The sequence below is a fragment of the Oncorhynchus nerka genome, linkage group LG14 (genome assembly GCF_034236695.1).
Source record: "Oncorhynchus nerka isolate Pitt River linkage group LG14, Oner_Uvic_2.0, whole genome shotgun sequence".
Taxonomy (NCBI): domain Eukaryota; kingdom Metazoa; phylum Chordata; class Actinopteri; order Salmoniformes; family Salmonidae; genus Oncorhynchus; species Oncorhynchus nerka.
Window position 1 is genome coordinate 84,804,115 of NC_088409.1, and position 144,179 is coordinate 84,948,293.

Here is a 144,179-nt window from a genome sequence, read left to right on the forward strand (position 1 = left end):
TAGAAACTGCCTTGATATCCCTGTGTTTACCTGTGAAATCATGTACTACGAATCCCCAAATGAAAATGCTCAATTTAATAAAAAGGGAGTCCATTATGGACATCAAACCTGTATTCAAATTGAAGTTCTTCGTCTTCTGAGATTTTCAAATGTCAGTTGGCAACCAAAAAAGTGCATTACCGCCACCAACTGGACTGGAGTGTAATTCCATTACACTGTGAACAAAAGGGGAAATAAAATCACCAAACCTTCACTCATTAACACTCACCAACCTATTCCACTACTTTAACCCTATCTGCTCCTACACCGGGCTAATGGCCTGGGAGGACAGGACACCACCACTCAACACACCCTGTAACTGTTCTGAAGTTAAATCTCGCACAATCAAGTAGCCACCACAACATATATTTTCTGTGATTTACATTCCACTTCTGTGGTACAGTTGATAACCACTGCTATAAAAGCTAAGCTAACCTTACTGAAGCACATATCACTCATTGGCCTATCCCTCTGCACTGGCACAGATCTGCTACTCTCAGGGATCCTCTCAAAATTTCTCCCCAACCCATTATCCTCTACTTTCTTTACTGTCTGAGCATACGACACCTTCTCTTGCAAAGGACACCTCCGATCCCCAGCAACATGGGCACCACTACAATTGACACACACAACTTGATCCACCACAACTACACACTCCTCTGTCCCATACCCTCCTGCACACCTCCCACATATTGGAATCTCCCTCCTACAAATGAAAGTTTGTTTCTGGCAAGGAAGTAAAGTTTGTTCTGCTAGGTCCCAGCCAATTCTGGAGTGAGCAGGAATGAAATAGTAGACCAGGTAGCCAAAAGGGCTTTAAAACTAGATATAACTTCAATTCATGCTCCATTGGGTAGAGGTGAGGCCAAATGTAAGATGAGAGCCATTATGACAGATGTGTGGCAGAAAGGGTGGGACTCAGAACCCAAGGGCCGGCATTTATATGCCCCCCCCCAAAAAGGTTTGTGGATAATTATTGTAAAATATACTACGTTCATAAAATGTACATAGTATTGTATGGTTAGGGGAAAATAATAAAGGAAAATATATATATTTTATTTACAGTACCAGTTAAAAGTTTGGACACACGTACTCAAGGGTTTTTCTTTATTTTCTACATTGTAAAATAATACTGAAGACATCAAAACTATGAAATAACACATGTGGAATCATGTAGTAACCCAAAAAGTGTTCAAAATATATTTTAGATTCCTCAAAGTAGCCACCCTTTGCTTTGCACTCTTGGCATTCTCTCAACAAGCTTCACCTGGAATGCTTTTCCAACAGTCTGAAGGAGTTCCCACATTTGCTGAGCACTAGTTGGCTGCTTTTCCTTCACTCTGCGGTCCAACTCATCCCAAAACATCTCAATTGGGTTGAGGTCAGGTGATTGTGGAGGCCAGCACTCCATCACTCTGCTTCTTGGTCAAATAGCCCTTACACAACATGGAGATGTGTTGGGTCATTGTGCTGTTGAAAAACAAATGATAGTCCCACTAAGCGCAAACCAGATGGGATAGCGTATTGATGCAGAATGCTGTGGTAGCCATGCTGGTTTAGTGTGCCTTGGATTCTAAATAAATCACAGTGTCACCAGCAAAGCACCCCGACACCATCACACCTCCTCCCCCATGCCTCACGGTGGGAACCACACATGGGGAGATCATCCGTTCACCTACTCTGCATCTCACAAAGACAAAAATCTCAAATCTGGACTCATCAGACCAAAGGACAGATTTCCTAATGTCCATTGCTCGTGTTTCTTGGCCCAAGAAAGTCTCTTTTTCTTATTGGTGTCCTTTAGTTGTGGTTTCTTTGAAGAAATTCGACCATGAAGGCCTTATTCACGCGGTCACCTCTGAACAGTTGATGTTGAGATGTGGCTGTTACTTGTGTCTGAACTCTATGAAGAATTTATTTGGGCTGCAATTTCTGGGTCTTCCTTTCCTGTGGCGGTCCTCATCAGAGCCAGTTTTATCATGGTGCTTCTGCGCTTGAAGAAACTTCCAAAGTTCTTGAAATGTTCCATATAGACTGACCTTCATGTCTTAAAGTAATGATGGACTGTTGTTTCTCTTTTCTTATTTGAGCTGTTTTTACTGTAATATGGACTTTGTCTTTTACCAAATAGGGCTATATTCTGTATACCACCCCTACCTTGTCACAAGACAACTGATTGGCTCAAACGTATTAAGGTGAAAGAAATTCCACAAAATAACTTTTAACAATGCACACCTGTTAATTGAAATGCATTCCAGGTGATTACCTCATGAAGCTGGTTGAGAGAATGCCAAGAGTGTGCAAACTGTCATCAAGGCAAAGGGCTACTTTGAAGAATCTAAAATCTCAAATATATTTTGATTTGTTTAACACTTTTTTTGTTTAACACTTATTCTACAATGTAGAAAATAGTAAAAAAAATTAAGAAAAACCCTGGACTAAGTGTCCAAATGTTTGACTGTTACTATATATATATATTTACAAAATAAATATTGTAATTTGGAAATGATTCAGACAATTACATTGACGGAAGCTGCAATATAAAAAATATAAAAAATAATTTAAATAGTAAGGTTGGTGGACCAAGATTCAAGGGTCGAATCAGAAAGGAAGAGGTGGTGTTTTGTTAGTTGTGTCTAGGACATTGAACTCATCATTATATTTGGTTGGCAAGCATGTGAATGGTTTGTGTGCAGAGTGTATATTGTACAGTAAAGCATGTGTTGATGTATTGTTGTAAGTACCGGTATGTGGAAGAGAGGGAAAGATTGATTTATAGGGTTTGATGGAAGTTAGTAGGACTCTATTAGTACAGGATCAGATAGGAGGGTTGTTTCTCTTGATGTTTGGTTTCTTATTCACTTAGTCTGTGTGCTGTGATTGATTACACCCTCCAGTACAGTAGGAAGCGCCATGCACCGATAAAGTTTGTTTGCGGACTGCCATAAGATTATAGCAGAAGAAGAAGTAAAGTTTGTAAGCCTCCCCCTTCACGATAAAATGGTATTGTTGTAATGAATGGGCGGGCATTCCGAGTCTGTTCTGTGAGCTGGCTCATTTGGCGCTTCGTTCACATAAAAGATCTGGCTTATTTGGATCTTCGTTCAAAATGCTTAAACATCTCCATTGAACCATGAAAAAAAATTATAAAATCAACAATGTAAAGCCCAAAAGGTAGGCTACCATTATGTGAGTTTGTGAAATGCACATTCAAATACATTTTTACCTGGCCAAATATGAAATCTCCCCATCATTTATTGCTTCTGCAGTGAAGTTTCACCCTCTTTAAATAATTATTTTCTAACTTATTTGAAGGAAAACGTTGTTTTGTATTAAGTAATGGTGGATGTGAATGCCTAAGGTGGCAATTATCTGTTAATGATCATGTAATAACAATGTCTCAGTTTACTCACTTATTGCGCTGCCTACTCCTGATGATTTTTTTCCCAATCATATGAGCAAAAGATATTTTGCTTTATCTGGGACGCTAAACTACACAAAATAAAGCATGCCTATCTATATAATGAATATGAATTGGGTGGGTTGAGATGATTAAATATAAAAGCACTATAAACCTCTCTCTAAAAGCTTCCCTTATTCAAAAGTTTTACTTGAACCCTAAATGGTTATCAAGTAGATTACTAAGAAAATGTAACAACGTGTGTTTAGGTGGCAGGAGAATCGAACTTGGTATAAATGGAAATCAATACATAATACACTAACATACAAACAAACAATCTCCGACAAGGACATGATGGGAAACAGGGGGTTAAATACACAACATGGGATTGGAACCAGGTGTGAAGGAAGACAAGACAACACCAATGGAAAATGAAAAATGGATCAGTGATGGCTAGAAGATCGGTGAACGCCGCCCGAACAAGGAGAGGGACCCCCACCCACTCCCCCACCACCCCTGACGCGTGGCCCTAGTAGCACGTCGGCACCGACCTTGGGGATGGCCCGGAGGGCGAGGCGCAAGGCGATCCGGATGGAGACGGTGGTTAATGCGGTAATCGGGGGGAAGCTGTAACTTGTAACATACCTCAGTCACTCTCCTCAGGACTTTAAATGGCCCCACAAACAGCAGACCCAGCTTCCGACAGGACAGGCGGAGGGGCAGGTTTCGGGTCGAGAGCCAGACCCTGTCCCCTGGTGCCCCTGGTGCAAACACCGGGGCCTCACTGCGGTGACGGGCTGCGCCAACTTTCTGGCGCAATACCGGAACCAGTCATCCACCGCAGGAGCCTCAGTATGACTCTGATGCCAAGGACCAAGAACCAGCTCATACCCCAATACACACTGAAAGGGAGAAAGTTTAGTGGAGGAGTGGCGGAGCGAGTTCTGGGCCATCTCTGCCCAGGGCACGAACGCCGCCCACTCCCCCGCCCACTCCTGGCAATAAGACCTCAGAAACTTACCCACATCCTGGTTAACTCTCTTCACCTGCCCGTTACTCTCGGGTGAAAAGCTGATGTAAGGCTGACCGAGACCCCCAGATGTTCCATGAACGCCTTCCAGACCCTTGACGTAAACTGGGGACACCAATCAGACAATATATCCTCAGGAACCCCGTAGTGCCGGAAGACGTGTGTAAACAGGGCCTCCGCAGTTTGTAGGGCCGTAGGGGGACCGGGCAAATGGAGAAGACAGGACTTAGAAAAATGACCAGGATCGTGGTGTTACGCTGTGAAGGTGGAAGATCGGTTAGGAAATACACCGACAGGTGCGACCACAGCCGTTGTGGAAAGGGTAAGGTTTGTAACTTGCCTCTGGGCAGGCGTCTAGGAGCCTTGCACTGGGCGCACACCGAGCAGGAGGACACATAAACCCTCACGTCCTTAGCTAAAGTGGGCCACCAGAACTTCCCACTAAGACAGCGCACCGTCCGACCGATCCCAGGATGACCAGAGGAGGGTGACGTGTGGGCCCCATAGATCAGACAGCAGACAGAACGTACAGACGCCCAGCTGGACACTGAGGGGAGCGGGCTCTGCATGTGACGCCCGCTCAATATCCATGTCCAGCTCCCACACTACCGGCGCCACCAAACAAGAGGAATATGGGAGTGGGATCCATGGGCCGCTCCTCTCTGTCATACAGCCGGGACAATGCGTCTGCCTTAACGTTCTGAGAGCCTGGTCTGTAAGAAAGGGTAAACACAAAACGGGTGAAAAACATGGCACACCTTGCCTGGCAAGGGTTCAGTCTCCTCGCTGCCCGGATGTTCTCCAGATGTACTCCAGAGAAAAGGGTGTCTAGCTCCCTTAAGCCAATGTCTCCACGCCTTCAGGGCCTTGACGACAGCCAACAACTCCCGGTCCCCCACGTCATAGTTTCTTCGAAAGGAAGGCACAAGGGCGGAGCTTCAGGGGCGTACCCGAGCGCCGAGAGAGCACAGCTCCTATCCCAGCCTCGGACGTGCCCACCTTCACTATGAAAGCCAAAGAGGGATCCGGATGGGCCAGCACGGGAGCCGAGGTAAACAAAGTCCTCAGGTGACTGAAAGCCCTGTCTGTCTCAGCTGTCCACTGCAAGCGCACCGGGCCCCCCTTCACTAGTGAAGTAATGGGAGCCGCTACCTAACCAAAACCCCGGATAAACCTCCGGTAGTAGTTGGCAAACCCTAAGAATCGCTGCACCTCCTTTACCGTGGTGTGAGTTGGCCAATTACGCACGGCTGCAATGTGGTCACTCTCCATCTCCACCCATGACGTGGAAATGCAATACCCTAGGAAGGAGACGGTCTGTTGGAAAGACAGGCATTTCTCAGCCTTGACGTATGGGTCATGCTCCAACAGGCGACCAAGCACTTTGCGCACCAGGGACACATGCTTGGCGCGTGTAGCGGAGTACATCAAAATGTCATCAATATACACCACTACACCCTGTCTGTGCAGGTCCCTGAAAAGCTCGTCTACAAAAGCTTGGAAGACTGATGGCGCATTCATCAACCCATACGGCATGACGAGGTACTCATAGTGCCCAGAGGTGGTACTGAAAGCCATCTTTCACTCGTCTCCACACCAGATTGTAAGCGCTCCTGAGATCTAGTTTGGTGAATAAGCGTGCCCCATGTATTGACTCAATCACTGTGGCTATGAGCAGGTAGCTATACCTCACCATGATCTGATTTAGACCCCGGTAGTCAATACACGGATGCAGACCCCCTCCTTCTTCACAAAAAAGAAACTAGAGGAGACGGGTGAAGTGGAGAAGCGAATGTACCCTTGACGCAGGGATTCAGAGACATATGTTTCCATAGCCTCCGGCTCCGCCTGTGAGAGGGGATACACTTGACTCCTGGGAAGTGCAGCGTCTACCAGGAAATCTATCGCAGAATCGCCCGTCGATGAGGTGGTAATTGAGTCGCCTTCTTTTTGGAGAAGGTGAGAGCCAAATCGGCATATTCAGGGGGAATGCGCATGGTGGAGACCTGGTCTGGACTCTTCACCATAGTAGCACCAACGGAAACCCCTAAACACCTACCTGAGCACCCTCGCGACCACCCCGTGAGAGTCCTCTGTGGCCAAGAAACAGTGGGGTTATGACAAGCAAACCAGGGTAGGCCCAGGACCATGGGAAACGCAGGAGAGTCAATAAGGAAAATACTCATTTTCTCTGTGTGACCCCCTGCGTCACCATACCCAAAGGAGCGGTGACCTCCCTAATTAAACCTGACCCTAATGGTCGACTATCTAAGGCGTGAACAGGGAAGGGCACATCCAAGGGAACAATGGAGTTCCCTAAACTATGAGCTAACACTCTATCAATGAAATTCCCAGCCGCACCTGGATCTACGAGTGCCTTATGCTGGGAATGCGGGGAAAACTCCAGAAAAGTGACAGACAAACATATGTGCAACAGAGGACTCTGGGTGAGAATGGTGCCAGTTCACCTGGGGTAACGCCAGAGCGCCCTGCCTGCTGCCTCGATTCCCAGAGGAACCAACCCAGCACCGACCAGCAGTGTGACCTCTGCGGCCGCAGATGGTGGGAGCGGAAACACCCTCCGGTCTCCCTGCGCTCCGCCCCTCACGGCTCCATAGGTATCGGAGAGTGTGTGCGGGAGGATGGAACCACCAGCCCCGATCTGGACGTCCACGAGTAGCCAGCAGGTTGTCCAGCCGGATGGACAGGTTCACCAGCTGGTCGAAAGTGAGGGTGGTGTCTCTGCAGGCCAGCTCCCGATGGACATCCTCGTGCAGACTGCAGCAGTAGTGGTCGATCAGGGCCCTGTTGTTCCATCCCGTGCCGGCAGCCAGGGTCCTAAAATCCAGGGCAAACTCCTGTGTGCTCCTCGTCTCCTGTCTCAGATGGTAGAGGCGCTCATCCACCGCTCTGTCCTCGGGTGGGTGGTCGAAGACTGCCCGGAAACGGCGGGTGAACTCACAATGGTCCAACGCCGCATCTCCCTCTCTCCACACGGCGTTGGCCCACTCCAGGGCTTTCCTGGTGAGGCACGAGACGAGGGTGGTCACCTTCTCACGGTCCGATGGAGCTGGGTGGACCGTGGCCAGATAGAGGTTTAGTTGGAGGAGGAAACCCTGGCAGTAGGCAGCACTCCCATCGTACTCCTGTGGCGGAGAGACGGATCCCACTGGGTTCAGGCGGGAAAGTGTCGCTCAAGAGAGACCCCGGTTGTGCTGGTAGAGGCGCTGGAAGAACTCCCTGTCTCTCCCAGCGGTCCATAGTCTGGACAACGCGATCCATGGCCGCGGCCAGATGGTAAAGCTTTACCGCATGATCCTGGATGCGCTCCTCCACCTCCATGGCCGGGGTACCTTCTCCAGCTGACTCCATAGGTGGTCGGAGATTCTGTAACAATGTGTGTGTAGGTGGCAGGGAAGTCAGGCGCAGGAGAATCGAACTTGGTAAAAATGGAGTCGTTCAATAAACTTAACAAAACCAAAAATACAACATAAATAAAAGTGGGTACAAGAACCCATCGCTCACCAATACATAATACACAAACATACAAACAAACAATCTGACCAGGACATGAGGGGAAACAGAGGGTTAAATACACAACATGGGATTGATGGGATTGGAACCAGGTGTGAAGGAAGACAATGAAAAATGGATCAGTGATGGCTAGAAGACCGGTGACATCGAACGCCGAACATCGCCCAAACAAGGAAAGGGACTGACTTCGGCTGAAGTTGTGACAGAAAAGCTCGTCCATTGTTTGAAAATTGCCTTTTTGCCTTTGTGCAGATTGCCATGTCTCATTTTTGATTAATTGAAAATGATACTAAAAAAAATCTCTCTTTTTCAAACAAACATTGCAGAGCTGGCTACAATTTCAATTTCACCCCCCTGAAAAGATAGAACAAATATTACAACAAATATTATGGCTGAACACAAATATGATGGTTGATAAAATACCTGTATTTATGGGAAAAAAATGTAAAATGGTATTTTGTTCTTCAATGATATTGTAAATTGGAATGGTAGAGTTACAGTTGAAGTCGGAAGTTTACATACACTTAGGTTGGAGTCATTAAAACTCGTTTTCCAACCACTCCACAAATGTCTTGTTAACAAACTATAGTTTTGGCAAGTCGGTTAGGACATCTACTTTGTGCATGACACAAGTCATTTTTCCAAATATTGTTTACAGACAGATTATTTCACTTATAATTCACTGTATCACAATTCCAGTGGGTCAGAAGTTTACATACACTAAGATGACTGTGCCTTTAAATAGCTTGGAAAATTCCAGAAAATGATGTCATGGCTTTGGAAGCTTCTGATAGGCTAATTGACATCATTTGAGTCAATTGGAGGTGTACCTGTGGATGTATTTCAAGACCTACCTTCAAACTCAGTGCCTCTTTGCTTGACATCAGGGAAAATCAAAAGAAATCAGCCAAGACCTCAGAAAATAAATTGTAGTCTGGTTCAACCTTTGGAGCAATTTCTAAATGCCCGAAGGTACCACATTCATCTGTACAAACAATAGTACGCAAGTATAAACACCATGGGACCACGCAGCCGTCACACCGCTCAGGAAGGAGACGCGTTCTGTCTCCTAGAGATGAACGTACTTTGGTGTGAAAAGTGCACATCAATCCCAGAACAACAGCAAAGGACCTTGTGAAGATGCTGATGCTGGAGGAAGATGCTGATGCTGATGCTGGAGGAAACAGGTACAAAAGTATGAATGATTAGCAGGACAGGAAAATGGTGAAATTCACACACTTTTTAAAAAAAAATCTTTATTTCTATTTCACCAGGTAAGCTAGTTGAGAACAAGTTCTCATTTACAACTGCGACCTGGACAAGATAAAGCAAAGCAGTGCGACACAAACAACAACACAGAGTTACACATGGAATAAACAAGCGAGCACTACAGTCAATAACAAAATAGGGAAAAAAGTCTATATACAGTGTGTGCAAATGGCAAGAGGAGGTAAGGCAATAAATAGGCCATAGTAGTGAAGTAATTACAGTTTAGCAAATTAACACTGGAGTGATAGATGAGCAGATGATCATGTGCAAGTAGAAATACTGGTGTGCAAAAGAGCAGAAAAGTAAATAAAAACAATATTGGGATGAGGTAGGTAGATTGGGTGGGCTATTTACAGATGGGCTAGGAGACACAGGAGACACAAACAAGGTCATACCTGCACCCTCTTCCTGTGCTGACAGAGTTGGGGTGTACCTGAACTCCTCACAAGGCACTCTATCCTTCTACCTAGTCTCCTCTGACACACTGACCCACCTGCACACATTCCACCACCTTCACTGAACCCCTCTATCCAGCATTTTCAGTCAATGACTATTCATCAGTGTCCCTGTGCTAGGTCTAGAATGAGGAGTAAAGGAGAGTGATGTTGAATGTTTACTAATAAACTGTTGTCATCCTGAGTCCATGTCAGAGTCAAGACCATATCCTGTTCAAGGGTGATCAGTTGGCCCGAGAAAATACATGGAAATACTCAGTTCATATTTTCTATAATGGTTTGATATTTTTTCAGTATATTAAAAAAATTACAAACATTTCAGTGTTTCGAACGACCTCCATTCCTGAAGTGTTCGTGTCTCCGAGGTCCTACTACATTTATACTGTATATTTCTTATTCAATTTAGGAAAGAGGAAGACATTGATTTACAGCTTTATGCTAGTTCTGTGAAAGTATAACCTCTTCTGTATAATATGTCGTTGCGTTCAGATACAAGGGGAACTTCTCCTTTGTTTTGTTTCTTTACATTGTTCTCAGCATTCGAGGTGTTTTATTTTTAAATAATGAAAATGGAAATTAAATCTATTAATTGTACTGTATGCATGATTGTGGTCTTATGTGTTATAATACACAATAAATATGATTTTTAACCAATAAAAAGTGATTTAATTTCTTAATCTCGTTACCTCAACATGTTTTGTACTGTCACGCCCTTTTGGTTTGGTCAGGGCGTGAGTTGGGGTTGGCATTCTGTTTGTGTTTGGCCGGGTATGGTTCTCAATCAGGGACAGCTGTCTATCGTTGTCTCTGATTGGGAACCATACTTAGGTACCCCTTTTCCCACCTGTGTTTGTGAGAGGTTGACTTTGTTTAGAGCACTTTGCTTGTGAGTGTCACGGTTAGTTTTTTTTTTGTAGTGTTTATTGTTTTGTTTGGCGTCATTTGGATTAATAAAAATGTACGCTCACCACGCCGCAACTTGGTCCTCTCCTTTGAACAGCCGTGACATGTACTTTCATCTCACCAATCCATCCACACTCACTCCCCTGAAGGGTGGACTGTTAAGAATACATACTCGCCCTCAGGGCTGGAGAGAGAAAGAGGGAGAAGAGCGTCAAAGGCTTGGCTCAGCAGGTCTTTTTCAGAGCTGATCTGATAGGTCAAAATACCAATTAGTGAAAAAAAATATCCCAATTGGGCTGCCTGTCTGAACACAGCCTACGAGGTACACGAAACAGCACACACAGAGATAGAAGCCGACATATGAAGTCAGCCATGCTTGACTTGCACAGCACCATCTGTCTCCCTCCAACTTTTAATGAGACATGAGGAGACTAGAGCATAGGGAAGAGGCTGGATTCATTCAAGAAGACATCTTGTTTTTAGACTAGAGCCCTTCTCATTGCCTACTGGGTATTTTTGCCACATAGCGGAAAGATGGGGATATATCTGCTTCCTTCCTCTAACACACCCTTTGATCACAGACAAGAGGAAACAAAGTCATAGAAATCCCTGGCCTTTTGTATCTGTTGAATTATTGGTTGGTTTGGCAACTGTGTGCTTTAGCAGAGATCTTCGTTTGACCCAGGGGTGCACACACTGCATTCAGAATTTGAAGGTTAAAATTGATTTGTTGACTTTGAGCTCTTGCAAAGAGGCCTTGAAATGTTAAGGTAAGCATGTGTCATCTAGCGCCCTCTGCTGACCACTATACACAATGACATACGGCTGGTGGCAACAAATCAAGACAATACTCACTAATTTGCAATTAAGAAAGTCATGTTTACTTTGTGGTTAAATCAGCTGTTCAGAGAAGAGTAAAAGCAGCCATGTTGTAGTATTGTCAGTGCTATCTGAGATCCTTGACGTCCCTACCCTAAACGTAACCATCTTAATGTTTTATTTTTAAAATATTAAAACATACAATCTACCTGCAGTGAAGCCGCTCAACATTAACACTACATTCAGTCATCTAGCTGACTCCCATCCAGAACGACCTACAGGAGCAACCAGGGTGAAGCGCCCCGCCCAAGGGCACGTTGACATATCTCCCACCAAGTCAAGACGGACTCGAACCAGAGACCTATCGGCCACCGGCCCAAGTTCCCAACCGCCATCTTAAAGTTAAACTTCAATGTGGTTGGGATGTCCCAAGGGTCCCCGGTAGCATGGACTGTTGTAGTACCCACATGCTACAGCTGTAGCCTCCTTTATGCTGATCTGCCTGTTTTATAATACATTATCAGGGTATTGTTAAAATAAGTAAAATATAATAATTACATTATTAACATTGTATTGTATATAAAAATATGAACAAAGTATCGTGCAGATGCAGAAAAACAGACCGGCACACTCACCATCAGAACAGATAGGTCCAGGTTAGTAGCCTAGTCCTGACTGAGGTGATAACTCCCTCCAAAACTCGGTCACCAGACAGACAGACAGTCATTTGAGTGCTATTAGCTTCTGCAGCTAGCTAGGCTATAAGACAATACCACGTCACATGGATTAGATTAACCTCCAGGTCAAGTCACCAGGCTACAGGCCTTGATATTATGCAGATACAGTAGCTACCACTTATTTTGCTGCTGTAAACTGTGTGTGGAAACATATGGCTTTTTTTTACAATGCCACTTAAAAGTGGAGGACACGTCTAGGCTGTGACCATATTGTGAGGGGAAGTCCTTTACAACAATGTCAAATGGATTGACTTTGTATAGGACCTTCATGGTAGACAGGGAAGGGATAGACTGGCAATAGAGCCCCTTCTGGACTGGTTTTACAGAATTCTAATTCCTACTGTCCTACCATGATTAAATGTGTTTCACCATGATAATATCTTCTCTGACTACTGCACTCAAAGACAAAAACCTCTTGCTTTATAATAGAACCTGCCTTGCTATCACAGTGGTTGCCTGTGAAATTGTGCAATATTACACAAATCCACAAATATGTATTCTCAATAGCAAATAAACAAATATTTGTAATTATTAAATTAAAGCCTAAATGTATATGTATTCTGGAACATTGTTACATTGTGGGAGGCAACCCATCTGCCTGGAGCAGGTATTCCCAAACTGGGGAACACAATGCCGTCGGTGGTACGCCAAGCAAAAATGTGATTCACATTTTTGTAAATAATAATAATACTAATAAATAATTATTTTTCAAAAAAATCTTCACATTTTCAGTCAATTCATATTTTCCAACGAAGCTATACATTTAGGTGAGTTTTTTTTCTTCTCGCCTTAGTAGCCTCGTTTCACTGCCAAAAATAAAATGAAACCATCTAGTGTTCAGCGAAATAACAACACAATGTCAAATACAGGTAGCCTAGTCAAATAATTAACATTCAATCACATGTTCAGTTTGCTGGAAAATTGATATATGGTTAAAAAAAGTAAGGCCCACATCCATAGAGACACATACCAGCTCTACTGGTAATACTGCTACTACCAGCAGTGTTACACCTTCACCTGTCGACGACACAAGTTGTTCTGCTTCCATAGAGACACATACCAGCTCTACTGGTAATACTGCTACTACCAGCAGTATTACACCTTCACCTGTCGACGACACAAGTTGTTCTGCTTCCACGAGCACATCCAATGCTAGCATCAGTAATTCTACATTTGTTGTTAGCCCAGCTAACATGGACACTGACAGTTGTGAATCTGATGCGGCCAAAGAGCTACTGCCCCCTTACCCAGGAAAGCACCGAACAACAGACGGGGACAATGGACCATCGAAGAGGCAAAAATATGATGAGAACTACATTGATGTGGGGTTCACTTATATTGGGAGTAGTGCCTTTCCTCAGTCACAGTGTGTTATAAACTCAGCAAAAAAAGAAATGTCCTCTTACTGTCAACTTCGTTTATTTTCAGCAAACTTAACATAAATATTTGTATGAACATAAGACTCAACAACTGAGACATAACCTGAACAAGTGACACACCGCCCCAGGCCATGACGGACCCTCCACCTACCAATCAATCCCGCTCCAGAGTACAGGCCTCGGTGTAACGCTCATTCCTTCAACGATAAACGCAAATCCGACCATCACCCCTGTGAGACAAAACCGCGACTCGTCAGTGAAGAGCACTTTTTGCTAGTCCTGTCTGTTCCAGCGAAGGTGAGTTTGTGCCCATAGGCGACATTGTTGCCGGTGATGTCTGGTGAGGACCTGCCTTACAACAGGCCTACAAGCCCTCAGTCCAGACTCTCAGCCTATTGCGGACAGTCTGAGCACTGATGGAGGAATTGTGCGTTCCTGGTGTAACTCGGGCAGTTGTTGCCATCCTGTACCTGTCCCACAGGTGTGATGTTTGGATGTACCGATCCTGCGCAGGTGTTGTTACACATGGTCTGCCACTGCCAGGACGATCAGCTGTCCATCCTGTCTCCCTGTAGCGCTGTCTTAGGCGTCTCACAGTACGGACATTGCAATTTATTGCCCTGGCCACATCTGCAGTCCTCATGCCTTCTTGCAGCATGCCTAAGGCACGTTCACGCAGATGAGCAGGGACCCTGGGCATCTTTCTTTTGGTGTTTTTCAGAGTCAGTAGAAAGGGCTCTTTAGTGTCCTAATGTTTCATAACCGTGACCTTAATTTCCTTCCGTCTGTAAGCTGGTAGTGTCTTAACGACCGTTCCACAGGTGCATGTTCATTCATTGTTTATGGTTCATTGAACAAGCATGGGAAACAGTGTTTAAACCCTTGACAATGAAGGTCTGTGAAGTTATTTGGATTTTTACAAATTGTCTTTTAAAGACAGGGTCCTGGAAAAGGGATGTTTCTTTTTTTGCTGAGTTTATGTGCAAAAGTACTATCTCACAACTTGAGGAAACATTCACTCATGCGCAAACATTTAGAAACAAAACATGACAACTTTCGAGTAGTGAGACATGTCTAAAAGCAACAGATACTGTACCATTAATAAGAAGGGGCTAAAATACTATTGTGGAGGACTGCAATTCTTCCTGCTGCCGCGGATAATGCTGGGAAAATGCTGAGGGGAAAAGTTTTCAAATATATATATAAAACAGACAATGCCTTCATCAAACAACATTGTTTCACGACGCATCAGTGACATGGCAAGAGACGTTTTGAAACAATTACTGCTTTGCATACAAGCCAGTGAACTCTATGCGTTACAGATGGATGAGTCAAAAGACATGGCGGACCTGGCACAGCTCCTGGTATATGTCTGTTACATTTATGGGGGGTCAATTAAGGAAGACATCCTCTTCTGCAGACCACTGGAAACCAGGAGAGGACTGGACAGCTTTGTGACATCAAAAGGACTTTGGTGGTCAAGATGTGTTGGTATCTGTACTGATGGTGCAAAAGCCATAACAGGGAGACATAGTGGAGTGGTAATGCGCATGCAAGCAGTTGCTCCCGACACCACTTGGGTACACTGCAGTATCCACAGAGAGGCTCTTGCTGCCAAGGGAATGCCTGAGAGGTTGAAAGACATTTGACACTATAGTGAAAATGATTAACTGTTAAAGCAAGGACACTGAACTATTGTGTATTTTCTGCATTATGCAATGATATGGGCAGCGACCATGTAACGCTTTTACAACATACAGAAGTGCACTGGTTGTCAAGGGGCAAAGTATTGACACGTTTTTTTTAATTGAGAGACGAGCTTAAAGTTTTCTTTGCTGACCATAATTTTCACTTGTCTGACCGGTTGCATGATGACGAGTTTCTCACACAACTGGCCTATCTGGGTGATGCTTTTTCTCACCTGAATGATCTGAGTCTAGGATTACAGGGACTCTCCACAACTATATTAAATGTGTGGGACAAAATTGAGGCTATGATTAAGAAGTTGGAGCTCTTCTCTGTCTGCATTAACAAGGACAACACACAGGTCTTTCCGTTGTTGTATGATGTTTGTGTGCAAATGAACTCAAGCTCATGGACAATGTCAAGTGTGATATAGCAAAGCACCTGAGTGAGCTGGGTGCGCAATTACATCCCGAAACGGACGACACAAACAACTGGATTTGTTATCCCTTTCATGCCCTGCCTCCAGTCCACTTACCGTTATATAAACAAGAGGGCCTCGAAATTTAATCAGAAGCCACTGGCAGATTTCTGGAGATGGCTGCATTCAGTTTCTTGCCTTGGCAAATCGCTCTCTAAAGACACTGATGCCCATTGTAAACATGTACCTAAGTGAGAGTGGATTCTCAGCCCTCACTAGCATGAAAACTAAATACAGGCACAGACTGTGTGTGGAAAATGATTTAAGACCGACTCTCTCCAATACAACCCAGCATTGCAGAGTTATGTGCATCCTTTCAAGCACACCATTCTCATTAACCTGTGGTGAGCAATTCACCATTTTTGATAAACAAATAAGGTTTTATATGTCAGATGGCTAAATAAAGAGCAATATTATTGATTATTATATTATTATTTGTGCCTGGTCCTATAAGAGCTCTTTGTCACTTCCCATGAGCCGGGTTGTGATAAACACTCACACTCATTCTTATGTTTAATCAATGTATCGTATAGTGTGTGTGACAGGCTTACAATGATGGCAACAAAAATTGAGAGTGTGCTGACCCTGGTGCTAGAGGGGGTACACAGCTGGAGGTTGAATGTTTGAAGGGGTACATGACTATAAAAAGTTTGGGAACCACTGTTCTAGAAAATACATGGAAATACACATTATTTTCCATAATGGTTTGAACCCCACCCCCCTTCCAGTACATTTAAAAAATTACAAATATTTCAGTGTTTTCAAACAACCACCATTCCCGAAGTGTTCATATCTCTGAGGTCCAAATGTGTTTGTACTGTATAGTTCTTATTCAATACAGGAAAGAGGAAGACTTTGTTTTACAGCTTCATGATTGTTCTGTGAAAGTATTCGGACCCCTTGACTTTTTCAACATTTTGTCATGTTACAGCCTTATTCTAAAAATGGATGAAATTGTTTTTTCCCCCTCATCAATCTACCCACAATACCCCATAATGATGAAGCAAAAACATTTATTTTAGCAAATGTATAAAAAAATAAATGTGATTATAACATTTACATAAGCATTCAGACCCTTTACTCAGTACTTTGTTGAAGCACCTTTGGCAGCGTTTACAACCTTGAGTCTTCTTGGGTATGACACTACAAGCTTGGCACACCTGTATTTGGAGAGTTTCACAGATTCTTCTCTCAAGCGCTGTCAGGTTGGGTGGGGAGCGTCACGACACAGCTATTTTCAGGTCACTCCAGATGTTCGATCGGGTTCAAGTCCAGTCACTGGCTGGGCCACTCATGGTCATTGAGACTTGTCCCCAAGCCACTCCTGCTCTGTCTTGGTTGTGTGCTTAGTCGTTGTCCTGTTGGAAGCTGAGCCTTCGCCCCAGCCTGAGGTCCTAAGCACTCTGGAACAGGTTTTCATCAAGGATCTCTGTACTTTGCTCCGTTCACCTTTCCCTCGATCCGGACTAGTCTCCCAGTTCGTGCTGCTGAAAAACATCCCCACAGCATGATGCTGCCACCACCACCATAGGAATGGTGCCAGGTTTCCTCCAGACGTGAAACTTATGAATACTTATGTAAAGGCATAAGGCATCTGTTGTTTGTTAATAAATGTGCAAAAATGTAAATTAAATAAACTTTTTCACTTAGTCATTGTGGTATTGTGTGTATATTGAGTTTAAACAATTATTTTTTATCAATTTTAGAATAAGGCTGTAATGTAACAAAATGTGGAAAAAGTCAAGGGGCCTGAACTTTCCGAATGCTCTGTTCTGTATGCTATGTTGTTGCATTCAGATACAAGGGGAGCTTCTTCTTAGCTTTTTTCTTTGTGTTTCTCAGGGTTATTTTTATTTTGGAATATTAATTACAATGGAAATCCTATTAACTTTTATCAAACTCAATGTATACTGAACAAAATTAAAGCATCATGTAAAGTGTTTCATGAGCTGAAATAAAAGATCCCAGATGCATATCTGTATTCCCAGTCATGTGAAACCCATAGATTAGGCTCTAATGAATTTATTTAATTGACTGATTTCCTTATGAGTTGCTCCTGCAGTCAGCACACTGTCTAATTAGCATAATAAAAAATAAATTGGCATCAAAATCCATCTGTTTGAGCTAGACTTGTTTTTTTCCCCTATGGCCTGCGTCTCACTCCACCACCGATGTCAGCCTTCCACACCTGAGGCGGAAGGTGGCCTAGCTACACCCCGGAAACTGGTCTTCTCACAAAAACGCTTTGGGCAATAAACTACTAATAAATACGGAACAAAAATATAAAATGTAACATGCCAAATCAAATCCAATTTTATTGGTCACATATATGGTTAGCAGATGTCAATGCGAGTGTAGCGAAATGCTTGTCGTAAAGTGCTAGTCCCAAATTTTATGAGATTAAATAAAAGATGGAAAACAGAAAGGAAAATGCCACACACTGCTGCTCATGCTCCCAGGTGGTTTTATTTCTAACAAACCTGTCGACCCTTAGGTCTTCATCAGGCACCCCAGAAATGTTCCATACGCACAAAAAGCTTATTCTCTCAAATATTGTGCACAAATTTGTTTACATCCCTATTAGTGAGCATTTCTCCTTTGCCAAGATAATCCATCCACCTGACTGACTGACTGGTGTGGCATATCAAGAAGCTGATTAAACAGCATGATCATGACACAGGTGCACCTTGTGGTGGGGACAATAAAAGGTCACTCTAAAAGCATGCAGTTGTGTCACAACACAATGCCACAAATGTCTCAAGTTGACGAAGGGTGTAATTGACATGCTGACTGCAGGAATGTCCTCCAGAGATGTTGCCAGAGAAACTGGGGAGTATTTCTGTCTGTATTTGCTGGACCTGGCTCCCCAGTGTATGGGCCTGTGCCCTACCAGGCCCACCCATGGCTGCACCCCTGCCCAGTCATGTGAAATCCATAGATTAGGCCCTAATTATTTTATTTGAATTGACTGATTTCCTTATATGAACTGTAACTCAATAAAAAAATCTATGAAATTGTTCCATGTTGCGTTTATATTCTTGTTCAGTATAATAGCTCACCCTTTTGTAAAGGAACACAGTTCAGGTTGAGTTTGTTCCTCATTCAAGCGATGCTGCTCTCCCTTCACCACCTGGATAAGTTGGAAAGGAGAAAACAAATACAAACAGTGATATAATGGGACCAAAGATGTTTGCTCTGAGCATTTGTCTATGGAAATACTGAAGGGCTTGAGGGGTCATTGCTACAGTGACAAGAAGACAAACGATTAGCATCACTGACATTACTTATGATCATTTGCTAATAACTTTTTAACCCTTTGGAGATTCTTGGTCTGTAATAGCAAATCACTGAGTAATTGCGCCTCATGGTGTTTGAGTGGAGGTGAGCTGCAGCTGATCCAGGAACTTCAGGGAAGTGGAATGTATTTGAATTCTTGGTTGTTCTGGTCTTCCAGTTTAATCCAACGTAAAATATTAAGGTTGAAAAATCTGCATTGTTGTACAAACAAGCTGCTATGGTGTTACCAGATCATAAGAGTGGCATTTCCTGAATAAAAAAATACAATTAAAAAAATAAAAGAGCCAAAATGTTTTTATTCAGTCATTCATACATTGTTTGTGCGCTGTCATAAATTCTTCTGGTATCTTATAATTGATATTTGGTCTCTTGATTTATTCCATGAGCAAAAAGCAGAGAAAATCTTGTTCCAAATGTGAAATGAGATAAAAATAGAAATAGACTAAATACTGAATGACAACATTGAATTTGATGGTATCTGGCAATTTAATAAAACAATCTTATTGAAACGGAATAAACATAAAAAGTTATGAATGTTTTTTCGGGGGTATTTCTGTTTTTCTGTTGTTGTATTTTTGTCAAATGCCTTTTCCATGTGTCTTCTTCATTACCTTAAACATAGTTACCGAAATAGTCGCCACCTTGCTGCTGGGCGATGGGCTGAGAGCCCCAGTTCTGCTAGTTGGTCTGCCGGCGCTTTGAGTCAGGCTGGTTGAAGACGTCTGCCTTCCTCTTCCCGCCCCCATGGTTCCCCCTGGCTTTTCGGTTACCGCGGCCCCTCTGTGGCTGGAAGGGTCCCCCACGGGCCCTTACTCTGCCATCCCTGGGCCCTGCAATGGGTGGACCCCTCTGCACATAGCCCTGTGTGGGTGGTGGTCTGCGGTCCCTGGGTGGGGGTAGGCTTTCCCTGCTGGGCAGTCTGCCATGGCCCCTCATGCTGTACAAGTCCTCGTAACCGTAGTGGGGGTCCTCGTAACCGTAGTGGGGGTCCTCGTAACCGTAGTGGGGGTCCTCGTAACCGTAGTGGGGGTCCTCGTAACCGTAGTGGGGGTCCTCGTAACCGTAGTGGGGGTCCTCGTAACCTCTGCGGGGGTCGTGATAGTCAAAGCCGTAGTAGTCATCGTAGCTGTTGTAGTCTGGGGGATAGGCGGCATAGTCCCCGCCCCCTCGGCCACGGACCCTATCCGGTGGAGGTATGCGTGGCGGTGGGTGGTTGTAATCGGCATCATTCCTGTAGAAAACATATCAGCTTCAATGTAATCCCATGATGAGAGATCTACTCAATCAGATAATAGATGTTAGTAAATCCCAGTCTCTCTGTGGCCTCACCTTCGGTTTCTGGTGGCCTGGCGCTGAGCATTTCGAGCCTTCTTCCTCTTTGCCATTCTTATCTCAATCTCCCCTCCCCCCAGCTCCTTCCCATTCATTTCTGCCATTGCCTAAGACAAACAGGAAAATTGTTACATAGCCGAAACAAGGTAAACCCCCCCCCATAAAAAAACAGACAACAATGAATATGTTTTAACCCACCTTCACAGCTGCGTCCTTGTCTTCAAAGTGGACAAAGGCGTAGTCTTCTATCTTATTCAACCGGTCCACTTTGCCAAATGCAGAGAAGGTCTTCTCCAGTAGCTCCTCTGTGACGGAGGCGGCCAGCTTCCTGACAAACAAGACCTTCACCTGCTGACTCACACGGACATCAAAGTTCAACTCAGTTTAGAAAAGTAGAAATAAAAGCACAAGTTGAATAAAAGACAACAGAAGTGGAAGACAGAGGGGGTAAAACAAAAACAAGAGATGGGGAGAGAAAGAAAGAAGTGTGAGAGAGTGAGTGAGATCCACAAAGTGAGAGAGAGAGAGATGACTCACCTGGGCCAAGGCACCCGCATTGCGCTCAGTGACCGGGTTGGCCCACTCCACAGTGACCGGGTTCCCCCACACCATCACCGTGTCACTCATGAGGCAGAGGCGGGCCTCGGCTGCAGACTTGTGGTCCTCGTACTCCAGGAAACAGAAGCCACGGTTCTTCTCCTTGTCATCCGTCTGGGGGTAGAGGATCACTTCCTGAAGCCCCTCTGGAGGAAGAAGGAGAGTCACATCACTGATATGTGACCAATGATGACCCACAGAACATAAAACAATGTAAACAAAATTGGTCTGCACTTAACTGACCTGTGACTTTGCTGAAGTCCTCCAATATATTCTCTCTGGTCTTGTTTTTTGGGATTGATCCGACAAACAGACGGTTGTTTGCTACGGATTTGCATACTCCAAGGTATTTCCTAGACCGGATTTCATAGTTGTCACACTGAAAACAAGAGTAGGGGAAAGATGACATTGTAGCATTGAAAAGGGTAGCTGAAAGTGGTCCGACAACTGCTCCAATTAAATATGTATCACATCTTGGGCCGGTTTCTCAGACACAGATTAACTCTGACCCTAGACTAAATGAAGATTCTCGATTGAAAGCGATTTTTAGTGCAGGACCAGGCTTAATCGGTGCCTGGGAAACAGCACCTTGGTTCTTAGAAGATAAACTAAGACTATAGACTGGCTGCAGGGACTTACAAGTTTCACTGCCTCAGTTGCTGCATCCTTGCCGCAGAAGGTGATGAAGGCGTATCCCCGGTTCTGACCCGAGAGGGGGTCCATCATTAACCTCAGGTCCCAGATTGGGCCAGCCTTCTCAAACAGAGGCACCAGCTCATCTTCATACAGGTCCCTGGGGATCTTTCCCACAAACACCTAAAGGCAGAAAACAGAGCCTGAGTGAGGGTTACACAATGTGATCGGGGAATAGAAAACTTTTCTGTTGACATTCTTGGAGCCACAGTCTTGCAAACTCATTTATCTTCTCTATAGCAGTCAATGGCTTTGCCACGATGACCATGACCCTTTCAAATAATGTTACAACTCCAGCAGCTTTACCTCAGTTCCAATCCCAGGCTGTGCTCCTTTAAACACTTCCTCTGGTGGGGGCCCTCCGTATTTCCTCTGTTCGCTGGTGACATCCAGGGTGTATCCTGTCCGCTCCAGCAGAGCCTGGGGAACACAGACATTAGCATAACCACTACATAACTACACAACCTGAGCAGGTGTACAGACACACACAGGAAGTTCTAATGACGCAACTGAATGAACATTCAAACTGCTGCATTTTACCTTGATCTTGGACTCAGCAGGACCCTTAGTGGATTCTTGTACTTTACTTCCTTGTACTTTACTTCCTTGTTTTTCCCTCTGTCTGTACGTCTTCATAGCTGCACAAAGAAAAGCACTTTTGTTCTGGAAATTAAACCACAGCAGAATTGCTTTATGTATTGGTGTTATGAGCAGAGGAAAAATGATAGACCCCTCAATGTCAACTTCTTAGACTCGAATGTATCATCATTAAAACTGACTTCCATTCATTCTCATTCATTCAGCTCCCCCTGTAACTCACCTGCACATGAGATGGGTCACTTTCTTTGAACTGTGAGAGTACAGACAGCGCTCCCTCTTCATTCAATGCCCGCAGAGCATCGATGACCCCCTCTTCTAGGTCAGCGTACGCCAGCAACCCTGTGGGTACAAGACAGATTACTACTATTACAAACTGGCCTTTCATGGAACCTCGAGCAACATCGTGTATCTTTAGAAAATAGATTAGACTGCCCCACCGGTTGAGAATATGTTGTCGAGACTCTCAGCCACGTTCTGCCGCAGTCCAGCATCGATGAGTGTCTGGTAGTTCTCTGTGTGCTCGCCTTCGGCCACGACTTCCCTAAGCTCATTTTCCTCCTTCGTTAGGGCAGAACTATCGTTCACCTCGGCAGCAGCCATTCTCCTGGGAGAAAAGGGAATAGAGAGAAGACAAAAACAGAATTTCTGTTCAAATGTTGCTCATTAGAACATAATATTTGACATTATAATCTAAAACACAAACATATTGTTTCAACTGCTTTTTACAGATCATGACACTAGTAACTTGTAGGGAACACAAACGTCCCCATTTCTAATATGCATATTTGCAAATGCTGTCCTGCTGCAATAGTTACTCCCATCTAGCTAACCCCCCGAAAGTACTCAACAGTTTGCAAGAATATACCGTTATGCTTGTTAACGCTGCAGCTCAGTGTAAACAAGCGTAACGGAACGGTTGGTATCTTCTGACAATCTTAACAGTTTGTAGCTAAAGATGTTGTAAATGCATCAGAAATGCTTAAACATTCATTTCAATGCGAAAAACCGTGGTCTGCAATAACAAATACCTGGAGACAAGTTAAAGGCACGTTTATATCGGGGACAAGCTAGCTACAGTAGCTTGTCAAGCCAAAGTACTGTATATAAAATGTCGCGCTAGATGGCTTTGCGGTGTTTTTCTTGACTAAGCACCGTCCCGCCCCCTTCCAACAGCCAACGTTAGCTAGCTAAAAGACTGGATTGTCACAACTTAGAACTTTCACATCCAACCAAATAATCGTTTTAGCGTTAGAAATACCAACATTAAAAAAACACAACCTAGTATCAAGATTCATAAGCTTGGCTACGCAAATAGCTAGCTTGCAGGGCTAACGTTAGCTAGTTAAATCCAAGGCCTGTTAGCTTGCTGGACACCTTTCAGAACTCGAATAAACCATCCGCCAAAAGAGGTGAACAATTAATAGTTAACATACACTTACCTATCTTTTCCAGGAAAATAACACTATCGAAAAATATATTTTTTTAGCAATTACCCAAAAGAGTGATCCAATATGGTAAATATGAATAAGATGTTTGAGAAGAGTCGAAGCGAGAGGGATTACTTCTTCTTCGATGGGGTTTAACGGCGGTTGGCATCCAATGTTAATGGTGCATTACCGCCACCAGCTGGACGGGGTATTGAATAAGCAACTTAAAAGATGGATTAATCAACTCATCATACAAAATAAAACACATCAACTAAAAAACATCATACATCAATCACAGTCCACTTCAAAATACATCCCTACACAGGCTACATTCACCAACAGGATTTCTTGCACCATCTTGGCTGTGAAATCATAAAGACCCAGAAAACGTTCAGCGGCATTCACAATGACTCCAATTTTCTTAGAATTATTCTCCAATTGTGCTGTACAGTTTGACCATTGCAATAAATAATACAAAGTCCACCGTTTTAACATGTAGCATTTCACTATCCCTCGGTTGATGAGAAACATTCACAGGTCGTTGTGGCTCTACTACCATTACTTCTTCCCCGCCACTCGTTCCTTCCAATTTTCTCACCGCCTCCAGATAGGACACCCTTGCAACCTCATTCTCCTTCACCCTAACAAGGCACACCAAAACTTCAGGCACATGTTCACCTCCACAGTTGCAGCATTTCCCTTCATCTGGCATATGATATTCATCCCTTCTGCACACACTTGACATAAGACCAAATATTTTACATTAATGACACTGAAGGGGCTTGTGCACAAAAGCTCTTATAGTGTATCTCATGAATCCTGACTTCATATATTCATCAAAGAACAGTAGCATGGATGAAGTTAACTTCTTTACTCCATCCACCATACAGGTCAATCGACGTGCACCAACCACTCCATCGATGTCTTCAGTTATATCCTCTGCCTTTATTTCTTACACCACCCCAGAAATAACCCAATTGATACGCGCCCTGCTACGAAAATCCATGCAGGAAGCGTTCCACTCCGCAGACACGCAAAACAATCGAAATGAGACCACGTCTTGTGACTCTCACCGACTACACACTTTCTTCCAACACATTACAGATTTTCCTGGAGACTTTAAACGGATTCCCAAGTAGCATTGATTCAAAACCCTGACTCCAACTAAAAACAGGTCTAGCAGTTCCCTATTTTCCAACATAGCTTTTACTGCTCGTTTCCCTTTTTCTTCGTCACTGTAACCCACTCATTCTCACTTTCTGTACTATTAGCTTCACTTGACTCACTAGCAGTTTCAAACAAAACCTACATTTCCACCATCTTCCCGGTCCCCCAAAATCTGTCCGCGAAAGACTTCTTCTATGATATAATGGCGGTCCGCAAACAATCGTTTAAGTAAATGCCGCCACCTACTGTGCTGGAATGCACGATCAATCATGATCTGTGCTACCATGAAAAGAAAAGAAAAACAAATAAATCCCTACTAAGGTATACTACACCCTCCCCCTCCCCAACGCCATTAAACATTATCATGCTGAAACACTCCACTATTAGGATTGTTCAGCATGCCAACAACCATTTCAACAGTAACATCTGTTACCCCAATCTCTCTTTTGCAGTCTCCACAATAACCTTCAACCTGGCATTTCTGCTTTCCACAACCCGGGAAGTATTGATAACCTTACCAATAAAAGCTATTCAGTCAACTTTACTCATTATCAAAGTGAACTTTGACACCGCACATTCATGAGAACACGATTTCTGAACAGACCTCCAAAACATGCCAGGACCAGCAGAAACACAAGCCCCAACATTAGGTCCACTTCCTACAGGAGCAGCCATGGAAGCTCCATCATTCCACACTGTAGTTTCACCAATCTGTCTTACAGACTCTGCATACGATGGATCATGACTAATTATATATTTCTGAGCCTCTCTCTGCACCTGGCATCCACCAAATGCTTCACCATGTCCCCCGCACAATTACAATACTTAACCTTCACATTACTCCCATATTCACTGTAAGAATGTTCCCCTCCACATCTCTTCCTTCCTTTACAATGAACATGTCCCATTCTTTGGCATTTAAAACACCACAATGGGGATGGGACACATTCTCTGACATTGAAACGAAGGAATCTTATCTGTACTTACCCCGGCATAATCTTCTCAAACTTCAGAAGCACTGATAGGCTTTCACTTCTTTGAACTAGTCCATTCCTGTACTCCGTGTTCACCCATGACTGTGACCAAGCACGCCTCCAACACCATCCTTAAGTTTGCTGACGACACAACAGTGGTAGGCCTGATCACCGACAACGATGAGAGAGCTTATAGGGAGGAGGTCAGAGAACTGGCAGTGTGGTGCTAGGACAACAAGCTCTCCCTCTATGTGAGCAAGACAAAGGAGCTGATCGTGGACTACAGGAAAAGGTCTGAACAGGCCCGGAGCTGTAGTGGAGCGGTTTGAGAGTTTCAAGTTCCTTGGTGTCCACATCACCAACAAACTATCATGGTCCAAACATACCAAGATAGTCGTGAAGAGAGCACGACAACACCTTTTCCCCCTCAGGAGACTGAAAATATTTGGCATGGGCCCCCAGATCCTCAAAAAGTTCTACAGCTGTACCATCGAGAGCATCCTGACCGGTTGCATCACCGCCCGGTATGACGCTACAGAGGGTAGTGTGTATGGCCCAGTACATCACTGGGGCCAAGCTTCCTGCAATCCAGGACCTACTGTATATACTAGGCAGTGTCAGAGGAAGGCCCCCCAAAAAATCTAAACCAGTCACCCAAATCATAGACCCTTCTCTCTGCTACAGCACGGCAAACAGTACCAGAACACCAAGTCTAGGTCCAAAAGGCTCCTTAACAGCTTCTACCTCCAAGCCATAAGACTGCTGAACAATTAATCAAATGGTCACCCAGACCATTGACACCCCCCACCCCACCCTTTATTTTTAGACTGCTGCTACTCGCTGTTTATTATCTATGCATAGTCACTTTACCCCTACCTACATGTACAAATGACCTCAACTAACCCCCGCACATTGACTCAGTACAGGTACCCCGCGTATATGGCCTCGTTATAGTTATTTTATTGTGTTACTTGTTATTTTAAAAAATGTATGTAGTTTATTTTGTAAATATTTTCTTAACTCTAGTCCTTGAACTGCGTTGTTGTTTAAGGGCTTGTAAATAAGCATTTCATGGTAAGGTCTACACCTGTTCTATTGGGCGCATGTGACAAATGACATTCGATTTGACATATTGTTTCAGCACAGCTGTTGCTACACAAACTTCTTCTCCATTTCATCCACACTTTTTATTTTTTTATTTCACCAGGTAGGCCAGTTGAGAACAAGTTCCCATTTACAACTGCGACCTGGCCAAGATAAAGCAAAGCAGTGCAACAAAACAACAGTTACACATAAACAAACGTACAGTCAATAACACAATAGAAAAGAAAAATAGAAAAATCTATGTACACTGTGTGCAAATGTAGAAGAGTAGGGAGGTAGGCAATAAATAGGCCATAGAGGCGAAATAATTTGAATTTAGCATTAATACTGGAGTGATAGATGTGCAGATGATGATGTGCAAGTAGAGATACTGGGGTGCAAAAGAGCAAGAGGGTAAGTAATAATATGGGGATGAGGTAGTCGGGTGTGCTATTTACAGATTGGCTGTGTACAGGTCCAATGATCGGTAAGCTGCTCTGACAGCTGATGCTTAAAGTTAGAGAGGGAGATATAAGACTCGAGCTTCAGTGATTTTTGCAATTCGTTCCCGTCATCGGCAGCAGAGAATTGGAAGGAAAGGTGGCCAAAGTAAGTGTTGGCTTTGGGGATGACCAATGAAATATACCTGCTGGAGCGCATGCGGCTGCGGAGTGTTGCTATGGTGACCAGTGAGCTGAGATAAGGCGGGGCTTTACCTAGCAAAGACTTCTAGATGACCTGGAGCCAGTTGGTTTTTATTTTTATTTTACCTTTATTTAACTAGGCAAGTCAGTTAAGAACAAATTCTTATTTTCAATGACGACCTAGGAACATTGGGTTAACTGCCTTGTTCAGGGGCAGAACGACAGATTTTTACCTTGTCAGCTCGGGATTCGATCTTGCAACCTTTCAGTTACAAGTCCAACGCTCTAACCACTAGGCTACCTGCCATCCGTTTGGCAACAGATATGTAGTGAGGGCCAGCCAACGAGAGCATACAGGTCGCAGTGGTGGGTAGTATATGGGGCTTTGGTGACAAAACAGGTGGCACTGTGATAGTCAGTTTCACGAGGGTATGTTTGGCAGCATGAGTGAAGGAGGCTTTGTTGCGAAATAGGAAGCCGATTCTAGATTACATTTTGGATTGGAGATGCTTAATGTGAGTCTGGAAGGAGAGTTTACAGGCTAACCAGACACCTAGGTATTTGTAGTTGTCCACATATTCTAGGTCAGAACCGTCCAGAGTAGTGATGCTAGTCGGGCGGGAGGGTACGGGCAGCAATCGGTTGAAGAGCATGCACTTAGTTTAACTAGCATTTAAAAGCAGTTAGAGGCCACGGAAGGAGTGTTGTATGGCATTGAAGCTCGTTTAGCACAGTGTCCAAAGAAGGGCCAGATGTATACAGAATAGTGTCATCTGCGTAGAGGTGGATCAGGGAATCACCAGCAGCAAGAGCGACATCATTGATATATACAGAGAAAAGAGTCGGCCCTCCAATCTGACACACTGAACTCTATCTGAGAAATAGTTGGTGAACCAGGCAAGGCAGTCATTTGAGAAGCCAAGGCTATTGAGTCTGCCGATAAGAATTGACAGAGTCGAAAGCCTTGGCTAGGTCGTTGAAGACGGCTGCACAGTCTTTTATCGATGGCGGCTTCTTACCGCCATTTCCGACTCCTTGGCTTGAGCAGTCACCTTGTCCATCAAAGACTCTAATGTTCTAAAGACAGTTTTCAGAAACTGGATGTGACGACCCACAAAATACTTATTCTTGTGTGATTTTTAATTTGATTTATTTTCCCCCTAATTTCGTGATATCCAATTGGTAGTTGCAGTCTTGTCCCATCACTGCAACTCCAGTACGGTCTCTGGAGTGGCAAAGGTCGAGAGCCATGTGTCCGCCGAAACACGACCCTGCCAAGCCGCACTGCTTCTTAACACACTGCTCGCTTAACCCGGGAGTCAGCTGCACCAATGTGTCGGAAGATGTGCCTGGCCTGCCACACGAGTCACTACAACGCTGGGCGCCGCCTCATGGGTCTCCTGGTTGCGGCCGGCTGCGACACAGCCCAAGATCGATCCCGGATCTGTAGCGACACCTCTAACACAACTCTGACCCTTGTCACCTCGACCTGCCTCCCTCACACCGGACAACTCCGATTCCCAGCAACATGGGCACCCCTACAGTTGACACACACAACTTGTTCCACCAAAACGACACATTCCTCTGTCCCATGCCGTCCTGCACACTTCTCACATCTTGGAATCTCCCTCCTACACACTGCTGCAACTTGATCATAAATGTTCCACATGAAACACAGCAGTGGGTTCAGCACAAAAACTCTAACAGGATAACTGATACTGTATATCCTAACATGACTTTGTCAGGTAAAGACTGATTACAAACTCAAAAGGACAGACAGTATCTCCTTTGTTTCACCCACTCGCCACCGGGTCTGCGTCGCAACAAACGACGGGCGTCAAACACTGGGAATCTTGAACTTCAACTGATCCACACTTAACACTCCCTGAGAAACCACTCATTTCAATGGTGCCCTGGTCCTAAGAGCAATGCAAGAAACAGATATTGACCTGAGTTGTGTGGCATGGAGCACCAGCTCCCTCTTGGCAGAAGAAATACAAAAAAAAACATCACAAGTCTACTTTGGGTTACTGATTTAACAGTACCCAACTTCTTTCCCACCCAACGTGATACCACATATGAATCAGCCAAAAGGCAAGGATGCACTTTCTCCAAGAATCTTACTCCCACTGGGCCAAAATAATCTTTATCATAACCATCGGGACAAGACTCTGGGATTTTCAGCACACTTGCCACTTAGGTAATTCCCCCTCACTCTCATCGACCTCACCATCTGCACAATAGGACCATGCCTTATTTAGTGCTTTTTTTTGCGCTTTGCGGTCGCCATCTTCTTCCGTGTGTCGACCATACTCATAATGCTGTCCTCATGGACAATGCCCATAGCCTCGGCTCCGACCTCAGTCAAAAAATGCACCTAGCTCACGAAAATACGTTTTTGTATGGAGGTCAATGAGAATCATTGTTTTCTTCTGTATCATAGCGGATTGCAAACAAGCATTATAGGTGCATGCTGCCACTGCTGCACAGTGGGAAACTATAGAAAAAAATAACCATTCTAGGTAAGGGGGAAAAAACATCATACAAAATACTAAAATAGACACACAAAAAAGCACCCCACTCCAGTCATATTCCAAAACAAGTCCCATCCCTGTGCAGAAGCAGGGGCCTGTGATGACAGAAACATCCTTTGACAGGATTTCTTGCACATTTTCTCTGATTTCTTCTTCGTTTGTGCAGTGCAGTTCATGACCATAGTAATAAATTATACAAAGTCCACTTTTTCACATGTTATATATCAGGATCCATTGATTGTTGAAAAACCTTCACTTGTGCAGTCTCCTCTTCACTGGTGCAGTCTCCACTCTTCTCAACACAGATAGGAAACAAACTGCACAGTCCTTATTATCACAACCTCTGTCTCCTTCACCCTAACATGGCAATCCAGGGACTCGGCGCATGTTCGCCACCACAGTTGCAGCATATAACGTCAGCTGACATATGATATTCTTCCCGTCTGCATACACTTGATACATGCCCAAATCTTTTGCATGTATTAACACTGGAGGGGCTTGTGCAAAAATCCTAGCTTTACATGAAAAGGGAGAGATTTAGCCAAAAACAAACGATAATATGGACGAAGTGGGTCAGGCAATGTGCACCAATCACTTCACCTACTTCCTCAGGTAAATAATCTGCATCCATTTCATGTGAAACCCCATAGATAACCCCCCTTGATAGGCGCCATGCTTCAGGAAATCCGTGCACAAATCATTCCATTCAAAAATCTTTTTGGAGGCATAATGCACACTTCTTCTGTTCGGAGGACACAACAAATCTGAATAAGACCAGCTTGTGACTCTCACCGACCCCCTCACCCAACGCATCTATGACACTCCTCGTGACTTCCTCAAAACCCTCACTCAGACTAAACAAATCTAGGGATTTCTTAGTTTCCATCACAACTTTACTTATTTGGTTTCCTTTTAGTTTTTCACGACTGTAGGCCCCTCGTTCTCACTGTCTGGTGAGTCTATTTGCAACGTGAGACATATTTGATAGAATTAAGCAACGCTGCGTTTAAGACCACATTTGCCCTTTGTTCTCCCTTTTTACGTCTGGTCTTAACAAGAGATGGATCACCGTTGTTTGATACTGTTTTCCTTGGTTTATTTGGCGTGGGTTACGGCCAAACAGTAGCCTGTGTTGAGTTTGGTTAATAAACCGGGAATTCATATACACAATCCTCTGTCTGGACATTTGATCATTTATGCTCTAGCCAGGTCATTACAGTATGTTTATGTAGCCCCATAATACCATAGAAGTAGAAGAATGCCCCCCCTCCCACCTATTCGGTCATGGCTAAAGGGTATACAGCTTTTGTTGTTGCATTTCAGCTAACCCTTTTCCTAAATGTACCTAATTCTCCTAACCTGCTATGTTAGTTCTCCTAACCTGCTCCAAAATTCAAATCTGACAAAAGATGCAGCCCATCTAGACAAAAGCCACATGATTTCACATCCTCCAGCCTGCCTTCCATCTTTGAAGATAGAAATTCTGTGCAACATCAGAATGTATATCACAAAGAGATTTGATGAGTGTCCACAGGTGCTGCGTAGAGATGGTCTGACTGGGTGCTGTTCCTGGGAAGCTGAGCGTAGTGGGAAAGAGTTTCATAAGTGTGGCATATAAAAACATGAGCAGGGTTGGTAAAGCCCGTAACTGTTTGCTTGCTTACAATAACTAATTCTGGCGCCTGAGACTCATCAAACTGGCACAATAATGAGAGCATGGTCATACCTGTCCCCTCTTCCTGCGCTGACAGAGTTGAGGTGTATCTGAACAACTATCTAGTCTCCTCTGACACACTGACACACATTTCACTCCACCTTCACTGAACCCCTCTATCCAGCATTTTCAGTCAATGACTACTCATCAGTGTCCATGTGCTAGGTCTAGAATTGGCCTAGAGATGGGGAGAAAGGGGGGTGATTATGAATGTTTACTAATAAACTGCTGTTCTTGAGTCCTTGACAGAGATGGTGTTTAGACCATATCCTGTTCAAGGGGATCAGTTGACCTAGAAGATAAGGAAAATAATGCGCATTTCCATGTAATGGTTTGAACATTTCAGTGTTCTGAATGACCTCCATTCTCAGTGTTTGTGTCTCTGAGGTCAAGTTTTTAATCCCAAACCACTACACTTCTAAGCCCAGCAGGTATTGGGATAGAGAGATAGGGCACACAGAGATAGAAGTCGATATACGAAGTCAGCCATGCTTGACTTGCATCGCACCATCTGTCTCCAACTTTTAATGAGACACCAGGAAGAGAAACGAGACTTCAGCATAGGGAAGAGGCTGGATTAATTCAAACAGACATCTTGTTAGACTACAGCTCTTCTCCAAGGTAATGGTCTGCTGTGTATTTTTGCCGCATTGTGGATAGATAAAAGGAAGAAGGGGTATGGTGCGAGGTGCTGGAGTGTCTCGGCTTAACCTTCTATATTTCCCACTGCAACACCGGCGTGATTTGTACTTCTAACCCCTTTTAAACATTGTGTGTTTGAGCTACATACTTCTGGGTTGTACCATTGGATTCATCCATTTCTTCTGCACCGGCTTTGTCAGTGTGATTAACGGGGGCCTGGCTAGAGCGCTGTTTGTGAGACAAATGCAGATCCCGATGGGGCGAATCCCCCCCAAGCCTTTTTTACAAAAAGGTCCGTAGAGTTATCTAAAAGCTATCTATGAAAAGCTGACTCTCACTAACATGCCTTTGATGCTCAAGTGTCATTAGAAGGGGTTCAACTACATAGATCATAGGAAATCCAAGGACATGTCTATAATAGTGTAATAGGATCATAGTTGCTTTAATAAAATCGTGGTCACTGACTAGTTGGATACTAATTTACCACTGAGCAATTTCTGTACGTACAACATTCATAGAAAATCATTTTTAAAACAGGTGTTTGCTTTCTCTGACATTAGTAACAAAATAAACTAACGAATGTAACCGTTTATGTCAAATTGTTTTGTCCTACTTGTATCCCTGGTTTTCCTAACAATAAAATGGTAAACCTCTGAAGCTAAATATAAAAGGGCTGTACATTCAGATAAATGAAAAGCAAATAATGAAAAGCAATATTTGTTGGGGTCTCAGGTTTAATAACCTTCTCGATGCTCTTACATTTATGGAGATAGCTGCTCATTAAAAAACACCAATCTACACAGAGGATTCACCAGTCTCAGCTTTAATGTGCTGTCTTATGCAGCTTCTAAGCTTTTTAAGGAGCACATTCTTAGATCATGTTCTTTCCCTTATCATCCTTGCCTACCCTCCGATTACAGGGCAGAGTCAAATCCAATTGATAGATTGTGACAGGAGGCCAATTTAGCATGTCTAATGATACGGAATGGGTCGTATTTTCAAAGGATTTTCCTGAGGCTGTTTTACATGAGCCCTATGCAGTCAATTACTGCTGGATAACAAACTCAGATAGAACTCCTCTGTTATGTATGAAATAGGCTAGGTCTATTCCATGTTAAATCACAGATACTATCAAGTTCAATCCCAACATATTAAGGATAGCTTCAGACTTGTCTTTCAGACTCAAATGTACAATCTCTTGTACCTCACTGAAGGACACATCCATAGCACCAGTCTCTCAATGTAAAGACCTTGGGCAACAGGGACATACAGTACACTTAGGGGACAGTAGGGACTATGTGCTCTTCAGTGTTCCTAGAGGATGCCAGGTGACTACTGCTCTATCTGCATTACTGCACATGGGTAAAGGTACACAATGCCAGCAAATAGACTAGAGCAAGGGTATTCAACTCTTACCCTACAAGGTCCAGAGCCAGCTGGTTTTCTGTTTTACACAAATGAGTTGCACCCACCTGGTGTCCCAGGCCTAAAGCAGTCCCAGAGTAGAGGGGAACAGTGGGGGTGGGAGAGAAAAAAAGCAGTGGAACTGGCATCGAGGTCTAGAATAGAGTTTGAGGGGACTAGAACAACAAGTCTTTCAGTTCTTTATTAACTGAAAAGGCTCATTGTCAAACATAAGGCACATATTTTCCTCATCTGCACAGATGTCATACTGAGCAACTCAAAAGTCAAAGTTGTCAGTAGCTTAAAAAAAGTACAAAGTGTGTAGCGCTGGGATTGTACATGGAATACAGTGTCATGTTCTCCTGTGACATATTCACAATCTGTCCAGTACAAACACCACATTCAATCAGGACAAAATCCTGAGTTGCATTCAACTATTCGAACAGACAGGACCAATTGCTGGCATGTTAAAATACGTTTCTTTTTCTTAAAAAAAAAAAAAAAAAATTAAATTAAAAAAAAATCACACATTTGTGGATGTATACATTCTACAGACATAGCTGGGACTGCTGGCCTTTGTCATGTGACTTTAATCTTAAAACACATTGCTCAACAATGCCAGTAGATTAATTAAGTCACACTTCCTCAACCTGTCACCTGATTAAAACATCCCCAGGTCAAACTTGGCAAGCTATGCCCTAAAAGTCCTTTTGTAAACAGGAAATTTAAACTAAGACAGCACCAGAACAAAAATAAATCCTACCGTTGTTACAGAGCAATTGATAGACATGTAATGCAGTGTTTCCCAACCCTGGTCCTCCAGTACCCCAACAGCAACCCACCTCATTCAGCTGATTTGAGGCTTGATGATCAGTTGAGTCAGGTGTGTTTGTCCAGGGTTTCAATAAAAAGGTGTACTGTTGGAGGTACTCGAAGACCAGGGTTGGCAAACACTGATGTAATGGACATAAGTTCCACCCTTTAGCCAACACGGCTGCCTTAGTTGCCACACATCTTCAGCCATCAAAAGGCACCTATGAAGCCACTACCATAATACCTCATTAAATCTGATTGTTTTGCAGCTCAATTCTCTCGAGGCAAAACTGCACTTGGGAGGACGCATCAATTAAGACAAATGGCAGGTCCCTGAGGACCACACAGACAGATCGATATGAGAGAAAGAGGGATGAGAGCGAAAAGGTGGAATGGGGTGAGGATGGGATGAGTGACCAGAAAATGTCTATATGCATGTTAAGCTGGCAGTCAGGGGGAGTGGTGGTTTGGGGTCATCCTTTGGGTGCAGCAAGTCTCTGGGTAAATTGGGACCCAGTCCATGGTGGCAGGGCAGGGGCATGCATCCCCATTGGGGCCCAGTCATCTTAGAGCCGGTCCCTACCCTTCCCCTTGGCCCAGAACTATTAGATATTGCTCCTATGGTGGAATTACAACTACACTGCTCAGGGCTCTCCAACGCTGTTCCTGGAGAGCTACCATCCTGTAGGTTTAGGTTCTCCAGGAACAGGGTCGGAGTGAAGACCTACAGGACGGTAGCTCTCCAGGAACAGCGTTGGAGAACCCTGACACTGCTTATACCTATTAAAAGCCTACAGACATACTAAAATTGAGGGGTTAGGGCCAAGGTGAGGGGTGTGGAACTGATCACTACTCTATGGCTCTGGGCATGGAGGCCACGTAGACAAAGACTACGATGAGCAGCACCACAACAGCCAACGTGGGTAGAACCACTGTGGCCACCTGCGACCGGGCCTCCTGCATGGCCGCCTTACGTTCCTTCTTGTCCCTGGACGTCTCCTTCTTGGGCTTCCCCTTCAGCTGCCTCATGGTGGTTCCCTCCCTGGGTGGACACACTGCAGCACTCAGCTAGGCTCAGCCAAATCCTGCAGGTGCAGTGACTGCCTCTACAGTTCTGGAGGTGCAGTCGGGTGGAGGTCCACTTGCTTGCCAACACCACGCATCTATGAGTAGGAGGAGAACATGCATTAATGAACATGGTGTTTTCTATCAGACAGTGTCAATCACACTATGAACTAAGAATAGTGGGGTGGTTACTATACTTAACTAATCAGGCTACGTCTATGTATTTTGATTAATGTATTGCCATCTTGGGTGAAGTCTGACTGACTTAAGTGAGACAAGAGAACTACATATCTATATTATACTTTTAGCCAAATCCACAATAGTGGTAAAAAAAATGACCCCCCCTAAAAATGCTACTAATTGACCGTTATTCAGTTCATCCTCCTGTGGCCCGCACGTCTAACTTTGTTCACGCCGACAGAGTCATTGCACAAAATAGTACGCAGCATCATCTGGATGTGTGTACGCAGCATCATCTGGATATGTACACAGCATCATCTGGATATGTCATCTGGATATGTACGCAGCATCATCTGGATATGTACACAGCATCATCTGGATAGCATCATCTGGATATGTACACAGCATCATCTGGATATGTACACAGCATCATCTGGATATGTACACAGCATCATCTGGATATGTACACAGCATCATCTGGATATGTACGCAGCATCATCTGGATATGTACACAGCATCATCTGGATATGTACACAGCATCATCTGGATATGTACACAGCATCATCTGGATATGTACACAGCATCATCTGGATGTGTGCAACAAAAAGGTCAACATTTACCTTCTGCTACCATTTCTGTCAAGTCATCTATGCATAGAGTTTGATGCATTTGTTTGATAAATCCAACATATGTGCAACACCAAAGGCACTGCAACTGCCGGGGCAATGCAATGCTGCAAGGCAAACGCAGCATTTAATTGGAAATTCATGTAATTCTGGTGTACCAAAATGCAATAATGTGATCGAGGTGTAATGGCAACGCTTTCACCGCAAGATTTCAGAAGAGAAATGACACCCGTCGCTATGGCAACCCGACACAGGGCAGCAGAAATGCTGCACCTTGTTGTTACTTAACGTACAAAAAAAGAAAACGGTCACTTGAGACATCTCTTCGATGCTACATTCCCGGCTTCATAAAGTGATGCAGTGTAAATTCCCTCATTGTATATGCAAGGCATTCATGTCATATTCTCCTTTAGATAATATATTGTGGATTCTGGGAGACTGGTGAAGGCCAAGGCCCATTCTCAATATTCAGCAGTGTCATAGTGCTCGAAACATTCTTGGAGGTTGCTGCAGACGGGGAGAGTCTGGACCAGTCAGCAGTAGTGCCACACATTCAGATGTACAGTAGTGGACTACTGCTTTCAGATTGACTACAGTAGGAGAGCCTCTCCACACAGTCCTTCACATCACAGCAGTGACTTAGATAACCTAGGTCATGTTCAGAAAGAAAACATTTCCAAAGTGAATAAAACAGTGGTAGGCTAACTAAATAATGAAACAGGGAGGTTTGTTGGACAAAAATAACCTTCATTTTCAGTGTGCCCCTATTGAACACAACCATGGTATTTTCTGATATATTTTTCAAATACTGTAACTATTTGGTCTAAGTTCTCTTGAAGACAATATTTGCTTCGAGTCTAGTGTTCCAGTCGCAAGGCATAATAAACCAAGCAAAGTATCAAATAGTTCTTCGCCCTAAATGCCCTTGCGTTACGACAGCTCCTTCCACACGTGCATGCTGAGTACGGACACACTTTGTTAGGCCTACAGAAACACCTATAAAAATGTAACCAACTGATAGGATAAACAAGCTGCATTCCTTGCCAAATGACAACAGTTTTATCACAAATTCAAAAATGGACTGATTGACTGAAGTGGCAAAATGTGTTTGAACCAAGCCCTTTCCTGTTTCAGCATGACAATGCCCAAGTGTTAAAAGCGAATCACACACAGAAATGGTTTGTCGAGATCAGTGTGGAAGAACTTGACTGGCATGCAGAGCCCTGGCCTCAACTCCATTGAACAGCTTTGCGATGAATTGGAACGCAGACTGCGAGTCAGGCCTAATCATCCGACATCAGTGCTGGACCTCACTAATGCTCTTGTGGCTGAATGGAAGCAAGTCACCGGAGCAATGTCCCAACATCTAGTGAAATGCATTTCCCTGAAGAGAGGAGGGCTGTTAAAGTAGCAAGAGGGGGGAAACTCCATATGAATGCCCATGATTCTGGAGTGAGATGTTCGACGAGCAGTATGTATGCGTGTCCACATACTTTTGGTCATGTAGTGTATGTGTAACAGGTAAGATACCAAACCACCTGGTGTTCAGCAAGATATAAAGCTTCATTTACAGCGGTTGTCCACACGGTAGATATGTGCACAGCATGTTGCTAATATGAAGCCACTTAGTTACCAATTATGTTCATGTAGACCGTAAGTATTTAGCTAGTTCGCCTGGTCTTTGGTTCTCGACGAGAAAGATCCACAAGTAGTCGACAGGAATTAAACCATTTTATGTATTATCAACGTATATTTCACAAATCATTAGCCTGATATAGCAAATAACTACGTTAAGAACTTCAACGCAGAAAACATGGTTTCGAGTAGCCTAACGGTGGCTCATTAGCTCATTCCCTAATGTTAGCTAGCTGGAACCCTGTAGCCAGCCATAACGTTATTGACGTTGGTTCATACTTGCGCCACCTCTCCCAGTCGAAAATATAACGAGGTTGCTAGCCAAGTAGCGTTACTTCTAGTTACTTTTACTTACCTACTTCAATTAACAATATCCACGTTTCAATGTTTTGTTTTCACAAAAGAAAGGAAAATAACATCCACCTTGAATTTGTAACGTTATGCGCTTCTGTTTTGCCCGTGTAACCACGTCCAGTTTCACAGGCTTCTGTTGCTCTGCTACTCACTCCGCAGACTGCCCCTTGTACCTATGTCTATTGCCGCGTTCACTTACTAGTCGGGACTAGGAAACTCGGACATTTCCGACTGGCTATAAGTGCTGAAACGCGACACGTGTATACAGCAACTACAACCAGTTAGCAAGTCTGAAGTTTCCTAGTTCTGACTAGCAAGTGAACGCGGCATGTGGTCTGAACTCGGGAGATTACGTGGCAAACTGCAATAGAGCTCAGACAGAGAATGAGGCCAAATAGACTCACCAGTGCGCCCTATAGGGCGGGAGCGACATAGAAACTGTAGTACATATATGTTTTCCTGTCTTGCACCGCTAGATGGGGTTAAATGTCCAATGTTACTAAGCAAACGTTAGATTCATAAAATGGCGCTGATATTTTTTTTCCTATGTATTATTTCTTACATTGTTACCCCACTAAATCTTAAGTCATATTACATACAGCCGGGAAGAACTATTGGATATAAGAGCAACGTCAATTTACCAACATTGCGACCAGGAATACGACTTTCCCCAAGCAGATCCTCTCTTCGGACCACCACCCAGGACAATGGATTTAATCCCAGCAGCTGACTGAAAACAACATTGATGCAGAAGGGGCAGACAGAGCGGTCTTCTGGTCAGGCTTCGAAAACGGGCACACCGCTCTACACTCCCAAGTATACGACTCGCCAATGTCCAGTCTCTTGTCAACAAGGTAGACGAAATTCGAGCGAGGGTTGCCTTCCAGAGAGACATCTGAGATTGTAACATTTTCTGTTTCACGGAAACATGGCTCTCTCGGAATATGTTGTCGGAATCCATTCAGCCACCGAGCTTCTCCATGCATCGCGCCGACAGAGATTAACACCCCTCTGGGAAGAGTAAGGGGTGGGGGTGTATGCTTTATGATTAACAACTCTTGGTGTAATCATAACAACATACAGGAACTCAAGTCCTTCTGCTCACCCAACCTAGAATTCCAATTAAATGTCGGCCATTCTACCTACCAAGAGAATATTCCTCAGTTATTAGTCACAGCTGTGTACACCCCCCCTCAAGCAAACACCAAGACAGCCCTCAAAAACTTCACCCGACTCTATGTAAACTGGAAATTATATATCCGGAGGCTGCATTTATTGTAGCTGGGGATTTTAACAAAGCAAATTTGAGAACAATGCTATCTAAATTTGATCAGCTAATTGATTGTATAACACGTAGGGCTAATACTCTCGACCACTGCTACTCTAACTTCCAGCAATGCATACAAAGCCCTCCCTTTGGCAAATCCGACCACGACGCCATCTTGCCCGTCCCGGCTTATAGGCAGAAACTCAAACAGGATGTACCAGTGACGAGATCCATTCAATGCTGGCCTGACCAATCGGAAGCCACTCTCCAAGATTGTTTTGATCACATGGACTGGAATATGTTTCTGGTTAGGGTAGGTTTTAATGGTCACAGTGAGTACGACGTCTCCAATACACTTATTTATAAACGCACTCACATGGACTGGAATATGTTTCTGGTTAGGGTAGGTTTTAATGGTCACAGTGAGTACGACGTCTCCAATACACTTATTTATAAACGCACTCACCAAGTCAGTGTATAGGTCAATATTGTCCTCTGAGGCTGATCCGATCAGCCTCAGAGGACAATATTGACCTATACACTGACTTGGTGAGTGCGTTTATAAATAAGTGTATTGGAGACGTCGTACTCACTGTGACCATTAAAACCTACCCTAACCAGAAACCGAGGATGGATGGTGGCATTCTCATAAAACTGGAACCGAGATCCACTGCATTTAACCATGGAAAGAGGCCTGGCAATATGTCTGAATATAAAAAGTGTAGTTTTTTGCTCTGCAAGGCAATTAAACAAGCAAAATGCCGGTACAGGGACAAGATGGAGTCGAAATTCAACGGCTCAGACACGAGACGTATGTGGCAGGGTCTACAGGTAATCACAGACTACGTAAACAAAAACAGCCATGTCACAGACACCGACGAGGACACCGACCGCTTCCAGACAAACTAAACACCTTCTTTGCCTGCTTTGAAGATAATACAGTGCCACCGTCGCGGATAGCTAACAAAGACTGCGCCCCCCCCCCCCCCCTCTCCTTCTCAGTGTCTGACATGAGTTAAACATGTTAACCCTCGCAAAGCTGCTGGCCCAGACAGCATCCTTAGCCGCTTCCTCAGAGCATGCGCAGACCAGCTGGCTGGCGTGTTTACAGACATATTTAATCGCTCCCTATCCCAATCTGTTGTTCCCACATGCTTCAAGATGGCTACCATTGTTCCTGTACCCAAGAAGGCAAAGATAACTGAGCTAAATGATTACCGCCCCATAGCACTCTCTTCTGTCATCATAAAGTGCTTTGAGAGGCTAATCAAGGATCATATCACCGCCACTTTACCAGCCACCCTAGATCCACTTCAGTTTGCATACCACCCCAACAGGTCCACAGATGACGCAATCGCCATCACACTGCACACTGCCCTATCCCATCTGGACAAAAATAATACCTATGTAAGAATGCTGTTCATTGACTACAGCTCAGCATTCAACACCATAGTACCCTCCAAGCTCATCATCAAGCTGGAGGCCCTGGGTCTCAAACCCTCCCTGTGCAACTGGGTCCTGGACTTTCTGATGGGCCGCCCCCAGGTGGTGAAGGTAGGAAACAACATCTCCACTTCGCTGACCCTCAACACTGGGGCCCCACAAGGGTGTGTGCTCAGCCCTCTTCTGTACTCCCTGTTCACCCACGACTACGTGGCCATGCATACCTCCAACTCAATCATCAAGTTTGCAGACAACATAACAGTAGAGGGCTTGATCACCAACAACGACGAGACAGCCTACAGGGAGGAGGTGCGGGCGCTCGGAGTGTGGTGTCAGGAAAACAACCTCTCACTCAACGTCAACAAAACAAAGGAGATGATTGTGGACTTCAGGAAACAGCAGAGGGAGCACCCCCCTCTCCACATCGAAGGGACACCAGTGGAGAAGGTGGAAAGTTTTAAGTTCTTGGGCGTACACATCACAGACAAAATTAAATGGTCCACCCACACAGACAGCGCCTCTTCAACATCAGGAGGCTGAAGAAATTTGACCTGTCACCCAAAACCCTGACAAACTTTTACAGATGCACAATTGAGAGCATCCTGGTGGGCTGTATCACAGCCTGGTACGGCAACTGCACCGCCCTCAACCGCAAGGCTCTCCAGAGGTTGGTGCGGTCTGCACAACGCATCACTATCTGCCCTCACTTTAAACAGTGCCACTTTAAACAATGCAACTTTAATAATGTTACATATCTTACATTGGCGTAACCCCACCGCCATCTCGCGCAGTACAAGACGAGAGACTCAGTTTGTTTTACTTTAACAACAAACGACCTAATAAAAGTTTACAGTAGTTTTCCTATTCATATCTGGATCCTGGGACGCAGTTAGTGTTATCTCTGGGACCGCTGATATATGTCCAGGGATCCTAGCTCAAACAAGGTGGTAATACATTGGCAAAGCAACTAGCCTAGCTGCTAGCTATCAAGTTAGGCAACCTGGGCTACTATTGCTGGATACCAAGCACGCTAAGTGGTTAGCCCTTATGGCTAGGGCCACTTCAATTTGTCTCGGTTTTAGGACAACTGAGTTTCCTGCTGCTGGCGTCTCTCATTTCACAGAGTGAATAGAGGGCTCGTCCTATTATCATTATTATCATACCTCCAAAAAAAGACGAGGTTTACATCTCTCCTGGGCAGGTAAGTGAACTCTTGGAGATGCAAAAAGTCTTCTCCAAGGAAATGATACTTCAGCAGAAAAAGAACTTTAAACAAATGATCATAGAGTCTACCAACAAACGGCTGGACAACCTAACTAAAGATGTACAAGACATTAAAACAAGCCGTCAGTTCACAGAAGGATGTGGATGTATTGAAGACCACACAGGATACACTTTCCAGCAACTGTTCCTCTATGCGGAATGAAATCACCACAGTCAGGGAGGGCCTCCAGAACATGTCTGGGAAGGCAGAATGAAATCACCACAGTCAGGGAGGGCCTCCAGAACATGTATGGGAAGGCAGAATGAAATCACCACAGTCAGTGAGGGCCTCCAGAACATGTCTGGGGAGGCAGAATGAAATCACCACAGTAAGGGAGGGCCTCCAGAACATGTCTGGGAAGGCAGAATGAAATCACCACAGTCAGGGAGGTCCTCCAGAACATGTCTGGGGAGGCAGAATGAAATCACCACAGTCAGGGAGGTCCTCCAGAACATGTCTGGGGAGGCAGAATGAAATCACCACAGTCAGGGAGGTCCTCCAGAACATGTCTGGGGAGGCAGAATGAAATCACCAGTCAGGGAGGGCCTCCAGAACATGTCTGGGAAGGCAGAATGAAATCACCACAGTCAGGGAGGGCCTCCAGAACATGTCTGGGAAGGCAGAATGAAATCACCACAGTCAGGGAGGGCCTCCAGAACATGTCTGGGAAGGCAGAATGAAATCACCACAGTCAGGGAGGGCCTCCAGAACATGTCTGGGAAGGCAGAATGAAATCACCACAGTCAGGGAGGGCCTCCAGAACATGTCTGGGAAGGCAGAATGAAATCACCACAGTCAGGGAGGGCCTCCAGAACATGTCTGGGAAGGCAGAATGAAATCACCACAGTCAGGGAGGGCCTCCAGAACATGTATGGGAAGGCAGAATGAAATCACCACAGTCAGTGAGGGCCTCCAGAACATGTCTGGGGAGGCAGAATGAAATCACCACAGTCAGGGAGGGCCTCCAGAACATGTCTGGGAAGGCAGAATGAAATCACCACAGTCAGGGAGGGCCTCCAGAACATGTCTGGGAAGGCAGAATGAAATCACCACAGTCAGGGAGGTCCTCCAGAACATGTCTGGGGAGGCAGAATGAAATCACCACAGTCAGGGAGGGCCTCCAGAACATGTCTGGGGAGGCAGAATGAAATCACCACAGTCAGGGAGGGCCTCCAGAACATGTCTGGGGAGGCAGAATGAAATCACCACAGTCAGGGAGGGCCTCCAGAACATGTCTGGGAAGGCAGAATGAAATCACCACAGTCAGGGAGGGCCTCCAGAACATGTCTGGGAAGGCAGAATGAAATCACTACAGTCAGGGAGGGCCTCCAGAACATGTCTGGGAAGGCAGAATGAAATCACCACAGTCAGGGAGGGCCTCCAGAACATGTCTGGGGAGGCAGAATTAAATCACCACAGTCAGGGAGGGCCTCCAGAACATGTCTGGGAAGGCAGAATGAAATCACCACAGTCAGGGAGGGCCTCCAGAACATGTCTGGGAAGGCAGAATGAAATCACCACAGTCAGGGAGGGCCTCCAGAACATGTCTGGGAAGGCAGAATGAAATCACCACAGTCAGGGAGGTCCTCCAGAACATGTCTGGGGAGGCAGAATGAAATCACCACAGTCAGGGAGGGCCTCCAGAACATGTCTGGGAAGGCAGAATGAAATCACCACAGTCAGGGAGGGCCTCCAGAACATGTCTGGGGAGGTTGATTACCTGGATGGACAATCGAGGAGAAATAATCTTGTAATACATGGTATCCACGAGAGCCAAAGTGAGACATGGGCTGAATCAGAGGACAAAGTTCGAAAGCTGTTTTATGAGGAGCTACAACTGGATCAACAGGTAGAGCTGGAACGTGCTCACCTGTTTTGGAAACCAGGGGTCACTAGTGGTGAGAATGGAACCAGACCCAGGCCAATTGTAGTGAAATTCCTCAGATTCAAGGATAAGCTTGTAGTCCATGAAAAATCCAAATGCCTTAAAGGGTCCTTCATCTTCATCAATGAGGATTTTTCAGATGCAGTCCGTCAAAGAAGAAAGGAACTAATACCAGCCATGAAGGCTGCAAGAGAACGAGGTGACATAGCATATCTGAGGTATGACAAACTGATTGTTCACCCTCTCTCCCATGGAGTTAGGAGGTGCGACAGACACATGTAATTTCAGCCCCACATACACACACTGAGTATCTCTCTCTCAGATTCCAACTACTGATTCATGTTTGGACATATAAATACTGTAAATCTACCAAAGAACGGTCTGTTAATTGCTCACTTGAATATATGCAGTTTAAGGAACAAAATTCATGAAATATGCTGTGTAGTGCAGTCAAACAATATTCATGTATTGGCAATATCAGAGACTCAATTGGACCCTTCTTTTGACGATGCAGAGATCTCTATACATGGACACAATTTGTTCAGGAGGGACAGAAATAGATATGGGGGTGGAGTTGCAGTTTACATCCAGAATCATATTCCAGCAAAACAACATAAGGACTTAATGTTGAATGGATTAGAGGCACTATGGGTACAGGTGCATTGACCACATTTGAAACATATACTAGTTGGTTGCTGCTATAGGCCACCAAGTGCTGATGTGAAATATCTTGATGTAATTTGCAAAATGTTGGATAAGGTATCTGTCAAGAGAATTTTCAATCCCAATGATAATAACTAACAATTATTAAAGCTTTGACTAATTCCCGAGGTTTGTAAGACTCTGGGTTTAATAAAAATTAGGCAAAGACTCAGCTGATGCAAAAGGTCAACACCATTATCATCAACACCATTATCCCAGAAATCCGAGATCCACTCCAATTTGCATACTGCCCAAACAGATCCACAGATAATGCAATCTCTATTGCACTCCACACTGCCCTTTCCCACTGTCATGGGAATTTAATAATTCCTACCTGTTGTAGACAGGTGTATTTTATACTGATAACAAGTTCAAACAGGTGCCATTAATACAGGTAATGAGTGGAGGACAGAGGAGCCTCTTAAAGAAGAAGTTACAGGTCTGTGAGAGCCAGAAATCTTGCTTGTTTGTAGGTGACCAAATACTTATTTTCCACCATAATTTGCAAATAAATTCATGAAAATTACAGGCCTCTCTCATCTTTTTAAGTGGGAGAACTTGCACAATTGGTGGCTGACTAAATAATTTTTGCCCCACTGTACATAGTCACTTTAACTATACATTCATGTACACCGTGCTTCTACACCTGCATTGCTTGCTGTTTGGGGTTTTAGGCTGGGTTTCTGTACAGCACTTTGAGATATCAGCTGATGTACGAAGGGCTATATAAATAAATTTGATTTGATTTGACATATTACCTAAATTGGCCCGACCAACCAGTGCTCCCGCACATTGGCTATCTGCATTATGTCCCACCACCCGCCAACCCCTCTTTTTACACTTCTGCTACTCTCTGCTCATCATATATGCATAGTCACTTTAACGATACCTACATGTACATACTACCTCAATAAGCCTGACTAACAGGTGTCTGTATAAAGCCTTGCTACTCTTTTTTCAAATGTCTTTTTACTGTTGTTTTATTTCTTTACTTACCTACACACACACACCTTTTTTTCACACCATTGGTTAGAGCCTGTAAAGTAAGCATTTCACTGTAAGGTTGTATTCGGCGCATGTGACAAGTAAACTTTGATTTGATTTGAGGTCCGTACAGTTTATTCAGAGATCGTTCTGAAGTCCATAATACAAAGACATCCATTTTATAACTTGCTCCCTGCCTACGCACATTCCTCCACACAAACAATAGATATCCTACGCACATACATACCCACGAACAGTAGGTGAGTTGTATCCTTCCCCAGAGTTCTCACCACTGTTTATCACTACCCAGCGCTGTCAGTTCCATTCCCCCGAGATTAGAGGAACCTTGAAAAGGACTCCCTATCCTATTATAAGTTTCACAGAGTTCTAGCCAAGTCGGGTCAACCACAGTTGAGTTGTTCCCGGTATTTTCTTATACACACACACACACACACACACACACACACACACACACACACACACACACACACACACACACACACACACACACACACACACACACACACACACACACAGTGTTGCTGGATTTCAGTGCATGAACTGTTACTAGGAAAACTCAAATGTTATTGTTTTAAGGATGCAGCTCTATCCTGGATGGAAAGCTATCTATCCAGGAGAAGGCAAAAAGTGTTCTTTAATGGTAGCTTTTCAAATAGTTAAGATATACATTGTGGTGTTCCTCAAGGAAGCTGCCCAGGCCCACTGCTATACTCTATCTTTACTAATGATTTATCTTCAGTAATGAACAAAGCAAGAGTGGTCATGTATGCTGATGACTCTACAATATATAGTGCAGCATCAGAATGTAATGAGCTAACAGATGTACTGAGCAGTGAACTAAGAATGTTGTCTGAGTGGGTTGATATGAACAAATTGGTGTTGAACATTTCTAAAACTAAATGTATTGTATTTGGTTCAAGATATACTGTATGCTTGCTGATGATCCCCAATTGAATTTGTCGATGAATAGAATACATGTAGAGCAAGTGAAAAAAAAACTACTAGGCGTCATGTTGGAGCAGCTTTATCATGGTCAGAACACATAGATAATATTGTTTTTAAGATGGGTAAGGGAATTGCTGTTACAAGAAAATGTTCAGAGTATGTAACATCTAGCACTCTGAATCAGGTGATTCAATCACTGGTCCTATCACACTTAGAGTACTGGCCAGTTTATATGGTCAATCCCTGGTCCTATCACACTTAGAGTACTGTCCAGTTTATATGGTCAATCCCTGGTCCTATCACACTTAGAGTACTGTCTGGTTATATGGTCAATCCCTGCTTCCTATCACATTTAGAGTACTGCCCAGTTATATGATCAATCCCTGGTTCTATCACACTTAGAGTACTGTCCAGTTATATGGTCAATCCCTGGTCCTATCACACTTAGAGTACTGCCCAGTTATATGATCAATCCCTGGTTCTATCACACTTAGAGTACTGTCTGGTTATATGGTCAATCCCTGGTCCTATCACACTTAGAGTACTGCCCAGTTATATGGTCAATCCCTGGTTCTATCACACTTAGAGTACTGCCCAGTTATATGGTCAATCCCTGGTTCTATCCCTAGAGTACTGCCCAGTTATATGGTCAATCCCTGGTTCTATTTAGAGTACTGTCCAGTTATATGGTCAATCCCTGGTTCTATCACACTTAGAGTACTGCCCAGTTATATGGTCAATCCCTGGTTCTATCACACTTAGAGTACTGCCCAGTTATATGGTCAATCCCTGGTCTATCACACTATCTCACACTTAGAGTACTGTCCAGTTATATGGTCAATCCCTGGTTCTATCACACTTAGAGTACTGCCCAGTTATATGGTCAATCCCTGGTTCTATCACACTTAGAGTACTGCCCAGTTATATGGTCAATCCCTGGTTCTATCACACTTAGAGTACTGTCCAGTTATATGGTCAATCCCTGGTTCTATCACACTTAGAGTACTGCCCAGTTATATGGTCAATCCCTGGTTCTATCACACTTAGAGTACTGCCCAGTTATATGGTCAATCCCTGGTTCTATCACACTTAGTTATATGGTCAATCCCTGGTTCTATCACACTTAGAGTACTGTCTGGTTATATGGTCAATCCCTGGTTCCACTTAGAGTACTGCCCAGTTATATGGTCAATCCCTGGTTCTATCACACTTAGAGTACTGCCCAGTTATATGGTCAATCCCTGGTCCTATCACACTTAGAGTACTGTCTGGTTATATGGTCATCCCTGGTCTATCTTAGAGTACTGTCTGGTTATATGGTCAATCCCTGGTTCTATCACACTTAGAGTACTGCCCAGTTATATGGTCAATCCCTGGTTAGTACTGCCCAGTTATATGGTCAATCCCTGGTTCTATCACACTTAGAGTACTGTCCAGTTATGGTCAACAGTACTGCCCTGGTCAATCCCTGGTTCTATCACACTTAGAGTACTGCCCAGTTATATGGTCAATCCCTGGTTCTATCACACTTAGAGTACTGCCCAGTTATATGGTCAATCCCTGGTTCTATCACACTTAGAGTACTGCCCAGTTATATGGTCAATCCCTGGTTCTATCACACTTAGAGTACTGTCTGGTTAGAGTCAACTGCCCAGTTATATGGTCAATCCCTGGTTCTATCACACTTAGAGTACTGCCCAGTTATATGGTCAATCCCTGGTTCTATCACACTTAGAGTACTGTCCAGTTATATGGTCAATCCCTGGTTCTATCACACTTAGAGTACTGTCCAGTTATATGGTCAATCCCTGGTACCCAGTTATATGGTCAATCCCTGGTCTATCACACTTAGAGTACTGCCCAGTTTATGGTCAATCCCTGGTCCTATCACACAGTACCCAGTTATATGGTCAATCCCTGGTTCTATCACACTTAGAGTACTGCCCAGAGTACTGCCCAGTTATATGGTCAATCCTGGTTCTATCACACTTAGAGTACTGTCTCACACTTAGAGTATCAGTTATATGGTCAATCCCTGGTTCTATCACACTTAGAGTACTGCCCAGTTATATGGTCAATCCCTGGTCCTATCATCACACTTAGAGTACTGCCCAGTTATATGGTCAATCCCTGGTCAATCCCTTCTATCACACTTAGAGTACTGCCCAGTTATATGGTCAATCCCTGGTCCTATCACACTTGCCCAGTTATATGGTCAAGTCCTATCACACTTAGAGTACTGCCCAGTTATGGTCAATCCCTGGTACTGTCCAGTTATATGGTCAATCCCTGGTCCTATCACACTTAGAGTACTGCCCAGTTATATGGTCAATCCCTGGTCCTATCACACTTAGAGTACTGCCCAGTTATATGGTCAATCCCTGGTCCTATCACACTTAGAGTACTGCCCAGTTATATGGTCAATCCCTGGTCCTATCACACTTAGAGTACTGCCCAGTTATATGGTCAATCCCTGGTCCTATCATCCCTGGTCCTATGCTTAGAGTACTGCCCAGTTATATGGTCAATCCCTGGTCCTATCACTTAGAGTACTGCCCAGTTATATGGTCAATCCCTGGTCCTATCACACTTAGAGTACTGCCCAGTTATCAATGGTCAACTGCCCTGGTCAATCCTATCACACTTAGAGTACTGTCCAGTTATATGGTCAATCCCTGGTTCTATCACACTTAGAGTACTGTCCAGTTATATGGTCAATCCCTGGTTCTATCACACTTAGAGTACTGCCCAGTTATATGGTCAATCCCTGGTTCTATCACACTTAGAGTACTGTCCAGTTATATGGTCAATCCCTGGTTCTATCACACTTAGAGTACTGCCCAGTTATATGGTCAAGTTCTATCACACTTAGAGTACTGTCCAGTTATATGGTCAATCCCTGGTCCTATCACACTTAGAGTACTGCCCAGTTATATGGTCAATCCCTGGTTCTATCACACTTAGAGTACTGCCCAGTTATATGGTCCATCCCTGGTTCTATCACACTTAGAGTACTGCCCAGTTATATGGTCAATCCCTGGTCCTATCACACTTAGAGTACTGCCCAGTTATATGGTCAATCCCTGGTTCTATCACACTTAGAGTACTGTCCAGTTATATGGTCAATCCCTGGTCCTATCACACTTAGAGTACTGCCCAGTTATATGGTCAATCCCTGGTTCTATCACACTTAGAGTACTGCCCAGTTATATGGTCAATCCCTGGTTCTATCACACTTAGAGTACTGTCCAGTTATATGGTCAATCCCTGGTCCTATCACACTTAGAGTACTGCCCAGTTATATGGTCAATCCCTGGTCCTATCACACTTAGAGTACTGCCCAGTTATATGGTCAATCCCTGGTCTATCACAAGTACTGCCCAGTTATATGGTCAATCCCTGGCTGAGTACTGCCCAGTTATATGGTCAATCCCTGGTTCTATCACACTTAGAGTACTGTCCAGTTATATGGTCAATCCCTGGTTCTATCACACTTAGAGTACTGCCCAGTTATATGGTCAATCCCTGGTTCTATCACACTTAGAGTACTGTCCAGTTATATGGTCAATCCCTGGTCCTATCACACTTAGAGTACTGCCCAGTTATATGGTCAATCCCTGGTTCTATCACACTAAACAGTTAGGGCTGGTCAATCCCTGGTTCTATCAACAGGGCTGGTAGATTAGCTCTTCCCGTTGCTCTAAACAGGGCCCAGTTATATGGTCATCTGCAGCAAAGAAAGATCTAAAAAAAAGCTCCAAGTGACTCAAAACAGGGCTGGTAGATTAGCTCTTCGTTGCTCTAAACAGGGCTGGTAGATTAGCTCTTCGTTGCTCTAAACAGGGCTGGTAGATTAGCTCTTCGTTGCTCTAAACAGGGCTGGTAGATTAGCTCTTCGTTGCTCTAAACAGGGCTGGTAGATTAGCTCTTCGTTGCTCTAAACAGGGCTGGTAGATTAGCTCTTCGTTGCTCTAAACAGGGCTGGTAGATTAGCTCTTCGTTGCTCTAAACAGGGCTGGTAGATTAGCTCTTCGTTGCTCTAAACAGGGCTGGTAGATTAGCTCTTCGTTGCTCTAAACAGGGCTGGTAGATTAGCTCTTCGTTGCTCTAAACAGGGCTGGTAGATTAGCTCTTCGTTGCTCTAAACAGGGCTGGTAGATTAGCTCTTCGTTGCTCTAAACAGGGCTGGTAGATTAGCTCTTCGTTGCTCTAAACAGGGCTGGTAGATTAGCTCTTCATTGCTCAAACCAGATGAATATTATCCAAATGCATCAGAATCTCTCATGGCTTCATGTTAAAAACAAATTACTGTCTTCTGATTTTCTTTAGGAATGTTATATTTTTCTAAAACCCACAGTATTTTTCAGTCCAATTAGTACATACTAGCAACACGCATAACCACCAAACCAGACAGGCAAATTCAGTGCAGCTAAAACAACTCAAGCCAAGGACAAATCACCTTAAATCTACAGTTTTATATAGAGCTATAGCTGAATGCAACGTTTTACCAATCCATATTTCTCAAGCAAAAAGTAAACCACCTTCAAGAAAAAAAGTAAAAGAACATCTAATGTGATAGACCATATGACTGGACAGCAAATAGAAAGCATCAACTGAATGTTAAATGTGTTTCCTGTCAGATATTTCAATTATCTTTATTGTCTACTTGTTGAATGTTTGTGAAGTCTTGATTGTGGTTATTTGTAATGTCTTGTTAATTAGTGTTGGACCCCAGGAAATTAGCTAGCGTTATGGCGTTAGCTAATGGGGATCCAAATAAAAATTACAAAATTACATTACTCATATCACATACTGTATTGAGACCCAACCACTGGACACTTTAATAAATGGATCACTAGTCACTTTAAACAATGCCAATTTAAATAATGCCACTTTAATCATGTTTACATATCTTACATTACTCATATCACATGCATATACTGTATTTTATACCATCTACTGCACCTTGCCTATGCCGCTTGGCCATCGCTCATTCATATACTTATATGTACATATTTTCATTCACCCCTTGTAATTTGTTTTTATTAGGTAGTTGTTGGGGAATTGTTAGATTACTTGTTAGATTTGTACAGACAGACAGATGGGGAGACAGACAGACAGACAGACAGACGGGGAGACAGACAGACAGACAGACAGACAGACAGACAGACAGACAGACAGACAGACAGACAGACAGACAGACAGACAGACAGACAGACAGACAGACAGACAGACAGACAGACAGACAGACAGACAGACAGACAGACAGACAGACGGGGAGACAGACAGACGGGGAGACAGACAGACAGATGGGGAGACAGATGGGGAGACAGACAGACAGACGGGGAGACGGGGAGACAGACAGACAGACAGACAGACAGACAGACAGACAGACAGACAGACAGACAGACAGACAGACAGACAGACAGACAGACAGACAGACAGACAGACGGGGAGACAGACGGGGAGACAGACAGACAGACGGGGAGACGGGGAGACAGACAGACGGGGAGACAGGCAGACAGACAGACAGACAGACAGACAGACAGACAGACAGACAGACAGACAGACAGACAGACAGACAGACAGACAGACAGAATAGGGAGCGAGAGACAGAAAACAAGAAAATAAGAAATACAGGGTTTTGAGTGAAACATGTCGACGTGACTCCCAATTTTTTTTTTTTGCAAATAAGGTGGCCAAAAGTTGAGAATGACACAAATATACATTTTCACAAAGTCTTTAGATATTTTTGTCTGGTGTTACTATGGAATACTGAAGCATAATTACATGCATTTCATAAGTGTCAAAGGCTTTTATTGACAATTACATGAAGTTGATTCAAAGAGTCAATATTTGCAGTTGTTGACCCTTCTTTTTCAAGACCTCTGCAATCCTACCCTAGCATGTCAATTAACTTCTGGGCCACATCCTGACTGATGGCAGCCAATTCTTGCATAATCAAGTTTGTCAGAATTTGTGGGTTTTTGTTTGTCCACCCACCTCTTGAGGATTGACCACAAGTTCTCAATGGGATTAAGGTCTGGGGAGTTTCCTGGCCATGAATCCAAAATATCAATGTTTTGTTCCCCGAGCCACAAAGTTATCACTTTTGCCTTATGGCAAGGTGCTCTCGGAGGATGTGTTGGTACCATTCTTTATTCATGGCTGTGTTCTTTGGCAAAATTGTGAGTGAGCACACTCCCTTGGCTGAGAAGCAACCCCACACATGAATGGTCTCAGGATGCTTTACTGTCGGCATGACACAGGACTGATGGTAGCGCTCACCTTGTCTTCTCCTGACAAGCTTTTTTCCAGATGCCCCAAACAATCGGAAAGGGGGTTTATTAGAGAAAGGTACTTTACCCCAGTCCTCAGCAGTCTAATCCCTGTACCTTTTGCAGAATATCAGTCCGTCCCTGATGTTTTTCCTGGAGAGAAGTGGTTTCTTTTCTCTTCTTGACACCAGGCCATCCTTCAAAAGTCTTCAACTCATTGTGCGTGCAGATGCACTCACACCTGCCTGCTGCCATTCCTGAGAAAGCTCTGTACTGGTGGTGCCCCAATCCCGCAACTTTAGGAGACGGTCCTGGTGCTTGCTGGACTTTCTTGTTATAATATTGATGTTTTATTCCCCGAGCCACTTAGTTATCACTTTTGCCTTATGGCAAGGTGCTCCATCATGCTGGAAAAGGCATTGTTCGTCACCAAACTGTTCCTGGATGGTTGGGAGAAGTTGCTCTCGGAGGATGTGTTGGTACCATTCTTTATTCATGGATGGTCTCAGGATGCTTTACTGTCGGCATGACACAGGACTGATGGTAGCGCTCACCTTGTCTTCTCCAGACAAGCTTTTTTCTGGATGCCCCAAACAATCGGAAAGGGGATTCATCAGAGAAAATGACTTTACAGTCCTCAGCAGTCCAATCCCTGTACCTTTTGCAGAATATCAGTCTGTCCCTGATGTTTTTCCTGGAGACAAGTGGCTTCTTTGCTGCCCTTCTTGACACCAGGCCATCCTCCAAAAGTCTTTGCCTCACTTTGCGTACAGATGCACTCACACCTGCCTGCTGCCATTCCTGAGCAAGCTCTGTACTGGTGGTGCCCCAATCCCGCAGCTGAATCAACTTTAGGAGACGGTCCTGGTGCTTGCTGGACTTTCTTGGGCGCCCTGAAGCCTTCTTCACAACAATTTAACCGCTCACCTTGAAGTTCTTGGTGATCCGATAAATGGTTGATTTAGGTGCAATCTTACTGGCAGCAATATCCTTGCCTGTGAAGCCCTTTTTGTGCCTGTGAAGCCCTTTTTGATGACGGCACGTGTTTCCTTGCAGGTAACCATGATTGACAGAGGAAGAACAATGATTCCAAGCACCACCCTCCTTTTGAAGCTTCCAGTCTGTTATTCAAACTCAATCAGCATGACAGAGTGATCTTCAGCCCTGTCCTCGTCAACACTCACACCTGTGTTAACGAGAGAATGTTTATTTATAAAAAATTTTTTTTTACCTTTATTTAACTAGGCAAGTCAGTTAATTAAGAACAAATTCTTATTTTCAATGACGGCCTAGGAACAGTGGGTTAACTGCCTGTTTGGGGCAGAACGACAGATTTGTACCTTGTCAACACGGGGATATGAACTTGCGACCTTTCGGTTACTAGTCGGTTACTAGTTCAATGTTCTAACCACTAGGCTACCCTGCTGCCCCACTGACATAATGTCAGCTGGTCCTTTTGTGGCAGTGCTGAAGAGGGACTTTACAATGAATTGCAATTCATCTGATCACTCTTCATAACATTCTGGAGTATATGTAAATTGTCATCACGCAAACTGAGGCAGCAGACTTTGTGAAAATTAATATTTGTGTCATTCTCAAAACTTTGGGCCACGACTGTACACATACAAGCTCTCTTACTTTGGGCTGCATCCTGTCCTGTCCTGTGATAAACTGTGCATGCCCTCCGCCCTGCTGGCCCCCTCTCCAATCCCAAAGGAGAAGCACCTGGCAGGGACACACCCAGGGAAACACTATTATTGTTGTTGTCAAATACCAAAATAAGGCTATCAAACAAATCACTGGTATATTTTTTCTTGTGCTTGTGGGATGACTGAATTAAAACATAACTGTTCAGGAAGAATCATCAATTCTTTCATGATGAAGGTAACAGAGTTTGTTAAAGCAGGGCTCCCATAGCAGTGCTTGTTGTGGGTGGAAGCCCTGCTCCAATGAGGTAATGATAGGAGAAACAGTGATTGTTATGGGTGGAAGCCCTGCTCCAACTTGTCAGGATTTGGCCAGGGTTGTTCCGGTTTTTGGTCACTAGATGCCCCCATTGTGCCTTTTGACCTTTTGTTTTCCCTTGATCCCCATTATTATTTGCACCTGTGCCTCGTTTCCCCTGATTGTATTTAAACCCTTTGTTTTCCTCAGTCCTTTGCTCTGTGTTTGTATGTTAGCACCCAGCCCTAGTACTCTGTGTACTCTTGTTGATCCCGGTGGACTCTCTTGTGGAATTCTGTTTTTTGTTCTTGTTTGTTTGTTTTTGAGTATTTTTTGAGGCTTTTTGTGCTATACCTTCCACCTTGTGGATTTACCTTTTTGTCTTGGAGGATTACCTTTGTTCTTGTGGAATTCCTTTTGAAGTTGTGGAGTTACATGTTTTCCTGAAGAACTTCATTTTTACTTCATTAAATACATCGTCTCAAGTACTGCTGTGTCTGCCTCTGGGTTCTGGGTTCTGCCAACTATTCGTGGCTCAGTTGGTTAAGTGACTTTCTCACTCCGGAGACCCGGGTTCGTAACCGGGTCCTGACAGAAACACAGAGCCAAAAAATGAACCCAGAGGCAGCCAGTTCCCAGGACCTTGTTGCCAGGCTGTTCCACCACCAGGAGACTGTCCAACGCCGCGAAGCTGCCCTGGTTCAGCAAGAAGCCTTAATGGCTAGACATTCTCATCTTCTGTCGGAGATGCTGACTTCCATAAAGCAGATATCTGATCGACTTACCTCGGCAACAGTTCCCGTCCCAGTACCTCAGATTCACGTACCCATGGCAGTTAACCCTCTGGCTGAACCTCGTCTTCCAACGGTTCTCAGGTGATCCAAGTGCTTGTAAAGGGTTTCTCACCCAATGTTCTCTCTCCTTCGAGCTGCAACCCTCGTCGTTCCCCACCGACCGGTCTAAGATCGCATATATCATCACCCTGCTGTCGGAAAAAGCGACGCTGTCTATATTGTGGCAAACCGGGCCATTTCCGTTCCACGTGTCCCGGGCTCCAGGGAAACGCTCTGTCCCGTACAGACCGGGGGGAACTGTAACGGGAAACAACCTCCTCCCATCCGTCCAACTCCCGTCTGCTCATTCCAGTCACCCTTTCCTGGGACAACCACAAGCTTCACCTTCAAGCCTTGGTAGACTCTGGAGCCGCAGGTAACTTCATGGATGGTGTCTGGGCGAAGGAGAATGGCGTTCCCTCTGAACCTCTAAGTAACCCCATGAGGGTTACTACATTGGATGGAAGCCCTTTGGGATCTGGACTTGTCACTCATGTCACTACCTCCTTGCGACTTTCAGTTTCACAACACAAGGAATTGATGAACTTTCATTTGATCTCCTGTTCAGAGTTCCCTCTCGTCCTTGGATACCCCTGGCTTCACAGCCATAACCCTCACATCGACTGGTCTGTGGGCACTATCAAGCAGTGGGGTCCTACGTGCCAAGCTACATGTATTTTCCCGAATTCCCCGAGTTCTACTCCCGAGTCTTTAGAATCCATCGACCTGACCCAAGTTCCCGAGTGTTACCATGACCTCAAACTGGTATTTAGCAAACAGAGGGCCACCATGCTACCACCCCATAGACCTTATGATTGCCCCATCGAACTGTTTCGGGCACTTGCCCCCAGGGGTCGGATCTTTTCCCTATCTCCACCCGAACGAGCTGCTATGGATACCTACATCAAGGACGCTCTGGAAGCAGGCCTCATGCGTCCATCCACCTCCCCGGCGGGAGCAGGGTTTTTCTTTGTGGCCAAGAAAGACGGTGGATTACGTCCTTGCATCGACTACCGGGGACTCAATGCCATAACCGTCCGTAACCGTTACCCGCTACCCCTTATGGCCACAGCCTTCGAGCTGCTCCAGGAAGCAGTTGTTTTCACTAAGCTTGACCTACGGAACGCATACCATCTTGTGCGGATCAGACCTGGTGACGAGTGGAAGACCGCGTTCAACACGCCTACTGGTCACTATGAATACTTGGTGATGCCCTTCGGCCTGACCAACGCCACAGCGGTGTTCCAAGCGCTCATAAACGATGTGCTTAGGGATATGCTTAACATATTTGTGTTTGTTTACTTGGATGACATCCTCATCTTTTCGAGCTCTCTTCAAGAACACACAAAGCATGTCAGACAAGTACTCAAACGCCTCCTAGACAGCCATCTGTACGTGAAGCCGGAAAAATGTGAATTCCATTCATCCCGAGTACAATTCCTGGGATTTGTAGTGGAACCCGGTCGAGTCCAAATGGACCCCAGGAAGGTAGGGGCGGTAGCGGATTGGCCCACCCCCAAATCCGTTAAGGAAGTTCAGCGTTTCCTGGGCTTCACAAACTTTTACCGCAAGTTCATCAAGAACTTCAGCTTGGTGGCAGCCCCTCTCTCAGCTTTAACCAAGGGTGGCAATGCAAGGTTTTTGTGGGGAAGAGAAGCTGAGACTGCCTTCCAAGGACTCAAGCAGCGCGTCCTCTCTGCTCCCATCCTGATACTACCGACTACGGATGAACCGTTTGTGGTGGAGGTAGACGCCTCAGAGGTTGGTGTTGGAGCTGTCCTGTCTCAGAGGGGTGAAGACAAGAAGCTTCATCCGTGCGCTTTCTTCTCACACCGGCTTACCCCGGCTGAGAGGAACTACGATGTGGGGGATCGTGAACTCCTAGCGGTTAAGATGGCATTGAAGGAATGGAGACACTGGCTCGAGGGGGCTTCTCACCCGTTTCAAGTGCTTACGGACCACAAAAATCTGGAGTATATCCAGCAGGCGAAGCGGTTGAACTCTAGACAAGCTAGATGGTCTCTTTTCTTCAATCGATTCCAGTTTATCCTCACCTATCGGCCCGGGTCGAAGAATCTCAAACCGGATGCCCTGTCCCGAGTCTACGCTCCTGCCATTCGAGATGACACGGACATGCCTGTCCTTCCTGCTGCTAAGATCGTGGCTCCGATTTCGTGGCAAGTTGAGGATACCGTGAGACGAGCTCAAGCTATCGAACCGGACCCGAAAGGGGGTCCTGCCAATCGGTTGTTTGTCCCCAAGGCAGTGAGGACTCAGGTCCTTCTGTGGGGGCACTCCTCTCGCCTCACCTGTCACCCGGGCGTAGGTCGCACCTTGGAGTTCATCCAGCGTAAGTTCTGGTGGCCTACCATAAGAGAAGACGTTGCCTCTTTCGTCAATGCCTGCCCCGTGTGCTGCCAGGGCAAATCTTCTCACCTCCGCCCTCAAGGACTCCTTCACCCTTTACCTATTCCCCACAGACCCTGGTCCCATATCTCGTTGGACTTTATTACTGGCCTTCCTCCATCCCATGGCAATACTACTATCCTAGTCATAATCGACAGGTTTTCAAAGGCGGCCAGGTTCGTCCCTCTGACTAAGTTACCTTCTGCCAAGGAGACGGCTGAGTTGGTAATTAATCATGTGTTCCGAGTCTTCGGCATTCCTCAAGATATGGTTTCTGACAGAGGTCCCCAGTTCGCCTCAAGGTTTTGGAAGGCCTTCTGCCAACTCATGGGTGCTTCTGCCAGTCTATCTTCAGGGTACCATCCGAGTCCAACGGCCAAACAGAGAGGATGAATCAAGAGCTGGAAGCCACCCTCCGATGTATGACTCGTAACAACCCGTCCACATGGTCGTCCTTCATTGTTTGGGCCAAATACGCGCACAACACCTTGCGCTCCTCCTCCACTGGTATGTCCCCGCACGAGTGTCAGTTTGGCTATGCCCCTCCATTGTTCCCGGACCAGGAGGCAGAAGTCAGAGTGCCTTCAGCCTTGAAGTTCGTCAGACGCTGTCGGCTTATGTGGAGGAAGACCCGTCTTAATCTTATGCGTTCCTCACAGAGGTACCAACAACAAGCCAACAGACGTCGCCGTCCCGGGCCTACCCTGCGCCCGGCCAGAGAGTCTGGCTCTCCACAAGAGACTTACCACTACGGGTGGAGTCTCGCAAGCTGTCCCAAAAATACATCGGTCCCTTTAAGGTTGCCAGGAGAGTTAACCCAGTTTCTTATCGCCTACACTTACCCAGATCCCTTAAGATTAATCTCACATTTCCTTATTAAAACCTGTTGTTTTTTCTCCCCTTGTCCCGGCAGACAGACCTCCGCCTCGTGTCATTGGAGGCCAGCCGGCTTATACCGTCCATCGGATACTGGATTCCCGCCGGGTGCAGCGGTCCTGGCAGTATCTGGTGGACTGGGAAGGCTACGGTCCCGAGGAGCGCTCCTGGGTTCCTGCCAAAGACATACTGGACCCTGACCTCATTCGTCAGTTCAGGGCTCTCCACCCTGAGAGAGCTGGTAGGAACGTCAGGAGCCGTTCCTAGGGGGGGGATTCTGTCAGGATTTGGCCAGGGTTGTTCCGGTTTTTGGTCACTAGATGCCCCCATTGTGCCTTTTGACCTTTTGTTTTCCCTTGATCCCCATTATTATTTGCACCTGTGCCTCGTTTCCCCTGATTGTATTTAAACCCTTTGTTTTCCTCAGTCCTTTGCTCTGTGTTTGTATGTTAGCACCCAGCCCTAGTACTCTGTGTACTCTTGTTGATCCCGGTGGACTCTCTTGTGGAATTCTGTTTTTTGTTCTTGTTTGTTTGTTTTTGAGTATTTTTTGAGGCTTTTTGTGCTATACCTTCCACCTTGTGGATTTACCTTTTTGTCTTGGAGGATTACCTTTGTTCTTGTGGAATTCCTTTTGAAGTTGTGGAGTTACATGTTTTCCTGAACTTCATTTTTACTTCATTAAATACATCGTCTCAAGTACTGCTGTGTCTGCCTCATCTTCTGGGTTCTGCCAACTATTCGTGGCTCAGTTGGTTAAGTGACTGTTTCTCACTCCGGAGACCCGGGTTCGTAACCGGGTCCTGACACAACTAGGTAATGATAGGGGAAACAGTGATTGTTTTGGGTGGGAGCCCTGCTCCAACTAGGTAATGATGGGGGAAACAGTGATTGTTATGGGTGGGAGCCCTGCTCCAACGAGGTAATGATAGGAGAAACAGTGATTGTTATGGGTGGAAGCCCTGCTCCAACTAGGTAATGATAGGAGAAACAGTGATTGTTATGGGTGGGAGCCCTGCTCCAACTAGGTAATGATAGGGGAAACAGTGATTGTTATGGGTGGGAGCCCTGCTCCAACTAGGTAATGATAGGGGAAACAGTGATTGTTATGGGTGGAAGCCCTGCTCCAACTAGGTAATGATAGGAGAAACAGTGATTGTTATGGGTGGGAGCCCTGCTCCAACTAGGTAATGATAGGAGAAACAGTGATTGTTATGGGTGGGAGCCCTGCTCCAACTAGGTGATGATAGGAGAAACAGTGATTGTTATGGGTGGGAGCCCTGCTCCAACTAGGTAATGATAGGGGAAACAGTGATTGTTATGGGTGGGAGCCCTGCTCCAACTAGGTAATGATAGGAGAAACAGTGATTGTTATGGGTGGGAGCCCTGCTCCAACTAGGTAATGATAGGGGAAACAGTGATTGTTATGGGTGGGAGCCCTGTTCCAACTAGGTAATGATAGGAGAAACAGTGATTGTTTTGGGTGGGAGCCCTGCTCCAACTAGGTAATGATAGGAGAAACAGTGATTGTTATGGGTGGAGGCCCTGCTCCAACTAGGTAATGATAGGGGAAACAGTGATTGTTATGGGTGGGAGCCCTGCTCCAACTAGGTAATGATAGGGGAAACAGTGATTGTTATGGGTGGGAGCCCTGCTCCAACTAGGTAATGATAGGGGAAACAGTGATTGTTATGGGTGGGAGCCCTGCTCCAACTAGGTAATGATAGGAGAAACAGTGATTGTTATGGGTGGAAGCCCTGCTCCAACTAGGTAATGATAGGAGAAACAGTGATTGTTATGGGTGGGAGCCCTGCTCCAACTAGGTAATGATAGGGGAAACAGTGATTGTGGGCCCACCTGTGAGAGCCGGCATTTGCCTTCACCAGATCCAGGACTTCCTTGGTGTTCCCCACCTCACCGTCAGTGAACAAGAAGAGCTGAGGACGACAGAGAGGGTATGTTCATCATGTGTTAATGTTAAATAAGGTACATGCAGCCTTGAAGTATACAGAGAATGTTTCCTCAGTAACCAAAAACATAAGTCTATTTGATGTACCAGTAAGGAATGCATGGTAATATAAATACCACACACTTAAAAGATACTGTTTGGTTGGATGTAACTCTGTAACTAAACATGCCATTGGTTGGGTGTAACTCTGTAACTAAACATGCCATTGGTTGGGTCTAACTCTGTAACTAAACATGCCATTGGTTGGGTGTAACTCTGTAGCTAAAATAACCGTTGTAGTGATTGTAGTCATGGAAAGTGGAGAGGAGTTTGAGGTGCTTCAGGAGGAAACGGTGTGAATTACTGTGTGTGTGTGTGTGTGTGTGTGTGTGTGTGTGTGTGTGTGTGTGTGTGTGTGTGTGTGTGTGTGTGTGTGTGTGTGTGTGTGTGTGTGTGTGTCTATAAGGAATGATTAAGGCGTATGAGTAGGCTGTGTTAGCTACCTGTCTGGGCTGGTCAGGGAGGCAGGGCTGGCTGTAGATATCTTTTAAAGGCTGGCGGATCTCTGTACCTCTGTGGTCAGCCCTCATTGCCTTCACCTTCTCCAGAGCCTCATCCATTGTCTTCTGGCTGTACTCCACACTCTTCCTGATGAACACACACACAAGGTCAAAGGGTCATCACCACAACATATTACCCTCCCAAGACAAACAGTAACTGTCAAACACTGTCACTGATTATCTTTGGATTTGGACTACCTGGTACAACATACATGATAAAACCCTAGAATGACACAGCTAAATGTGTTTGTAAAAAACTGAACTCCTCAGACACGGACTTGAACTGATTGAGATGAGGGTTTGGAAGGAGAGAACACTTACGGAAAGAAGGACTTATAAATGTTCCCAAAGCTGATGATGTTGAAGTAGCAGCCCATGGGCAGGCTTTTTAGCAAGAGCAGCAGAGTGTCCTGCAAGAGAGAATGTGTCTTTATTAATCAATAAACGATACCACATACAGTCTCAAAGAACTAGTAGCCTACAGAGAAGTCACTTGGTGTACTGGTGAATCATGTGCAGATCGAGATGTTAATTTACTAGTACAGGGTTGTGTTTGCGTGTGTGTCTGCATGTGTGTGTGTGTATACCCTGGCACTGCCTATGCGGTCCTGAGCCCCAGGTCCATTGTGCATGGGGCATGACATGCTATCAGAGCGATCCATAATGAACAGAAACTCTGCATGTGAGGGAGAGAGAGAGAGAGAGAGAGAGAGAGAGAGAGAGAGAGAGATGAGACAGACTGAGTGAATAGAGAGAAAGACGGAGTGAATGGAGAGAAAGACGGAATGAATGGAGAGAAAGACAGAGAGAGAGAAAGACAGAGAGAGAAAACAGAAGTGTCCAACAGCCTTTCTCCTCTTTCTCCATCTCTACATCTACTGTATCTTCTGTCTCACCATGTTACTCTATGTAAACATGGATTAAGGTAGTAGACTAGACTACTCATTGATCTCATCTCCACACATCTACAACAGAGTACACCCACCTCCCCCCCACCTGGCTTGGCAGAAGCCTGTGCTGCCTCCACTATAGCAGTAGGCTGATGGGTGTCTTGGTAATACAACAACAGCTCAACGTCCCGGTCAAACTGATGACCTGCAGCCAGACTGACCTGCAGTTAGAACAACATTCACATGAAGACAGAGCAGTCAGAGGGAATTTAACAACTATGAAGGATTCTGATGGTTCATGGTGCTAGTGAGAGTGCACACACACAGACATACTGTACACACAGACATTCATACATACAGTACCAGTCAAAATTTTGGACACACCTACTCATTCCAGGGTTTTCCTTTATTTTAGACTATTTTCTACATTGTAGAATAATAGTGAAGTCATCAAAACTATGGAATCATGTAGTAACCCAAAAAATATATTTTACATTTGAGATTATTCTTGCTTTGATGACAGCTTTGCACACTCTTGGCTCTCAACCAGCTTCACGAGGTAGTCACCTAGAATGCATTTCAATTAACAGGTGTGCCTTGTTAATAGTTAATTTGTGCAATTGATTTCCTTAATGAGTTTGAGCCAATCAGTTGTGTTGTGACAAGGTAGGGGTGGTATACAGAAGCTGGCCCTATTTGGTAAAAGACCAAGTCCGTATTATGGCAAGAACAGCTAAAATAAGCAAAGAGAAAGGACAGTCCATCAATACTTTAAGACATGAAGGTCAGTCAATCCAGAAAATGTCAAGAACTTTGAAAGTTTCTTCAAGTGCAGTTGCAAAAACCATCAAGTGCTATGATGAAACTAGCTCTCGTGAGGACCGCCACAGGAAAGGAAGACCCAGAGTTACCTCTGCTGCAGAGGATAAGTCCATTAGAATGAATTCTTCACAGAGTTCAAGTAACAGACACATCTCAACATCAACTGTTGAGAGGAGGTCGAATTGTCGAATTGCTGCTAAGAAACCACTACTAAAGGACACCAATAAGAAGAAGAGACTTTCTTGGGCCAAGAAACAAGAGCAATGGACATTAGACCGGTGGAAATCTGTCCTTTGGTCTGATGATTCCAAATGTGAGATTTTTGGTTCCAACCGCCGTGTCTTTGTGAGACGCAGAGTAAGTGAATGGATGATCTCCGCATGTGTGGTTCCCACTGTGAAGCATGGAGGAGGTGTGATGGTGTGGGGGTGCTTTGCTGGTGACACTCTATTGGTGATTTATTTTGAATTCAAGGCACACTTAACCAGCAGGGCTACCACAGCACTCTGCAGCGATATGCCCTCCCATCTGTGAGCCGATTTAGGAAACTAGGCGTAGCCATGATTGGCTGAGATAATGAGTGGGCTGGACATGCCGAGAGATGAGTTTGGATTGGTCTGCCATATAGAAGGCTTCTGTCTATTTGATCTCGTCAGTCTGTGTTTGTAATCCTGTCGAACACCGCTTTTTTAAACATGTATTGTGTAGTGGAGCTGCATAAGTATTGCTCTCCACTTTCTGGGGGATCACGTTTTGAGTATAATACATTTACATTTACATTTAAGTCATTTAGCAGACGCTCTTATCCAGAGCGACTTACAAATTGGTGCATTCACCTTATGACATCCAGTGGAACAGCCACTTTACAATAGTGCATCTAAATCTTTTAAGGGGGGGGGGTGAGAAGGATTACTTTATCCTATCCTAGGTATTCCTTAAAGAGGTGGGGTTTCAGGTGTCTCCGGAAATAGCTAAAGAGATGGAGAAAACACCTGTCTCCGGATTACATCTTCAAACTCAGGGGAACTCTGATATTGCATTCCTGACATGGAGACACGTCCATCATACATGATGATGTATACAGGTAAGATAGTCTAGCGTTAGCTAGCTACATTTTCAGTTATTACACGTTTCTAATTTTGACAGAAAGTGGTTTCATTTCAAGCTAATGTGTACTGTTAGCTAGCTAGCTAATGTTAGCTGGCTGGCTCCCTAGCTGACATTATTATTCGTATCCCAGAGCCATTTGATTTTCTAGTTAGAGCATAATGTTAGCTAAATAACATTGAACCTGGTTAGTTAGCTCCCAGCACTGTGGCATTGTTGGCACTGTGTTCATTGTTCTTTAACTAGCTAACATTCGCTGGCTGGCTCGTTAGCTAACATTATATGACGTGTGTACAACACCCATTGAATATGGCCTGTGTAAGTAAACTTCTGCAAAAAAGCGTAATGACATTGTTGCCAGCAGAGCTGGTTAGGCTGTTTTCATGTTATCCATAGGTAAACAAATGAAATGTGTGCGCTCTGAATGCTCCGAGAGCGAAACGAGATTAAGAGGGTGTGAACGATGCTGAATGGGTGTAGACAAAGAAGAGCACTTCACTAGATACCAAAACATTCAAAGGCCATTTTCTCAAAAGTGACTTTACAAGTTGATCAACTTTCAATGCAGAATTGTTCCTCAAATGTTCCTCAAATGCAGTGTATGACCATTTTGTAGCTCTGAGTCTCTATTTTAATCCTATGTAAAAAACACAATTTCAAATTTTGCTACATAAGACTGAATCCAGGTGGTGAGTCACATCTGGTTTGTACTATCATTTGTTTTTCAACAGGACAATGAACCAACACACTTCCAGCCTGTGTAAGGGCTATTTGACCAAGGAGAGTGATGGAGTGCTACATCAGATGACCTTTTCTCCACAATCACCCGACCTAAACCCAATTGAGATGGTTTTGGATGAGTTAGACTGCAGAGTGAAGGAAAAGCAGCCAACAAGTGCTCAGCATATGTGGCAACTCCTTCAAGTGTTGGAAAAGCATTCCATGTGAAGCTGGTTGAGAGAATGCCAAGAGTGTGCAAAGTTGTCATCAAGGCAGAGGGTGGCCACTTAGAAGAATCTCAAATATAAAATATATTTTGATTTGTTTAACATTTTTTTGGTTACGACATGATTCCATATGTGTAATTTCATAGTTTTGATGTCTTCACTATTATTCTACAATGAAAATTAAGAAAATTAAGAAAAACCCTTGAATGGGTAGGTGTGTCCCAACTTTTTACTGGTGCTGTATGTTCTTTAAGTTAAGATAGGAGACGATGCCAGACACATGCTCTAACCAACCCTATGAACTATGCCTATGTAACGTGTCTGTAACCAGTATATAAGGCATCTAAATGGGACTGCCCCGTTTGAGCTCCTGGACAACATGTGTAGGTGCATTGATTTGGTTGGAACCTCTTCAGCATGCTGATTAGAGATGAAATTATATGAAAATAATTTCATATCACGATTATAGGAACCAAAATTATCACTGTTATCAGTATAATCGCAGTATTGTTCAAATGTACTTGAAATGATCAAAAAGTACTGATACACACACTGAAATGATTTCACCAAGTTTTATATTGAAAACCAACAAACAACAAATTAAATTAGCAGCACTATGTACTTTTTGTGTGCATGAACATTAAAATAATAACATTACCGTAAGCAAATCAAATGTTCCAACATCAGCTTTAACCTGGTTGTACAGGTTTGGGATTTCAGTCTTGGAAAATAATGTTGGTGATGGCACTTTGTAGTGAAGCACAGCAACCTTCATCAGCCTCAGAAAGCCAGGCCTCTCAACAATTTGAAATGGCATCATGTCCTTTGCAACTTAATATGAAAAGGCTGCAGTGAGTTCTTGAGCATGTTTTGATGTGGGCGCATAAGCAGCCTTTAAATGCTTACTGGAGTGTCTGTGTCACAACTGTAGATGAGGAGGGACCAGTAGCATCACTGGGTTTGTCTGCTGCACACTCTGTAAACAAGATAATAGCAAATGTATTATTATTGTTGGTGTTGTTACATTATAATTATTCACATACACACACACACACACACACACACACACACACACACACACACACACACATTTGAGTACATGCAATGACCCCATGTACAATTTACATAAATACAAATCAGTCTTAAGAAGACAGTGATAGTAATTGCAATGAGCCCAACAATTGACACAAATACAGTCTTGTATAGGAGTCTATAGTGTTTCTCCTGTTGAAACACTTTTTCAACCAAGTCGACGTCTGACAGATTTTAAATGAACAAAATATGTTGGTTGGGTGACTAAACTACATAAGGTGTTATCGTGTGCAATGGGAGAATAGAGTCTGCAGACACAACGCATACAGCAGCAGAACAACATTACATTATTGACAAGCTGTTAGCAAGTTAGACAGACAAACCATGACATTTTCCCCCATTCCGAAGTCCCCACATCATGCATTGAGCTAAAAGTGAACTTACCTTGTATTCACTATAAAGTAGTGGGTCACGACGATGACTCAAGAGATTTGAAGTGTTGTCCCCTTTTGCTGCGATTTTTGTTGTTGTTGCATGTTCTGCAGACAGGGTGACCGTCTTCGATTAAGTTTCCCACAGCACTCTTATAAAACCCCAAATATGACCACACTTCAGATTTGGTCCTCTTAGAAGGCTGAAAAATTCCTGAGCTCTGTCACTGCCTCCTGCCATGTTTTCACACAAAACAAAACCCACGTTGCATACTGCGCCTCCATCAGACTGTTGCTAACTTTGGTTGATGCTGGTCAGTATTTACCGTGCTGATGATAAACAATTATTCACTTGAGATTGACTTTGAGTGTCCCTGTGTAAGAATTTGCAAGACAGGTATTTCTGTTTTGTATTTTTAATACATTTGCAAAAAATTCTAAAAACCAATTTTCGATTTGTCATTATGGGGTATTGTGCGTAAATTGATGAGAAGAAAACTTTTTTAAAAAATACATTTTAGAATAAGGTTATAACGTAACAAAATGTGGAAAACGGGAAGGGGTCTAAATACTTTCCAAAGGCACTGTATTTAAAGAAACACAAATACACATGCATATGAACACACACACACACACACACACACACACACACACACACACACACACACACACACACACACACACACACACACACACACACACACACACACACACACACACAGTACCGTGGTTTGGGTTTTCTCTGTGTTGAGGTAGTTGAGTGGGTCCTAGGGACAGTTGGACTCTACTCTACAGATGGGATGAGGGGACAACGCATGGGCACTGAGGCACAGACTGTAAGGCACAGAACCAGCAGGCACTGAGGACACCAGGGCACTGCCACCACTGCCATTGTCTGACCCTTAGAGAGAGATGGGGTCAGGGAGGGAGGAGGAGGGAGAGAGACAGAGAGAGAAGAAAGAAGGATAGAGAGGAGAGAGAGACCCACAAATTAGCATGTTTTTGTTCTGGCCCAGCACTTCTACCTTTCAACTCAACTACTCACCAAGACCTTGATTAATTCAATCAGATGTGTTTAAGATAGACTGGAACTAAAGCCGGGCACCACCCCCTGTGGGTCTCAGGACTGAAGACCACCACCCTATGGGGCCAGCTGCTGGTTCCTAGTCACACTGCTGCCCACAAGGTTTTACTTTGTTTTGCAATGCCCTATGATGTATTAGTGGTTTGTGTCTCTCCATACAGGGGTCCATGTTCTTACCCTGGGGTTGATAGCGGGGGTTGAGCACAGCTGGAAGGCAGAGCCTCAGGCCATCATCAGCCTGTACAGCCAGCTCTGTCACATAGTCCAGGCTGACAGAGGCCTTCTCCCCTGGAGGCAGACTACCTACACTCAGCTTGAACACATCCGGGCTCTCATCACTCTCCTCCAATAGGAAGGCCTGCTGGCCCGAGCTCAACAAATCTTCATACTGCTCCCGCGCCTGAGAGGGGGACAGAGGAACACAGGGATGCATCATCAGCCTGAGACACAGTATAGTACAGTAGCATACATCCAGGGGAGGGTGCTGTCTGACTGACACTCTAGTCAGGTCAATGGGGTTTGACTAGCACTGGGTAATATGGACAAAAAAACATATCGCAATAAATTGCCTGAATTGATGCGATAGCGATAAATAGAAAGTTTATACCATTAGTAAGATTATAACATTAACATTAAATTATCCTTTAAACTACTATTACTAGTTTGATGATTGTAGCCATCAATTGTCTTATTACCATATCAGAAAACTTATTTCATTTCAAACTTCACATTTCTCTAGTATAAGCTACTTATCGTAATGAACAATATCAGCAAATTGCCTGCGATAAGTGATCGGTACGGTCGGTGTCAATAACCCAGCTTTAGATTTGACAGAGAGTGGCCTTTGACCAAGCATTGGGTGGGGAACCAGTTTTACAGGGTGAAAGTCTAATAGTGATATGAGAGCAGAGTGCTGGTAAAGCTATAATACTCTTTCTTGAAGCCCTGTAAGTCAGGGTTCCTCCCAAGTTTTCTGAGCAAAAACATTTCCTGTTTTGATTGTTGGACATAAAACATTTACATTTACATTTAAGTCATTTAGCAGACGACTGTAAAAACAATGTAAAATCCACTCCAAGTGATTTACATTTTGGAAATATTTTTCAACGTATTCCCTGATATAATAGAGAGATACTGTTGAAGTCGGAAGATGACTTACACCTCAGCCAAATACATTTAAATTCCTGACATTTAATCCTAGTAAAAATCCCCTGATTTAGGTCAGTTTGGTTCACAGCTTTTTTTTAAGAATGTGAAATGTCAGAATCATAGTGGAGAGAATGATTTATTTCAGCTTTTCTTTCTTTCATCACATTCCCAGTGGGTCAGAAGTTTACATACACTCAATTAGTACTTGGTAGCACTGCCTTTAAATGATTTAACTTGGGTCAAACGTTTCAGGTAGCCTTCCACAAGCTTCCCACAATAAGTTGGGTGAATTTGTTCCATTCCTCCTAACAGAGCTGGAGTAACTGAGTCAGGTTTGTAGGCCTCCTTGTTCGCACATGCTTTTTCAGTTCTGCCCACAAATGTTTTTTACAGACGCAAAAAGATCCCACCATGAACGAATGATCTGTCGGCATTTATAAAATTGTGCCGAAACTACCTTTTTCCATCACAGCTGTCGTGATTTTTATCAATAAGATATGAATGACTTTACTCGCATAAAAACTGTGGATGGAAATGTGATTTGAGATTGACGTGTTTTTTATTTGGACAGGAAGGGAGTTTTGGTCGGGTGGGCCCATAATGCCGGCCCTGATAAGAACATTTGTACAAACATGTTATTGATTGGTATTAACATGAAATTAACCCGAATCCTGCTGTTAATGATACTTTTGTGGATGTCAGAAATGTCTTAAAAAATGTTGACAGTGGCATTTGTCTCGTTGTTGACTAGTCATCTCCCCTCACCTTCTGTTTCTCCTGAACCTCAGCCACCACCTCAGTCTGTCCTATCTTGGCGCTGAACCTGCAGACAGCAGCCTCTCCTGGTAGAGGGAAAACAAAGATGGCCTCCAGAGGGCTCTCCTCCTGGTTCTCATACTGCAGAGTGGAGCTCACAGTGGCTACATGCCCCTGGACACTCACCTCCACAGCAATACTCTTCAGAGGCACTGCGAGAGGGAGCGATGGATGGAGAGAGGATAAACAAGATACTGATGAGAGCTCATGCCTGGGAGAATGAAAATCCACACAGACATGGAAGTGAACAATAATTTCTGCTTTCAAACAGTACCTGGTTTATTCTTGACAGTTACCAATCCACAGCAGTTCACCATTTTGGCACCTGAATGGGGAAGTCAGGTGTCATTTTATTGTCCTCTTAACTCAAAACAAGCACTGTTTGATTAAGTTTCTGTGTTTGAAACAGTAAACATTCAAATCTTGATTTTCCAAGTGTTTTCTGATGAATTGTTTTATAAAGGCAGCCACCGAATGCAACTACTGACAGTATGATGAGAGCTATTGAGAGGTTTATCTAATCGTTGACAGTCATGCACCACATCTGCTGTTTGCAGATAAAGAATGTTGCTTTGTACTTTGTACTGTTAGGTTCTAAATAAACATAGTAAAAAACGAACGGACAAATAGTCATATAATATTGCTCTTCTCAGAACATATTTTCTCATACAACAGTTGCTTTGTGCAAAAGGGGACTTTATCAAGCCTGTAGTTCGTGTAAACAATGAACAATGAAATGATCCTCAGCTTGAGCAATAATGTCAATCTCTGTCCATTGTCCATCCTGTGTAACCTCTGGTTGAAGTAGTCATAGAGATCCTATTCAATGATTCTAATTCCTAATTCTTTCAGACTACTGCAAAAGGATGAAATGCAATAGTCAATAGTGGATGATTTTAAGTCTCCTGACTTAAGGTAAGTTTAAGTTGTAAGTTTACCTGCCACCTTGATGGTGATGGTCAGGTATTTCATAATTTCAGAGATTTAGGCTAACAAAAATGTAGTCATTGAGGCAAGTAAACATTTATTATCAGACAACTTGTATTAGATTAAAGTTTGTAAAGAAGTGTCTCAGGACAAACACATGGATGTAGACTACTTTATCCTATCATACCAGCTGTAGAATATGCAATAGAATGCAACATTAACCGTAGCAGATTATTATTTTACCAAAAATAATAACACTTGTAGAGCCCGTGATGAATGTCTGTTCAATAAACATGATACATTCTGAACGTTCTGTAACGTTGAACAGTGTTGAACAGAAGTCTATAATAATAAGCATAGTAAATAAACATGATACATTCTGAACGTTCTGTAACGTTGAGCAGTGTTGAACAGAAGTCTATAATAATAAGCATAGTAAATAAACATGATACATTCTGAACGTTCTGTAACGTTGAGCAGTGTTGAACAGAAGTCTATAATAATAAGCATAGTAAATAAACATGATACATTCTGAACGTTCTGTAACGTTGAGCAGTGTTGAACAGAAGTCTATAATAATAAGCATAGTAAATAAACATGATACATTCTGAACGTTCTGTAACGTTGAGCAGTGTTGAACAGAAGTCTATAATAATAAGCATAGTAAATAAACATGATACATTCTGAACGTTCTGTAACGTTGAGCAGTGTTGAACAGAAGTCTATAATAATAAGCATAGTAAATAAACATGATACATTCTGAACGTTCTGTAACGTTGAGCAGTGTTGAACAGAAGTCTATAATAATAAGCATAGTAAATGAGCATGATACATTCTGAACTTTCTGTAACGTTGAGCAGTGTTGAACAGAAGTCTATAATAATAAGCATAGTAAATAAACATGATACATTCTGAACGTTCTGTAACGTTGAGCAGTGTTGAACAGAAGTCTATAATAATAAGCATAGTAAATAAACATGATACATTCTGAACGTTCTGTAACGTTGAACAGTGTTGAACAGAAGTCTATAATAATAGGCATAGTAAATAAACATGATACATTCTGAACGTTCTGTAACATTGAGCAGTGTTGAACAGAAGTCTATAATAATAAGCATAGTAAATAAACATGATACAATCTGAACGTTCTGTAACGTTGAGCAGTGTTGAACAGAAGTCTATAATAATAAGCATAGTAAATAAACATGATACATTCTGAACGTTCTGTAACGTTGAGCAGTGTTGAACAGAAGTCTATAATAATAAGCATAGTAAATAAACATGATACATTCTGAACGTTCTGTAACGTTGAGCAGTGTTGAACAGAAGTCTATAATAATAAGCATAGTAAATAAACATGATACATTCTGAACGTTCTGTAACGTTGAGCAGAAGTCTATAATAATAAGCATAGTAAATAAACATGATACATTCTGAACGTTCTGTAACGTTGAGCAGTGTTGAACAGAAGTCTATAATAATAAGCATAGTAAATAAACATGATACATTCTGAACGTTCTGTAACGTTGAACAGTGTTGAACAGAAGTCTATAATAATAAGCATAGTAAATAAACATGATACATTCTGAACGTTCTGTAACGTTGAACAGTGTTGAACAGAAGTCTATAATAATAAGCATAGTAAATAAACATGATACATTCTGAACGTTCTGTAACGTTGAGCAGTGTTGAACAGAAGTCTATAATAATAAGCATAGTAAATAAACATGATACATTCTGAACGTTCTGTAACGTTGAGCAGTGTTGAACAGAAGTCTATAATAATAAACATAGTAAATAAACATGATACATTCTGAACGTTCTGTAACGTTGAGCAGTGTTGAACAGAAGTCTATAATAATAAGCATAGTAAATAAACATGATACATTCTGAACGTTCTGTAACGTTGAGCAGTGTTGAACAGAAGTCTATAATAATAAGCATAGTAAATAAACATGATACATTCTGAACGTTCTGTAATGTTGAACAGTGTTGAACAGAAGTCTATAATAATAAGCATAGTAAATGTAATTTCAATATCTGATAGAATTGAGATGTTTTAAAGAAAACCGGAATGCTTTCACAAAGTAGCCTTATCATCACCAAACGCTGCACTTACGTATAATAATAGCCTACCTTAAAATCTGTGATAGGCTGGTTTTCAATCTTCAGAGCAGGTCTGATTGGTAAAAAGACACATTTGTGAAAAAAACGCTCAGAATTGGGCTTCCAGTGTAAATGCAGCCTTCTTCCTGGTTTATAAAGACAGGTAAATGTCAATAGTAAACACGTGTAGGTGCACCGGTGTGCACTCATCTCATTGGCCGATTGTCATAGTCACAACTACTACGTATCTTCCTATTGGTGGTGGTGGTGGATAGACACATTAGGCCTATTCAACCACTGGTTGTTTTTGAGTCTGTAATGCAGGTTTCTACATTATGTCTGACAGTCTTATTATAAGGCATATATGTATATAGGCTATGGCAATTCTTCGTCCCTAATCTATGGATTTCACATGACTGGGAATACATATATGCATCTTTTGGTCACAGATACCGTAAAAAAAAAAAGGTAGGGGCGTGGATCAGAAAATCTGTCAGTATCTGGTGTGACCACCACTTGCCCCTGCCACACCCTGATCTGTTTGACCACCCCCCTCCAGGTGTCACCCATCTTCCCCATTATCCCCTGTGTATTTATACCGGTTTTCTCTGTTTGTCTGTTGCCAGTTCGCTTTGTTTCGTCAAGTCTACCAACGATTTTCCCGTGCTCCTGGCTTTCTCTAGTTCCTGTTTTCTAGTTTTGACCATTCTTCCTGCCCTAACTCTGCCTGCTGTTCTGTGCCTTGTCACACCACCCTGGATTACTGACCTCTGGCTTCCCTTACCCTGCCTGACGTTCTGCACCTTGTCACACCACCCTGGATTGCTGACCTCTGCCTGCCCTGAGCCTGCCTGTCGTTCTGTACCTTTCGGACTCTGCTCTGGATTGCTGACCTCTGCCTGCCCTGAGCCTGCCTGTCGTTCTGTACCTTTCGGACTCTGCTCTGGATTGCTGACCTCTGCCTGCCCTGAGCCTGCCTGTCGTTCTGTACCTTTCGGACTCTGCTCTGGATTGCTGACCTCTGCCTGCCCTGAGCCTGCCTGTCGTTCTGTACCTTTCGGACTCTGCTCTGGATTGCTGACCTCTGCCTGCCCTGAGCCTGCCTGTCGTTCTGTACCTTTCGAACTCTGCTCTGGATTGCTGACCTCTGCCTGCCCTGAGCCTGCCTGTCGTTCTGTAGACTCTGCCTGGATTGCTGACCTCTGCCTGCCCTGAGCCTGCCTGTCGTTCTGTACCTTTCGGACTCTGCTCTGGATTGCTGACCTCTGCCTGCCCTGAGCCTGCCTGTCGTTCTGTACCTTTCGGACTCTGCTCTGGATTGCTGACCTCTGCCTGCCCTGAGCCTGCCTGTCGTTCTGTACCTTTCGGACTCTGCTCTGGATTGCTGACCTCTGCCTGCCCTGAGCCTGCCTGTCGTTCTGTACCTTTCGGACTCTGCTCTGGATTGCTGACCTCTGCCTGCCCTGAGCCTGCCTGTCGTTCTGTACCTTTCGGACTCTGCTCTGGATTGCTGACCTCTGCCTGCCCTGAGCCTGCCTGTCGTTCTGTACCTTTCGGACTCTGCTCTGGATTGCTGACCTCTGCCTGCCCTGAGCCTGCCTGTCGTTCTGTACCTTTCGGACTCTGCTCTGGATTGCTGACCTCTGCCTGCCCTGAGCCTGCCTGTCGTTCTGTACCTTTCGGACTCTGCTCTGGATTGCTGACCTCTGCCTGCCCTGAGCCTGCCTGTCGTTCTGTACCTTTCGGACTCTGCTCTGGATTGCTGACCTCTGCCTGCCCTGAGCCTGCCTGTCGTTCTGTACCTTTCGGACTCTGCTCTGGATTACTGACCTCTGCCTGCCCTGAGCCTGCCTGTCGTTCTGTACCTTTCGGACTCTGCTCTGGATTACTGACCTATGCCTGCCCATGACCTGTCGTTTGCCTGACCCTCTGTTTTTGTTATTAACGTATGTTACTTCAAAACTGTCTGCACCTGGGTCTTCTGAGCCTTGAAAGCCCATGCAGTGCGAAAAATATCCTTCCTTCGCATAGAGTTGATCAGTCTGTTGATTGTGGAATGTCATCCCACTCCTCTTCAATGGCTGTGCGAAGTTGCTGGATATTGGCGGGAACTGGAACACGCTGTCTTGCACGTCAATCTAGAGCATCCCAAACAAGCTCAATGGGTGACATGTCTGAGTATACAGGCCATGGAATAACTGGAAAATGTTCAGCTTCCAGGAATGGTGTACAGATCCTTACGACATGGGGCCATGCATTATCATGCTGAAATATGAGGTGATGGCGGCGGATGAATGGCACGACAATGGGCCTCAGGATCTTGTCACGGTATCTCTGTGCATTCAATTTGCCATCGATTAAATGGAGTTGTGTTCGTTGTTCGTAGCTTATGCCTGCCTATACCATAACCCCACCGCCACCATAAAGCATTGCGTTCACAACATCTCAAAGGAGAATAGGGGGTTTAAAGTGTGTGTATGCGTCTGTCACCAGATCTCAACCCAATTAATCGCCTTTGAGAGATTCTGGAGCGGCGACTGAGACAAAACACCAAATTATGGAATTTCTTGTAGAAGAATGGTGTCACATCCCTCCAATATAGTTCCAGACACTGGTAGAATATATGCCAAGGTGCAATGCATTGGTTGATCTGACAGTGTGTAGGATGCTGATATAGGGGGACTTAAATTTCCAGCTTTGAGGATAACACAGTGCCACCGCCGCAGCCCGCTCCCAAGGATTGGGGGCTCTCGTTCTCCGTGGCCGACGTGAGTAAGACATTTAAGCGTGTTAACCCTCTGAAGAGTGCCGGCCCATACGGCATCCCTGGCCTCGTCCTCAGAGCTCGTCCCTATCCCAGTCTGCTGTCCCTACTTGCTTCAAGATGTCCACCATTGTTCCTGTAACCAAGAAAGCAAAGGTAACTGAACTAAATGACTATCGCCCCGTAGCACTCACTTCTGTCATCATGAAGTGCTTTGAGAGGTTAGTTAAAGATCATATCACTTCTACCTTACCTGACACCCTAGACCCACTTCAATTTACATATTGCCCCAACAGATCCAGACTGCACTCTGCCCTATCCCATCTGGACAAGAGAAATACCTATGTAAGAATGCTGTTCATTGACTATAGCTCAGCTTTCAATAGTACCCTCCAAGCTCATCATTAAGCTCTGGGCCCTGGGTCTGAACCCGCGTTGTGCAACAGGGTCCAGGACTTCCAACGGGTCGCCCCCAGGTGGTGAAGTTGGGAAACAACACCTCCACTTCACTGATTCTCAACACAGGGCCTCCACAAGGGTGCGTGCTCAGCCCCCTCCTGTACTCCCTGTTCACCCATGACTGCGTGGTCCCGCATGCCTCCAACTCAATCATCAAGTTTGCAGACTACACAACAGTAGTAGGCCTGATAACCAACTATGATGAGACAGCTTACAGGGAGGAGATGAGGGCCCTGGTGGAGTGGTGACAGGGAAATTACCTCTCCCTCAACGTCAACAAAACCAAGGAGCTGATCGTGGACTTCAGGCAAAAGCAGAGGGAGCATGCCCCTATCGACGGGACCGCAGAGGAGAAGGTGAAACGCTTCGAGTTCCTCAGTGTATACATCACAGACAATCTGAAATGGTGCACACACGCACACAGTGTGGTAAAGAAGACGCAACCGTGTCTCTTCAAACTCAGGAGGCTGAAGAAATTCAGCTTGTCCCCCAAGACCTCCACAAACCTTTACAGATGCACAACAAAGCATCCTGTCGGGCTATATCACCGCCTGGTATGGCAACTGCATCGCCCGCAACCGCAGGGCTCTCCGGAGGGTAGTGCGGTCTGCCCAACGCATCACCGAGGGCACACTGCCTGCCTTCCAGGACACCTATGGTACCCGATGTCACAGGAAGGCCAAAAATATCATCAAAGACATCAACCACCCGAGTTACGGCCTGTTCACACCGCTATCATCCAGAAGGCGAGGTCAATACAGGTGCATCAAAGCTGGGACCGACCAAGGCCATCAGACTGTTAAATAGCCATCACTACCCGGCTACCACCTGGTTACTTAACCCTGCACCGTAGAGGCTGCTGCACTATATACATAGACATGGAATCACTGGTCACTTTAATAATGGAACACTAGTCACTTTATTCATATTTACATACGGCTTTACTCATTTCATATGAAATATACTGTATTCTATTCTACTGTATTTTAGTCAATGCCACTCTGACATTGCGCAAATATTTATATATTTCTTAATTCCATTACTTTTAGATGTGTGTATTGTAAATTGTTAGATATTACTGTATTGTTGGAGCTAGGAACACAAGCATTTCGCTACACCCACTGTAACATCTGCTAAATATGTGTATGTAACCAATAAAATATGATTTTGTTTGAGACATGCAGCGAGGGAATGGCTGGAGCAACAGAGATGTTGCTGTAGTACAGAGATGTTTTCCTGTCTTGTACCTGTAGATGGGGTAAAAGGCCCAGTATTACTAAGCAACAAGTAGTTGGTGAGCTTCTCAGGATACAGTAAAGGAACTGGGTAGTCAACATAGTGTGTCTCTGTGAATAATTCTGCCTTCAAGTATTATAAAGGCAGTATTATATATTCAACGTGGTCTTCTAGCCTCCCTACGCTTCTTCATCAGGAGTTACCGAACACTACTGGAGAGCTATTGGAGGTGCAGGTTTCTGTTCCAGCTCAGATTAAACCCCTTACTCATTTAATCAAGGTCCTGATGAGAGGATGATGTGTAGGACTTATTAACAGGGTGTGTTAGAGCAGGGCTGGAACAAAAGCGTGCACATCCAGTGGCTCTCCAGAAGGGGTTGGCCACTCCTTATCTAGGTTCCATGAAGAAGGAACAGAGGTTGGTGTCATTAAAAAAATCATAAAATGGCCTCCCGGGTGGCACAGTGGTTAAGGGTGCTGTACTGCAGCGCTAGCTGTGCCACCAGAGACACTGGGTTCGTGCCCAGGCTCTATCGTGAACCAGCCGCGACCGGGAGGTCCGTGGGGCGACGCAAAATTGGCATAGCGTCGTCCGAGTTAGGGAGGGTTTGGCCGGTAGGGATATCCTTGTCTCATCGCGCAACAGCGACTCCTGTGGTGGGCCGGGCGCAGTGCGTGCTAACCAAGGTTGCCAGGTACACGGTGTTTCCTCGGACACATTGGTGCGGCTGGCTTCTGGGTTGGATGGTGCTGTGTTACAGTTTTTCTCAGTCGCTTTGGTGCATTTTTCACATCATCCCTAACATGTGCAAAATAATAAGTGCATTTCTCAGAACAATTTGTACAAACTGCAATATACAATAGATATGTTTCTAAAGCTAGTCAGTCACTAAAAATCCTTCGTACATCTCTCAAAAGTAAATATTCATGCCAATGATCATGTCAGTGTCATCAGAATGATAAGTCATTGAGTCATTGTTCACGAACAAGGTCGTCAAAATGTTTAGGCATGTTGTCAATGTAACTGTGTACTTTGACAGTATTACCGTAGGGAGTTTTTCCTAGCCACCGTGCTTCTACACCTGCATTGCTTGCTGTTTGGGGTTTTAGGCTGGGTTTCTGTATTTTCAATACAGTAGCTGTCATCCAAACTGTAGCCTAAATTTACATAAAATCAAATCAAATCCAATCAAATGTATTAATATAGCCCTTCGTACATCAGCTGATATCTCAAAGTGCTGTACAGAAGCCTAAACCCAGCCTAAAACCCCAAACAGCAAGCAATGCAGGTGTAGAAGCACGGTGGCTAGGAAAAACTCCCTAGAAAGGCCAAAACCTAGGAAGAAACCTAGAGAGGAACCAGGCTATGTGGGGTGGCCAGTCCTCTTCTGGCTGTGCCGGGTGGAGATTATAAACCTAGAGAGGAACCAGGCTGTGAGGGGTGGCCAGTCCTCTTCTGGCTGTGCCGGGTGGAGATTATTAACCTAGAGAGGAACCAGGCTATGAGGTGTGGCCAGTCCTCTTCTGGCTGTGCCGGGTGGAGTTTATAAACCTAGAGAGGAACCAGGCTATGTGGGGTGGCCAGTCCTCTTCTGGCTGTGCCGGGTGGAGATTATAAACCTGGAGAGGAACCAGGCTATGAGGGGTGGCCAGTCCTCTTCTGGCTGTGCCGGGTGGAGATTATAAACCTGGAGAGGAACCAGGCTATGAGGGGTGGCCAGTCCTCTTCTGGCTGTGCCGGGTGGAGATTATAAACCTGGAGAGGAACCAGGCTATGAGGGGTGGCCAGTCCTCTTCTGGCTGTGCCGGGTGGAGATTATAAACCTGGAGAGGAACCAGGCTATGTGGGGTGGCCAGTCCTCTTCTGGCTGTGCCGGGTGGAGATTATAAACCTGGAGAGGAACCAGGCTGTGAGGGGTGGCCAGTCCTCTTCTGGCTGTGCCGGGTGGAGCCTATGTCCTCTTCTGCCTCTTCCTCTGTTTTGCCTTCCACCATGCATCCTTGCTCCTCTTCTTCCTCCTCCTCTTGGCTGTTGACCCTGTTCATTTCCTGGTCCATCCATTATTGGAAAATTGCAACTCTGTGTTTTTGGTCTGTCTATATATGCTTGCCAATTGATTCTTCATGAGATGCACCTTTGAGAAATTTAGACAACTGGTTGATTGTTGGTTGAACTAACACTTTACATTCCTTCATGAGTGAGGGTCAATTTCACCTGCACGATTCATCAATTCACGTTTTTGTACAAAAGGTCTAATAGAAATGTGTAAAACTATGCTTGACAGTTTATGACAAATAGTTCAACAATTTTGCATGTAATGGCTTATGCAAGGAACTAATGCCTAGATGTTTTGAGGGGTAAAACTATTCAACAGAGAACCATCTACTACATTTTGATCAACATGACATGAGCAATTGATAATGTGGAAAAAAGCTGACACTTGTACATTATCAATTGCAATTTGCTCAAAAGGAATAAGAAATTGCTTTAATGATGTGCACAAGTGACTAGATGATTTGGAATTTGTACAAGTAGTTTCAAGAATTGCACTTTTGATCTAAGAAATGCACCAAAGCGACTGAGAAAAAATGTAAGAAGCAGTGCGACTTGGTTGGGTTGTGTATCGGAGGACGCATGACTTTCAACCTTCGTCTCTCCCGAGCCCGTACGGGAGTTGTAGCAATGAGACAAGATAGTAGTACTACTAAACAATTGGATACCACGAAATTGGGGAGAAAAAGGGCAAAAAAATGTAATAAAATAAAACAGATAAAATGACCAATCAACATGTAGAATATCATTGATTTTATCATCTGATTTTAAAGTACAGTGGTAAAATATGAGGAAATGCATGAATATAGACAGTGTTACATGATCACACAGTAAAGGCACTCGGAAAGGCACTCATCTAGCTTTCCATTTTACCAAGCATTTTGGATAGTGATGACAAGTACAGTTAACACATAGTTTCCAGTAGCCTATTGAATTGAGAACCAAAGCAAAGTCTAACAAGTATAGCTGTATATGTAATACATAGATTCATGTTGATATGTTAATAACAACCAATACATTGAGATACATAAGTGCCCCTATATTAAATGACAGTAGGCTAATATAGGTGAGAGGTTGATAATTAGGCTTGTTCAGACCGGGACAGTAGCTAGTTCCACCATTTTGCTTTGAGGGGACCAGGAGCAGGTTGGGTTGTGTGTATATCTGACCCCAGACAGAGTAGCAGGAGCGTGGGGGACAGAATGAGGACAGGCAGTGTGAACCTCTCAGAGCCCCAATGTGTCTTTCTGCACCTGGCAACCCAGAAGGATGTTTCCAGCCTGGACACACTCGGACACACTGGCCGCTGAAACACACATCACCAGGACAGGTATCACTATATTGTGGAATCATGGGGACAAGGGTGGGCAAAATGTATCTTCAAACACTTGTTAGAAGACAAAATACCACCAACATTGTATTGTGAATGATTGATTATACTCAAAATAGACAGATTAAGTAATACAGTGGATCCCAACCAGGAAATTGCTTTCACCGAAACAATTTATTTCCAATCAGGTTAGATGAAGCCAAAATTTTAGATGCCAGGACTATGAGAGTAAGCAATAGCTACCTTTCTGAGCCTGGATCCATGATACTGCCTTCATGGCCAGAAACTGCCACTCCTCCTGAGCCTCCATCTTGAACCCATAGAGCCATACCAGGGCTAGAACCGTGGCCCACACCTCCTGGTCCACCTGAGAGAGAGAAAGGGACAGAAAGACAGATGGGGAGAGAGAGACAGACAGAGAGAGAGAGCGACAGACAGACAGAGAGAGAGAGCGACAGACAGCGACAGACAGACAGACAGACAGAGAGAGAGAGCGACAGACAGACAGACAGCGACAGACAGACAGACAGACAGACAGACAGACAGACAGACAGACAGACAGACAGACAGACACACAGACACACAGACACACAGACAGAAAAAGAGAGTAAGGGAAAGAGAAAGATGATGAGAAAGAGAGTAAACAGGCAGAAGATAAGGATACTGAGACATGGGAATCATGGTGAGATTCAGTTCAATGGTCATCATGCCATTGTCCAGAGCTGATGGTCATTCTACAGAATATATGTGCAGGTAGTCTGTGTGAGTGCAGAGTCTTGCAGCACGCTCATATTGCTGAGTCTCAGTTTATTTCTGTGGACCTACCGGTGCAGGCTTTGGCTTGGCCACTTCCTCCTCAGTCTTCCCCAGTACCTCAGCCAACGCTGCCTCCAGGACCCAGGAACCAGAGGCCTTCTGGAGGGAGATCAGCTGGAGGAGAGGGTCCTTCACAGGATTAGAGGCTGTGGCTGGACAGTCTAAGTCTGATGGGACAGGACAACAAATAGTCAGAACGGTTACAACTGACCAAAACGGTTTTTACCTAATACCTAAATATTATAGCACCAGTGGCTAACTGGGTCACCCAAACCCAAACCCTAAAAACAGTGGTAAAGTCCTTGTACTGGGCTTGAGTAATACAATCACAATAAATAGATACACTTTGGGGAGTATCAAACTGTGTTACCTGTTATTCACATGGGAATTGTACTTGAAATGAGTTTAACACAGATATTAACACTTTGCAAGAGTCTTGGTCACAGTCTAATAATTCAGGTCTCCAAACCAGAAAACTAATGTAAATGGGTAATGTTTGTTTTGTACATTCCCATCCACAAAAAAAGTCTATCAATAGCAGATCACAATTCAATATTACAATTCAATACCCAAAATAATTCAACATTTACAATGTTCTTTCCAACATTTCTGTAAAAGCCATGATGTGAAAAGGAAAAAAATATATAAAATGTGTATTGTCAATTCCGGATATTGTCAAATGTAATTATCATTTGAATTGAACCTGAAATGAATAAAGACATGTAGTTTCATCAAAACATGCAGCCTTTAAACATGAACCTATCAGATCACAATCTAAATACAGATGAACAGGGATCATATTAACAGGGTTTAGTCTAAATATTATTTACTCATAATAGTGATAGGAAGCATATTGAAATAGAGGCATGAGCATGAGTCATGCAATTTGTTTCTTAACCAAATAGACTGAGTGCTGACCAGTGCTTCGACGCTCAGATCTTGGACTCCTTCTCTTTTTGCCATACATTGGCCTTGATCCTTTTAATAATCTTTGACCTTGACCTTGATCAGCTTGGACATCGAAATTCATCTTTTTGGGCATATACATGTTCACAGCCGCACCACACACCATCCTCCTGGACATGGAGGTTTTAAACAATGCTGAGAAAGAAACACACGGGTCACTGGGTTACAAACAAAGGAAAACACACAACACATTTATAACTAAACACTGAGGCTTACATGTGCAGAGGGCACCGTTTGTGACACTGCAGCTCGGGTTACCACTTATTTATTTGGGGCAGCAGGGAGCCTCGTGGTTAGAGCGTAAACGAAAGGTTGCTAGATCGAATCCCCGAGCTGACAAGGTAAAAATCTGTCGTTCTGCCCCTGAACAAGGCAGTTAACCCACTGTTCCTAGGCCTTCATTGTAAATAAGAATTTGTTCTTAACTGACTTGCCTATTTAAATAAAATGTAAACATTTTTATACATATATTTTGTGCTGTTTACACAATATCTACAAAAAATCATTTCCTTACACAGACCATTTCTTTTCACAGACACACACACACTTGGCGTGGGGACTTGTCTGAGTAGCATTGGTCCTTGCACAGCCTCTCCATCTACTTTGTGGACAGCGATGAAGGCAGTAAAGACACTGCTCACTCCTGATTGGACGCTGAGCTCTACCACCTTCTCTTGCACTCCCTTCTTCTTTCCATCCCCCTGTCTCTCTTCCATCTCCAGGGAGCGGATCAGGGTTCGAGCCCCCAGCCTGTGGACGGTCAGTCTGGAGAGGAGGGATAGAGAGATTAAGATGGTGGAGTGAGGGAGAGGAGGGGCAGAGAGATTAAGATGGTGGAGTGGGGGAGAGGAGGGATAGAGAGATTAAGATGGTGGAGTGGGGGAGAGGAGGGATAGGGAGATTAAGATGGTGGAGTGGGGGAGAGGAGGGATAGAGAGATTAAGATGGTGGAGTGGGGAGATGAGGGATAGGGAGATTAAGATGGTGGAGTGGGGGAGAGGAGGGATAGAGAGATTAAGATGGTGGAGTGGGGGAGAGGAGGGATAGAGAGATTAAGAGGGGAGGATTGATGATGGGATGGGGGTACCTACTAAATGTATCAAATCATACAACATAGATGAAATGCATTAGTAGTGCTGGCACTGTTTCTGTTAATGGAGCGTCATGGCAGTCTTGTCTGTAAGTGGTTGCACATTCCCTTAATGTATCTGACCAAGGCCTGCACACCGTAAACAGTAAAAACAGTGCTGTTTTTACCCAGTGTCTTCTGCAGGCTTGAGACTGAAGCTCAGCTGGTTCTCAACAGGCTGCTCAGCCAGGCTGTACTTCACTGTCACTGAGCCCTCTGTGTCCCCTGAGCTCTGAGATAAGGAGATAGGGAAAGAGAAAGACAGAGAGACAGAACGATATAGAGAGAAAACAAGGAAATATGGGGTTGAGTGAAACACGTGGACCTTGACCAAACAAATAGTTATGACCTTTCCAGTGCGCTTTGAACATTGACATAAACAATATTAACACTCATAACAGGAGAAGGCAGAGCCCTAACCTTCCCAGTGAGCTGGGCATACAGCAGTGCCCTTTGACCCTGGAAGAGCACTCTGATTGGTGGAGACAGAGGGGTGACAGACACCCCCTTTGGGACATTCCACTTGACTGAGATGTCCACCACAGCCGGCTGCAGGGCAAACCGGAGGGACTGCATCACCTGAGGGAGGGAAGAGGGAGAGAGAAGAAGCGGTAGAGAAGAAGGCAGGTGATGAAAACACATTTCTAATCAATACAGCCCTCTTTACGTATGCACACACACACTTTCCCACCCTCTTACTCTCTCACTCTCTTACTTTGGGCTGCATCCTGTCCTGTCCTGTGATAAACTGTGCGTGCCCTCCGCCCTGCTTGGCCACCCCAAAGATTAGAGCAGAGCTGGCCCCCTCTCCAATCCCAAAGGAGAAGCACCTGGCAGGGACACACCCAGGGAAACACTATTATTGTTGTTGTCAAATACCAAAATAAGGCTATCAAACAAATCACTGGTTTCGTTTTCTTGTGCTTGTGGGCTGACTGAATTAAAACATAACTGTACAGGAAGAATCATCAATACAGAAGCTTGTGTGTTCTCACAGGGGTGAAAAACCCCTAACCTACATAATCTCCCACACTGCTGCCCACAACCAGATTGGATAGGTTTACATTCGATTAAGTTTAACAATGTATCTTTTGAGTCAAAAAGACCAGTGGTTAGAACCTTGTAGACAAAGATGGCTTTACTTTCCAGACAGGTGCAATGGCCTCTGTAACAAACTCTATTGAAACCCTAGAAACCCTAGATTTCCCAATGTTTGAAAATATTTTCACATGACCATCCCCTTTTATATTTTTCCACATGTACACATATTCGGTATTAATGCAAAAATAATGATTTCCAGCACAAATACCAGTAGAGACCCTGTGTTTATAAATGTGGATATCATCTTTACCACTGCAGCATGTTTTGTGGCACAGTGGATGCCACGCAGGGCTACGGGCCAGAAAGGTGAGCTGCGCTCCCTCTCCCTGCCCGTCTCATTACACTACGATCAGAGCCGGTTGGAGACAGTGATCAGCAAGAGGAAATCTGATTTTCGCGTGCAGCTTGGAAGGGACATTGCTCGCTACCCTCCCGTGCGCCCAATAAAAACACCACCACCTCCCCTGTGCCCAATAAAAACACCACCACCTCCCCTGCGCCCAATAAAAACACCACTACCTCCCCTGCGCCCAATAAAAACACCACTACCTCCCCTGCAGCCAATAAAAACATCACTACCTCCCCTGCAGCCATTAAAAACACCACTACCTCCCCTGCACCCAATAAAAACACCACTACCTCCCCTACGCCCAATAAAAACACCACTACCTCCCCTGCAGCCAATAAAAACACCACTACCTCCCCTGCGCCCAATAAAAACATCACTACCTTCCCTGCGCCCAATAAAAACACCACTACCCTCCCCTGCAGCCAATAAAAACACCACTATCCTCCCCTGCAGCCAATAAAACACCACAACCCTCCCCTGCGCCCAATAAAAACACCACTACCTCCCCTACGCCCAATAAAAACACCACTACCTCCCCTGCAGCCAATAAAAACACCACTACCTCCCCTGCAGCCAATAAAACACCACAACCCTCCCCTACGCCCAATAAAAACACCACTACCTCCCCTACAGCCCAATAAAAACACCACTACCTCCCCTGCAGCCAATAAAAACACCACAACCCTCCCCTGCGCCCAATAAAAACACCACTACCTCCCCTGCGCCCAATAAAAACACCACTACCTCCCCTGCTCCCAATAAAAACACCACTACCTCCCCTACGCCCAATAAAAACACCATAACCCTCCCCTGCAGCCAATAAAAACACCACTATCCTCCCCTGCAGCCAATAAAACACCACAACCCTCCCCTGCGCCCAATAAAAACACCACTACCTCCCCTGCGCCCAATAAAAACACCACTACCTCCCCTGCTCCCAATAAAAACACCACTACCTCCCCTACGCCCAATAAAAACACCACAACCCTCCCCTGCAGCCAATAAAAACACCACTATCCTCCCCTGCAGTCAATAAAAACACCACAACCCTCCCCTGCGCCCAATAAAACACCACTACCTCCCCTACGCCCAATAAACACACCACTACCTCCCCTGCAGCCAATAAAAACATCACTATCCTCCCCTGCGCCCAATAAAAACACCGCTACCCTCCCCTACGCCCAATCAAAACACCACTATCCTCCCCTGCAGCCAATAAAACACCACAACCCTCCCCTGCGCCCAATAAAAACCCCACTACCTCACCTACGCCCAATAAAAACACCACTACCTCCCCTGCACCCAATAAAAACACCACAACCCTCCCCTGCAGCCAATAAAAACACCACAACCCTCCCCTGCAGCCAATAAAAACACCACTATCCTCCCCTTCGCCCAATAAAAACACCACAACCCTCCCCTGCAGCCAATAAAAACACCACTATCCTCCCCTGCGCCCAATAAAAACACCACTACCCTCCCCTACGCCCAATCAAAACACCACTACCCTCCCCTGCACCCAATAAAAACATCACTACCTCCCCTGCGCCCAATAAAAACACCACGACCTCCCCTGCACCCAATAAAAACACCACAACCCTCCCCTGCGCCCAATAAAAACACCACAACCCTCCCTGCGCCCAATAAAAACACCACAACCCTCCCCTGCGCCCAATAAAAACACCACAACCCTCCCCTGCGCCCAATAAAAACACCACGACCTCCCCTGCACCCAATAAAAACACCACAACCCTCCCCTGCGCCCAATAAAAACACCACAACCCTCCCCTGCGCCCAATAAAAACACCACAACCCTCCCCTGCGCCCAATAAAAACATCACAACCCTCCCCTTGTCACACCCTGACCATAGTTTGCTTTGTATGTTTCTATGTTTTGGTTGGTCAGGGTGTGATCTGAGTGGGCATTCTATGTTGGATGTCTTGTTTGTCTATTTCTATGTCTGGCCTGATATGGTTCTCAATCAGAGGCAGGTGTTAGTCAATGTCTCTGATTGGGAACCATATTTAGGTAGCCTGGGTTTCACTGTGTGTTTGTTCCTGTCTCTGTGTTTTGCACCAGATAGGACTGTTTTAGGTTTTCCACGTTTGTTGTTTTGTTTATTCGTGTACAGTTTATTAAAGTACAATGAATAACAACCACGCTGCATTTTGGTCCGCCTCTACTTCACCTAAAGAAAACCGTTACACCCCTACGCCCAATAAAAACACCACAACCCTCCCCTACACCCAATAAAAACACCACAAGCCTCCCCTGCGCCCAATAAAAACACCACTACCCTCCCCTATTGTGGACAACTCCCCCATAACAGTAATTTTTGAACTGTCCCTTACCTTTCAGGTGGGAGGTAACAGAGTTATTTAAAGCAGGGCTCCCATAGCTAGGTAATGATAGGGGAAACAGTGATTGTGGGCCCACCTGTGAGAGCCGGCATTTGCCTTCACCAGATCCAGCACTTCCTTGGTGTTCCACACCTCACCGTCAGTGAACAAGAAGAGCTGAGGACGACAGAGAGGGTATGTTCATCATGTGTTAATGTTAAACAAGGTATGCACAGCCCCTGGGGCAGCAGGTAGCCTAGCGGTCAGAGCATTGGGCCAGTAACCGAAAGTTTGCTGGATCGAATCCCTGACATGACAAGGTAAAAATCTGTTGTTCTGCCCTTGAAGGCAGTTAACCCACAGTTCCCCGGTAGGCTGTCATTGTAAATAAGATGTTGTTCTTAACTGACTTGCCTAGTTAAATAGAAGGTTAACAATAATTTTTTAAACATGCAGCCCTGAAGTATACAGAGAATGTTTCCTCAGTAACCAAAAACACAGGTCTATTTGCTGTCCCAGTAAGAAAGGCATGGTAATCTAAATACCACACACACAAAATATACTGTTTGTTTGGATGTAACTAAACATGCCATTGTAGTGGAGTGCATGAGTAGCGGACATGAGTCAGTCATGTTCATGTGATGAGGTAGCCCCGCCTGCGAACTTTAAAAAAAAATCTGTGTGTGCTCACTCTTGGTCTAAGACCTTGGTTGCCCCCGTGGGAGACACATGTTACATTGGTGCCCAACGTGGGGCAAGTATGGGTAGCTGCAGCCCAATATGACAACCAGGGTATGGGCGAGTGGGTGTTTCGAGAGAGGATGTATGGAAACCGAATCAGCTAATTGGGCAGATTTGCTTTCACTTGAGATAGTTTTGCGTGGCTGATTGGGATACGAGTCGATAGTAAGCCTGCAATTAGTGCTCCTGTGTTGTGCATGCCGACTTGGAAGTGATTCCTGATGTGTATCACGATCGTGTGGCCGGCAGTAGCTACGTGGCCATTTAGTTTTGCTTACATTATTTTATTTCAAGTAAGAAAAGTAGCATAAACAAAAAATAACTAATATTGATAACCATTTACACTTCCGGTCAAAAGTTTTAGAACACTTACTCATTCAAGGGTTTTTCTTTGTTTTTACTATTTTCTACATTGTAGAAGAATAGTGAATACATCAAAACTATGAAAAAACACATGGAATCCTGTAGTGTTTTATATTTTAGATTCTTCAAAGTAGCCACCTTTTGCCTAATTGACAGCTTTGCACACTCTTGGCATTCTCTCAACCAGCTTCACCTGGAATGCTTTTCCAACAGTCTTGAAGGGGTTCCCACATATGCTGATGGAACGGTCGTCGGTGGAAGGTGAGGACCAAAGCACAGCGTGGTACTCGTTCATGTTATTTATTTAAAACTGAACAATCTCTAACAAAAAGCACAACCGAAACAGCTCAGTCAGGTGCAACACACACTAAACAGAAAGTATAATCACGCACAACTCAAGGGTGAAAACAGGCTTCCCAAGTATGGTTCTCAATCAGGGACAATGATTGACAGCTGCCTCTGATTGAGAACAATACCAGGCCAAACACAGAAATACCAAATCATAGAAAAAATAAGACTGCCCACCCAACTCACGCCCTGACCAGACTAAAACAAAGACATCACAAAGGAACTAAGGTCAGAACGTGACAGCTGAGCACTTGTTGGCTGCTTTTCCTTCCCTCTGCAGGCCGACTCATCCCAAACCATCTCAATTGGGTTGAGGTTGGGTGATTGTGGAGGCCAGGTCATCTGATGCAGTACCCCATCACTCTCCTTCTTGGTCAAATAGCCCTTACAGAGCTCGGAGGTGTGTTGGGTCATTGTCCTGGTTAAGTGTGCCTTGAACTCTAAATAAAATCACTGACAGTGTCACCAGCAAATCACCCCCACACCATCACACCTCCTGCATGCTTCACGGTGGGAACTACACATACAGAGATCATCCGTTCACCTACTCTGCATCTCACAAAGACACGGTAGTTGGAACCCAAAATCTCAAATTTGGACAGGTTTTGCTCGCATGAGGTGGAGTATATAATGATAAGCAGTAGACCACACTATCAACCTAGAGGGTTATCTGTATTTTTCTTAGCTGTCTACATACCACAACAGACCGATGCTGGCACTAAGACTGCACTCAATGAGCTGTATTTAGCCATAAGAAAATAGGAAAACACTAATCCAGAGGTGGCACTCCTAGTGGCCGAGGACTTTATTGCAGGGAAACTTAAATCCATTTTACCAAATTTCTATCAGCATGTTAAATGTGCAACCAACCACCTTTCCTCCACACACAGAAGCGTAACCAAGCTCTCCCTCGCCCTCCATTTGGCAAATCTGACCATAATTCTATCCTCCTGATTCTTGCTTAAAGAAAAACTGGTTGCATCACTCCCTGCGACCGCAATGCACTACAGACGGCAGTGCGTATGGCCTGTACATCACTGGGGCCAAGCTTCCTGCCATCCAGGATCTCTATACCAGGCGGTGTCAGAGGAAGACACTAAAAATGGACTCCAGCCACCCTAGTCATAGACTGTTCTCTCTGCTACTGCATGGCAAGCGGTACCGGGGCGCCAAGTCTAGGTCCAAGAGGCTTCTAAACAGCTTCTACCTCCAAGCCTTCTACCTCCCAGACTATTTGCATTGCCCACCCCCTCTTATACGCCGCTCCTACTCTCTGTTATTATCTATGCATTGTCTCTTTAATAACTCTAGCTACATGTACATGTTACCTCAATTATCTCGACTAACCGGTTGACTCTGTATCGGGACCCCCTGTATATAGTCTTGCTATTGTTATTTTACTGCTGCTCTTTAATTACTTGTTCCATTTATTTCTTATTCATATTTTAACTGCATTGTTGGTTAGGGGCTTGAAAGTAAGTATTTCACCAGATGTATTCGGCGCATGTGACTAATACAATTGCTTGATTTCCACCGGTCTAATGCCCATTGCTCGTGTTTCTTGGCCCAATAAAGTATCTTCCTATTGGTGTCCTTTAGTTGTGGTTTCCTTGCAGCAATTTGACCATGAAGGCCTGATTCACGCAGTCTCCTCTGAACAGTTGATGTTAAGATGTGTCTGTTACTTGAACTCTGTGAATTTGGGATGCAATTTCTGAGGTTGGTAACTCCAATGAACTTATCCTCTGCAGCAAAGGTAACTCTGGGTCTTCCTTTCCTGTGTCGGTCCTCATGAGAGCCAGTTTCATCATAGCGCTTGATAGTTTTTGCGACTGCACTTGAAGAAACTTTCAAAGTTTTTGACATTTTCTGGAATGACTGACCTTCATGCCTTAAAGTAATGATGGACTGTCGTTTGTCTTTGTTTATTTGAGCTGTTATTGCCATAATATGAACTTGGTCTTTTACCAAATAGGGCTTTCTTCTGTATACCACCCCTACCATGTCACAACAACTGATTGTCTCAAACACATTAAGGAAAGACATTCCACAAATTAACTTTTAACAAGGCATATCTGTTACTTGAAATGCATTCCATGTGACTACCTCATGATGCTGGTTGAGAAAATGCCAAGAGGGTGCAAAGCAGTCATCAAGGCAAAGGGTGGCTACTTTGAAGATTTTACTTTGTTTGTTCCGGCACCTATTTGCCCAGATTCGGTACCTCTCACGGCATGATTCATTCATTATTTCACTGTTCACACTGTAGACATTCTAATAAAAGCAGTCAGCATTAAATCAAGTTGTCTCCTCGTTATTTCTCCCGCCCCCCAGAAAGACCATCATGTAAAAGCGCAGTGATCTTTCTATGTAATCATCCTATCCTGCCACACTGATTCCAGACCTGCTCTCTTTCATTGTACATGGAGGTTATGGGGAGGACCAGTGGGGTAAATAACTGATCTTGACACAGGTCTTGGTAGTGGTGGTCAGCTAGTGAACAGGTCCCTATGTAAATCACATCACGTAACCTAGTCGTCTCCCCAATAAATTTGAATCGTGGGAAAACCAAATTAAAAAAAGAAAAAGGTGAAATTCGATTGCCTTTTCTTAAGTCCAAAAAAACAGAGAAAGATGGTGAATTGAACCCAGAACGTGCCAGAGAACTGGGGGAGCAGTGCATCAACTGACGAAGTGCTCGGAGCAGGTGCAATTTGCAGTTCAACAACTAAACGTATAACCCCAGCTTGTCATGCAGATTTCAAAGTTGGGCTGTACAACATGCAAAAAGGTAAGGAGCATCGGTCTAGAAATGACTGGAGGGATTAAACGAGAAAAAGAGTGTGTGGCATGTACGGTAAATTAACATCCTATGCTTCAGACATAAAAAAAGCCCTCAGAAAGAAGGTTTTTGAACATGCCTGAACCAAGGCGCATTTGGTGGCAGCAAGCCTTGAAGACAAGGCTAAAGAGGACACCTAGGTTAACACTCAAAATAAAATAACAAATAGACACTACAGCCAGAGTCTTCAGAACAGCCTTAGAAGGTTAAATATCATAGTCACATACACACTCATGGATTCGAGCAAGAAGATGACTCTCAGGAGTTAAATGGATTTGACATGGGGAGAGTCATTGTGAGAGGTTTTAAAAACTCAAGGTAGGACATTTGTTTCCCTTTACCTTCACAGCATAGAACAAGTTTGTAATGTGAATATGTGCTTCATATTACCACAGGCAGGAGGCCTATATATTCTCATGCGTGTGTTCTGCAGTATTTTTAGTTACTTAACTAAGCAAGTCAGTTAAGAACAAATTATTATTTACAATGACGGCATACACCGGCCAAACCCGGACGACCCGGGCCAATTGTGCGCCGCCCTATGGGACTCCCAATCACGGCCGGTTGTGATGCAGCCTGGATTTGAACCAGGGTGTCTACAGTGCCTTAGACAGCTGCACCACTTGGGAAGCCTACATTGATTTATTTTATTGTGATATTTGTTCTGCTACATTGTCTTGAAAATGATGCAAAATGTGTGCCTGGTAAGCCCCACAGCGGTGTTTGTGTGCATATGGGAGGTGTTCTGCAGTGTTGTCTAAAAATGTTGCTGAACATTGAGGTCTAGAAAATTAGGCTGTCAGAAATTCGGACTTGCGTAAGCCCCGCAGCTATACTCAAGTATAGTATATACCTACCCTCAGTTTTATAACTGGAAATGTACAGTTATTTGTGTAAAACTAACATGGAAATGGGACTCACACTCCTCCTCTGGCTTCAAAACAGAAGTCCTAACTCTCATGGTATTGTAGCTCAATGTACAATATTTGTATGTTAAGAAACAAAAGACAAAACACAGCTCAATAAAAACCGTCCAACCTCTAGTAGAGTTTGACACACCCGTTCCTTTCCACACGCCCACTACTTTCCTTTAGACACACCCACTACTTTCCTTTAGACACACCCACTACTTTCCTTTAGACACACCCACTACTTTCCTTTAGACACACCCACTACTTTCCGTTAGACACACCCACTAGCCCATACTCTGGTCACCATATTGGGATGCAGCTACCTCACGTGGGGGGGGGGGTATTTCTGTCTGTAATAATGCCCTTTAGTAGGGTGAAACTCAATTTGATTGGCTGGGCCTGGATCCCCAGTGGGTGGGCTTGGCCCCAAAATGGACGGGCCAATGGCTGCGCCCCTACCCAGTCATGTGAAACATAAGAGTAGGGCCTTATCAATGTATTTCAATTGACGGATTTCCTTTTATGAACTGTCAGTGGTGGAAAAGGTACCCAATTGTCATACATGAGTAAAAGTATAGATACATGAGTAACTTTCTATTAAAGTAAAAGTGAATGTCACCCTGTAAAATACTACTTGAGTAAAAGTATTCGGTTTTAAATATACTTTAGTATGAAAAGTACATGTAATTGCTAAAATATACTTAAGTATTAAAAGTAGAAGTCATTTAAAATAACTTATTAAGCAAAGCACCAATTTCTTGTTTTTAAAATGTATGGATAGACAGGGGCACACGCCAAAATTAAAAGATCCATGTGTGTTGATAAGTGCGTGAATTTCACAATTTTCCTGTCCTGCTAAGCATTCAACATGTAATGAGTACTTTGGTTTGTCAAGGAAAATGTATGGAGTAAAAATTACAATGTGTATTAGGAATATAGTGAGGTAGAAGTAGTCAAAAAATATAAATAGTAAAGTAAAGTTACACCAAAAAACGAATTAAGTAGTACTTGAAAGTATTTTTACTTAAGTATTTTACACCACTGTGAACTGTAAACCTTTGAAATTGTTATATGTAGCATTTATATTTTTGTTCAGTAGAAATGATTTTCACTGTAGCGGGACAGTTGATGAAATAGGATCATCCCTAATGTCAGTGTATAACCCACAGTAAAGATCATCCCAACTGTCAGTGTATAACCCACTGTGAAGATCATCCCAACTGTCAGTGTATAACCCACAGTGAAAATAATCCCAACTGTCAGTGTATAACCCACAGTAAAGATCATCCCAACTGTCAGTGTATAACCCACAGTAAAGATCATCCCAACTGTCAGTGTATAACCCACTGTGAAGATCATCCCAACTGTCAGTGTATAACCCACTGTGAAGATCATCCCAACTGTCAGTGTATAACCCACAGTGAAAATAATCCCAACTGTCAGTGTATAACCCACAGTAAAGATCATCCCAACTGTCAGTGTATAACCCACAGTAAAGATCATCCCAACTGTCAGTGTATAACCCACAGTGAAAATAATCCCAACTGTCAGTGTATAACCCACAGTGAAAATAATCCCAACTGTCAGTGTATAACCCACAGTAAAGATCATCCCAACTGTCACTGTATAACCCACAGTAAAGATCATCCCAACTGTCACTGTATAACCCACAGTAAAGATCATCCCAACTGTCACTGTATAACCCACAGTAAAGATCATCCCAACTGTCAGTGTATAACCCACAGTAAAGATCATCCCAACTGTCAGTGTATAACCCACTGTGAAGATCATCCCAACTGTCAGTGTATAACCCACAGTAAAGATCATCCCAACTGTCAGTGTATAACCCACAGTAAAGATCATCCCAACTGTCAGTGTATAACCCACAGTAAAGATCATCCCAACTGTCAGTGTATAACCCACTGTGAAGATCATCCCAACTGTCACTGTATAACCCACTGTGAAAATCATCCCAACTGTCACTGTATAACCCACAGTAAAGATCATCCCTACGGTCACTGTATAACCCACAGTAAAGATCAGCCCTAATATCACTGTATAACCCACAGTAAAGAGCAGCCATAATATCACTGTATAACCCACAGTAAAGAGCAGCCATAATATCACTGTATAACCCACAGTAAAGATCAGCCATAATATCACTGTATAACCCACAGTAAAGATCAGCCATAATATCACTGTATAACCCACAGTAAAGAGCAGCCCTAATATCACTGTATTAACCCACAGTAAAGTAATGCATGAGCTTCTCAATGGAACCATCGTTACAGAAAGTGCAGACACATTTATCTATGGGGTGTTTGTTTATGTAAGGTGTGTAAGTTACCTGTCTGGGCTGGTCAGGGAGGCAGGGCTGGCTGTAGATATGTTTTAAAGGCTGGAGGATCCCTGTACCTCCGAGGTCAGCCCTCATTGCCTTCACCTTCTGCAGAGCCTCATCCATTGTCTTCTGGCTGTACTCCACACTCTTACTGATGTCCAGATAGACACACACACACACAGAAGGTCCAAGGGTCATCACCACAACATATTATAGGACATGGACATTTTAATATTACCCTACCTAGAGCTGTGGCAGTCATGACATTTTGTCAGCCAAGTAATTGTCACCAAATAACTGCTGGTCTCATAGCAATTGACCGCTATGAACAGCCAACTGACATTTACTCCTGAGGTGCTGACTTGCTGCACCCTCGACAACTACTGTGATTATTATTATTTGACCATGCTGGTCATTTATGAACATTTGAACATCTTGGCCATGTTCTGTTATAATCTCCACCCGGCACAGCCAGAAGAGGACTGGCCACCCCTCATAGCCTGGTTCCTCTCTAGGTTTCTTCCTAGGTTTAGGCTTTTCTAGGGAGTTTTTCCAATCCACCGTGCTTCTACACCTGCATTGCTTGCTGTTTGGGGTTTTAGACTGGGTTTCTGTACAGCACTTGGAGATATCAGCTGATGTACAAAGGGCTTTATAAATACATTTGATTTGAAATCAAATAAAATATGTAAACATTAACTGTCAAACACTGTCACTGATTATCTTTGGATTTGGACTACATGGTACAACATACATGATAAAACCCTAGAATGACACAGCTAAATGTGTCACTGACTTGAACTGATTGAGATGAGGGTTTGGAAGGAGAGAACACTTACGGAAAGAAGGACTCATATCTGGACCCAAAACCGATGATGTTGAAGTAGCAGCCCATTGGCAGGCTTTTTAGCAAGAGCAGCAGAGTATCCTGCAAGAGAGAAATTCAACAAGTTTCTCTACTCTTCAATAAACCATATAGGACAATCATAAAGACCAGAAGAATACAGAGTAACCACTGTGTACTGGATTTCACTCTAAACTACCTCTTGGTGACTCCTGTGCAGATGGAGATGTTAATTTACTAGTGCAGGGTTGTGTGTGTGTGTATACCCTGGCACTGCCAATGCGGTCCTGAGCCACAGACCCATTGTGCATTTGGCATGACATGCTGCCAGAGCGATCCACAACAAAAAGGAATTCCCCGAGTGAGGTCATCGATGACATCACATCGTTGGGGAACTCTGGGTACAGGCTCAGCATGACCACTGGGTCGCCCATCAGAGAGCCTGGGAGCGGTAAAGAGAGACAGACAGAGAGAGAGAAGTAAGAAGAAGAAGAGAAGAAGATCACACAGATCCACAAAGAATTCGAAAACAAATCCAATTTTGAAAAACTCCCATATCTACTGGGTGAAATTCCACAGTGTGCCATCACAGCAGCAAGATTTGTGACCTGTTGCCATGAGAAAAGGGCAACCAGTGAAGAACAAACACCATTGTAAATACAACCCATATTTATGCTTATTTATTTTATCTTGTGTCCTTTAACTATTTGTACATTGTACATACATTATATATATATATAATATGACATTTGTAATGTCTTTACTGTTTTGAAACTTCTGTATGTGTAATGTTTACTGTTCATTTTTGTTGTTTTTCACCTTATATATTCACTTTGTATGTTGTCTACCTCACTTGCTTTGGCAATGTTAACACATGTTTCCCATGCCAATAAAGCCCTTGAATTGAATTGAATTGAATTGAGAAGTGTTCAACAGCTTTTCTCCTCTTTCTCCATCTCTGCATCTACTGTATCTTCTGTCTCACCATGTCCCACTATGTAAACATGGATTAAGGTAGTAGACTAGACTACTCATTGATCTCATATCCACACATCTACAACAGAGTACACCCACCCCCCCTCACCTGGCTTGGCAGAAGCCTGTGCTGCCTCTACTATAGCAGTAGGCTGATGGGTGTCTTGGTAATACAACAACAGCTCAACGTCCCGGTCAAACTGATGACCTGCAGCCAGACTGACCTGCAGTTAGAACAACATTCACATGAAGACAGAGCAGTCAGAGGGAATTTAACAACTATGAAGGATTCTGATGGTTCATGGTGCTAGTGAGAGTGCACGCACACAGACATACATACAGTACCAGTCAAAAGTTTGGACACACCTACTCATTCAAGGGGTTTTTCTTAAATTTTACATTGAGGAATAATAGTGAAGACATCAAAACTATGAAATGACACATATGGAATCATGTATTAACCCCAAAAAAGTGTTAAACAAATCAAAATATATGTTATATTATACATTCTTCAAAGTTGCCACCCTTTGCCTTAACGACCATGAAGGCCTGATTCATGCAGTCTCCTCTGAACAGTTGATGTTGAGATGTGTCTGTTACTTGAACTCTGAAATATTTATTTGGGCTGCAATTTCTGAGGCTGGTAACTCCAATAAACTCATCGTCTGCAGCAGGTAACTCTGGGTCTTCCTTTCCTGTGGCTGTCCTCATGAGAGCCAGTTTCATTATAGAGCTTGATGGTTTTTGTGACTGCACTTGAAGAAACTTTCAAAGTTCTTGAAATGTTCCAGATTGACTGACCTTCATGTCTTAAAGTAATGGACTAATGTTTCTCTTTGCATATTTGAGCTGTTCTTGACATAATATGAACTTAGTATTTTACCAAATATGGATTTATTCTGTATACCAGCCCTACCTTGTCACAACACAACTGATTGGCTCAAACGTAGGAAAGAAAATCCACAAATGAACTTTTCACAAGGCACATTTGATAATTGAAATGCATTCCAGGTGACTACCTCATGAAGCTGGTTGAGATAACGCCAAGTGTGCAAAGCTGTCATCAAGGCAAAGGGTGGCTACTTTGAAGAATCTCAAATATATTTTGATTAACATTTTTTTGGTTACTACATGATTCCATACCATCTACTGCACCTTGCCTATGCCACTTGGCTATATATAGTTGAAGTCTGAAGTTGACATACACTTAGGTTGGAGTCATTAAAACTCGTTTTTCAACCACTCCACACATTTCTTGTTAACAAACTATAGTTTTTGCAAGTCGGTTAGGACATCTACTTTGTGCATGACAAGTAATTTTTCCAACAATTGTTTACAGACAGGTTATTTCACTTATAATTTACTGTATCACAATTCCAGTGGGTCAGAAGTTTACATACACTAAGATGACTGTGCCTTTAAACAGCTTGGAAAATTCCAGAAAATGATGTCATGGCTTTAAGAAGCTTCTGATAGGGTAACATTTGAGTCAATTGGAGGTGTACCTGTCAATGCATTCCAAGGCCACCCTTCAAACTCAGTGCCTCTTTGCTTGACTGTAACGGCTGTCGTGGGAAGAAGGTGAGGACCAAAGCGTAGCGTGGTAAGTGTTCATCTTATTTAATGAAAAAACTAAACACTGAATAACAAACAAAGAAACAACCGAAACAGTTCTGTCAGGTGCAGACACACAAAGACTGAAAATGCCCACCCACAAAACACAATCGGAAACAGGCTACCTAAATATGATTCTCAATCAGGGACAACGATTGACAGCTGCCTCTGATTGAGAACCATACCAGGCCAATCATAGAAAAACTAACATAGACAACCCACCCAACTCACGCCCTGACCATACTAGAACAAAAGACAAAACAAAGGAACTAAGGTCAGAACGTGACATTGACATCAGGGAAAAATCAAAAGAAATCAACAAAGAAATTGTAGACCTCCACAAGTCTGGTTCATTCTTGGGAGCAATTTCCAAAACACCTGCAGGTACCACGTTCATCTGTACAAACAATAGTACGGATGTATTAACACCATGGGACCAGGCAGCCGTCATACCGCTCAGGAAGGAGACACGTTCTGTCTCCTAGAGATGAACGTGCTTTGATGCGAAAAGTGAATATCAATCCCAGAATAACATTAAAGGATCTTGTGAAGATGCTGGAGAAACAGTTACAAAGTATCTATATGCACAGTAAAATGAGTCCAATATCGACATAACCTGAAAGGCCACTCAGCAAGGAAAAAGCCACTGCTCCAAAACCGACATAAAAAAGCCAGACTACGGTTTGTAACTGCACATGGGGACAAAGATCGTACTTTTTGGAGAAATGTCCTCTGGTCTGATGAAACAAAAATACAACTGTTTAGCCATAATGACTATCCTTATGTTTGGAGGAAAAGGGGGGAGGCTTGCAAGCCAAAGAACACCATCCCAACCGTGAAGCACGGGGGTGGCAGCCTCATGTTGTGAGGGTGCTTTGCTGCAGGAGGGACTGGTGCACTTCACAAAATAGATGGCATCATGAGGTGGGAAAATTTGTGGATATATTGAAGCAAAATCTCAAGACATCAGTCAGGAAGTTAAAGCTTGGTCGCAAATGGGTCTTTCAAATGGACAATGACCCCAAGCATACTTCCAAAGTTGTGGCAGAATGGCTTAAGGACAAGAAAGTCAAGGTATTGGAGTGGCCATCTCAAAGCCCTGACCTCAATCCTATAGAACATTTGTGGGCAGAACTGAAAAAGAGTGTGTGAGCAAGGAAGCCTACAAACTTATTGTGGGATGCTTGTGGAAGGCTACCCAAGTTAAACAATTTAAAGGCAGTGCTACCAAATACTAATTGAGTGTATGTAAACTTCTGACCCACTTGGAATGTGATGAAAGAAATAAAAGCTGAAATAAATCACTACTATTATTCTGATATTTCACATTCTTAAAATAAAGTGGTGACCCTAACTGACCTAAAACAGGGAATTTTTTACTAGGATTAAATGTCAGGAATTATGAAAAACTGAGCTTAAATATATTTGGCTAAGGTGTATGTAAACTTCCGACTTCAACTGTACATATTCTCATTCACACCTTTATATTTGTGTGCATTAGGTAGTTGTTGGGGAATTGTTAGATTACTTGTTATATAATTACTTCATTGCCGGAACTAGAAGCGCAAGCATTTCGCTACACTCGCATTAACAGCTGCTAACCATGTGTATGTGACCAATACAATTTGATTTGACTGTATATCACACACACACACACACACACACACACACACACACAGTACCGTGGCTTGGGTTTTCTCTGTGTTGAGGTAGTTGAGCGGGTCCAGGGGACAGTTGGACTCTACTCTACAGATGGGATGAAGGGACGACACTCGGGCACTGAGGGACAGACTGTAGGGCACAGAACCAGTGGGCACCGAGGAAACCAGGGCACTGCCACCACTACCACTGTCTGACCCTTAGAGTGAGATGGGGTCAGGGAGGGAGGAGGAGGTAGAGGGACAGAGAAGAAAGAAGGATAGAGAGGAGAGAGAGACCCACAAATTAGCATGTTTTCGTTCTAGCCCAGCACTTCCACCTTTCAACTCAACAACACGTCAATCAGATGTTTTTAAGCTGGACTGGAACTAAAGCCTGCACCACTCCCTGTGGGTCTCCAAGAGCAGGACTGAAGACCACCACCCTATGGGGCCAGCTGCTGGTTCCTAGTCACACTGCTGCCCACAAGGTTTTATTCTGCACTGTGATGTATTAGTGGTTTGTGTCTCTCCATACAGGGGTCCATGTTCTTACCCTGGGGTTGATAGCGGGGGTTGAGCACAGCTGGAAGGCAGAGCCTCAGGCCATCGTCAGCCTGTACAGCCAGCTCTGTCACATAGTCCAGGCTGACAGAGGCCTTCTCCCCTGGAGGCAGACTACCTACACTCAGCTTGAACACATCCGGGCTCTCATCACTCTCCTCCAATAGGAAAGCCTGCTGGCCCGAGCTCAACAAATCATCATACTGCTCCCGCGCCTGAGAGGGGGACAGAGGAACACAAGGACGCATCATCAGCCTGAGACAATAGTGATATGAGAGCTGTCAAAAGGATAATACTGATTCTTGAAGCTCCACAAGTCATAGACTGCTTGGTTAACAAATTGGGTATAGTTGCCCACAGTAAGACTTTACACCAAGTTGTTCTTAAACCTGTGTAGTAACTATGTAACTATGAATCCTGCAACAAATTATACTTTTGTGGATCTGCATTGTTGCTTTTGTCTCATTGTTGACTTGTCATCTTCCCTCACCTTCTGTTTCTCCTGAACCTCAGCCACCACCTCAGTCTGTCCTATCTTGGCGCTGAACCTGCAGACAGCAGCCTCTCCTGGTAGAGGGAAAACAAAGATGGCCTCCAGAGGGCTCTCCTCCTGGTTCTCATACTGCAGAGTGGAGCTCACAGTGGCTACATGCCCCTGGACACTCACCTCCACAGCAATACTCTTCAGAGGCACTGCGAGAGGGAGCGATGGATGGAGAGAAGATAAACAAGATACTGATGAGAGCTCATGCCTGGGAGAATGAAAATACACACAGACATGGAAGTAAACAATCATTTCTGCTTTCAAACAGTACCTGGTTTATTCTTGACAGTTACCAATCCACAGCAGTTCACCATTTTGGCACCTGAATGGGGAAGTCAGGTGTCATATTATTGTCCTCTTACTGGGAAACAGGCACTGTTGGAATATTGATTTGTACTGTATCAATATTGATAAAACCTGGCAATAATACAACATTGGTCTTCTTAGGAGAGGGAACATACATACTCATTTCCTCATACAAATCAAATCAAATGTATTTGTCACATGCTAAATAAACAACCACAGTGGTCTCATAGACTATACGTAATATACTACATGTAAATCCGGGACACTCAAATTAGTATGATAAGTTATGTTTGGTATGGTTGCATAAGATAGGTTACTTAAGGTAAAAATTATAGTAGGGTTGTTGGTCAGAGTGGATTTGAAGGCGTGTAACATGAACATCAAGCAATCCAAAGGTTGCATGTTCGAATCTCATCACAGACAACTTTAGGATTTTAGCTAATTAGCAGCTTTTCAACTACTTACTACTTTTTAGCTAATTTGCGATTGCTTAGCGTGTTAGCTAACCCTTCCACATAACCCTAACCTTAACCATTTAACCTAACTCCTAACCTAGCCTTAACCCATAACCCCTAGCCTAGATAGTGTTAGCCACCTAGCCACCCAGCTGACGTTAGCCACAACAAATTAAAATTAGTAACATATCATACATTTTTTTAATTCGTAACATATTGCGCTAATTACTAATTCGTTACATATTGTACGAATTGTAATTTGTAACATAACATATAAATTGTAAATCGTAACATATTCTAAGAAATGGATGATGGACATCCACAAATTAAATTACCATAAAAAAAGTAACATATCACACTAAATGGAATGTCTCAGATTTACTTACAGAATAATACGAAATGTTCTGAGACCACGTTGAAACAACAGGTGTAGACTATCAGTGAAATGCTTACATATGGGCCCTTCACAACAATACAGAGAGAAAGAAAATAGAGAAACGAAAGGGCCTTTGAGCAAAAAGGGAAATTACAGAGCTTGGAGTTCTTGTGAACAATAAACAATGAAATGACCACAGAAGCTTGACGCAATAATGTCAATCTCTGTCCATTGTCCATCCTGTGTAACCTCTGGTTGAACTAGTCATAGAGATCCTATTCAATTGTTCTAATTCCTAATTCTATGAGACTAGTGAAATTGGATGGAATGCAATAGTCAATAGTGGGTGATTTTGCTTGTCAGGAGGTAGCTCTACCTGTCACCTGGAGGGTGTTAGTCAGGTAGGCTATTTCATCATTTCAGAGTTTTAGGATGACACAAATTGATTTATAGAGGCAAGTAAACATTTCACACTTGTCTGACAACCTGGGTTCGAATAACGTTTAGCAAAAAGCTTCTCAGGACAAACACACACACATGGATTTAGGTTACTTTAGCCCATCATACCAGCTGTAGAATATTCAAATGTTTATTTTTTTTCACACCCTTTTTCTCCCCAATTTCATGTTATCCAATTGCAATCCAAATATGATCTTGTCTCATCTCTGCAACTCCCCAAAGGGCTCGGGAGAGGCGAAGGTTGAGTCATGCGTCCTCTGAAACATGACCCGCCAAACCACGCTCCTTAACACCGGCCCGCTTAACCCGGATGCCAGCAGCACCAATGTGTTGGAGGAAAAACTGTACAACTGGCAACATGAGTCAGCGTGCGCCCGGCCTGCCACAAGGAGTTGCTAGAGCATGATGGGACAAGAACATCCCGGTCAAACCCTTCCCGAACCCAGACGACGCTGGGCCAATTGTGTGCCACTTCATGGGTCTCCAGGTCGGGGCCAGCTGCGACACATCCTGGTCTGTGGTAGAATATTCAATAACCACAGCAGATTTTATTTTATTTTAAATAAGGTAACACTTCATTTTAAGGGGTCCATATTAAAGTCTAATTACAAGTATTGCAGTTAACTGTAGCAACCAATAGTTACACTGCAATAACAAGATGTAACTGGTAGTCATTGCCGTCTATAATTACAAAGGCTTGTTACAAATGGGCAGGTTTCCACTAAATTCATCAACTTAGTCTTTTGTCTCTTCTCAGCTGCATCCGATTTAGTAACAACAGTCACGAAGTCTGAGACCCCTCGTGATTGCACTGGCTATCTGCACGATTATGCTCAATAGGCTCTAATTACTTACCCATGAATGTGCACTGTTTAAAATATATTTCCACTCAACGTTATTGTTAGCACTTGCAACCAAAATTAAGTGTACCATCTGGGTTAATTTGGTCATCCCAGATTAGGAAAAGACACACTATTTCAAAGCATAGTACATTAAATGTTTTCCTAAGTACAATGTAATTACTAGTTGTTACACAGGATTTAGCTAGTTAAAATAAAGTGTTTCTTGAGGGGTACTTAGTTATAATTAATGTATACGTATACGTATACAGTACACAACCCATCCTGACAACCTGGCCCTCATTTTAAAGGTTCTGGATACGCAATCCAAGTGAGAGGACAAACACCACAGAGTACATTTAATATCTGCATAGCTAGTTAAAAGCATGTGTATCTTGAGGGGTACTTACTTGTAATGAATGTATTACCCATCCTGACAACCTGGCCCCTCATTTTAAAGCTACTGTAAGTTTTACTTCATTTCAGTACCTTATTGTGAAACTTGCAGAAGCTTTAAAGCTACAATATGTAACTTTTTGGGCGATCCTACCAAATTCACGTTTGAGTTCATGTGAGTTATTAATCTGTCATTCTAGTCTCAGAAGCAGAAGATATGTCCTATGTTCCCTATTTCTTTACTTCCCGTTCTTAAGTTTTATTTTTTAGTCTTTTACTTTCGGTTTTGTACACAAGATTCAAACAGAAAATACAATATTTTTGGTTATTTGCAGAGATATCTCACAGCAGTTTAGATGGTACGATTATTCTCTACTTTATACATTGCCTGTTTTGTCACATAAACTGAAATTTCAGCAACCAGGAAATGGAGGAGCGATTTCTGCATATTGCACCTTTAAAATGATGGCCATGTTATCAAGATGGGTAATTTACTGTATAAGTACACATTCATTATAATTATACAACAGGTGGGTATAATCCTGAATGCTGATTGGTTAAAACCACATTCCAGCCGGTGTACATTCCACAAGTAACCACCGGCTAAATCTATGACATTAACATGCATATTTACTCTGATCCATCTGACTGCGCAATCCACTGTCTCATCAGCCCAGCCAAGCAATTTATAAACTTGATCTCCACTATAAAAAGCATCAAGACATTATCTCACATTTCTTTTATACTAACGTTTAGTTTGCAACAGTGGAGATTTGTATAAACCTTGCTGTCTGTCTCTCTGACATTATTTCAATATTCAAATTCGGTCTCCAGCTGTCCCATAGTAATAACTGTGTTGGGATGAGACAGACAGGCAGGGAGGCAGCATTTCTCAGCCAGTTGAAATCATGAATCAGCTGGCAAAATTTGTATGGATATGTACAAAGAAATGTCAGCTAGTTTGCAGTCTTTCCAGCTTCAGTTTGAAGGGATTGTGTAAGCTAGCTGTGTTGTTGGCTAGCTCCTCTGAACCACAGTGTTCTGATGAGTGTGCACATTTTGAATGCCAGGCGAAATCGCTCCTCATTAGCTCATTGTTGTAGTTGCTCATGTACTATGCTTTGAAATAATGTATTTTTCCACATCTGGGATGCCACCCATATTAGATCCCAGTCAGTGAGGTTGACTTACTGATCTGTTTTTACGAGCTCAACCAAGTTAATCCAGATGGAACACTTTATTTTGGGGACAAGTGCTAGCAACAACACTGAGTGGAGATATAGTTTGAACAGTTAACATCAAAGCTAAATAATTAGAGCCTATTGACCATAGGCTATAATCTCTCAGACACCCAGCACATCCATGAGAGATCACAACCTTTGTGACAGTTGTTACTGTATGCAGCTGAGAATAAGTGAAACACTAAGTTGGTGAATTTAGTGGAAGCCTTCCCATTTGTAACAAGCGTGGTAACAAGCATTCATTGTTACACCTCTGTGTTTACAGACCGCAATTACTACCAGTTACATGTTGTTATTACACTAACTATTAGTTGTTACAGTTAACTATAATAATTGTTAGTGTAACTACACAAATAATAACAATTGTAGAGCCTGTGATGAATGTCTGTTCAATAAACATGATACATTCTGAACGTTCTGTAACATTGAGCAGTGTTGAACAGTCTATAATAATAAGCATAGTAAATAAACATGATACATTCTGAACGTTCTGTAACGTTGAGCAGTGTTGAACAGAAGTCTATAATAATAAGCATAGTAAATAAACATGATACATTCTGAACGTTCTGTAACGTTGAACAGTGTTGAACAGTCTATAATAATAAGCATAGTAAATAAACATGATACATTCTGAACGTTCTGTAATGTTGAACAGTGTTGAACAGACCCTGAGAAGTTGTCACATGTTACTTGTTGTGCATCTATTCTAGCAAGCTAAAGCAAACCGCCATAAAATAGGATGTTGTGATATGTGGATCCTATCGAATTCGATGGTTCAAAGTCTATTTCTAACAACATAGTAAATGTAATTCAAAATGTTAAAAAACCTGAATGCGTTAACAAAGTAATCATCCCAAACAAGACATGTGTAACATACCTTAAAATCTGTGATGGTTTTCAAAAACTGCTTTACTGGTCCAAGTGATAAAAAACAATACCAAGTTTTTACTTTAGTTTAGAATGAATATGCATCAGAGTACACTACTTCTTCCTGGGTTGTAAATGCACACTGGATATGGTGCAGCTAGGGTGGACTGTGCATGGTATATATCTCTCTCTCTCTCTCTCTCTCTCTCTGAGTCACCTCAAAAAAAAAAATAACAAATTAAAAAGCAGCAGTAAAATAACAGTAGCGAGGCTAGAGTTAAAATGACTATGCATAGATAATAAAAAATAAAGTAGCAGCACCGTAAAAATAGGGGGGGACAGTGCAAGAAGTCTGGGTAGCCAATTGATTAGCTGTTCAAGAGTCTTATGGCTTGGGAAGCTGATAAGAAGTCTTTTGGACCTAGACTTGGTGCTCCTGTACCACTTGCCGCGCGGTAGCAGAGAGAACAGTCTATGACAGTCTCCTGAGGGGGAAGAGGCTTTGTCGTTCCCTCTTCGCGACTGTCTTGGGGTGTATGGACCATGTTAGTTTGTTGGTGATGTGGATGCCAAGGAACTATAGCCCCGTCGATGAGAATGGGGTGTGCTATGTACTCCTTTCCTGTAGTCCACAATCATCTATTTTGTATTGATCATGTTGAGGGAGAGGTTGTTGTCCCTGGCACCACACGGTCAGGTCTTTGACCTCCTCCCCATAGGCTGTCTCGTTGTTGTCGGTGATCAGGCCTACCACTGTTGTGTCATCTGCAAACTTAATGATGGTGCTGAAGTCGTGCCTGGTTGTGCAGTCATGAGTGAACAGGGAGTACAGGAGGGGACTGAGCACGCACCCCTGAGGGGCCCCAGTGTTGAGGATCAGTGTGGCGGATGTGTTGTTACATACCCTTACAACCTGGGGGTGGCCCGTCAGGAAGTCCAGGATCCAGATGCAGAGGGAGGTGTTTAGTCCCAGGGTCCTTAGCTTAGTGATGAGCTTAGTGGGTACTATGGTGTTGAACGCTGAGCAGTGGTCAATGAACAGCATTCTCACATAGGTGTTCCTTTTCTCCAGGTGTGAAAGGGCAGTGTGGAGTGCAATAGAAATTGCATCATCTGTGGATCTGTTGGGGCGGTACACAAATTGGACTGGGTCTAGGGTTTTCTGGGATAATGGTGTTGGCGTGAGTCATGACCATCCTTTCAAGGCATTTCATGGCTACAGACGTGAGTGCTACGGGTCAGTAGTCATTTAGGCAGGTTACCTTAGTGTTCTTGGGAACAGGGACTATGGTGGTCTGCATGAAACGTGTTGGTATTACAGACTCAGACAGGGAGAGGTTGAACATGTCAGTGAAGACACATGCCAGTTGGTCAACGCATGCTCGGAGTACACGTCCTGGCAATCTGTCTGGCCCTGCGGCCTTGTGAATGTTGACCTGTGTCGTGGAATTATTGTAACCAAAAGGAGAGACTTCTACATTTCTTCAAAACAAGTCAACTTTAATATTTCAGGTCACACAGACACAATAGAGTTATAAGAACCCTCTATTCAGTTGTATAAAACAACCATTTGATGCAATGACAGTATTATAACATAATCTTTCCACCATACCTGTTTAAAGATCTTACTCACATCGGCTGCGGATAGTGTGATCACACAGTCGTCCGGAACAGCTGATGCTCTCATGCGTGTTTCAGTGTTACTTGCCTCGAAGCGAGCACCCCCTGCTATATTGTTGATAAAGAGTTACCTTTTTAATAGAACACAGAGGGTGTTCTTTATTGGAAGCCTCTCCAACATAATCCAGGTAGAATCAAACATTTCCCAAGGCAGCTGTCTAGGTCCATTACTTTTTTCAATCTTTACTAATGAAATGCCACTGGCTTTGAGGAAAGCCAGAGTGTCTATGTATACGGACGACTCAACACTATACATGTCAGCTACTACAGCAACTGAAATGACTGCAACACTTAACAAAGAGTTGCAGTTAGTTTCAGAGTGGGTGGCAAGGAATAAGTTAGTCCTAAATATTTCTAAAACTAAAAGCATTGTATTTGGGACAAATTATTCACTAAACCCTAAACCTCAACTGAATCTTATAATAAATAATATGGAAATTGAGCAAGTTGAGGTTACTAAACTGCTTGGAGTTACCCTGGATTGTAAACTGTCATGGTCAAAACATATTGATACAACAGCAGCGAAGATGGAGAGAGGTCTGTCCATGATAAGGTGCTGCTGTAACGGTATTCCTGTGGTGAAGTAGAGGCGGACCAAAACGCAGCGTGGTTATATTGATTCATGTTTAAGAAAAAAAGATAAACACGAACACTACAAAACAATAAACGTGGAAAACCAAAAACCAAAAACAGCCCTATCTGGTGCAAAACACAGAGACAGGAACAATCACCCACAAACACACAGTGAAACCCAGGCTACCTAAATATGGTTCCCAATCAGCGACAATGACTAACACCTGCCTCTGATTGAGAACCATATCAGGGCAGACATAGAAATAGACAAACAAGTCATCCAACATAGAATGCCCACTCAGATCACACCCTGACCAACCAAAACATAGAAACATACAAAGCAAACTATGGTCAGGGTGTGACAGCTGCTCATCCTTCTTGACAGCACTGTCAACAAGGCAGGTCATGGAACTCTATTCCACATCAAGTAACTCATGCAAGCAGTAAAATTTGATTAAAAAAAACAGATAAAAAACACTGAATTGAACAGCGGAGACTGTGAAGCATGACAAACATAGGCACAGACACATGCATACACACACACACACACACACGATAGCATACGCACTATGCACACATGTACGCATGGATTTTGTACTGTATATATATGTAGTAGTGGTGGATTAGAGGCCTGAGGGCACACAGTCTATGAATGTATTGTAGTGTTTTTAAAATTGTATAAATTGTCTTAATTTTGCTGGACCCCAGGAAGAGTAGCTTCTGCCTTGTCAGCAGCTAATGGGTATTCATAATAAATATAAATAAAAGTTATTTAAGTAATCTGGTAGGCTCGTGTCACTGGGCAGCTCTCGGCTGTGCTTCCCTTTGTCGTCTGTAATAGTTTGCAAGCCCTTCCACATCTGACAAGCATCGGAGCCGGTGTAGTACGATTCGATCTTAGTCCTGTATTGACGCTTTGCCTATTTGATGGTTCGTTGGAAGCATAGCGGTATTTCTTATAAGCTTCTGGGTTAGAATCCAGCTCCTTGAAAGCGGCAGCTCTACCCTTTAGCTAAGTGCAGATGTTGCCTGTAATCCATGGCTTCTGGTTGGGGTATGTGCGTACAGTCACTGTGTGACGACGTCATCGATGCACTTATTGATGAAGCCAGTGACTGATGTGGTGTACTCCTCAATGCCATCGGAAGAATCCCGGAACATATTCCAGTCTGTGCTAGCAAAACAGTCCTGTAGTTTAGCATCTGCTTCATCTGACCACCTTTTAATGGACTGAGACACGGGTACTTCCTGCTTTAATTTAGCTTGCAAGCCGGAATCAGGAGGATATAATTATGGTCAGATTTGCCAAATGGATGGTGAGGGAGAGCTTGGTACGCCTCTGTGTGTGTTGAGTAAAGGTGGTCTAGAGTTTTTTTCCTCTGGTTGCACATTTAACATGCTGTTAGAAATTAGGCATTTAAGTGTAAGTTTCCCTGCATTAAAGTCAGTATTACGACTCAGGATATGACCCAGATGTGGACACGGGAGGTGGATAGTACAGTTCTCAGAAGATTTATTAGAAACACGGGGCAGGCAAAGGGCAGGTCGAGGGCAGGCAGAGGTTCGTAATCAGGTCAGAGTCAGGCAGGTACAGAACCGGGAAAAACTAGGAAACAGAACTAGAGAAACAGGAAAGCGGGAAAGAACTCTGGTAAGACCTGACAAGACAAGACGAACTGACAACGGACAAACAAAGAACACAGGTATAAATACACAGGGGATAATGGGAAGATGGGCGACACCTGGAGGGGGAGACAAGCACAAAGACAAGTAAAACAGATCAGGGTGTGACACCCGGCCACTAGGAAGCTCCACCTCTGGATGAGCATTTTCCTGTTTGCTTATGGCCTTATACAGCTCCTTGAGGGCGGTCTTAGTGCCAGCATCGATTTGTGGTGGTAAATAGATAGCTACGAAAAATATAGATGAAAATTCTCTTGGTAAATAGTGTGGCCTACAGCTTATCATGAGATACTCTACCTCAGACGAGCAAAACCTCAAGACTTCCTTTATATTAGATTTGGTGCACCAGCTGTTGTTTACAAATATAAACAGATCGCCACCCCTTGTCATACCGGAGGTGGCTGTTCTATCTTGCCGATGCAGCATAAACACCGCCAGCTGTATGTAATTCATGTCGTCGTTCAGCCACGACTCGGTGAAACATAAGATATTACATTTTGTTATGTTCCGTTGGTAGGATATTAGTGATTGTAACTATTCTATTTTGTTATCCAATAATTTTACATTGACTAGAAGGGCTGATGGTAGAGGCAGATTAACCACTCGCCATCGGATCCTTATAAGGCACCCCAACTTGCATCCCTGATATCTCCGTCTCTTTCTCATGTGAATTACAGGGATTTGGGCCTGTAATAAGAGACAGTGGGAGAAACATTATGTACAAAATAAGTTACAAATAATGCAAAAAAATACACACAATTGGTTAGGAGACCGTAAAACGGCAGCCATCTCCTCCGGTTCCATTTTTCTGAATCATTATTAACCGTCTGTTGAGTCATTCACCTAAACTCTCCAATTCTCTAACCTCATCTGCACCCATGTCTCTCATTTTCATATTTATATTGATGCATGCAAATAAACAATAGTAAATAATTTCCCCTTTTTTCTCTGACATCCCCCTCTCAAGCTCACACACTTCTCAGTCACAGTCCCAATTCCCTTCTCCTGTGGAAACATACGGGTTTAAGTTATAGAGTCTAGCTCTGCTTCCTCTGGGGGTCAGACCCTGAAGTGCAATGCTGAGCTAAACTGCACTGCTGAGTCTATCGTTGTTTAGCAACTGACCCCCACCCCTCATAAGAAAGGATCTGCTAGGTGGGAGAGGGTGTGGAGAGGTTGTTTTTCATCGTAGAGGCCGCTCCACCATTTTTCTTCCTAGGAGAAAAGGGAGGGAGTTGGGGATTGAGAGAAGAGGGAGGAGGCCTTCAGTTGAACACTATGGCTGGTAGTATATGCAGCCTTATTGTGGAGAGTCAATGCACCGTGTATTAATGGAGGGGACAGGAGGATGCCTTCAGCCTTCCGTTTACCCTTTAAGAAAGACTCCGTTTCAACCAGAATCTCATGCAAGCTGCGACAGCGGTGCACATCCCATCCATGACATACACATTTTCTCTGGTTACAGACTGTGGTTGAAGGCTCAGCAGAACTCACATGTAGATTTCCTCTACAGACACCAAGCACACAGCATGTCTGACACTTATGACAATAGTGTCTGACTCATCAAGCAGGAAGTAGAAGGAACAGGAACCAAGACAGGTCATGAACTAAGGTGAAAAAATAACTGTGTCAACTTGTACCTACGTACAGCAATACATTTGAAGTACATTTATTTGGAAAACTTATATAATCAAGTTGAAGATGAGGGCTTTCCTCATCTGATATACACTAAGACATTATAGTAACAATATAAATTATAAGTAACAACTGTTTATGACATTTAATGGTATTTAATGTTATTCATATAAAACATTGTAGGTTCATATATCTATTTCTGAAATCTATGGTTGCAATCCAGCACATGGCACTAAAATTGTTTATCTAACACAATTTAAATAAGGAAGCACCGCACAAGTTATAAGATTACTGAAGTACATATACTGTATATACAACTTTGATAACTTTGTGACTATGGAGATGATTATACACATCATTAGTTCACTTTAATTAGGGTTCTACATCTATGCAATCTGGTTTCCGAGCTGGTCATGGGTGCACCTCAGCCACGCTCAAGGTCCTAAACGATATCATAACTGCCATCGATAGACAATACTGTGCAGCCATATTCATCAACCTGGCCAAGGCTTTCGACTCTGTCAATCACCATATTTTTATCAGCAGACTCAAAAGCCTTGGTTTCTCAAATGACTGCCTCGCCTGGTTCACCAACTACTTCTCAGAGTTCAGTGTGTCAAATCGGAGGGCCTGTTGTCCGGACCTCTGGCAGTCTCTATGGGGGTGACACAGGGTTCAATTCTCGGGCTGACTTTTCTGTATACATCAATGATGTTGCTCTTGCTGCTGGTGATTCTCTGATCCACCTCTACGCAGACGACACCATTCTGTATACTTCTGGCCCCTCCTTGGACACTGTGTTAACTAACCTCCAGACAAGCTTCAATGCCATACAACTCTCCTTCTGTGGCCTCCAGCTGCTCTTAAATGCAAGTAAAACTAAATGCATGCTCTTCAACCGATCGCTGCCCGCACCTGCCCGCCCATCCAGCATCACTACTCTGGACGGTTTTGACTTAGAAAATGTGGACAATTACCAGAGGTGTGGACTCGAGTCACATGACTTGGACTCGAGTCAGACTCGAGACTCAAGTCACAAATATTGATGACTTGCAACTCGACTTTGACTTTAACACCAATAACTCGTGACTTAACTTGGACTTGAGCCTTATGACTCAACCTGACTTGATACCCTCCCCAAGCCCAAATATTAAATATGATGCTATTAAAAAAAGTGAGCAGTACATCAACTCTTCATTTAACGGATTACAGTTCAATTACAATTGTGCATGGCAGTGCAGAGGAACGTCAGCGAGGGAATTCAGATGGAGCCCTTGGAAAGATGATACCCAAAATTATTATTTTCGGATATAAAGACGACGCTGTATCAACAAAAAACAGATTGCAACTTGCAAAACATGCGGGAAGAAAATTAAAGACGGAGGCGCAACAATTTCCAACTTTGTTAGACATTTGAAGCTGCACAAAGTGTGTGTAACTTGCTTGTTTCATGGGTTTCTTTTTTCCTTGGCTTGTGATGTCTGCAGCATGTATTGTTATGTGCGCTCCTCACTGCTTACCTAGATCAGATTTGCAGATTGACTCGTCACCACGCTGTTTGGAGATGGAAAAGATCAAATGAGCACATTTGTGGCAGAGTGCCTCCTAGAATGGTTGTGTACTCTTCCTATCCTGCTGATTACGGTGAGTGCTTGAACCCCTGATTGTGTTTATGCTTCACTCAAATCCCACCATACCCCTCTCTGCTTTCTCCATTGATAATGAATGAAGAACGGCGGCTTATTTCATCTGAGGCACCGCATACAGATACAGTTTTCCAGATAGAAATGCATAGATGTATAGATCTGTACTCGATTCTCTATTCTACACGGCAAAGGCTGTTGTAGGTTATGTATTTTTATGTGAATTGCCATGTTGGATGGCCAGCAGATACTCTCCTGCTTAATTCATCCACCCCACATGACCCGACCCAGCCTACCAGGCCTCTCCCGCTGTCACAGAGAGAGAGGGGGGGGGTGGGGGTCTTTCTCATGGCTACCCATGTATTTCCATGGAAATATAACGTTTATTTGGAAAGTAATAAATATATATTTTTAAAAGCATTCATGATTTGCATAAATGTAATATACTAACTATTGCTCTTGTTAAAAATATGAAATGGTATTACATTTGGTGAAGAGCACGTTATGACTTGTTTAGGATTCAAAACTCAAAGTTTAGGACTTGAGACTTGACTTGATACTTGACGGTCTTGACTTGAGACTTGACTTGGGAATCGAGTGCTAAGACTTGAGACTTACTTGTAAAACAATGACTTGGTCCCACCTCTGACAATTACAAATAACTAGGTGTCTGGTTATACTGTAAACTCTCCTTCCGGGTTCACATTAAGCATCCAATCCAAAATTTTTATCTAGAATCAGCTTCCTATTTCGCAAAACAAAGCATCCTTCACTCATGCTGCCAAACATACCCTCGTAAAACTGACTATCCTACTGAACCTTGACTTCGGCGATGTCATTTACAAAAGAGTCTCCAACACTCTACTCAGAAAATTGGATGCAGTCTATCACAGTGCCATCCGTTTTGCCACCAAAGCCCCATATACTACCCACCACTGCGACCTGTATGCTCTCGTTGGCTGGCCCTCGCTTCATATTCATCGCCAAACCCACTGGCTCCAGGTCATCTATAAGCCCTGCCTTATATCAGCTGACTGGTCACCATAGCAGCACCCACCCATAGCATGCGCTCCAGCAGGTATATTTCACTGGTCACCCCCAAGGCCTATTCCTCATTTGGCCTCCTTTCCTTCCAGTTCTCTGCTGCCAATGACCGGAATGAATTGCAAAAATCACTGAAGCTGGAGACTCATATCTCCCTCACTAACTTTAAGCATCAGCTGTCAGAGCAGCTCACATATCACTGCACCTGTACATAGCCCATCTGTAAATAGCCCATCCAACTACCTCATTCCCATATTGTTATTTATATATATATTTTTTTTAAAGTGTTGCTCCTTTGCACCCCAGTATCTGTACTTGCACATTCATCTTCTGCACATCTATCACTCCAGTGTTTAATTGCTCAAATGTAATTACTTTGCCACTATGGCCTATTTCATTGCCTCACCTCCCTAATTTTACTTGATTTGCACACACTGTATATATTTTTTTTTCTATTGTGTTGACTGTGCATTTGTCTATTCCATGTGTAACTCTGTGTTGTTGTTTGTGTCGCACTGCTTTGCTTTATCTTGGCCAGGTTGCAGTTGTAAATGAGAACTTGTTTTCACCTGGCCTACCTGGTTAAATAAAGGTGAGAAAAAAAATCAGATTAGCTCCTATGATGGGTAGCACCCACAATCCAGTTAATCTAGTCATCAAGACATGCCTATGTCAGGTAAGCATCCTTATTTCAGTACAAATGTGACTCTTCACCATGTAATTTTCTTCAAAGTTCGATTAGGCTCCACTGTACTAAACATTCCAACAAATTCATCCAGCATACACAAGCTAGATAAGCAGAGAGAGAGAGAGAGAAAAAATAAAGTTTTTGGAAACAAGGCTTGTGATAGGACAAGCAGCATATGTGGTTGAGGTTAGAGACATGAAACTGATAGTCAAACTGTGGTGAGTATGCTCAACAGAGAATGTGCTAGAAGGCTTCAGAGATTCCGGAACACTGTTCAGTGAGAGGTTTGACCTGTGGTGTGTGGAATTTAAGGGACTTCACTGATCAATGCTCCATAAACATGGTAGAAAAATACAAAAAGGTCATGGCCTATTTTACTCTACATGGAAAATCTTTGTCACCACAAACAAACGTTTATGTGGCCACAAGGTTCAAAGAACACATCCTCCTGTTCTCACAACTAACACAACACACACGGGCACGTAACACACGTAGCACACTGGTTTTCCTTTCATGTAAAGATTAAACGATTACAAACCTTGCAAGTCTACCGGTACCTAAGACCAAAGTCTACTGGAAATAATTGTATTTTTCAGGTGTAATGGCTTTTTCAGATGAGGGGGTTGTATGTTCTGCTGTGTGTGGTACTGGCTCTACCAGGCTGCAGAGATTTCCTCCCCAACATCTGGACCCATATGTTAACCCTGTCCTTGGACTCCTACACACACCAGTTTATCACGAGCAGGGGGTCCTCAACATCACTCTGGAGACATTGAGCATGGCCAACACACACAGGAGCAATTCAGGCTGTGGGGTGTGTGAACACACACACACACACACACACACACCACAGAAGCTATTAAATAAATAGCTGAAAACAAAACAGGATCTAAATGAACGTGGTTCACAGGATGACAGAAAGGACACAACATCAGTTGGATAACAAAGCAAGCGCTCTATCTTCCGTTATGTACAAAGTCTGGAGTGAATCTGAAATATGGTTCATGAGGAGAAGATGATTTTAAACATTAGCCTTACATATGCAAAGAATAAGTTAAAGATTTTAATTCCAAAATGCTATATATCCATTTTCAGAAATGTTGGTAAAATAACTTTAATTGTTTAAAGAAATTATGAAAGAGATTCGGATGTTTTTTCAGCATCTAATCATGGCATGGGGTTGTTCAATAAAGTACCACAGTATGAGTCATAATACCCATAAAACTTAATGGTTAAACAGGGAAATAGTTCCAATCATTTTTCTACCATTCATTTTTCCCATGGGGGATTTTAGAAACCCTTAAAATAAGGGCAGTGTTTCGTGTAGACTCACCCTGGCGTGATGTTTTGATTACCATGTAAATCTCTCTAAGACAAAGTGACTTTTATCAATATATTCGCCTTCTATTTCCTCCTCCCCCCCCCAAAAAAAATGCTAACTAGCTGTTAATGTGGCTATTGTAAAGAACTACAAATGCCATGATGACGTGACTGCCGAATCGAGGAAAATGTATCTAATGTTAGCTAAATGAGGCAATTAATAAATTGGCAACATTTCTTTAAATTGACGGTTCTGTGTAATGTCTTGTACACCTTTTAAATTGACACAATACCTGTTAGTAAAGGTGTCAGCTAGAGATGACGTGCAGGAGCTAGGAAGGATTTGTAGTTTTGCAGGAAGTCTACTTCGATGCTAATTGGCATTTTCGAATCTAAGAGTAAATAGAGCCGAATATATTGATTAAAGTCACCTTGTCTGAGAGAGATTTACATGGCAATGTCACGCCAGGGTAAGCCTACACGAAACACACCCCTTATTTTAAGTGTTTCTAAAAAATGAATGGTGGTAAAAACGATTGGAACCATTTCCCTGTTTGACCTCTAAGTTTTATGGGTATTAAGACACCTCCACTGTGGGCCTCTATGACAGAAATGTATTTGTTTCAAATCTATAATTTGATGGTTTCATTTCAGAGACAAGTAATCATGTTTTTTTTGTGCAAAATGCTATAGGCTACATACATCCACCTCACTCTCAGAGAAAGAAGTAGCACTAGTAGGTTCTACACAGTCAAATGTAATAAATAATTAAATGTTTAACACAAATTCTATATTTGTGACATCAAAAAAAAAAAATTGTATAAATAATTCAATACCATAATACCATAATACGAGATCTGTATGTAAAACTTTTACAATTTAGTCATTTAGCAGGTGCTCTTCTCCAGACTTAAGTGCATTCATCTTAAAATACACAGTATATTTACAAAAGTATGTGGACACGCCTTCAAATGAGTGGATTTGGCTATTTCAGCCACACCCATTGCTGACAAGTGTATAAGTGTATATCAAGCCCACAGCCATGCAATCAACAGCTCAGCCACCAAGTGGTACCGTGCTTCTACACCTGCATTGCTTTCTGTTTGGGGTTTTAGGCTGGGTTTCTGTACAGCACTTTGAAATATCAACTGATGTAAGAAGGGCTTTATAAATACATTTGATTTGATTTGATTTGATAGGCCACACAAGCTCACAGAACCGGAATGTATATATACAGTGGCAAGAAAAAGTATGTGAACCCTTTGGAATTACCTAGATTTCTGCATAAATTTGTCATAATATTTGATCTGATCTTCATCTTAGTCACAACAATAGACGAACACAGTATGCTTAAACTAATAACTAATAAAGCAGGAAGCACCCGTGACTAGATCAATAAAAAAGTGGTCAAAGGAAGCAGAGGCTAAGCTACAGGACTGTTTTGCTAGCACAGACTAGAATATGTTCCAAGATTCCTCCGATGGTATTGAGGAGTACACCACATCAGTCGCTAGCTCCATCAATGTCTTCACTGACATTTTCAATCTCTCCCTGTCCGAGTCTGTAATACCAACATGTTTTAAGCAGACCACCATAGTCCCTGTGCCCAAAAACACTAAGGTAACCTGCCTAAATGACGACTGACCCGTAGCATTCACGTCTGTAGTCATGAAGTGCTTTGAAAGGCTGGTCATGGCTCACATCAACACCATCATCCCAGAAACCCTAGACCCACTCCAATTTGCATACCGCCCCAACAGATCCACAGATGATGCAATCTCTATTGCACTCCACACTGCCCTTTCCCACCTGGACAAAAGGAACATCTATGTGAGAATGCGATTCACTGACTACAACTCACCGTTCAACACCATAGTGCCCTCAAATCTCATCAAAAAGCTAAGGTCCCTGGGACTAAACACTTCCCTGTGCAACTGGATCCTGGGCTTCTTGACGGGCCGAGCCCCAGGTGGTAAGGATATGTAACAACACATCCGCAACGCTGATCCTCAACACAGGGGCCCCTCGGGGGTGCGTGCTCAGTTCCCTCCTGTACTCCCTGTTCACTCATGACTGCATGGCCAGACACGACTCCAACACCATCATTAAGTTTACCGATGACAACAGTGATCACCGACAACAACGAGACAGCCTATAGGGAAGAGGACAGAGACCTGGCCATGTGGTGCCAGGACAACAACCTCTCCCTCAACGTGATCAAGACAAAGGAGATGATTGTGGACTACAGGAAAAAGAGTACCGAGCACGCCCCCATTCTCATCGACGGGGCTGCAGTGGAGCAGGTTGAAAAGCTTCAAGTTCCTTGGTGTCCACATCACCAACAAACTAATACACCAAGATAGTCGTGAAGAAGGCACAACAAAACCTATTCCCCAGGACACTGAAAAGATTTGGCATGGGTCCTCAGATTCTCAAAAGGCTCTACAGCTGCACCATCGAGAGCATCCTGACTGGTTGCATCACTGCCTGGTATGGCAATTGCTCGGCCTCCGACTGCAAGGCACTACAGAGGGTCATGCGAACAGCCCAGTACATCACTGGGGCCAAGCTTCCTGCCACCCAGGATTTCTATATCAGGCGGTGTCAGAGGAAGGCCCTGAAAATTGTTAAAGACTCCAGCCACCTTAGTCATATACTGTTCTCTCTGCTACCGCATGGCAAGCGGTACCGTAGCGCCAAGTCTAGGTCCAAGAGGCTTCTAAACAGCTTCTACCCCCAAGCCATAAGACTCCTGAACATCTAGTCAAATGGCTACCCAGGCAATTTTCAGTGCCCCCTCTCACCCCTTCTTTGCACGACTGCTACTCTTGGTTGTCATCTATGCATAGTTAATCTAATAACTCTACCAAAATGTACCTACTACCTCAAATAACCGGTGCCCCTGCACATTGACTCTGTATCGGTACCCTGCTGTACATAGTCTCGCTGTTGTTATTTCACTGCTGCTCTTTAATTACTTGTTACTTTTATCTCTTATTCTTATTTGTATTTTTTGAAACTGCATTGTTGGTTAGGGGCTCATAATTAAGCATTTCACTGTATTCGGCCCATGTGACTAATAATATTTGATATCATTTCATTTGAATAACACACAAATTATTGTATTTTTCTTGTCTATATTGAATACATATTTTAAACATTCACAGTGTAGGTTGGAAAAAGTATGTGAACCCCTAGGCTAAGGACTTTTCCAAAAGCTAATTGCAGTCAGGAGTCAGCTAACCTGGAGTCCAATCAATGAGACAAGATGGGAGATGTTGGTTCGAGCTGCCTTGCCCTATAAAAAACACTCACAAAATAAATTTGAGTTTTCTAATCACAAGAAGCATTCCCTGATGTGAACCATGTCTAGAACAAAAGAGATCTCAGAAGACCCAAGATTAAGAAATGTTGACTTGCATAAAGCTGGAAAGGGTTAAAAAAAGTACCCCTAAAAGCCTTGATGTTCATCAGTCCACAATAAGACAAATGGCCTATACTGTAAATGGAGAATGTTCAGCACTGTTGCTACTCTCCCCTAGGAGTGGGCGTCCTGCAAATATGACTGCAAGAGGACAGTGCAGAATGCTCAATGGGGTTAACTTGTTTGATCCAGGGTCCTTTTTTCTCAATATCCGCCTGACTGACTTGCCCAAAGTAAACTTCCTGTTACTCAGGCCTTGAAGCCAGGATATGCATATAATTGGTACCATTGGATAGATTGGATAGAAAACACTCTGAAGTTTGTAGAAATGTTAGAATAATGTAGGAGACTATAACAAAAGATATGGTAGGAGAAAATCCAAAGAAAAAACAACCAGAATTTATTTATTTTGAGAGCCCATGCTCTTCCAATGGAACATATAGTGAAAAAATGTAATCTAGCTACCAGTATGCAATTCCTCTGGCTTCCACTGGATGTCAGTACTCTTTGTTCAAGTTTTCAGGCCTGTTTCTTCCAAAACGAGGAAGAATAATACGTTTTACCACAGTGACACAGACTTGGAATATCGTGTATGAGAGCGCAACGAGGAGGACACACACCTGCTAATATCGTTTCCCTATTGAACATAATTATTTTGTATGAAATATTATTGTTTAATTACATATCAGGGTATCTGAGGATTAACTTCTTGGTGACAGGGGGCAGTACTTTCACATCCGAATGAAATGCTTGCCCAAATTCAACTGCCTGCTACTCGTTCCCAGAAGATAATATATGCATATTATTAGTAGTTTTGGATAGAAAACACTGAAGTTTCTAAAACTGTTTGAATCATGTCTGTGAGTATAACAGAACTTATTTAGGACAAACCATTCAGATTTTTTAATTTTTTTAAGTCACTCTCTTTTCAAAGGGGTTTCATTGGGAATCCAGATATCTAAGGGACCTTCTTGCAGTTCCTACCGCTTCCACTGGATGTCACCAGTCTTTAGAAATTGGTTGAGGTTTTTCCTTTGTGTAATGAAGAAGTAGCACTGTTCAAAACGAGGGTCACTTCAAGTGTACTGTTAGATAGAGGCGTGTGACCAGAAAGCTAGCTACAGTTTGTTTTCCTCCTGTTTTGAACACAGACCATCCCGTCTTCAATTTGATCTATTATTTACATCAAAAATACCTAAAGTAGTATTACAAGTAGTTTGAAATGTTTTGTCAAAGTTTACAGGTAACTTTTGAGATATTCTGTAGTCACGTTGCGCAAGTTGGAACCAGTGTTTTTCTGGATCAAACACGCCAAATAAATGGACATTTTGGATATATATTGACGGAATTAATCGAACAAAAGGACCATTTGTGATGTTTATGGGACATATTGCAGTGCCAACAAAAGAAGCTTGTCAAAGGTAAGGCATGATTTATATTTTTATTTCTGCGTTTTGTGTCGCACCTGCAAGGTTGAAATATGCTTTCTCTCTTTGTTTACTGAGGTGCTACCCTCAGATGGTAGCATCGTTTGCTTTCGCCGAAAACTGAGATGTTGGCTGGATTCACAACAAGTGTAGCTTTAATTTGGTATCTTACATGTGTGATTTCATGAAAGTTTGCTTTTTATAGTAACTTATTTGAATTTGGCGCTCTGCATTTTCACTGGCTTTTGGCCAGGTGGGACGCAAGCGTCCCACATATCCCAGAGAGGTTCAACAGACATCTATTTTGACTTGTTTTAACAAAGTTTAGCGGTAGGTTTTTGGATTCCTTTCTCTGCTGTTGAACAAGAGGATTACTCAAATCGATGGCGCCAACTAAATAGACTTTTGGGGATATAAAGAACGACACTTACAAACGACACTACATGTTGTAGCTGGGACCCTTTGGATGACAAATCAGAGGAAGATTTTCAAAAAGTTGTGAATATTTAATCGCCATTCGTGAATTTTGAAACCTTTGCCGGTAGAAACATATTTGATTTTGTCACGTTCTGACCTTTATTCCTTTGTTTTGTCTTTATTTAGCATGGTCAGGACGTGAGTTGGGATGGGCAGTCTATATCTTTTCTATATTTTCTATTTCTGTGTTTGGCTTGATATGGTTCTCAATCAGTCGTTGTCCCTGATTGAGAACCATATTTAGGTAGCCTGTTTTCCTTTGTGTTTTGTGGGTGGTTATTTTCTGTTTAGTGTTGTGTTGCACCTTACAGGACTCTCCGTTGGTTGTTAAAATATTTAAAATATGAACACTTAACACGCTGCACCTTGGTCCTCCTCTCCTTCCCGAGACGACAAGCGTTACAGATTTGGGGAGCCGTCCTCAAACAATCGCATGGCATGCTTTTGCTGTAAAGCCTACTGTAAATTGGACAGTGCAGTTAGATTAACAAGAATTTAAGCTTTTAACCGATATAAGACACTTGTATATACATAAATGTTTAATATCCATAATTTCTATGATTATTTATTTGAATTGTGTGCCCTCCAGTTTCACTGGAAATTGTCCTGCTAGCGGGACACCTAGCCCATTAAGAAGAATCCTAGTTTCAGCTAAAGACAGAAATCTCTGGAACATGCTAACATCTTTGTTGACGAGTCTACGATACGTAAAATACGAAACCAGAATGGTGTTCATGGGAGGACACCATGGAAGAAGCCACTGCTGTCCAAAAAAAAACATTTCTGCACGTCTGAAGTTCGCAAAAGAGCACCTGGATGTTCCAAAGCGCTTCTGTCAAAATATTCTGTGGACAGATGAAACTAAAGTTGAGTTGTTTGGAAGGAACACACAACACTATGTGTGGAAAAAAAGGCACAGCACAGCACACCAACATCAAAACCTCATCCCAATTGTAAAGTATGGTGGAGGGAGCATCATGGTTTGGGGCTGCTTTACTGCCTCAGCTTGCGATCATCGACGGAAAAATGAATTCCCCCATGTTTATCAAGACATTTTGCAGGAGAATGTAAGGCTGTCTGCCAATTGAAGCTCAACAGAAGTTGGGTGATGCAACAGGACAACGACCCAAAACACAGAGGTAAATCAACAACAGAATGGCTTCAACAGAAGAAATTACACCTTCTGGAGTGGCCCAGTCAGAGTCCTGGCCTCAACCCCATTTAAAATGCTGTGGCATGACATAGAGAGCGGTTCACACCAGACATTCTAAGAATATTGTTGAACTGAAACAGTTTTGTAAAGAGGAATGGTCCAAAATACCTCCTGGCCGTTATGAAGGTCTGATCCGCAACTACAGAAAACATTTGGTTGAGTTTATTGCTGCCAAAGGAGGGTCAACCAGTTATTAAATCCAAGGGTTCACATATTTTTACTACCCTACACTGTGAATGTTTACAAGGTGTGTTAAATAAAGACATGAAAATTTATAATTGTTTGTGTGTCATTAGTTTAAGCAGACTGTGTTTGTCTATTGTTAGGACTTAGATGAAGTTCAGATCAAATTTTATGACCAATTTATGCAGAAAAGCAGGTAATTACAAAGGGTTCACAATTTTTCTTGCCACTATATATATATATATAAATGTATATTTATGTGTATAAACTCAGCAAAAAATAAACGTCCTCTCACTGTCAACTGCGTTTATTTTCAGCAAACTTAACATGTGTTAATATCTGTATGAACATAACAAGATTCAACAACTGAGACATAAACAGACAAGTTCCACAGACATGTGACTAACAGAAATGGAATAACGTGTCCCTGAACAAAGGGGGGGTAAATATCAAAAGTCAGTCTCAGGTGTGGCCACCAGCTGCATTAAGTACCTGCAGTGCATCTCCTCCTCATGGACTGCACCAGATTTGCCAGTTCTTGCTGTGAGATGTTACCCCACTCTTCCACCAAGGCACCTGCAATTTCCCAGACATTTCTGAGGGGGAATGGCCCTAGCCCTCACCCTCCGATCCAACAGATTCCAGACATGCTCAATGGGATTGAGATCCGGGCTCCTCGCTGACCATGGCAGAACACTGTCATTCCTGTCTTGCAGGAAATCATACACAGAACGAGCAGTATGACTGTTGGCATTGTGAGCACCCCTTCTGAAAAAACCTACACTCGATCCCTCCGATGTCAACAACTACAGACCAGTATCCCTTCTTTCTTTTCTCTCCAAAACTCTTGAACGTGCCGTCCTTGGCCAGCTCTCCCGCTATCTCTCTCAGAATGACCTTCTTGATCCAAATCAGTCAGGTTTCAAGACTAGTCATTCAACTGAGACTGCTCTTCTCTGTATCACGGAGGCGCTCCGCACTGCTAAAGCTAACTCTCTCTCCTCTGCTCTCATCCTTCTAGACCTATCGGCTGCCTTCGATACTGTGAACCATCAGATCCTCCTCTCCACCCTCTCCGAGTTGGGCATCTCCGGCGCGGCCCACGCTTGGATTGCGTCCTACCTGACAGGTCGCTCCTACCAGGTGGCGTGGCGAGAATCCGTCTCCTCACCACGTGCTCTCACCACTGGTGTCCCCCAGGGCTCTGTTCTAGGCCCTCTCCTATTCTCGCTATACACCAAGTCACTTGGCTCTGTCATAACCTCACATGGTCTCTCCTATCATTGCTATGCAGACGACACACAATTAATCTTCTCCTTTCCCCCTTCTGACGACCAGGTGGCGAATCGCATCTCTGCATGTCTGGCAGACATATCAGTGTGGATGACGGATCATCACCTCAAGCTGAACCTCGGCAAGACGGAGCTGCTCTTCCTCCCGGGGAAGGACTGCCCGTTCCATGATCTCGCCATCACGGTTGACAACTCCATTGTGTCCTCGTCCCAGAGCGCTAAGAACCTTGGCGTGATCCTGGACAACACCCTGTCATTCTCAAATAACATCAAGGCGGTGGCCCGTTCCTGTAGGTTCATGCTCTACAACATCCGCAGAGTACGACCCTGCCTCACACAGGAAGCGGCGCAGGTCCTAATCCAGGCACTTGTCATCTCCCGTCTGGATTACTGCAACTCGCTGTTGGCTGGGCTCCCTGCCTGTGCCATTAAACCCCTACAACTCATCCAGAACGCCGCAGCCCGTCTGGTGTTCAACCTTCCCAAGTTCTCTCACGTCACCCCGCTCCTCCGCTCTCTCCACTGGCTTCCAGTTGAAGCTCGCATCCGCTACAAGACCATGGTGCTTGCCTACGGAGCTGTGAGGGGAACGGCACCTCACTACCTCCAGGCTCTGATCAGGCCCTACACCCAAACAAGGGCACTGCGTTCATCCACCTCCGGCCTGCTCACCTCCCTACCACTGAGGAAGTACAGTTCCCGCTCAGCCCAGTCAAAACTGTTCGCTGCTCTGGCCCCCCAATGGTGGAACAAACTCCCTCACGACGCCAGGACAGCGGAGTCAATCACCACCTTCCGGAGACACCTGAAACCCCACCTCTTTAAGGAATACCTAGGATAGGATAAAGTAATCCTTCTCCCCCCTTAAAAGACCTAGATGCACTATTGTAAAGTGGCTGTTCCACTGGATGTCATAAGGTGAAAGCACCAATTTGTAAGTCGCTCTGGATAAGAGCGTCTGCTAAATGACTTAAATGTAAATGTAAATGTAATTGTCATGCTGGAGGGTCATGTCAGGATGAACCTGCAGGAAGGGTACCACATGAAGGAGGAGGATGTCTTCCCTGTAATGCACGGCGTTGAAATTGCCTGCAATGACAGCAAACTCAGTCCAATGACGCTGTGACACACCGCCCCGAACCATGACGGATCCTCCACCTCCAAATCGATCCCGTTCCAGAGTACAGGCCTCGGTGTAACACTCCTTCCTTTGACGATAAACGCGAATCCGACCATCACCCCTGGTGAGACAAAACCGCGACTTGTCAGTGAAGAGCACTTTTTGCCAGTCCTATCTGGTCCAGCGACAGTGGGTTTGTGCCCATAGGCGACGTAGTTGCCGGTGATGTCTGGTGAGGACCTGCCTACAATCCTGCAGTCCTCATCCCTCTCTGCAGCATGCCTAAGGCACATTCACGCAGATGAGCAGGGACCCTGGGCATCTTTCTTTTAGTGTTTTTCAGAGTCGGTAGAAAAGCCTCTTTAGTTTCCTTTTCATAACTGTGACCTTAACTGCCTTCCGTCTGTAAACTGTTAGTGTCTTAACAACCGTTCCACAGGTACATGTTCATTCATTGTTTATGGTTCATTGAACAAGCATGGGAAGCAGTGTTTAAAACCTTTACAATGAAGATCTGTGAAGTTATTTGGATTTTTATGAATTACCTTTGAAAGACATGGTCCTGAAAAGGGGAAGTTTATTTTTTTTGTTGAGTTTACACTACCGTTCAAAAATACAGTGTAGATATTGTTAATGTTGTAAATGAATATTGTTGCGGGAAATAGCTGATTTTTAATGGAATATCTACAGTACAAAGGCACACAGAGGCCCATAATCAGCAACCATCACTCCTGTGTTCCAATGGCACATTGTGTTATGCAGGTCAGCCACCAGGGGGAGACTCGTTGAGGCCTGGTAGCAGATGAAGTGTTCATCACGAGGCGATGGCTCCATCTGCTGGACGTGCCAGGTCTCGACGGGCTCCCCAGCCATGACTTCATGCATGTGCATGAATTTTAAGCCCGAGCCCTACCCATGCAGGCACATTCAGGGCCTACCCGAAATCAGAAATAACTTTTGACTAAAATACAGTATATACACATGAAATGTGTAGTGAATAGTGTTCCATTATTGAAGTGACTAGTGTTCCATTATTAAAGTGACCAGTGATTCCATGTCTATGTATATAGGGCTGCAGCCTCTAAGGTGCAGGGTTAAGTAACCAGGTGGTAGCCGGGTAGTGATGGCTATTTAACAGTCTGATGGCCTTGAGATAGAAGCTGGTTTTCAGTTTCTCTGTCCCAGCTTGTACCTGTACTGACCTCGCCTTCTGGATGGTAGATGTCTTTGATGCATTGGGCAGACCTCACCACCCTCTGGAGAGTCTTGCGGTTGCAGGCGGTGCAGTTGCCATACCAGGCAGTGATACAGCCCGACAGGATGCTCTCAATTGTGCATCTGTAAAAGTTTGTGAGGGTCTTAGCCAAATTTCTTCTGCCTCCTGGGGTTGAAGAGGCGCTGTTGCGCCTTCTTCACCACACTGTCTGTGTGGGTTGACCATTTCAGTATGCCAGTTATGTGTACGCAGAGGAACGTAAAGCTTTTCACCCTCTCCACTGGTCCTGTCGATGTGGATAGGGGCGTCCATGATCAGCTCCTTGGTTTTGTTGACGTTGAAGCTGTTATTTTCCTGGAACCACTCTGCCAGGGCCCTCACCTCTTCTCTGTAGGCTGTCTCGTTATTGTTGGTAATCAGGCCTACTACTGTTGTGTAGTTTGAAAACTTGATGATTGAGTTAGAAGCTTGCGGGACCACGCAGTCATGGGTCAACAGGGAGTACAGGAGGGGGCTGAGCACACATTTTTGTGGGGCCCCTGTGTTGAGAATCAGTGACCTTCACCACCTGGGTGCGGCCGTCAGGAAGTCCAGGACCCTGTAGCACAGAGCGAGGTTCAGACCCCCGAACTTAAGCTGTGTCCATACACCTCTCACACTGACCTACAGTAGAACAGTCCAAATCAAACTGTGCAACAACAAAAACCGGATGTAGCTTGGCAGCCTAGTCTCTCCAGCCCATAGAGTTAGTTAGAGGGCTCATTATGGATATAACCAGTGATATTTGGCAGCATGTTAAACAGTACAGTAAGTAAGCATTTCACTGTAAGTCTACACCTGTTGTTTACAAAGCATGTGACAATTAAATTACATGTTTTAATTTGAGTAGTTTCTCATTGCATGGGGCGATGTGTCTAATTTGTCATGATAGTGGCACAGTGGGTCAACGGCTGAACCCCGGCATTGCTGCTTGCAGCTATATTAATTTAGCTGTGTGTGTTCATCTCCCCATACCTCTCGGGGCAGATGCTGGGTCCTCCAAGATGGCGCCAATAGAGATGGTCGCCTCGTTTCAGGTCCTTAGAAAACTATGCAGTTATTTGTTTTTGTTTTGTATTATTTCCCTTTATCTTTGTGTGTATAAGGTAGTTGTTGTGAATTTGTTAGATTACTTGTTAGATTTTACGGCATAGTCGGAACTAGAAGCACAAGCATTTCGCTACACTCACATTAACATCTGCTAACCATGTGTATGTGACAAATAACATTTGATTTGATTTGCATGGATGCTTATGTATATCACCGCCATCTAGTGGCCACAATAAACAAATTACACAAGATTTTGTCCAGGACTCCATCCCTGCAAGTGGCAGTAAATCATCAATATTAGCTTTATCTTTTTTTCAAACACAAAGATGATACCAAATGAGTCCTCTAACTAACTCTATGCTCCAGCCCTTTTTGACACTCTGCTCCCGTCCCACAGCCACTGACACAAACTTGTCAACACATACATCATGATGGCTCCTCTCAGTGACACTGCAATTTGGAAAGTATTGGGCCTTTATAATAAGGTGTGGCAGGAAGAGCAACTGCCTGGCAGTTGGAAGCAGGCAGTAGTGGTGCCAATAAGGAGACCAGGTAAAGACCCTACCAGTCCTTCAACCTATAGGCCGATAGCGTTGACATGTACATAAACTTATGGAAAGGATGATAATGGAAAGACTGCCTGGAGAGTAGAGGACTAATGTCACCAGATAAAAGTGGGTTCAGGAAAGGCAGGGGAACGATGGATCCTGTACTGTGCCTTGAGTCAGTCATACGGAAGACACAAGCAAATAAGGAGGTGGTAGTAGCTTTGATGTAGAGAAGGCTTATGATATGATGTGGAAGGAAGGCCTACTTATCAAGCTGGCTAAAATGGGAGTTGGAGGAAGGGTGTTTAACTGGATAAAGGATTTTCCTTTTTGGGCGATCAATACAAGTGAGGGTGGGGAGCTCTATATCAGAAAGCTATGAGGTGGATAATGATACCCCCCAGGGAAGTGTCATTGGTCCTTTGTTGTTCTCCATAATAATTGACAATGTATTCTCTCAGGTGACAGCTGATATTGGGAGGTCATTGTTTTGCGGATGATGAGGCTCTGTGGAAGAGAGGGAGAAATATTACCCAGACAGCCAGAAGAGTTCAAGAAGTGATTCGTGAAGTAGAGCGGTGGTCCCTCCGGTGGAGCTTCAAGTTTTCAGTTGAGAAAACACAGACTGTGTCTAGAAGGAAGGTTGGGAAGGAAATACACTTGAAGTTGTATGGAAGGAATCTGGGGAGTGTGGGAGTGTTTAGATTCCTGAGGTCCTGGTTTGACACTCAAATGACATGGGTGAAGCATATTGAGAGTAGTTGTCAACAGAAAGAAAATATTGAATGTGATGCGTTGCCTGTCAGGAATGGAGTGTGGGGGGGGCATATAGAATGGAGGTGAAAATGCTATACAGTGCCTTCCGAAAGTATTCGGCCCCCTTGAACTTTGCGACCTTTTGCCACATTTCAGGCTTCAAACATAAAGATATAAAACTGTATTTTTTTGTGAAGAATCAACAACAAGTGGGACACATTCATGAAGTGGAACAACATTTATTGGATATTTCAACCTTTTTTAACAAATCAAAAACTTAAATATTGGGCGTGCAAAATTATTCAGCCCCTTTACTTTCAGTGCAGCAAACTCTCTCCAGAAGTTCAGTGAGGATCTCTGAATGATCCAATGTTGACCTAAATGACTAATGATGATAAATACAACCCACCTGTGTGTAATCAAGTCTCTGTATAAATGCACCTGCACTGTGATAGTCTCAGAGGTCCATTAAAAGCGCAGAGAGCATCATGAAGAACAAGGAACACACCAGGCAGGTCCGAGATACTGTTGTGAAGAAGTTTAAAGCCGGATTTGGATACAAAAAGATTTCCCAAGCTTTAAACATCCCAAGGAGCACTGTGCAAGCGATAATATTGAAATGGAAGGAGTATCAGACCACTGCAAATCTACCAAGACCTGGCCGTCCCTCTAAACTTTCAGCTCATACAAGGAGAAGACTGATCAGAGATGCAGCCAAGAGGCCCATGATCACTCTGGATGAACTGTAGAGATCTACAGCTGAGGTGGGACACTCTGTCCATAAGACAACAATCAGTCGTATATTGCACAAATCTGGCCTTTATGGAAGAGTGGCAAGAAGAAAGCCATTTCTTAAAGATATCCATAAAAAGTGTTGTTTAAAGTTTGCCACAAGCCACCTGGGAGACACACCAAACATGTGGAAGAATGTGCTCTGGTCAGATGAAACCAAAATTGAACTTTTTGGCAACAATGCAAAATGTTATGTTTGGCGTAAAAGCAACACAGCTCATCACCCTGAACACACCATCCCCACTGTCAAACATGGTGGTGGCAGCATCATGGTTTGGGCCTGCTTTTCTTCAGCAGGGACAGGGAAGATGGTTAAAATTGATGGGAAGATGGATGGAGCCAAATACAGGACCATTCTGGAAGAAAACCTGATGGAGTCTGCAAAAGACCTGAGACTGGGACGGAGATTTGTCTTCCAACAAGACAATGATCCAAAACATAAAGCAAAATCTACAATGGAATGGTTCAAAAATAAACATATCCAGGTGTTAGAATGGCCAAGTCAAAGTCCAGACCTGAATCCAATCGAGAATCTGTGGAAAGAACTGAAAACTGCTGTTCACAAATGCTCTCCATCCAACCTCACTGAGCTCGAGCTGTTTTGCAAGGAGGAATGGGAAAAAATTTCAGTCTCTCGATGTGCAAAACTGATAGAGACATACCCCAAGCGACTTACAGCTGTAATCGCAGCAAAAGGTGGCGCTACAAAGTATTAACTTAAGGGGGCTGAATAATTTTGCACGCCCAATTTTTCAGTTTTTGATTTGTTAAAAAAGTTTGAAATATCCAATAAATGTCGTTCCACTTCATGATTGTGTCCCACTTGTTGTTGATTCTTCACAAAAAAATACAGTTTTATATCTTTGTTTGAAGCCTGAAATGTGGCAAAAGGTCGCAAAGTTCAAGGGGGCCGAATACTTTTGCAAGGCACTGTATATAGCGCTGTTAAGGTCAGTAATGGATTATGGAAGTATAGCATATGGATCAGCTGCTCAGACATCTTTAAAAAAGCCTGATGTTATCCAGGCCCAAGCCCTAAGAATATGTTGTGGAACACTTAGGACCTCTCCGGTGGCAGCAATGCAGGTAGAGTTGGGAGAGATGTCATTAAGAAGTTAAGAAGACAACAGCTAGCCATGACATATTGGGTAAATCTACAAGGACATACGATTAAACATCCTACAAAAAAGGTACTCCTTCAGTGCTAGGAACATGAACAAAATCTGAATACAAGCTGGGTGGATTTGCAATTGCATGGCGAGAGAGATGGGGTTGTTTGGGAGGGAGTTTAGCCTCTCTGTGCTTCTTCCTGCCATCCCATCTTGGTTTCTCCCTCAGCCAGGGGTAGATCTATGGTTGCTTGAGAGCTGTTGAGGAAGGAGTAGATTCAGTTGTAAGTGAACATTTATAAACACAATACTATGCTTTCTGACTATATTAACAGATGGATCTAAGGACCCTAAACCAGGGAGGAGAGGAGCAGCTTTTAGTGTTCCTGAGTTTAAGGTGGCAGTGACAAAAAGAGCAATAGAACATTTATCTGTTTACACAATGGAGTTGTTGGCCATATAATTGGCTGCAGAGTAGGTGGAGGTGGTGAGGCCAGACAGGGTACTCATCTGCTCTGAATCCTGTACAGCACTGATGAGCTTAAATTCATGTGTATCTCAGAGCAGACAGGATGTATTGTATGAGGTTTAGCAGTGTTTGTTTAGGGTGAAAGAGATGGGGGTATTTGTGATGTTCCTCTGGGTACCGGCTCATGTGGGAGTAGAGGGGAACGAGGAAGTGGATATTATTTCCAAGCAGGAGCAGAAGCCAAGGGGTTAATAAGAACAGTGGGTAAAAATAAGTGGCAAGAGTTGTGGAACAGGGAGAGTAAGGGAAGACGTATAAGAGTTGTGGAACAGGGAGAGTAAGGGAAGACGTATAAGAGTTGTGGAACAGGGAGAGTAAGGGAAGACGTATAAGAGTTGTGGAACAGGGAGAGTAAGGGAAGACGTATAAGAGTTGTGGAACAGGGAGAGTAAGGGAAGACGTATAAGAGTTGTGGAACAGGGAGAGTAAGGGAAGACGTATAAGAGTTGTGGAACGGGGAGAGTAAGGGAAGACGTATAAGAGTTGTGGAACAGGGAGAGTAAGGGGAGACGTATAAGAGTTGTGGAACAGGGAGAGTAAGGGAAGACATATAAGAGTTGTGGAACAGGGAGAGTAAGGGAAGACGTATAAGAGTTGTGGGACAGGGAGAGTAAGGGAAGACGTATAAAAGTTGTGGAACAGGGAGAGTAAGGGAAGACGTATAAGAGTTGTGGAACAGGGAGAGTAAGGGAAGACGTATAAGAGTTGTGGAACAGGGAGAGTAAGGGGAGACGTATAAGAGTTGTGGAACAGGGAGAGTAAGGGAAGACGTATAAGAGTTGTGGAACAGGGAGAGTAAGGGGAGACGTATAAGAGTTGTGGAACAGGGAGAGTAAGGGAAGATGTATAAGAGTTGTGGAACAGGGAGAGTAAGGGAAGACGTATAAGAGTTGTGGAACAGGGAGAGTAAGGGAAGACGTATAAGATCCAGGAAAAGGTGGGGTCAGGGAGGTGGGGTCAGGGAGGTCCTCGGGCCGAGAGAGAAGGGAGGAAAGTGTAGTCACAAGGCTGAGACTGGGACACATAAGGCTCAATAGTACATTGGAAGTGGTGGGGAAACATCCGACTGGGAGGTGTGATCATTGTTAGGAGGAGATGGAGACAGTGGAACATGTTCTATTTCTATTGCCAGAAATATGTGAGAGAAATGGAGCGATTTGTTATTAGATTTGAGGGGTAATGGGGTTGAAGAGCCAGGATTAAGTGAACTTTCGGGGAAATCTTCAGGAGATGTAGTATTTAATTATGTATATTGTTTCCTTAGGGAGACGAGATTATTGGGTAGGATTTAGACCTTCCCCCTGGTCCACACTCCAGTCCAGTTGGTGGCGGTAATACACCTAAAATCCACAGAAGAAGAAGAAGAACACATGTTATTTCACTTTCACTTTCACTTCTGTGTTCATGAATACACCAACGAGAACATGTTGTTGCAAATATGATAACCACAATTTTAATTTCATTCATGCAGTTTTCCATCGTAGGTGAGTTCATTATTTGAGTTGTGTTTTTGGCATTCTTGTCTCACCAAGTTGTGTAATAGTATAACAAACTGAATGCAGTTTTACATTTTGAAAAGGCTTCAATAGGCTAAACCCAGCAGACACAACCCCTACACAATATTGTCTTCACGTTGTCTATTGAAATAGGCTACAGAAACGATAACTTGAAGTGTTGTCTTCCAGCCCCTCATTCTCTTCATCGCCATTGCATCGCAACCCAAGGGACCTTGTATCCGAAAAATATCCAGTTGGTAATGATAGATGATGTCATTGTCTATTACTACAACAGCAGTGCTGAACAAGAGGCCGTAGTGCCAGAATGGTTGAACCACCCTGAGGGAATTGAATTTTGGCAGGAGGTTCATCGAAATCTGAAATTTAATCGATATGTAATGGATACTGCCGTGAGAGTAACAAGTGAACATTACAATCATTCACATGGTAAGACGAAATATGTGTGCCGAGACAGTGCAACAGAGCTGAAGGCCTTAAGGAGAATTGCATGGCTATACAGAGGTTCAATAACCAAAAAAACATATTTTCCTAGTTGCAGCCATTAGCCTACCTTTGTGAGCTGATACTTTTAACCAGCAGTCTATATTTGAAGTAAATGGTGCTGATTTATTATGGTCATTTGATGTGTCATACAGATCACTTTTACCAAGCTCACGGACGCTGTGGATGGAAGTCGGACGGAACCACAGAGGCCTTTATGAGCCATGCATATGATGGCAAGGACTTTGTCAGCTTCGATGTATCGACCAGAACATGGACAGCTGCAGTTTCCCATGCTGTTTTTTACAAAAGAAAAAGGGAAACAGATGTAGAAGATCTTGTTAGGCTGGTCATTCATTACGAATCTGGATGCATCCGGTGGCTGGAGAAACTGTTAGAGTTTAGCGTTACAGTTCGAGAACCCAAAGGTAACAACACACCTTTATTAACCGGTACATTTTGTAAAACCTCAACGAGGTATTGCACTTACCATACCTATGTTCTCCTTTCCATTAAACAAAATCATTGCCCCAGAGCACAAGCTATACAGTGCCTTCGGAAAGTATTCATACCCCTTGACTTTTTCCACACTTTGTTTACATTACAGCCTTATACTAAAATGGATGAATAAAAAAGAAATCCTCAGCAATCTACACACAATACCCCAAAATGACAATGCGAAAACAGGTTTTTAGAAATTGCTGCAAATGTGTTAAAAAAAACTAAAACAGAAATAACTTATTTACATAAGTATTCAGACCCTTTGCTATGAGACTCAAAATTGAACGCTCTGTAGCAGGTTCTCAGACTGGGGCCACGGTTCATCTTTCAACAGGACAACGACCCTAAGCACACAGCCAAGACACTGCAGGAGTGGCTTCGTGACATGTCTTTCAATGTTCTTGAGTGGCCCAGCCAGAGCCCAGATCGAACATCTCTGGAGAGACCTGAAAATAGCTGTGCAGCAACAGTCCCCATCCAACCTGACAGAGCTTGAGCGGATCTGCAGAGAATAATAAGAGAAACACCCATATACAGGTGTGCCAAGCTTGTAGCGTCATAGCCAAGAAGACTCAAGGCTGTAATCGCTGCCAAAGGTGCTTCAACAAATTACTGAATAAAGGGTCTGAATACTTATGTAAATGTGATATCATTTATTTATTTTTTATTAGCAAAAACTTCTAAAAAACAGTTTTTGCTTTGTCATTGTGGGGTATTGTGCGTAGGTTTGATGAGGGGAAAAAACAATTTAATACATTTTAGAATAAGGTTGTAACATAACAAAATGTGCAAAAAGTCAAGGGGTCTGAATACTTTCCAAAGGCACTGTATATGTTCTTCGAGATGTGACATTTTGTAGTTAACAAACAACACATGTCTGTAATGTTCCTCTTAAGTCCCTGCGGTGAGTCTGTTTGAGAGACCGCCTCATGGCAACTCCGAGGTGGAGGTCACATGTCATGTGACAGGGTTCTACCCTCGGGCGGTGCAGGTGGAGTGGCTGGGGGCAGAGGGGCTTCCCATGGTAGACAGGGTGAGCAGTGGGGAGGTGCTGCCCAACGGAGACGGTTCATACCAGCTGAGGAAGAGCCTGACTGTCCCACAGGAAGCCCAGGACACCCAGAGCTACAGCTGCCTGGTGCTCCACAGCAGTATAGCTGGGAACATCACAGTAACCTGGGGTAGGGTACATTTCCCAATATCATTTACAATTGAATCAGCTGAAGATATACTACAGCATGTAATATGTTCATATGTATGTCTTTTTCTAGCGCCAAAGAAGAACCTGGCCAATGTGCTCATGGCTATAGTCATCATTGTATCTGTAGTCTTGATACTCACTGTCCTAATCAAGTATTTAGTATGGAGGAGAGCAGTAGGTAAGAGTCAATCTTAATGCTTGCTGCACTAGGTGTTATTTCTGATCAGAGTAAAGTAAACAAGAGCTTAATGACCCCTCACACACATTTGAAAGATTTTTCCCTTTCCTGTTTATTCAGCACAAAACCCAGAGTAAGTCTGTATGCATTTGATGCTCTATACAACCCTAAAGTAATTTACATAATGTTAGACTTGCTGCTTTTGTTGTTGTGGTTGATGCTCTATACAACCCTAAAGTCATTTACATAATGTTAGACTTGCTGCTTTTGTTGTTGTGGTTGATGCTCTATACAACCCTAAAGTCATTTACATAATGTTAGACTTGCTGCTTTTGTTGTTGTGGTTGATGCGCTATACAACCCTAAAGTCATTTATAAATGTTAAAATTGCTGCTTTTGTTGTTGTGGTTGATGTTACAATTTTTTGTTGTTGTCCTGTTCTTATTTTACGAGCTGCAAGATGTAATCTAAACAACAAATAAACATTTGAGTATGTCATTGAAGGAGTGGCTAACATCAGGAAGTAACTCCATGGAGAAGGAGATATATTTCAACGGTCTTGTTTTTCCTTCTGTGAAGTGTGTTTTGACTGTGAAATGTACTTTAAATACGTTGTGATTTGATTTTAACATGGTTCGGACTGAAGGAACTACATTCATGGAAAATTCAAGTTTAAAAAAACACATCATTTATTTAAATACAATTTAAAAAACACAACTTAATTAATCATTGTCTGTTTTCCAGTGTAGGGTTTCCAGTTACAGTGTGTTTTCAAGTGAGGAATTGAAGTCTAAAGTATTCTTCAAGTGGCCCATAAAAACAGAAGCCTTTTGGTTACAGAACATCTTAAAGCTTATTTGACATAGAGAAATGTTCCCACATCAACCTACAGTGGAACAGTCCAAATCAAACTCAACAACAATGGAAACAGGAAGTAACTTTGCAGTGGCTTTTCTACAGCCCTGTTTAACACTCCACTCCTCTCCCACATACCCCTCTGCTGGCTGGAGGTCAGATGGCAGCGCCGCACATTGCCAGTCCCGTCTCGCAGCAGGGGGAGGCGTACCTCACCCACAGGGCAATCCACCTGTCCACTGGGCCACGTTCAGAGGAGGGTTACCTTGTACCAGCCTGGGTCTCAGTTCAGCATGGCCATTCTCCCCCTGTGCTAGGCTTGTCTGCTCCCTGTCTCTCTGGTTGTGGTTGGGGGTGGGCTGGTTCTCCTCTAGGCTGTACCCTGGGGGGGTCTGTGGGGCCGTGGAGCAGGGTAAGAACGCCCTGACCCAGGGAGAGCTTGAGGGAAGCCAGGCCAGAGAGACAGTCCATCTGGCCTGGGCAGGTGTGCTCTACTCGCATGGTGGAGCAAGATGGGGGAGACATGTCAGGATCCTGGGGGAGAAGGGAACAGGATGTAATACCAGGGATACTACACAGGAAATTATGACATATAGAGGGATGGGCAAGGTGATTAGTATGTGTACATTAAATAAACTGAAGAAAGGAGTTTTGCCTGTAACACACTTTCGGCACAGGGGTTTGGCCCTGACCTTAACCCCTAACCCCCTGGCCCGGTCATGCCCTCTCCCTCTCCCCTCACCTGGGTCATAGAAGGGCACCAGCAGGAAGGTGCCAGACTGCTCGGGGGTGTTGGCGCGGGTCTGGATAATGAAGTGGGCACGGAGGCGAGCAGTAGTGATCTCCTCAAACATCAAACATGCTGCCTGTGGAGTCCATAACAAACACCATCGCTGGAGGCTGCTTCACACTGAACAGTCTGCCCTCAGGATAGTACAGCCAACAGAAGGAAATAGTCTGCCCTCAGGAGAGCACAGCCAACAGAAGGAAACAGTCTGCCCTCAGGAGAGCACAGCCAACAGAAGGAAACAGTCTACCCTCAGGAGGGCACAGCCAACAGAAGGAAACAGTCTGCCCTCAGGAGAGCACAGCCAACAGAAGGAAACAGTCTGCCCTCAGGAGAGCACAGCCAACAGAAGGAAACAGTCTGCCCTCAGGAGAGCACAGCCAACAGAAGGAAACAGTCTACCCTCAGGAGAGCACAGCCAACAGAAGGAAACAGTCTGCCCTCAGGAGAGCACAGCCAACAGAAGGAAACAGTCTACCCTCAGGAGGGCACAGCCAACATAAGGAAACAGTCTGCCCTCAGGAGAGTACAGCCAACAGAAGGAAACAGTCTACCCTCAGGAGGGCACAGCCAACATAAGGAAACAGTCTGCCCTCAGGACAGTACAGCCAACAGAAGGAAACAGTCTACCCTCAGGAGAGTACAGCCAACAGAAGGAAACAGTCTACCCTCAGGAGGGCACAGCCAACAGAAGGAAATAGTCTACCCTCAGGAGAGTACACCCAACAGAAGGAAATAGTCTGCCCTCAGGATATTACAGCCAACAGAAGGAAACAGTCTGCCCTCAGGATAGTACAGCCAACAGAAGGAAATAGTCTGCCCTCAGGAGAGCACAGCCAACAGAAGGAAACAGTCTACCCTCAGGAGAGCACAGCCAACAGAAGGAAACAGTCTGCCCTCAGGAGAGCACAGCCAACAGAAGGAAACAGTCTACCCTCAGGAGGGCACAGCCAACATAAGGAAACAGTCTGCCCTCAAGAGAGTACAGCCAACAGAAGGAAACAGTCTACCCTCAGGAGGGCACAGCCAACATAAGGAAACAGTCTGCCCTCAGGACAGTACAGCCAACAGAAGGAAACAGTCTACCCTCAGGAGAGTACAGCCAACAGAAGGAAACAGTCTACCCTCAGGAGGGCACAGCCAACAGAAGGAAATAGTCTACCCTCAGGAGAGTACACCCAACAGAAGGAAATAGTCTGCCCTCAGGATATTACAGCCAACAGAAGGAAACAGTCTGCCCTCAGGATAGTACAGCCAACAGAAGGAAATAGTCTGCCCTCAGGAGAGTACAGCCAACAGAAGGAAACAGTCTACCCTCAGGAGAGCACAGCCAACAGAAGGAAACAGTCTGCCCTCAGGATAGTACAGCCAACAGAAGGAAACAGTCTACCCTCAGGAGGGCACAGCCAACAGAAGGAAACAGTCTGCCCTCAGGAGAGCACAGCCAACAGAAGGAAACAGTCTGCCCTCAGGAGAGCACAGCCAACAGAAGGAAACAGTCTGCCCTCAGGAGAGCACAGCCAACAGAAGGAAACAGTCTACCCTCAGGAGGGCACAGCCAACAGAAGGAAACAGTCTACCCTCAGGAGGGCACAGCCAACAGAAGGAAATAGTCTACCCTCAGGATAGTACAGCCAACAGAAGGAAATAGTCTACCCTCAGGAGAGCACAGCCAACAGAAGGAAACAGTCTACCCTCAGGAGAGTACAGCCAACAGAAGGAAACAGTCTACCCTCAGGAGGGCACAGCCAACAGAAGGAAATAGTCTACCCTCAGGAGAGTACACCCAACAGAAGGAAATAGTCTGCCCTCAGGATAGTACAGCCAACAGAAGGAAACAGTCTGCCCTCAGGATAGTACAGCCAACAGAAGGAAATAGTCTGCCCTCAGGAGAGCACAGCCAACAGAAGGAAACAGTCTACCCTCAGGAGAGCACAGCCAACAGAAGGAAACAGTCTACCCTCAGGAGGGCACAGCCAACAGAAGGAAACAGTCTGCCCTCAGGATAGTACAGCCAACAGAAGGAAACAGTCTGCCCTCAGGATAGTACAGCCAACAGAAGGAAACAGTCTACCCTCAGGATAGTACAGCCAACAGAAGGAAACAGTCTACCCTCAGGAGAGTACAGCCAACAGAAGGAAACAGTCTGCCCTCAGGATAGTACAGCCAACAGAAGTAAACAGTCTGCCCTCAGGATAGTACAGCCAACAGAAGGAAACAGTCTGCCCTCAGGAGAGCACAGCCAACAGAAGGAAACAGTCTACCCTCAGGAGGGCACAGCCAACAGAAGGAAACAGTCTGCCCTCAGGATAGTACAGCCAACAGAAGGAAACAGTCTACCCTCAGGAGGGCACAGCCAACAGAAGGAAACAGTCTGCCCTCAGGAGAGCACAGCCAACAGAAGGAAACAGTCTGCCCTCAGGAGAGCACAGCCAACAGAAGGAAACAGTCTGCCCTCAGGAGAGCACAGCCAACAGAAGGAAACAGTCTACCCTCAGGAGAGCACAGCCAACAGAAGGAAACAGTCTGCCCTCAGGAGAGCACAGCCAACAGAAGGAAACAGTCTACCCTCAGGATAGTACAGCCAACAGAATGAAACAGTCTGCCCTCAGGATACTACAGCCAACAGAAGGAAACAGTCTGCCCTCAGGATAGTACAGCCAACAGAAGGAAATAGTCTGCCCTCAGGAGAGCACAGCCAACAGAAGGAAACAGTCTACCCTCAGGAGGGCACAGCCAACAGAAGGAAACAGTCTACCCTCAGGAGGGCACAGCCAACATAAGGAAACAGTCTGCCCTCAGGAGAGTACAGCCAACAGAAGGAAACAGTCTACCCTCAGGAGGGCACAGCCAACATAAGGAAACAGTCTGCCCTCAGGAGAGTACAGCCAACAGAAGGAAACAGTCTGCCCTCAGGAGAGCACAGCCAACAGAAGGAAACAGTCTACCCTCAGGAGGGCACAGCCAACAGAAGGAAACAGTCTGCCCTCAGGATACTACAGCCAACAGAAGGAAACAGTCTGCCCTCAGGATAGTACAGCCAACAGAAGGAAACAGTCTGCCCTCAGGAGAGCACAGCCAACAGAAGGAAACAGTCTACCCTCAGGAGGGCACAGCCAACAGAAGGAAACAGTCTGCCCGCAGGATAGTACAGCCAACAGAAGGAAATAGTCTGCCCTCAGGAGAGCACAGCCAACAGAAGGAAACAGTCTACCCTCAGGAGGGCACAGCCAACAGAAGGAAACAGTCTACCCTCAGGAGGGCACAGCCAACAGAAGGAAATAGTCTACCCTCAGGAGTACAGCCAACAGAAGGAACAGCCAGAGCACAGAGAAGGAAACAGTCTACCCTCAGGAGAGTACAGCCAACAGAAGGAAACAGTCTACCCTCAGGAGGGCACAGCCAACAGAAGGAAATAGTCTACCCTCAGGAGAGTACACCCAACAGAAGGAAATAGTCTGCCCTCAGGATAGTACAGCCAACAGAAGGAAACAGTCTGCCCTCAGGATAGTACAGCCAACAGAAGGAAATAGTCTGCCCTCAGGAGAGTACAGCCAACAGAAGGAAACAGTCTACCCTCAGGAGAGCACAGCCAACAGAAGGAAACAGTCTACCCTCAGGAGGGCACAGCCAAAAGAAGGAAACAGTCTGCCCTCAGGATAGTACAGCCAACAGAAGGAAACAGTCTGCCCTCAGGATAGTACAGCCAACAGAAGGAAACAGTCTACCCTCAGGATAGTACAGCCAACAGAAGGAAACAGTCTGCCCTCAGGATAGTACAGCCAACAGAAGGAAACAGTCTGCCCTCAGGATACTACAGCCAACAGAAGGAAACAGTCTGCCCTCAGGAGAGCACAGCCAACAGAAGGAAACAGTCTGCCCTCAGGAGAGCACATTCAACAGAAGGAAACAGTCTGCCCTCAGGAGAGCACAGCCAACAGAAGGAAACAGTCTGCCCTCAGGAGAGCACAGCCAACAGAAGGAAACAGTCTACCCTCAGGAGGGCACAGCCAACAGAAGGAAACAGTCTACCCTCAGGAGGGCACAGCCAACAGAAGGAAACAGTCTGCCCTCAGGAGAGCACAGCCAACAGAAGGAAACAGTCTACCCTCAGGAGGGCACAGCCAACAGAAGGAAACAGTCTGCCCTCAGGATAGTACAGCCAACAGAAGGAAACAGTCTACCCTCAGGAGGGCACAGCCAACAGAAGGAAACAGTCTGCCCTCAGTAGAGCACAGCCAACAGAAGGAAACAGTCTGCCCTCAGGAGAGCACAGCCAACAGAAGGAAACAGTCTACCCTCAGGAGAGCACAGCCAACAGAAGGAAACAGTCTGCCCTCAGGAGAGCACAGCCAACAGAAGGAAACAGTCTACCCTCAGGAGGGCACAGCCAACATAAGGAAACAGTCTGCCCTCAGGAGAGTACAGCCAACAGAAGGAAACAGTCTACCCTCAGGAGGGCACAGCCAACATAAGGAAACAGTCTGCCCTCAGGACAGTACAGCCAACAGAAGGAAACAGTCTGCCCTCAGGAGAGCACAGCCAACAGAAGGAAACAGTCTGCCCTCAGGATAGTACAGCCAACAGAAGGAAACAGTCTGCCCGCAGGATAGTACAGCCAACAGAAGGAAATAGTCTGCCCTCAGGAGAGCACAGCCAACAGAAGGAAACAGTCTACCCTCAGGAGGGCACAGCCAACAGAAGGAAACAGTCTACCCTCAGGAGGGCACAGCCAACAGAAGGAAATAGTCTACCCTCAGGATAGTACAGCCAACAGAAGGAAATAGTCTACCCTCAGGAGAGCACAGCCAACAGAAGGAAACAGTCTGCCCTCAGGAGAGTACAGCCAACAGAAGGAAACAGTCTACCCTCAGGAGGGCACAGCCAACAGAAGGAAATAGTCTACCCTCAGGAGAGTACACCCAACAGAAGGAAATAGTCTGCCCTCAGGATAGTACAGCCAACAGAAGGAAACAGTCTGCCCTCAGGATAGTACAGCCAACAGAAGGAAATAGTCTGCCCTCAGGAGAGTACAGCCAACAGAAGGAAACAGTCTACCCTCAGGAGAGCACAGCCAACAGAAGGAAACAGTCTACCCTCAGGAGGGCACAGCCAACAGAAGGAAACAGTCTGCCCTCAGGATAGTACAGCCAACAGAAGGAAACAGTCTGCCCTCAGGATAGTACAGCCAACAGAAGGAAACAGTCTACCCTCAGGAGAGTACAGCCAACAGAAGGAAACAGTCTGCCCTCAGGATAGTACAGCCAACAGAAGGAAACAGTCTGCCCTCAGGATAGTACAGCCAACAGAAGGAAATAGTCTGCCCTCAGGAGAGTACAGCCAACAGAAGGAAACAGTCTACCCTCAGGAGAGCACAGCCAACAGAAGGAAATAGTCTGCCCTCAGGAGAGTACAGCCAACAGAAGGAAACAGTCTACCCTCAGGAGAGCACAGCCAACAGAAGGAAACAGTCTGCCCTCAGGAGAGTACAGCCAACAGAAGGAAACAGTCTACCCTCAGGAGAGTACAGCCAACAGAAGGAAATAGTCTGCCCTCAGGATAGTACAGCCAACAGAAGGAAATAGTCTACCCTCAGGAGAGTACAGCCAACAGAAGGAAACAGTCTACCCTCAGGATAGTACAGCCAACAGAAGGAAATAGTCTGCCCTCAGGAGAGTACAGCCAACAGAAGGAAACAGTCTGCCCTCAGGATAGTACAGCCAACAGAAGGAAATAGTCTGCCCTCAGGAGAGTACAGCCAACAGAAGGAAACAGTTTACCCTCAGGATAGTACAGCCAACAGAAGGAAATAGTCTACCCTCAGGATAGTACAGCCAACAGAAGGAAATAGTCTACCCTCAGGAGGGCACAGCCAACATAAGGAAACAGTCTGCCCTCAGGAGAGTACAGCCAACAGAAGGAAACAGTCTACCCTCAGGAGGGCACAGCCAACATAAGGAAACAGTCTGCCCTCAGGACAGTACAGCCAACAGAAGGAAACAGTCTGCCCTCAGGAGAGCACAGCCAACAGAAGGAAACAGTCTGCCCTCAGGATAGTCCAGCCAACAGAAGGAAATAGTCTGCCCTCAGGAGAGCACAGCCAACAGAAGGAAACAGTCTACCCTCAGGAGGGCACAGCCAACAGAAGGAAACAGTCTACCCTCAGGAGGGCACAGCCAACATAAGGAAACAGTCTGCCCTCAGGAGAGTACAGCCAACAGAAGGAAACAGTCTACCCTCAGGAGGGCACAGCCAACATAAGGAAACAGTCTGCCCTCAGGAGAGTACAGCCAACAGAAGGAAACAGTCTGCCCTCAGGAGAGCACAGCCAACAGAAGGAAACAGTCTACCCTCAGGAGGGCACAGCCAACAGAAGGAAACAGTCTGCCCTCAGGATACTACAGCCAACAGAAGGAAACAGTCTGCCCTCAGGATAGTACAGCCAACAGAAGGAAACAGTCTGCCCTCAGGAGAGCACAGCCAACAGAAGGAAACAGTCTACCCTCAGGAGGGCACAGCCAACAGAAGGAAACAGTCTGCCCGCAGAATAGTACAGCCAACAGAAGGAAATAGTCTGCCCTCAGGATAGTACAGCCAACAGAAGGAAATAGTCTGCCCTCAGGAGAGTACAGCCAACAGAAGGAAATAGTCTACCATCAGGAGAGTACAGCCAACAGAAGGAAACAGTTTACCCTCAGGAGAGTACAGCCAACAGAAGGAAATAGTCTACCATCAGGAGAGTACAGCCAACAGAAGGAAACAGTTTACCCTCAGGATAGTACAGCCAACAGAAGGAAATAGTCTACCCTCAGGATAGTACAGCCATTAGAAGGAAA

At 44.1% G+C, this 144,179-nt stretch overlaps 3 protein-coding genes and 1 pseudogene across 9 annotated transcripts; 1 reads left to right on the plus strand and 3 right to left on the minus strand.

Moving 5' to 3' along the window:
* Positions 1-10,796: 10,796 nt before the first annotated feature.
* LOC115141976 (heterogeneous nuclear ribonucleoprotein R-like) lies at positions 10,797-25,010 on the minus strand. 5 transcript variants are annotated; one of them, XR_010458546.1, is made up of 13 exons: positions 24,985-25,010; positions 22,686-22,852; positions 22,469-22,587; positions 22,189-22,311; positions 21,955-22,068; positions 21,595-21,771; positions 21,199-21,334; positions 20,896-21,101; positions 20,557-20,709; positions 20,356-20,465; positions 19,638-20,257; positions 18,789-18,859; positions 10,797-10,814 (listed from the first exon to the last, which is right to left on the minus strand). XR_010458546.1 is itself a non-coding variant. In XM_029681415.2 (11 exons), exons 1-11 carry the CDS (start codon positions 24,993-24,995, stop codon positions 19,705-19,707), a joined length of 1,869 nt encoding a protein of 622 aa, XP_029537275.1. In that variant the 5' UTR covers positions 24,996-25,010; the 3' UTR covers positions 19,305-19,704. The 5 variants fall into 5 exon arrangements, 1 of the variants encoding a protein (XP_029537275.1); XR_010458547.1 differs by lacking the exon at positions 10,797-10,814 and adding an exon at positions 11,489-15,191; XR_010458548.1 differs by lacking the exon at positions 10,797-10,814 and adding an exon at positions 18,177-18,642.
* Positions 25,011-44,315: 19,305 nt separating this feature from the next.
* Positions 44,316-73,327, minus strand: LOC115141316 (von Willebrand factor A domain-containing protein 5A-like; annotated as a pseudogene).
* Positions 73,328-80,427: 7,100 nt separating this feature from the next.
* LOC115141978 (von Willebrand factor A domain-containing protein 5A-like) lies at positions 80,428-106,546 on the minus strand. 2 transcript variants are annotated; one of them, XM_065000503.1, is made up of 18 exons: positions 106,394-106,546; positions 101,716-101,766; positions 101,391-101,593; positions 100,893-101,115; positions 100,382-100,557; positions 97,195-97,309; positions 96,377-96,552; positions 96,106-96,194; positions 95,273-95,417; positions 87,818-87,897; positions 84,646-84,760; positions 84,351-84,509; positions 84,059-84,162; positions 83,322-83,566; positions 82,754-82,936; positions 81,845-82,002; positions 81,263-81,386; positions 80,428-80,995 (listed from the first exon to the last, which is right to left on the minus strand). In XM_065000503.1, the coding sequence occupies exons 2-18, from the start codon at positions 101,756-101,758 to the stop codon at positions 80,916-80,918; spliced, it is 2,418 nt and encodes an 805-aa protein (XP_064856575.1). In that variant the 5' UTR covers positions 101,759-101,766; positions 106,394-106,546; the 3' UTR covers positions 80,428-80,915. The 2 variants fall into 2 exon arrangements, with proteins under 2 accessions (XP_064856575.1, XP_029537277.2); XM_029681417.2 differs by having other exon boundaries at positions 83,316-83,566.
* A 26,646-nt stretch (positions 106,547-133,192) lies between these two features.
* Positions 133,193-136,199, plus strand: LOC115141979 (major histocompatibility complex class I-related gene protein). 2 transcript variants are annotated; one of them, XM_029681418.2, is made up of 5 exons: positions 133,193-133,308; positions 133,510-133,767; positions 133,977-134,249; positions 135,219-135,503; positions 135,594-136,199. In XM_029681418.2, exons 1-5 carry the CDS (start codon positions 133,263-133,265, stop codon positions 135,716-135,718), a joined length of 987 nt encoding a protein of 328 aa, XP_029537278.1. In that variant the 5' UTR covers positions 133,193-133,262; the 3' UTR covers positions 135,719-136,199. The 2 variants fall into 2 exon arrangements, with proteins under 2 accessions (XP_029537278.1, XP_029537279.1); XM_029681419.2 differs by having other exon boundaries at positions 135,314-135,503.
* Positions 136,200-144,179: the final 7,980 nt, after the last annotated feature.

What these genes read in the sequence shown, in the direction of transcription:
- LOC115141976 (XM_029681415.2), bottom strand. An exon ending in AGCCTGGGATTGGAACTGAG is followed by an intron (nt 21,772 to 21,954) that starts GTAAAGCTGCTG and finishes TTCTGCCTTTAG; the next exon opens with GTGTTTGTGGGAAAGATCCC. An exon ending in CAACTGAGGCAGTGAAACTT is followed by an intron (nt 21,335 to 21,594) that starts GTAAGTCCCTGC and finishes TCTTGTTTTCAG; the next exon opens with TGTGACAACTATGAAATCCG.
- LOC115141978 (XM_029681417.2), bottom strand. Translation starts at nt 101,758, where the DNA reads ATGGTGAACTGCTGTGGATTGGTAACTGTCAAGAATAAACCAG. An exon ending in CAGAGAAAACCCAAGCCACG is followed by an intron (nt 97,310 to 100,381) that starts GTACTGTGTGTG and finishes TTCTAACTGCAG; the next exon opens with GTCAGTCTGGCTGCAGGTCA. An exon ending in ATCTGAGCGTCGAAGCACTG is followed by an intron (nt 82,003 to 82,753) that starts GTCAGCACTCAG and finishes CTGTCCCATCAG; the next exon opens with ACTTAGACTGTCCAGCCACA.
- LOC115141979 (XM_029681418.2), top strand. Translation starts at nt 133,263, where the DNA reads ATGATAACCACAATTTTAATTTCATTCATGCAGTTTTCCATCGTAG. An exon ending in ACATTACAATCATTCACATG is followed by an intron (nt 133,768 to 133,976) that starts GTAAGACGAAAT and finishes TGTGTCATACAG; the next exon opens with ATCACTTTTACCAAGCTCAC. An exon ending in TACAGTTCGAGAACCCAAAG is followed by an intron (nt 134,250 to 135,218) that starts GTAACAACACAC and finishes GTTCCTCTTAAG; the next exon opens with TCCCTGCGGTGAGTCTGTTT.